At 36.8% G+C, this 144,179-nt stretch overlaps 1 protein-coding gene and 1 long non-coding RNA gene across 2 annotated transcripts; one reads left to right on the plus strand and one right to left on the minus strand.

Moving 5' to 3' along the window:
• Nucleotides 1–8,346: 8,346 nt before the first annotated feature.
• Nucleotides 8,347–56,773, minus strand: Aldh1a1 (aldehyde dehydrogenase 1 family member A1). Its single transcript, XM_070035753.1, has 13 exons — nt 56,647–56,773; nt 43,767–43,871; nt 35,220–35,360; nt 32,858–32,987; nt 30,959–31,020; nt 29,416–29,544; nt 27,965–28,078; nt 23,622–23,724; nt 21,653–21,837; nt 17,881–18,045; nt 15,945–16,102; nt 13,779–13,853; nt 8,347–8,931 (listed from the first exon to the last, which is right to left on the minus strand). Exons 1-13 carry the CDS (start codon nt 56,707–56,709, stop codon nt 8,859–8,861), a joined length of 1,503 nt encoding a protein of 500 aa, XP_069891854.1. The 5' UTR covers nt 56,710–56,773; the 3' UTR covers nt 8,347–8,858.
• Nucleotides 42,311–100,873, plus strand: LOC138837000 (uncharacterized). Its single transcript, XR_011375138.1, has 3 exons — nt 42,311–42,419; nt 50,605–50,751; nt 99,763–100,873. It is a non-coding gene; the product is annotated as an uncharacterized lncRNA (long non-coding RNA).
• Nucleotides 100,874–144,179: the final 43,306 nt, after the last annotated feature.

Below are 144,179 nucleotides of genomic sequence, written 5' to 3' on the forward strand. Positions count from 1 at the left end.
CAAAATCAGCAGTAAGAGGTCAAACCATGGACTTTTGAATGGAAAGAAGAGACTAGGAAGATAAGATCAATTTCAATGATGAACATGCTGCTACTCACTGGCATCCACTTTCCATGCAGCTTCTCTTTAAAGTGGCAGCTTTCCACTGACCCTAAGTGATTTCTTCCTCTTCCTAGCTCTTTCTCCTCTTCCTTAACTGAATTCTATGCTTTGCTATACATACTATGAGGGTCCTCTAATATACTTTATAAGGACAATGAAGCACTTATAAAGTCAGAGCAGCATCAAAGTACTACTGTCTCGAGTAATAAGATCAATATTCAGCAATATTCTCTAGAAACTTGAACAAGTCAGCAAATGTCAGAGAAATGGAAAGTTCTCCCATTTCCTGTGGAAGAACAAGTCCATTCCAGCTCCACATGAATCAAACCTAATCATGTGTAGAACACTTCCTGACAAAATGCAGCGACCATCTTGAGCATAATGAACGGTTGGGCAGTTAACGACTGAACTGTGATTCCTCATGATTCACGTCCTCTGGAGCTAGATTGGTTTGATGTTAAGAGAGTTTCTGACGTCAGTTAAACCTCTGCATTGACTGAGTCTTACGATCTTTACTGGCGAGAAGAACGGGAAGCCTTCAGAGCTGTTACTTTACCGAAAGGAGAGCTGGCTCGAGGCAGACAATCTGTCTGGTCCTAGTTAGGCTTCCTACAGAATGTTCTCCGTGGTATTTCTTTCCATTATCCTTGTGACTGTGTTAAGAAACACGTGCTTCTGATCTGATTAATCTTGTCTCCCTGTAGCCTGTGCGTGATGAGATTGAGATGTCTAGCAACTCTGACTCTCACTCAGTCCCCCACGTCAGAATACTACCATCTATACCTTTCTGTTATCTCTAGATTTACTGCGTTCAGAAGATGGGAGGGCAGACGTCAGAGCCACAGCAGACTCAACACGCATGCTTCACATATAAAGTTACTTATTTTTGTAATATGACTAAGTACTAGGGAAAGGCCAGGATGACAGTAATGAGGATTTCATAATATAGTTTGACTCTATGATGAGTTATGAGAATAAATACATAGTATAATAAACTACCTAAGAATATTATAAAAGGATGAGCTCAAAATGTCATGTGTCCATTTCTTAGTTCAGCCTAGGAGGTAGAAAAATAACACGAGGGTTAGACCTGAGAACAACAAATTGTAGATGAGAAATCAACAGAATATGATATAGACCCTGTGAGAAAGTCAACTAGCTGAACAGGGATAAAGAAGCAATGGTTATCAGGAAGACAAAGATCAATTAGCATTGAGATGACTACTGACTCGAAGTTTCATTTTTCTTTCTTTTGTTCTGGTAATGGGGTTCGAACTAAAAGCCTTTTGCTCTTGCTAGGCTTTTTCAGTCAAGACTGGCGCTCTATCATTGGAACCACACTTACACTTCTGTCTTTTGCTACTTCATTGGAGAAAAGATGCTTATGCATTATATCTGCCTGGGCTGGTTTCTAACTGTAATTCTCACACTTCAGTTCCTGAGTAGCTAGGATTACAGGAATGAGCCACAACTGCCCAGGCCAGTCAGGAGGACTCAGCATCCACGTTATCACCATGATTAAGCACACTTTCCCCATCCCTTCAGTACTGTGCATACATTCCTTCATTCCTTATCCCTCCAAGCTCCCTTAGTGACAGTTTAACTCTGAGAAAATTCTTAATCTGTGGACTTTCTCCTTTGTACTTTCACCTTTGTCTTCAATATTCTGAATGCTTACAAACTGCCATTCCCTTCGTTTTTGGAGGATACAAACCCAACTAATATTTTGCCTTTGCAAATCAGTAGACAGTAGTTTAAAAGTTTTGGAATGTTGTAGAGCAATGATCATCACTTCAGTTTACCTGAGTCAATCTTGTATATTGGAAAATCTCTTTTTTTTTCATTATAGAGGAAGAGTTTGGTCTGATATAGTTGATGTGTGTGTGTGTGTGTGTGTGTGTGTGTGTGTGTGTGTGTGTGTGTGTGTGTGTGTGTGATGATAGATATCTCATGGGCCTTATGGGAAGTGATGTTTAAGTAGGAATGAAAGGAGTTCTACAGTTGTTTTTCCACAGCTTACTTCCATCAAGAAAACTGAACATTGATCTTTAGGCTATGGAGGTCAATAAAGTGTATCAGTGAGAGATCTGGACTTAAATGTAACATTGGGGATGGGAACAAAGTAAATTTTTAATCGGATAGAAAAGTTCCCAGTGACTTCTCATGGAACATGATACAGAGGAACCAACTGGTATTTTGCTCGTGATCTTCAGAAGGTGAGATGAAATGGGCCATTGGCCTGGTATCTGAGAGTCACGGGGTGGGCCCAGGTGAGGCCCATAGTGTTCTCTGCCATGGCTGTGATCATCAATGTTTTCGTTGTGAAATTCAGCTAGAGTTTTGTAAAACATTACCTTTGGGAGAAACTGGATAAGAACATGCAAAGATTCATTTTCTCTTCTCTCTGTCTCTCTGTCTCTCTTTTCTGGCATGTCTGGGATTTGACTCATGACCTTGAACTTGATGGTGCTCTGCCACTTTAGCCACACTGAAAGCCTCATTTTATGTTGTTGTTTTTTTTTCCCTGATAATTACATGTGAATCTATAATTATTTGATATTTGGAAATTTTTAGAGAAATTCAACTTCAACAAATTCAGTATTTATTCTAAGGTTCTTGTGTGTCTCATTGATGAATTTTTATGACTTGGTTTCAGCTTCAAGATTTTCAAGTGCTTTCCCCAAACCACCTGTCTTGCTGTATATTCCAGCAAATTAAGAATTTCAGCTTTTGAATCTGGGTCTTTCCTTCCCCCGTCCCCTCATTCCCAGAACAGTCTTCCTCCTTAATCTAAGCATGTTTGAGTTTTGCTGGAAAAATACTTCCTCTTCCACTAAAAAAAAATAAAAATGCAATCTCTGGGAGAAAGTGCTTTTTCTGCCTTTCAAACAATAGTGGTTTTGTTTCCTCTCAGGAAATGATACTCTGTTCCTTCAGTCCCTTATTTACATAGTTCTGCATGTCTTTCTCATCTTCTATAAAAACAAAAGTAATGTGTGAACAGGGCCTTTTGTTTATTTGTGAAGCACACAAACTCTCAATGTCACCTGAAAATATGCTTGGGCACAGCAAAGTATTAACCCATTGTTTAAGGTTTTTATTTCAGTCCTCAGAATTAAGCCCATGACATTTTCTCTCTCCACTGGAAATTACATACATGTAATGGATTGTTAATTTTATACTGATATTATCCATTTAAATTTTTGTCGCTAACTTTTCAAGACTCTTTTGAAAATAATAGAAACCAATCTGCATCATTTTAGAGCTTCACTAACTGATCATTTTAGCTTTTTTTTTAGGGAAAAAGTAAAATATCTTTTAATAACCAAAATACATAGAAAAGGAGTATAAAAGTAGTCATTGTATAACTTTTCTTGTTTTGATACAGAATGAATAAAACTTCATGAATAAAACATACACAAATAAAACATGCCAATGGGTATTGTATATTCAGTCAAAACTCAGATAAATGCCTGCAATAAATATCACATGGTACAATGGCAGTAGTACAGACCCAAGGGTTAAAAGACAGGGAATTAACCAACACTCCACCACACATATTTAGCAACCTTTCAAGTGCCTCTTGATTTCTCCGTTCGTGCCTTTGTAAAATGAAGTCATTGAGCTAGAAGAACACGAAGTTCTTTTCCTGCTCTGACGTCTGTGGTTACATGAATGTGGATGAGTGCACAGTGGACATAAATGCTAAGCCCTGTGCCTTTCTGTTTCCTAATCCTTCCCATTGAATTCCTGTGGGCGGAGTCTCCGAATCAATCAACCAGTGACCACGATCACTGCGGGCTCCTGCATTACTTTTGAAATCCAGCTTCTTCTGTTTGTCATTCACTTAGCTTGCTGTCTCTAACTATTAGCTTAAGGATTAATGGAGATGACTAGGAACTGGATGAAAGGCAGCTGAGTTCATTTAATTAGAACAAACTCTACCATGGTATTACATGTATTTATATTTCTAACCTCAACTCTAAGCCAGCTTTTTGGCTCACATTCTTCTCCACCCTGTTCTTTCTTTGATAGTGAAGTCTAACCTTTATCTGAAGAGAATGATTACAAAGAGCAAAATATAAAAGGGATGGGCAAATCATGTGATGGGATTTTAACTGAGATTAGCCTACCATGTCAAAGCAAGACTGACACAAGAGTATGAAGGAAAGAGATACTTAGAACTTAGAAAGATAGAGAAACTCATCCCAACCCCCAAGTCCAGTGAGTGCAAACAGGGATTTTCACTCCAAGAGCCAATATGATTTAAGTTAAACATTTATTACTTCCAAAATATCAAAAGGCACCACAACCTGTTGTTTGATTACTGTGTGGGGATGGTTTAATAATTGATTTAAGTTCATACCGCTAATGCAGTTGAAATCGGAACCTGACTCCAAAGGTCAGGATGTTTGTAGCACAACTGTACTTTGAGAGGAAAGTACAATTTCTATGTGGCTAAAGGATTTGTAGCTAATTGATTTCAAGGTACTTCTCAGATGTGATTAGACTGTAGGCAATCTGATAAGCCAGAAAATAAAATAATCCAGAAAATGAAATTGGAAAAGGAAAAATTATATACACAAAAATTATAATACACACCAAAACACACATTGCCCATGGAAAAGATATTGAGTTCATCACCCTTTTCCTGAATCATGTGAAGAAATGGCTATAAATCTCCATCTTCAAGTCGTTCTGTTTTTGGTTGACATAAGAATCTAAGAAACATTTATTTCCCCTACTGTTTCTCCTTGACTAGTTCATAATTAACCCAGGGGAATATATCATATGGAAAAACTATCAAAGGAAGAGAAAAAGAAAGGAAAAATTAGGAAAAAATCCTCTGAGACTAGACATTTTAGAATATGCATCTGAGACTTAACAATGTTTTTGCATTTTACCTTCTATCACTTTGTTTGATATTCTTTGAGGTGAAAATACTTATGACTATGTGGGCATTGAAGATAGTGAAATCATGTTTATGACTACAAAACTGAATTCTTCATAAAAATTTCTTATAGTTGGACTAATAAGAAATACTGAAAATTTTCAAGATTTAAAGAGTTACTGCCAGTATAGTTTTCATACAAATAATGGAATGAATACAAATAATGTCCAGAGATTCAGGATGAGTGAATATAAAACAGATATTATTCTGTGTAATCCTATAATGTCTTATTTATAAAACCAAGAGTTAATCTTCAAATATTTAAACTCGCTTCTGGTTTTTGTCCTGTTCAGCACTCTTTGTTATACATTGAAAGATGTCCTGGTGGGATTCTATTGCAATAGTAACATGTCTACCTATTAATTTATTTGCACATGGTTTTAAACATATATTTTAAAATGTAGACACTATTTGGTTTCAGGAAAACTTACCCCTTCTCTGTATTTGGATATCTTTCTATTTTTTTTTTTATTGTGAGAATACCATACAGAGGAGTTACAATTACATGGATAAGATAACGAGTACATTTCTTATCAAGCATTGTTGCCTCCTCCTGTATCCCTAGTTAAACAATTTGTTTTTTTCCCTTCCCCTCCACAAATTATACCAACATCAAAAACAGTGAAAGTATGGGTTATACTGTGGGGGGAGGGACATACAAAGCAACATAGAAATCATCTTATAAATATGATAGAAACAATTGCATGAAAGGAAAAAAAAACAAAAAAAAAACATTTGAATACTTATCTTGGGGTTCATTCCCCTAACATCAACTTATCTGACCTTTTCTGCTTGACTCAGACCTTACTTGCATTGTTGGTGGGAGTGTAAACTTGTTCAACCACTTTGGAAAACAGTATGGAGGTTCCTCAAAAGACTCCACATAGAGCTCCCCTCTGACCCGGAAATCCCACTTTTGGGCATTTACCCAAATGATCACAAACAAGACCACACTAAAGCGACCAGCATGACTATGTTTATTGAAGCATTATTTACCATAGCTAAGATATAGAACCAACCCAGATGTCCCTCAGTAGATGAATGGATCAAGAAAATGTGGTATATATACACAATGGAATTCTATGCCTCCATCAGAAAGAATGACATTGCCCCATTTGTTAGGAAATGGAAAGGCTTGGAAAAAATTGTATTAAGTGAAGTAAGCCAGGCCCAAAGAAACATAGGTCCCATGGTTTCCCTTATTTGGATATCTTTCTTTCTCAACATCTAAAGACCTTTCAGTTCTAGCAAATGCTTGAGATTTGGTTTCAGATGGCAATTCTGTCCTAAATCTTACAAGATAGTTCAAATTGCAAATCTTATAAGTTTATACAAGTTTGAAGAACTCAAAATTGGGATTGAAATTATTGTTGAAATTATTTCATTCTTACATTGTTGCTCCTGTCAACCAATAGCCATTACAGTGATATAATATCAGAGTCACTAGGGTATTAATTATTGTAAAATGATAAAAATAAATTTATTTTGCTGACCATTGATTTTTGCCTTTCTAATTATTCTAATTAACCCATTTGTATCCACTTGCATACCATCTGATGTATTCATTTATAAGTTTATAAGCTAAATCTAGCTTCCACATATAAGGGAAAATAGACAGCTTTTGTCTCTCTGGCCTGATTTCACTTAACATAATGTTTCCAGGTCTTTTCATTTCCTCAAAAGTGGAGAGGTGGGGTCAAGGGGAAAGAGATAGATCAATACAGAGGAGAAGAAGGAAAGAATGCTGCCAAGAATTCAATGTATAGCTAACAACATTATGAAGAATGAAAGAAGGTGTGGGTAAGGGAAAGATGGGTAAGAACGCTGACAGAGACGCCACTGATCAAGATGCACTGTCTTTATAAACTGCTTTGTTCAGAGGAAACTTCTTTGTAGAAGCACTTAAATAACAAAAATAAAAATATAAACTGCTGTAAGCTCTGAATCTGGAGTAAAGGTTATCATAAAGCTTACTTGGCTTAAATTTTAAGTTGTTGAACTAAGGAGATGTTGTAATTTGTAGAGTAATACATAAACATTCACTTGCTTTTACTTGGGCCTAACTTGCTTCTTACATGAGAATGAAAGGTTTTGGTTTTGTGGGTATAATAGAAGCATGGGATAGTTAGGCTTTCGAACCAGATATGTGATCCTCATCCTTCTCCCTATATTACCAAATGATGCCTTCTCACGTGAAACAGCATCACCCAACCTGCTCTCCTTAATGTTCAGCTGAGTTAAAGGAGGCCAGAGGAAAGGAATTTGGTAGAAAAAAATGTATATTGAAACAGAATCAAATCCAAGATTCCCATGTATGTCCCACAGAATTAAGAAGACAGACAGACAGGGTAGGTACGAGAGGGGTGACCTTAATCAAGATAGATTGTATTTATGAACACTTTGTCAATTGGAAACTCCTTTGTAATAAAAAAAAGTTTAATTAAAAAAAAAAAACAAAACCCCAAACAAACAAAAACCAAACAGGTTTTCGTTTTTTTTCAGCACCTAGGAGATATTGTTAAGGAAGGGAACACAGTGTTACAGAATGATCCTGGTGTTTATAATGAAATGTATCTGGATGGATTATGCTGCCTTCTTCTCCTTTTACTCACTGTAAATCCTATTAATATGAAGAGTCATCTCCAATATAATACTCATTATTAAACTATTCCCAATTCTCTAGACTAGACTTGATCATCACCCCTTGGGCAGATCACTCAGTCTTAAGGTTCTTATATGCCTCTCTCCAATAAAGTAACGCACTTCCATTTAACAGATCCCTCAGTGTTTGCCTTTTTTCGTTGATGTTGTTGGTCATTAGGCTTGAACTCTGGGCCTGGACATTGTCCCTGAGCTCTTAAGTTCAAGGCTGGTGCTCTACCACTTTGAGCCACAGTGCCACTTCTAGTTTTCTGGTGGAGATAAGAGTCTCAAAGACTTTCCTGCCAGGCTGGCTTTGAACCATGATCCTCACATCTCAGCCTCCTGAGTAGCTAGGATTCCAGGCATGAGCCACCAGTGCTCAGCCTTTGCTTTTCTTTTTCTACACTATTTCTGCCTAAAACTATATATAAAGTTAATATTTACAAAGGACCCATCCCAAATGTGTGCTACTGAGTTTCAAGGATTCCCCTGGAAAATAAAGCATTTCTTTAGACCCAGGTGAAGATGAGTGGATTGGATTTTTATTTTTCAGTGCAATTTTATGCTGAATACAATGATGTTTTTGAGTGACACAGATAAATCACAATAACCCAAACTTTCATCTAAAAAAAAATCAAACTGAACAGAAATCATGCAGGATTGTGTTTTATTCAGCTTTGTAGTCAGATACAGCTAAGTACTTCATTTGACAAGCAGACATGACATTGTAGGAAACATTTCGAGCAACTTACTGTGCAGCTAATGTGTGTTAAGTACTTTAAGAAGGCATTATGGGAAAAAGGCTAAATAACTACAGATCCTTTTCTACAAGGTGATATTCTAGATATGTAGCTACAAGGGAAAGCGTATGACTATGACAAGCATAGAGCTATCTTGCACTCAAATCCATCATTTTTATTTAGGATAGGAATTGGGATCACATATGAAAAGGAATATACTTCAGAATTCACATATGAAAAGGAATATACTTCAGAATTCACAACATGGTTTCCATGAGTAGCATTAGCACTAATGATTAGCTATGTTTTAAAAAAAATCAAAGAAAAATCATTTTTTAAATTTAAATCTGACTGTATTAGTAACTGTAGGAGATGCTTCAACAATGGGGAAGGGTCTTCCTTTTACTTCAGTAAGGGTTCTTTTAGGAGTTCTTCTCAGAGATTTGCATGGCAACTGTCTTGACCTCAGTGTATTCACGCAGGCCATATTCTCCCCTGGAGAGAAGGAAAAACATCTATGAACACCACTGTGGAAAACGAGCTACTCACTGATATAGTGCAAGTTCCTTCTTGCTTATTTGGCTAGGGACAATGGGAGTTATTTGCAATGGGCAGAGAATTTCACAGAAGAGCTCGCTGATCATAAGTTGTTCAGTGGAACATGAATCTATTTGTGTAGAAAACTTCTTTAAACCATTTTTCCCTCCTAAATAAATAATCACATACTTTCAGTTGACATCCCAGAGTCTGTCCATGTTTAATATTACTTGTCTATTGAAGTTCTAACTATTCCAAAGGCAATTCAACAAGAATTTCAGCAATGTTGGATTCAGTTCAAATAAATAAACAAGAGAAGTTGTGTTATGTAATCACTTAGGAGTAACACACAAAAAAACTGCAATCTAAAGTGGAGCTTATAGTTACCACTTCCACAGATGGTGAAGGGAAAGAACACCTTGCTTTCATGTTCCAAGATGTCTCTCATCTTTTGCAGCTATAGTTTTAAGACTATCATTTGATTTACAGCAAAAATATAAACCAAATAAAACCTTACCTCTTATTGATAGGCTTTTCTTTCTTTTTAGATTGCTTGCATGTATTAAGAGGGAACTTGGGCAATAAAGATTGGTCTAAATTCTACCTTTTGCAGTTTTGTATGTGTCTTTTTTCACCTCTTTAAAGAACCTCTTTTTTCCCAATCACTTTCTCATGTAACTCTTAAGTCTACACCAAGTACCCAAAGTAACATGCCAGGCTGTTTGTACCCTGTATGATGTCATCAGCTTTATTCCTTTCACCACGTGTACAAAGGATGGTTTACCCTTCATTGAAGAGATACCCAGAAGGATTGGGTTCAGTTATCTTCTACATTGTTTTGGTAAGAAGATGAAATTACATGTATATACAACCATTTTTTAAAAATCATAACACCAGCGCACATGTAGGTGTGAAGAGGAATGAGATCTTGATCCTTTTTTCCCCTCTTTCTTCTTGTGCCGTAGACAGGTACATTGAAGACTTTTTTTTCCCCCTCTGAGAAACCTAATCCCCTTACACTGATTATTTTCTTGGGCAATTAAGCTTTTGAAAATACCTTTTTAAAAGCTTCAATGAGCATGTTATTCAAAGTAATTAAAGGGTTTAGACTCAGCTGTCTGAAATCCATTAAAAGGTAGTATTTTATCTCAAAAGCTAGCTAAATTAACCCTTGATTTTTCACCAATAGGGTTTCCATTGTAGTTTGAGTCATAAGAACATTTGAGATTATTGTCATATTCATGCTGTCAGTAGTTCCCCTCCATTAGGATTCCTATACACACATTTGTATCTGTGTTGGATCACAAGAACTGTGCTTAATTTCTTTATCTTACTGCATCAATGAGTTACGAGTTCTGTGCTTTAAAAACCTTCATTGTACAAATCACTTGGGACTTTATGCAAATGCTGATTTTGATTCAGTAGTTCTAGAGTGAGGTTTGAGTTTGCATTTCTAATAGCCTTCCACTAGCCACACTCTAAGTAGAAAGGTACCAACTTACATCATTTTTCCCTCTGTGCCTAGAAATGAGCTTTGCACTAATTAAGAAGAAAAGGGGAAATATTTGCTGAATTGCACTGTCAAATATAATCACACAAAATTATTCATCTGATTTCTTGCTATAAACCCAGTCATTTACAACATTGCCTTGCACCCCCTATTTGAAAGAAGCAAGGAAAAGTAGTATCTAGTCAGGTGTTGGTGGTACAGTCATGCATAATCCTAGTGAGTCAGGAGGCTGAGATCTGAGGATCATGATTTGAAGCCAGGCAGGGAAGTAAAGTCTGTGAGACCCATTTCCCCAATCCACCTTTTTGTGCTCAAGTGGGTGAGTACCACCCTTAGTTTTAAAAGCTATAGAATACCACCAAGGCCCTAATTTCAAGCACCAGTATCTGCACATATAGAAAGAGAAGGAAAGAGGGAAAGAAGGAAGGAAAGAAGGAAGGAAACAGGGAAGGAAGAAAGGAAGGAAGGAAGGAGGGAGGGAGAGAAAGAGGGAGGACAACATTGGGAAGTATGAGGGTTAATTAAATTTGAAATGTCCTAATGGCCAAGTCCCAAGTGATTGAAGTTAACCTCTGCAAAAATAAGTAGGATTACACACAGGGAGAGCTTTCTCCCATTCAACACAGTGGCAATATATGGTCAAAGATTCAGAAATCAGGCTAGACATCCCATGTTACCATTGAACACTCTGGGTTCTACATGTCATTAGTTTTGTCTTCTTCAGGGCTCTCCTTTCAACTGAACACAAATTATAATTTATCTCTAGAGGGTCACTTGAGTTATTACTTCAGTAATTCCATTTACACAGCATCCAGTAAATGGCTGGCTTATTTATTTCTCCAATTTTAGTAGGGAGACTCTAACAGTAGCAATCTCAGCTAGACTTTCTGAAGTAATAATTATAATTTAATCTTTTCCTTTGTATTTTCAAGAAGGAAATTATTTAGACCCAAATTATAAAGTTTAAGGAAATTATGGATGGCAGATTTCTGCTTCTAGTCTTCCTATTTCATTTCCCTATATTTCAAATTAAAGTCTGACAAAATTATATGCATCAAAATTGACATACTGTGTCTAATTTTTTTTACCCTTTGTACATTCTGCCTTTATCCCCAGGGAAACTGGGCCAGCAAGGCATGATCTGCCCTTTAAAACAATCTAACCTTTGTAATAGTTTTTTTTGTAGAAAGTAATTAGTTCTGTGTAGGAATGTTGCAGTAATAGAAAATACAAAGAATAGCAACAAGGAAAGGAAAGAAAACTTGTGTCTTTACGTGGGTAGTCATAAGGCTAGAAACTGAACATTCTATGTCATTTGAATTGTAAAATCATTCAAAGTGACATGCTATCTCCATTTTAAATATCAGGAAATAGAGGCTCAGGAGTCAGAAAACAGAATGAGGCCATGACTCAAATATAGTTCTGTGTTCCCTATGTCTTCTCGTAGCCTGCGCACATCTTACCATTTGACCATTCAATAGAAGATATCCATGGCTTTTCAATATTCCTATAAGCAGACCCAAGCCAATTTCCTTGGATTCTGGACCTCTTAATTTACATATATTTAACACTGAAATCAAACCCTTCCTCACAGAAGTCTACACTAACCACGTTGACTAGCCATTCAACATTCAACACATCAGGTGCAAAAATGCTCTTCTCTCTATTACTTGAACTCTATGTTTCACTTAGATGTAGCAATGCTGCTTCTGTGAGTTCTGTTACTCCAGCAAACATTATTATTATTATTGTTGTTGTTGTTGTTGTTGTTATTATTATTGTGCTGGTTGTGGGGCTTGAACTCAGGGTTTAGGCACTGTCCCTGAGCTGCTTTAGCTCCAGGCTAGTTCTCTACCACTTGAGCCATAGTAACCACTTCTAGCATTTTCTGAATAGTTTACTGGTAATAAGATTCTCACTGACTTTCCTGCCCAGGCTGGCTTCGAATCTCTATCCTCAGATCTCAGCCTCCTGAGCAGCTAGGATTTACAGATGTGAGCCACCGGCGACCAGCTTCCATTAACATTTTATGTAATCAGTTATTAATGGAGTTCAAACCATAGAAACTTCAGCATGAAAAGAATCTCAAAACCTATTTCCTTTGTTTATTCTCACACAGCCCTTAACCATCTTTAACAGATGAACGTCATGATTGTTAGAGAGATTCTGTATCAATGTTTTATCGTTTTCTGCCCTTCAACACTTGGTCTTTAACTACTTCCCTAACTTCATGAGGTAAACTATTTTGACTTATTTCATACTGTGTTGTATAGCCATTTTCCACTCTATTTTTTTTTTACATATTCTTTCTGCCAACACAGTGATATAGAGTCTATACTGTCAGGCCTCTGGGACTCCTAAAGCTTTACTCATAGCAAGAACACAGTTATTGATATCGAGAAATGGATAGAATTTTTGTCATCCCTCAGGCTCAAAACTAAGGTTTATTTTACGTGATATTAACAAAATGGGAAGCTTTCCTTTGTTTGAGTTCATGTTTGAATATATCTTTTTCTGATTTATTCATTTTTATTTAAGAACATTTTAAGAGCAGAAGGGTACTTGCACATTAAATATAGTGCCACGGGTTTATGTGTGTATATGTGTGTGTGTGTATATATAATATATAAAATGTAATGTGTATATTAAGAAGCCTATCTATCTTGGTTTCTAAAGCAACTGAAGGCTCATAAGCACATTTATATACAATATTTATGTACAATATTCTCAATCTAGTCACAACCATAAAAACTGTTATCTGAGTCAAATTTCCCTCTCGGTTTATATTGATTTTTAAAATCCTAAAGAAATCATTCAGGTAATTTAAATTTTTGAGTCTATATAAACAATATTGTAATATATGAAAATCATTCATCTGAACACTAAATCATTTTTGGGATAAGGCCACAAATTTAGTTATTTAAGAGGTATATTCAAGGAACTAGATCATACTTCTTTTAAAGATTCACCTCAGTTCTGGAAGTATTTCCCAGATGTACATCATATATGTAACAATAAATTTTAAAAGTAGTCTATAATTGAACCACCAACATACAGTGCTTAATATGGTCCCTATGAACAGTAGGACCTTAATAATAAATTATCTGTCCCTTTAGCCTTTGCCTTTCTGCACTTAGAGAGAACAACAACCTTTAATAAGCTATTTAATGGTATGAATATGCAGGAAAGAATAGAGACACGTTTCTCGAAAGAGGCAAACATGGATTAATTCCCCAAGCGTTACAACAATTTTCATCAAAGATAGTATTTATCTATATAAAAATGTTGTTCTTACATTTCTCGTCCATTTCCAGACATCTTGAAACCACCAAAGGGGCACTGGGCAGATAACGAAAGATAGCAATTTACCCTGAAAAAAAACAAAAGAAGTGATGTTCTTCTCTATAACGTCTAAATAACACTGAACCTATGAAAAACTGTGAATTGTAGAAATGCATCAAACTTTGTAGTAATTCCATTTACTTGAATTTCAGTATAACCCAACAATATGAAAAACACTATACAAGACAGGACAGACAGTAAGTATACCCATATATTACCTAGAAATAAATCTAATCATACAACTATGCTTGGGATAGACTTGGAACGACTGGTAAGCCATAAAGGGAAAGAGACAGGCATTTATTAGAGAGTAGAATTTGTTGTACTGCATTCTTTACTGCCAATAATTTGTAAGCTTTATACGTATCTTCAAGTTTATATACTTATTAGGCTAAAATCAACTTTTGTTGTAATTCCAATCCATATGATACTCAATTTGGTTTTCATTATCTGATTCAGTAACCTGCTAACACAGAGACGTTAACGGGAATTTGACTGATTATCACTAAAGTCTTGAAGATGTTTATATAAAAATCTAATTGCAAGAATATGCATAAAGCAGATTTTTGAAAGAAAATGAAGACAAGGGGTGAGGAGACGGGGGAGAAGATAGTTTTGCATTGCTTGAATGATTTGTTTCAAACATCCTACTATTCCATGTTAGAAGAAAAATCTAACTACATAACGATTCTCCTCTCTCTTACTCTCCCTCTCCTCTCTCTTTTGGCTGGTGCTGTGGCTTGAACTCTGGGGATGGGCACTGTTCCTGAGCTTCTTTTTGTTCAAGACTAGTGCTCTATCACTTGAGCCACAGCACCACTTGCAGCTTTTAAATGCAAATCAAAACTACATTGAGATTCCACCTCATTTCAGTTAGAATAGCCATGAACAAGAAAACTAACAATAAAAGATGCTGGTGGAGATGTGGCCAAAGGGAACTTGAATACACTGCTGGTGGGAGTGTAAACTTGTTCAACCAGTCTGGAAAGCAGTATGGAGGTTCTTCAAAAGACTATACATTGAGCTCCCCTACGACTCAGCAACTCTGCTCCTGAGCATTTATCCAATAGAACGCAAACAAGGTCACACTAAACCTACCAGCACAACCATGCTCATGGAAACATTGTTTACCAAAGTGAAGATACGGAATCAGCCCAGAGGCCTCTGGGGACAAATAGATGAAGAAAATGTGGTCTATATACACCATGGATTTCTATGCTTTCATCAGAAAGAATGATATTGCACCTTTTGTAAGGAAATGGAAAGACTTGCAAAAAAGCATATTAAGTGAAGTAAGCCAGACCCAAAGAAACATAGATTGCATGGTTTCCCTCATTTGTTGTAACTAGAAAGTGCCTATAAATCTACAAGTAAACACACTGGATGGTAAAAGACAAAAAGTTTCACTTGGACATGATAGTAAACAGGACTGTAAACATTCACACAGTGAGACCAAAGGAGGATATTCTTAGAAGAGGATCACAAGTTGCTTAATAGCTATATGCATATGATCATTATTAACATGAAGTTCAAGAAATGGAAATAAGAGTTATTTTTTGTTATTTTGCTTTGTGGTTTTGCTTTGCTGTTTTTATTGCTGTTTTTTTTTTTATTTCTGATCTGTTTGGAGGAGGGTAAGGAGATAACAGAAATGGTGGGACAAAGGATGAACAATTGTAAAAGTAATACTCACTAGACATTATGTTGAAAATGAACTATACAACTTGTTGGGGAGAAGAATCAGGAGGGAAAAACTGGGAGAGAATGAGGGATGAGGTGATACTGTTCAAATGGAAATGTACTCATTACCTGACTTAAGTAACTCTAACCCTTCTGTACATCAATTTACAAAATAAATACAAATTATATTAAAAATAAATGAATTAATAAAAAATAAATGTTCGGTCTATGTAATTTTGTAAAGGATAGCATTAAGGATAGTTCTTCCAATATACTGTATCTCTAGTTTTGTTGTTGTTGCTGCTTGCTTGCTGGTGTTGCTACTTTGTGGAAAGACATAAAATTGCAAATGAGAAATTAAGGGCTGGAGACAACAAATGAAGTTAACCTTTTTCTGCAGCTCACATGAAAACCTGTGCATTTTTACACTTTGACTTACCACACCACGCCCGCTTGCAGCGCAGAAGAGACGGTTAGAGCTTTATCGAGGTCTTTAGTAAAGATCCCTGCCGCTAAGCCATAAGTAGTATTGTTTGCTCTTTTGATCACTTCATCTACAGTTTTGAACTTCATGATCTGTTGCACTGGTCCAAATATCTACATCAGGAAAATGAAAACAATACATAAAAGTAGGTTTAAATGAAGTATTTTAAATGATAGTATAAATTTCCCCTCCCCTTCTTTGTGTAACCCTAGTCAAGCTTTTCTGGTGGAAATGACGATTTCAAAATTTTTCTGGGGGATGGGGGCTGACCTCAAAAAGTGATCCTCCAATTTTCTGCCTCCTGAGAAGCTAGGGTTACCTGCATGAGCCATACCACCCGGTTTCTATTTATTTATTTCTTTGTGGAAACTTGATTATGCCTTCCTTATACCTTACTTTGACAACATGGAAGACATAAAGAAAATAACTTCAGAACTGGGAGTTTGGGCACATGTCTGAAATCTCAGCTATCAGGAAGGAAGACAGTAAAATGTTTTGAGTAAAATCACCAGGTTTGTAAAACAAACAAGCAAAACAAAACTAACAACATAAATAAACCAATGGAACAGCTAAAAGAAAGCAAGGAACACACACACACACACACACACACACACACACACACAAAGAAACAGGTCCTCTTATTATGGACATAAAGTACAAAGTATACATTTACTTAATGGATGAATTATGATTTAGTTCCTTTGAGCTGTCAGTGTCTTTATCATCGTGTATGATGGAGCACATTCACAACACAAAGCCAGCTCATCAATCTCTGCATATTCAAAACCCCTCAGAGTACACAAGATAAATTACTTACCTATTTTATATGTAAACTCATTATATATTATATCTCTAGAAGACAGCTTCCATCAAGTTATTTAGTTTAATCTCATCTAATATTTAACCAAAATGTACAATTAAATAATGTAATGGTATATGTTATATATATATATATATACTAATATATACGTTATTTATATATTTCAAACTTGTGCTTTTATATGCACTTGGCTCCATGTATTTTTTAGCTAATTAGACTTCCTAATATTGGTTAACTCTTTGGTAAATAATTATACAGACATATACACATTATATATACGTACATTATGTATTTATAATTTATACACACATAGGTATAAAGTATACTCAATTTGTATACTTTCATATGCCAAATTAGTAATTTAACCAATAAAAAATATAGGTCCAAGAACATACTGAAGGTGGGGCTGAATGGCTCATATGTAGAAACACAGCCTCTTACCTCTCAGAAAATAGAACTTAAGCATTTGCTTATGCACTCATCTGTAGTTAAAATACTTAAAAAATGTGCTCAGGAATATGACCTATTGTTGTTAGCTATAGTCATCATACTGTACAGTATGTGTCTTGAACATACTCCTCTTGTCTAAAGCAAATGTGTCCTTTGATCAATAGCTCCTTAGTGTCCACATCAATTCTCTCACAAACACACTGGTAGGCACCGTTCCACTCTCTGCTTTCATGAGGTTGACTTGATTATATGCCACACATTGAGATCATTTGGCATGTGTTTTCCTGTGCCTGGTCTATTTCATGCAAAATAATGCCCTTTGTGTTTATCACATATGTAACAGGACTCCTATCCTGCCAGTTCGTTTCAAGCTGTGAACACTCAGATACTGTTAAGCATCTTGCTCAGGGTTCAGCTAGAAATTCTTGTCAGACCAAACAGATTCCTTAATGCATGTGGCATTAATTATAAATAAACCTTTTGCAATAAAATAACTTGAGAGTTGTATTTACCGAGAAAGACCTGACAGTTTTTCAGAGAGATGGGGAGGAAGAAAGAGAATCAGAGAGGGGGGGGGGTTAACCAAAGGGACAAAGCAGAATGAAACCATAAACCATTTACCTCCTCTTTGGCAATGCGCATCTCATCTGTAACATTAGAGAAAACTGTGGGCTGGACAAAGTAGCCTTTATTTCCCCAGCGTCCTCCTCCACATTCCAGCTTAGCGCCTTCTTTCTTCCCGCTCTCAATAAGCTCAAGAATTTTATTATGCTGCTCCTTGTCCACCTATTTGAAAAATGATCATAGGTATAAAAGTAAACTTAAATGATTGAGCCTTGAAAATGTAGGATATTTGCTATTCATTCTAATGTTGAATTCCCACAGAATTTAGAGAGATTCAGATTCATTCTTGCGTGCATTTATTTCTCATGTATTCTTAGGGAAAGAAACACCATGGAGGCTGTTTACACTTAGCATATAAGGCCATATAAGAAACATATATTGACACTAGGAACATATATGAATCACACAACTGATATTAACTCACTTTGAAATGAAGGTTTAATCATAATCTTGGACATTTGACTGAAAAACAGAGGTTTGGTTGCAGTTTGTTTCACACATAGCCTTTTGGATGTAGGTGCTTTTGGATTTCAATGTTCAAACTCGCTTGGATCTTGCTACCCCTGAAGCAGCTTTTCCTTGGAAGATACTCTTGGATGGTACATTCTGACCATGAATTGAGCGAGCTTTCTCAGTTTAGGTCAGTAGGCTTGATGACAATTTCTAGCCAGTCCTGATTATTACGTCTCATTTAAACAGATCACACAAATTTCTGACAAGTATTATAGAAATTAGTGCTTTTTTAAAATTATACTTTTAAGAGGAATTTTAAAAGAGGTATAAATTCTTGTTGGGAATAAGCACAGTATCTCTCTCCAAGCACTGGAATGAGGGGTACCATATAATATCTGTTCCTACCCTTAACTGACTGACATCATTAGGCTATGTGCCTTTAGTATAGCTTGTTAAAACAAAACAACAAATAAAACCCCAAAAGATCTAAGAGCTCAGCAGGGTGTGGAGTATTTGAATGTGAAAAGTGGCATTCCTCCTTCTTTAGCTCTACAAAACTTCTCCATCTCCCGAAGCTCAGAAATAAAAAATTCTGTAGTTATTTATAACCTCGTATAATTCAGCTCTCACATCTGAGTTAAATGCTGTCTAGAGTTAGAAACTATTTTAGAAACTCTGGAAGGATATTTGGTACAATGTTTCTCAAGGTTCTTCAGTGCACGGACTTTAACAGGTCATTTAACAAAGAAAGTCTTTTTGTTTCCAGAAAATTCAGGGAATGAAAGTGTTGACTCAAAAGAAAATATATGTTGTTGCATATTCTTTGATATAATCAGGCTAAATAGGTGGCAGTAAATAGTTTTTGGCTCAGATGGTCTCACAAATAAGTAGATAAGGATCACATACCTCATGTGCAGTCTCTATTACTAGGTGTTAATCAGACTATTACCTTAAAATCATGATATATTTTTATTTCAAGTCATGGGGTTTTCCTGCCTGTAACCAGTGTACATACCTGATAAAAATCCAATCCCTGCATTTATACATCAGAAAGAGGTTGAAAAAAAATGGTTGGAAAACATGTAGAAAAGATAAGGACTTCAGCTTTAAGTGCTCTGCTCCTGACAATCTCCTACAGGTAGCAGTTCTGTTATTGTCTGGTAGCAAAATGAGCTCCATCCTGTCCCTAGACCTGATGAATCACTAGGTCATTTAAATGCACAGGAAAGATGGAGGCACGTCTCAGGAGAGCAAAGGATGAGGGAGAGACAGTTTTGGCTATTCTTAAGGAGACGTTCAGTTTAGTCTGGTTAATATTGTTTCACCATAAATACATAGGATCTTCAGAAGTGTTCAGATAGACTAAAGATGAACTTTGTTTTCTTTCAACAAAAGGTACTATTCAATCATGTTTGCACAAATCAGATCTTACTACTAGAAAACTCATTGGCTTCTGTACTACTGTATAAAATCTAAGAGCTGATGGCCCAGTTCTGATAGTCAAATGTATGTTTTTCTTTTCCTTCTCTCATTTTCTATCTCCCTCCCTTCCTCCTCTCCTCCCTCCCTCCCTTCCTCCTTTCCTTCCTTCCTTCCTTCCTTCCTTCCTTCCTTCCTTCCTTCCTTCCTTCCTTCCTTCCTTCCTTCCTTCCTTCCTTCCTTCTTTCCTTCCCTCCTACTCTTTCTTTCTTTTATTGTTTTTCCCTTTTTGTACTGGTACACCAGTACAAGAGCTTGAAGTGAGGTTGGGCTGCTGTCCCTTAGTTTTTTGCTCAAGGATGGCACCCTACCACTTGAACTACACTTCCACTTCTGGCTTTTTGGTGTTCAACTGGCCACACGAGTTTCATTGACTTTCTTGCTAGGGCTGGCTTCAAACCATAAACTTTAGATCCCAGTCTCCTGAGTAGCTAGAACTACAAACGTGAGCCACTATGGTCCAACCCAAACTATATATTTTTGTGTGTTTGACTATATATTTTCACTGATTTCTTAGATTTGATGGGAAGAGAAGGAAATAATTTTTTTTTAAAGACAAACAGCTCTCCAGGTAAATGAGAATAGATACATAAACCACACATCTATATCTGTCTATCTAGTATCATTTATCATTTGCTATGACTTCACAATCCCAAGATTACTATGGACACTCATGGAAGAGGAAAAAGAATATGAGAGAAGCCAAATTTTTTTAAAATGACCAGTAATTAAAAAATCCCTTACTCCATGCCTTGACAAAGTGCTATTTTTGCTGAAGTTGGACATTTCATATAGACTCAATAATGCCTTTTTAAATTAAGACACTGATTTTTTCAAGTTTTCTTTAAAGCACATACTTTGATCTCTAAAGTCAAATAGGAAAATCACTTTAAAAATGGAGGAAAAGATACTCATATGAATATATATAATATAAATAATGCACAACTATGTTGCAATTGCTCTAAAATCCAAAAACACTGAGTGTGAGAGCTCTAAAATAAGAAAACAATTATTAAAAATTATAAACATTTTTAGCCATGATTTTCTCTACATAATGATTTTCTCGTGACATTTATGAGAAAGAGCCTATAGCTATATTTTAAAAGACTTACTTAATCACCAATAGCTAAAACACTAGGCTAACACTTAAGAGTGTCTCTTTCCCTAAGTTCCTTCTTATAACAACAGATGAATAATTGCAGGGTGGATAAGCCCTGAAGAGGTTTTGGTCTTTTGTTTCTCAACGTTCTAAAATACCTACTTATCCTACTTAGAGCAACCTGTCATAAAAATACATTCACTTCCAGAGATTAAAAATCTTAATCAGTGGATTGCTTACTTTGGAATTGTAGAAACCAGGATTACAAAATATGATTTTAGTTCTTTCTCTTAGAAGTGATTTATTTCAGCTCAGTTTTAGAAACTGTGGTTTAATTGTATATTCTCCATTGGAAGAAAATATTGGATAGTCAATGTTCAATATGAAGGATCTTAGATTTTTCTCTTCTTTTTGTTTCTAAGTATGTTTGTATGTATTTTTATATGTTTGTACTGAGAAAGTGCTTCATATTAACATACAAATACAGGTTTTTAGAGAGAAGTAATTAATAATAATATGTGATAATATATTATATAATAGATAGTATGCATTATATAATATAATAATAACAAAACAATCAATTTCTTTTTGGGAAAGTGACATCAATTTATAGTACAATTAAGGTTCTTGGCATTCTTTTGAAAAGCTAAAATATAATCAAAATTGACAACTAGAATAGACTTTATTTTGTTCTTGTCCCTTGAAACGCTATTCCTTCTGTAACTTTTCTAAACTCACCTGGGGGCCTTGACTTATTCCTGGAGTCAGAGGATTGCCAAGAACATATTTCTTAGCCCGCTCAACACTCCTTCGCACAAACTCATCATAGATGGATTCTTCCACAAAAAGCCTGGAAGCAGCTACACAGCACTGGCCCTGATGGTAGAACAGCCCCTGGTGTGCCAGTTGAATGGCATTGTCCACTGTAATGAAAACATTCACAGTAAAGAGGAAATACAGTTTAATAGATATATAAATATATATATATATATATATATATATATAGAGAGAGAGAGAGAGAGAGAGAGAGAGAGAGAGAGAAAGGAGAGAGGTACACATATATTTCTCATAGGCAAAATAGTGTTACAGAAAAGTAATGTATGGTATAGACATGGACTTTATACAGCTCACCTCTATTAAGTAAGATAGAAATTAACTGCTGTGATCCTATATTTACTATGGAAACAATAGCAAAAAAAATATATACTAGAACCTGAAAAAAGGCAGTTATTATTTGGAATTGTAGAAACCAGGATTACAAAATATGATTTTAGTTCTTTCTCTTAGACATGATTTATTTTAGCTCAGTTTTAGAAACTGTGGTTTCATTGTATCGAAGAAAATATTGGATATAACTCTAATATGGATGTCACCAAGAATGTGGATCTTTATCCTAAGATCAAATGTTATTACAAATATTTTTTGCAAATGATTTCATAACTATCTATTGATAGGTAATGAAGACATTCATACTCCATTACTGTGAATTTACTCCATTTCTTAAGACACATAAGTAAACTAGAAAAGTTATTATATTTTTGTATTGTATAAATGGTGTTTTTGAGCCTCTGGTTTTAGCTAGCTGAAAGTCTGTTGTCTCAAATAATTTCAAAATGTTCTTAAATATTTTGATGAATAGCAAAAGTGATATTTCTGAAAAATTAACAACAAAACCAACTAAAATTTACAATCACTCTTCCAAATTATTACTTTATTGTAGAAAAAGCATTTTAAAAATCAGTGTAAAATTACACATAATGTTATATAAACTCTTACCTATAAACTCTTCTTGATTTGGTTTACATGTTATACTGGGCCTAGATTGCTTAATTGGGAACTTGTGTGTGTGTGTGTGTGTGTGTGTGTGTGTGTGTGTGTGTGTGTGTGTGTGTGTGTGTGTGTCTTGAGCAATGTCATCTTAATTAATGTTATCTTGATCAATTGGGAATTTCTTGATCCTAATTCTTCTAAATGCTGCAGAGTCAATCCAACAGTAAAGCAACTAAGTTGCGCTAGATATATTTTACAAATAGGTTTGGTGAATTAGAAATCTTGTTACATTTAAGAATGATTAACATGGTAGTAATTACTAAAAAAAAAACACCTACAACTAATATCACAATTGCATTTCAGGAAGATTCTACAAAATATCTAAAAGTTCTGTTTTTAACATCATATCAATAATGCAGAGGAATATTTGACCATGTATTTTGACTACTGAATTACTATTTAGGAAGGAATTATCTGGTGACATAATAACAATGAACTACAATAATAAATGTGGTATTGCATCATCACTGTAGGCTTTACATATGTAAATTCAATTATTGGAGATAGGAAAAAAAGTTTGTAAATAGGTTTCCTTTATCTTTGACAATCTCATTTAATGCACATATGACCCAGAGTGAAGGGACCAGGAATGAAGTATGAAATCACTGTCTCCCAGTTGGTCTCAACCCAACATGCCTCAGGTCCCTCTCCTTACTTAAAACAATGCTAATGATTAAATATGTAGAATTATTAAAAATGCAACGCTTATTTTATGTAAGTTTCATATTATGATATCATAACCTATTCTAAACTGTGTTTATTTATGTGTACAAATGTTAAGATAACGCTGTTTGTAACACTCAAATTCACTCTATAGTTTGGTAAGATTTCAGAAAAGGAAGAAAGACGAAACATGAACAAAAGGGCAGCAACTCACAGTCAGCATCTGCAAACACAATGCAGGGGCTCTTTCCCCCCAGCTCCAGGCTGACCCTCTTCAGATTGCTTTTCCCGGCAGCTTCTTTGATTAGTTTGCCAACCTGAAATGGATCAGCCAATGAGGAGGGTTAGTCTCTCCTCGTGAAGAGAGGTTCATTTAATATTGTATTGTCTGTGCCATCCTTAAATGTATTATGAAGAACTGAGTAGCATTTTTGAAGACTTAGCACCTTCAGATATAAAAAGCTCCCTATTCTAAGTTTACAGAAATGAGATCCATCAGAAAAAAAGAAAAAAAACTCACAGGCAAGAGACTGGATAAAGAACATGATAGGTGATCTATGTGTGTGGCTGGACAGAAGGTTATTTTATTTTTGCCAGTCATGGGGCCTGCGCTCTGGGCCTGGGCGCTGTCCCTCAGCTCTTCAGCTCAAGGCTAGTGCTCTACCACTTGAGCCACATCGCCACTTCTGGCTTTTTCTGCTTATGTGGTGCTGAGGAATTGAACCCAGGGCCTCATGCATGCAAGGCAAGCACTCTACCACTGAGCCACCCAGAAGGTTATTTTATTTTCTTTAGAACTTAATCTGTGGATTGACTAGACATGTCTGTCATGACACCACTACAACTCATCTATTTTATATTTCTTTCTTCTATTAATGTTCAGGACTCTTTATCTCCCCTCATCTTTTTAAAAAAATCATATTTCTTTCCCAACTTGGCTACCTCTGTATTCTTCCCATATCTTAGCTCTTTCTTGAATTTTTTGTTGACAAGATCCTTTTCTTCTCTTGGTCTCCCAAAGAAACACATAACTGCCTTGAATGATAATATACATATATATATATATATATATATATATATCACATACTTATGCATATATATGTATATATACATATGTCCCTTAAATTGCCCACTCTTTTCTCTAACACACACAGCTTTAGTCAGTGGAACAGAAGAAAAATTATATCTATGCTCTATGTTATTACTGAATGAACTGGAATCCTGCAATTTTGGTTTCTCCTTTTATGCTAGCTATTCCTTTACAGAAAAAGACATAGCTTTTTTTTTTCTGTTTCTGCATTAGTGTTCATTAAGAACATATTCTTCTGTTTCTGTTTTTCTGTCTCTAAAACCTGACATGTTTCAATAATTATCTCTTCTTTATTGTATTGATTGACAATCCACTGAGATGATTTTTGCCTTTCTTTGTTTTAGGGACAATAATTTTTTTCCTTCTGTTATTTTCAGTGTTTATGCCTAAATCTACATGTTGGACTTTTAATAAAATGTTTTTATTCCAACTAAATGACACAATAACAATTATATTTTGAATGGGTATACTCAACTAACTGTTCTGTACATTAGAGAATGGATCATTAATTAATCTGCTAATATTTTGTGTTATTTAACTATGTCATGGGATTAAGTCAAATTCCTAAAATTATGCTTTGAAAACTAATCTAAAAGTAGATTTTCATTGGGAAAAATTTGTTTGAAATTTCCATTTACTTTCACAACTTACATTTTTCCTTCTTTTCCTTCCTCCCAGCTTCCCTCTCTCTCTCCCTCTATTATTCCCTCCCTCTCTCCCTTCTCCCTCTCTCCCTACTTCCTTTCTTCCTCTTCCCCTTCTCTCCTTCCCTCCCTCCCTTCCTCCCTCTCCATTTTCCTCACCCCTCTCTCTATTCATTCTCTTTCATTCTTCCTTATTTCTTTATTCAATGGTATCTTTCTCTACAGTTCAGGTAAGCCTAAAACTTGTGATTTTTCCACTTCTTCCTCCTGAGTATTGGCATTAACGGAATGGTACAACACACCCAGCCTCCACAATGTGTTTTGATGACCATTTCTATTTGAAACAATGAAGAATTTTTCATTTTTGACATAAAGTATTTGTCCTTTCCCCTTTGGAAGCTCCCCAATTTCTTTCTGCCCCCTCTCATTTTTCTCTACCTTTTCTAGTTAGGCTTATGCTTACCAGAAGAACTCTAGTGAAACAAATACCTTTTGCCTTGGCAAATGAAGATCAGACTATTTTTCTAAAAGCTACAGATGTCTAAAGAACTAATTCCAAAGCTGTCCAGAAATATGAGTCAAGAGTAAGGTTACATTTTACAAATGAAAGGTTGGCTTGAATTGTCCCACAAAGATAGTTAGGAGCAACACAAGGACGCATTCATTTTTGTACCATGATATCATTTTTTAAGTTGGCAAACAGTTTTTTTTTAACATTTTTTTCCCTCCAAGTCTATGTGGAAGACAAAGATAAAAACTGCAAGTACTGGTAAGAGGGTGTACCAGGACACGGTGGCTTTGCTCTGGGGAGCCGAAGTACCAGTGCTACTGGAAATGTTCTAACTTACTGTACCTCATGTTATGTGGTCAGGGTTTTATTGTATTTCAAAGTGCTACTTTGAAATGATTAACTTAGTAGACTATGTCTCATTGATATAATGATAGAGAGATGTTGATTTATGGAGAACATTTGGAAAGTTCCCTAATATAAGCCAAGCAATAAACCCAAAGAAACAAAAGAGAACCAAAATTAGGTTCGGAGGAGCATTCAAGTGGGTATTAAGCATTGATGCACATTTTGATGTGTGGCTTCTAAAATCAGTGTTGTTGACATTTAATTCTTCAGTATTTAATCAGAAGTTGTCATCATATTACCTTCTGGAGAGAGACATGAGAAAGGCAGCCTTTGAGAAGACTCAGGCAAGGAATAGAAGTAAGTAGGAGCTGGTGTGCATTTTCATAACTATTTCTCACAGACAACAGGAACACAAATGAAAATATTTTATAGTTATGAGGCTCTTAGAAGAGCAGACACAAGGAGCACGCTGGAGAGGGGAGCGTGTGGAAGTCATGGTAGAGTCCTATTTGGTTACATAGATGCGAAAGTGTGGAGAAATGACAAGATGTATGGAAAAACGAAGAAGCGAGAAGACAAGGTGGCAGAGTTGGGGGAGATTTTATGGAGGAGAAATTTTGCTGCCATACTTCCTAAATACTGTAAAAAGTAAAGAGTTGGGCGGAGGAAAAAAATGGAAATGAGTTCTAAACATATAAGAGCCAAGCCCTTTCTGAGTGTATGATAGATCATTAAATGTTTCATTATTTAGTAGTTCATTCACTTGTTCATTCTATGCAGCTCAGTATGATGGATATTGTTGCCTCTGCTATGTAAAGGTGTGGAAGTTTGTGAAGATACACTGCTAAGGGGAGTTGAATTTGAACCTAGATGTTCCTGATTCATCTACCTTCCCATGTTCTCTTGTGATAGGTAAAGGTCCTCATACACTAGTGAGGTTCAGGGGTGATTCAAGACACACAGGCAGTGGTTTTGCTGTTGGAATAAGGGGAGAGGATCCCTGAGTGTGTTATCTGGACCCCCAAATGCCCTGAGATCCCTGAAGGTTTAGAAGCTAGGCTGCAGAATCTGTGCCTTCCTTCCTTTACCTTCTCTGCCAGGTTTCAAACTGAGACTCTCCATTCCTACAGCTATTAGTACATCTTATGTATATTACTGTTTTTTTTTTCATCCATAGGAAATTTGAAATTCAAGGTTTGCTCTTCCTTATAACAATTAAGGATTTTTAGAACTTGATCTTCTTCTAGTCTATGTCTAAGAAAAACAAAGAAAAAGTACACTCTACTTACCTAGCTTTAATAGAAGATCATGAGAAATAAAATTTAGCATCTTATCATTTCATATCTCTATGCATCATTTGTAGTGTATAATAATCACATTACTCAGCAACTAGAATGTTCATTTTACTGTTCTCTTCTGTCCCCTTTCTCCACTTTCTCTTCTTGCAGTACCCATGGTTGTTGTCTTACTTTTAACTTTATATCTAGCCATACTGGAGCCAGAGAGGAAAGGTAGGCAAGGCCATTGGTAATATCAAGCAAGGCTGGGTTTCTGGTTCTCTTCAGGATGCTCACAGAAGAGAGAACCCCAAATAAGGCACTCAGGTTGAGGCTCTGCTGTGTCATTTCTCCTAACCTATACAACATGGTTGTATTCATTCACATAAGTCTCTGTGGTCTAATTTGTATTTTCTGTCATAAATGTTACCAGTCAGATGCACAGGCTCAATGGCTGTATTTCTACTAAGAGAAAGGAAGAAACCCACTCAGTTTACTTTAGTCCTTCTGGCATTGGAAGAAGTATTTCATTTCATTCAAACTACTGCTGCTTGTGTAGTATAAACAGATCTGAATGCGAGAAACAAGAACAAATCACGAAAAAGAAGTGTTGTTTGAAGGAAGTGTCGGCTTACAAATAGTTATACAGGGTGATGGGTGGAGGGACTGGCTGATGACGTGCTCACATACCTCTGTTGAGCCAGTGAAAGCCACTTTGTCGATATCCATGTGAGAAGAGATGGCTGCCCCTGCAGTCGGCCCGTATCCAGGGACCACATTCACCACTCCGGGAGGAAAACCTGCCTGTGAGGAAGAAAGAAAAGGAGTGACAACGGAACTCAGATGTTAATTTTAAACAGAGGATAGGGTCGGGGCACCTCCTTTATGCTAACTTTCTGACACGCTCTACCAAGAGAAATTCACGTGAGTCTTTATCTTCATTTCTTCTCCATATCTTATTTTTTTAGCTCACATAAAAATAAGTTCAAAGGCTGCATTATTGAGGCACACTTTCTCCCCAGGATAAATCTGTGGATCATTTCTATCCTGACTTGAATGATAGTGTCTCTGAATTTTATAATAACAGTTTCAGAGCATACTATAAGGAAGGCAGAGTATAACTCAAATAGAGTGTTTGACTAGCAAGTACAAGGCTTTGAATTCAACTCCCATTGCTCCCTGACCTCCAATGAAATAAAACATATAAAAGTCGGTATTAAAATACTTAAAAAGAAAAAAAAAACAATGCATTTGTTATGCTCTTGTGTAAAAATAAGAGACTAAAGGGTGACTACATTTTTAGCTCGTAGCTGTTATTGCTCAGCTGAGTTGTGAATGCTCATTCATATTATTTAATTAGTAAAATTAAAAGATTAGACAAGCACAGTTATTCATTTAGGATGAAAGTTCACAGACCTTAATCTCAGGGTCACTAAAATTTCATGTTATTGAAATCAGTTTCCTTGTTTCTGACATCTCCTTTGCTTATCTTTAATTTGACATAAAGAATAGTTTTAAGACATGGATTCAGAATGCCTACACAGTTTCTAAATGTTATGCTTCCGGTGATGACACTATTTTGATTTTTTGGTAAGGCATGAAGAACAAGGCAAGGTATGTCCACTCAACGAGGACAGTTGAGGAAAATCAGTTTCATGTGTCCCTTGTCACTTTGAACAAGCAGGGAAATATAAACAATGATGGGAACAGGGATCTAAATTATTCATTCACTCAGACACATGCGCTTACAAAGAATATGGCTGAGAATTACAAACAAGCACATTAGCACAGTGACCTCCAACCTTCCTATTGGTCAAAAGTTTCGTTAAGTTTAAACAAATTTAATGAATTTGCCCCCAGTGGCAGCTACAAGACAGCTTAACATTGTAACATTTGAAAGAATGGTGCGTTCATTTCACCATAAGTTTATGTTCTGGGGGCTAAACAAAAGAAAGAACTGGTCACAAGGTGATTGACTCTAAGCTGAGTCTAGCATCCTGTCATGCATTTGGGCCAGTTTCATTGGGCTGGCTTCTAGAAATTCCAGCCCTACATGCATTACCCAGGAGCCATTTGTACAAAAGGACAGTTTACTGTAGTACTCAGTGAGACCCGCCTGTTACTGACTGCAGGAAACCTACCTCCTTGATCAAAGCTGCCATGTGAAGAGCAGTGAGGGGCGTCTGCTCAGCTGGCTTGATCACCACAGTGTTTCCACAGCTCAGGGCAGGCCCGATCTTCCAAATGAACATAACCAATGGGAAGTTCCACTAGGAAGCAATCATTGACAGCAGGGCGCTTGTGTTACTCAAAGCTATATGTGCTAATGTGACTTCTAACATTAGATGCATTACAGGTAGATGTTAACTAATAAGTTTCTACTTGGTGTAATCATCTATTTTATTCTAAAATATGGCTAAACAATGAGTAAATGATAGTTATGTTTAAATCAGATAGGAGAAGTGGAGGAGAGCCCCTAAATATACTCAAATACTGTCATTTTTTTCCTACCAGGAAAATTTACTGCATGATTTTACATATGACTATGTTGTAAGCTATTTATACTCAAAGTATGATTTTTTTCCCTGTCATTTAGGGGACTTATGATAGATCCAGTAATATTATTAGCAGTACTGATATCTAGGACAGTGTGTGTGTATGGTATGTGTATGATGTGTGTGTGTGTGTGTGTGTGTTTGTGTGTGTAATTAAAACCAGGTCCCTTTCCATGCAAAGTAGTGCTTTTCCTCTGAACAATATTCAGGACAAATAATATTAGAGACAAAATATAATATCTAGAGACAGAGTGATGTTTGGGTTGTGATCTCAGTAAAATCACCACCAGCTATGTGAACTAAGAGGACCAATTTGTTCTCTGTGTAAGATTTCACTATGGATTTCTATTGATATTTCATTATAGATGAAAACAAGGAATGTCTCCGTGCTTAGCTTTTGAACTAATGAGCAATTTTACTGAAAATTTCAGTATAGTTCTATTTCAATCTCATTGGAATTGTGAAACTTCAGAATGCTTTATCATGTTTCTATTTAGTTTTATTCATTGTGTCGATCATGTTTAGATGATTCCCTTATCCTTAGGCGTAAAAGGAAATCATTGTGATTTCACATAAATGAAACCATGTAAAGGAAATCATTGTGATTTCATGTAAATACTATGTTCTCACAGAGGAGACTGCAGTATCCCAAGCCTGTTTTCTAAAGATATATTCCATAGAGTACTCCATCTCTGGTATTCTTTCTTCTGTTTTAATTAAAAATATATTTTGGGATCTGAAAACTCTGGTTGCTACAGTGTCCACGGTAAGGATTCTTCAAGCGCAAACAGAGAAGTAGGCCACAGGACACTTCACTCCAGTTGTGGCCTGCAGCTCAGCTGAGCAGCCTGTGTGAGCGCTGTGGGGCATGCTTGTAGAACTGGGATCTTAATAAGGAGTAGATAATACAAATTTTAAAAAGTGAATTGTCATGTAATGCTAGGATATTTTCCTGGATTCCCTAATTCATATCCAAGGGTAGTCACAGCAAGACCAGATTCAACAAGTCCTACTTGTTGAATATATAAGCATTCATTTGAGTTTAAGAGAGCCTTATCACTAAATCAACGAGCACAAGAGTTTTATTCCTCCCCGCCCCCATTGAAAATCATCTGGGAGAATAACTTACAGGAATGATTTGGCCACAGACTCCAATAGGTTCATGTCTTGTGTAAGTGAAAAGGTTTCCATCTGGAAAATAAGAAAAGCATAACCCAATTCTATAGGCAAATACATTGGCACTCATGGAAAGATGGTTTAAGAAAGAAAAAAGAAACAGAGGAAGAACTTTTACAAAATGAAAGCATTGTCCCTCCCCCACCCCAAAGAGCAAATTGGAATGGTAGAAAACACAATGTAGAAAAGATAAAGATGGGGGCTGGGAAGGTGGCTCAGTGGTAGAGTGCTTGCCTTGCATGCCTGAGGCCCTGGGTTCGATTCCTCAGCACCACATAAGCAAACAGAAAAAAATCCAGAAGTGGAGCTGTGGCTCAAGTGGTAGAGCACTAGCCTTGAGCTGAAGAGCTGAGGGACAGTGCCCAGGCCCAGAGTTCAGGCCCCACGACTGGACCCCCCCCCAAAAAAAAGAAAGATGTTGGCAATAACATACTCGGAAAAGTAACTTAATCACTTATCCTTATTTTCAAAGTTTATCGAAAAGGAAGATATAGGATGTGGGTTATCTCTAGCTAAGAGAAGAACCATATTCAAATACATTCCCAGCATCTCCAAGTTCTATTGGTAGTAGAATCTCTCCCTAAAAAGGTAACATGATTTTAAAATAGTAAAGTATCTCCCTATCAGTAACAAGACTGTATATGGACTTGTTCTAAAATGTTACTGGTTTGTTGTGGGCTTTATTGCCTACAAAACAAAAAAGCAAACTCAAAAAAATGCTTAAATTAACAGATATTTCTGTCCCTTCAAATTTGCCCAATTCACGGGCAAGGCTCATCGTTTTCCTGAGAGTTTTGTTCTGTGCTCAGTTCCATTCTAGTTCCCATGGAAGATTCTTGGCTATCATAACAAAAACTCTCCTCTCAAGACCCATAGCTTTCAGTGGTTTTCCCATGATTTGGGAAGGCAAAATGAAACAACTAATAAAATTAAGCCCACTTTTCAGTACTACTATTGTCTTATTCTTTTTAACTTCTAAGCTGGATGTGCAATTAGATTAAAAATGCACACCAGGTCCAGTCCTGGAGATACAGGCCTACATTTACACAACTTAAATACTATCCTTAAGGTTTCCTAAATGCTTCCTCAAGTGAAATGTTTTATGTCTAATCTGTAATATGCACATCACACTAAATATTGCATATGTACACCTTCACATACAGAGATGATTAACTCAGGCTATAAGCACAGTCTCACTTTACTTTAAACTACTTGAAACAAATCAGGAGTTTGTATAATTAGTCTGGTCTACCTCTACTGGGTCTGAACTGGCACAGTTGAACATAACAGACTTATAATGGAGCATGAAAGAAGAATAAATAGTTATATTAGAGCAAGGATGGAAAAGTCACTATGGAAATAGAATTTACATCATTAATTGCAGAGGCCAGTGTTGAAAAGTTTTGGCCCTTTGAGGGACAATTTACTCAGATCAGTAATTTGAGCTATAAAGAATATTCTTGCTGGGTACCAGTGGCTCCTGTGTGTAATTCTAGCTCCTCAGGAGGCTGAGGATTGCAGTTAGAGACCCGCCCAGGCAGGGAAGTAGTGACACTTATTTTTTTTAAATCACTAATTGACCACCTAAAAAGTGGACAGTAATGAATGCTCTTAATTGATAGTGTTCTAAACTACCCCTAATCTTGTCTTGTCTTCTGTGTGATTATGCCCAACTTTAAAAGTAATTGGTTTAATCTTAATTTAACTTATGAATTCAGAAATGTGTTGGCTTAGAAAGGGGAAAATAATTTCAATGTATTTGGTTGACATCTTTAGAGAAGGTTCAATTGCTCAGGTCTGTAACTGTCTCCACCACACACAGCCCTGGTGGTGCCCCACCCCATCTCCTTACCGCTCGGTATGGTGGAGCCGTGGATTTTGTCGGCCCAGCCTGCACAGTAGCGTAATGTCTTGATGCAGCCCCCTAAGTCCATCAGGTAGGCATTAGAAAATATTTTTCCTCCATTGATGGACTCCATTGTCTGAAAAACAAACCATTCCACAACTAAAATTTCACTGAAAAAAATTTTTAGAAGAAAAACATATGGTCAGTATTATGAACTAGCAGCATTATTTACCATAGCTAAGAGATGGAACCAACCCAGATGCCCCTCAGTAGATGAATGGATCAAGAAAATGTGATATATATATATATATATGTGTGTGTATATATATATATATATATATATATTTATGAATTCTATGCCTCAATCAGAAAACGACATCGCCCCATTTGTTAGGAAATGGAAAGATTTGGAAAAAATTATATTAAGAGAACTAAGCAGACCCAAGGAAACATAGGTTCCTTATTTACAATCACTAGTGCATGTCTAGGACAAGCAGAGAAGGTCAGAAGCTATGTACATATGACCATATAAGATGGTGTTAAGTGAAATGAACCCCAAGATAGAGACACAAGTGGTTTTATCTTTGTTGCTGTTGTTTTTAATGTACTTATAATGTAACCATGTGATTTTTTTTGTTTCTTTTGCATGTTCTTCCCTCATGGTATAACCCCTGTGGTCACTGTATTTGACTCCAGTGTCCTACATCTTGTACATACATTTTTCTAATTTGGGGAGGGGAAGGGAAATAACAAAACAGTGAAATAAGGTTACAGGATGACCCATTGTAACAATGAAATGTACAAGACACTATGTTGAATATAAACCTTACAAGTTGGCCGGGGGGGGGGGGGGTGAGTTGGGAAATGGACTCATTACTCATGTAACTGTAACCCCTCTGTACAGTATCTTTACAATAAAAAATACATACAAAAAATGGAAAGAAAAAAAGGATTTGGAAATAGAAGGACTCTTCAATCACCTTGTCTTACTCTTCTTTTTTAAAGGAAGACCTAAAAAGAGTTGAAACATTAAGCTGGTTTTGGTCATAAAGCAAGATACTAGTGGTGTGGTAGTAAGTAGCGTGGGGGCAAAAGCCTGGTATTTCCTATCAGAATCTTGAGTATACCTAGCTCCCAACTGCTCCAGGTGTTTTGTGATGAGTTATTATTAGTCATTCTATCTGATGGTTTGATAACACTGTTTAACTTTTATATTGTACCTAAATACCAGTAATTTACCCATACAAATTTAACCTTTTTTAAAAATCTATCCATTTTTTCTAAAGATTTTTTTAAACTATGTACTATTTCCCAAATTATTCTTTCAAGCTGTAAAGTTTAATATTTTCTGGCTTAGCAGTCCTTTTATAATGAATTTCTTCTTGTTTTGTTCTGTTTTTCTTAAGTTCTTTGGGATGTCATGTTCTTGGGGTAATCATTGGCAGGAATGTGCAAGTGATTAACTACTGAAGCTATTCTGCCTGTCTACTAAACTGTAAACTATCCCAAAATTTAAATAAACATGATTTTGTATGTCTGTGGTTTTTTTAACTGTAGAGGACTTATGTTAACAGTTAGTTAATACTATACACTCCATAAATCAGATACATAAGAGAAGCTAAAATTTATCAAAGTCATTCTTCCTTCTAAGACATGTTAGCCAAGCAGAGTTTCATTGTAAAAGGTTTCTTGTTTTATTTTTTTGCCATAATTTGAATTACTCTGTATATCCCAGTAATAAATTATCCTTTAACTGCGATTGCTAATTTCTTCAAATAAAATAAGGGACTTCCCATTACTGCCACTTTAAAATTCTAAAAGTAATCATTTATTTTTCCAGAAATCAAACCTGGTATTAGTTTGTGTTAAACTGGCTTTATTATAATGCCTGGCTCAAGAAGACAAGGAAGAAATGCCTTCCCCCACCCATGTTTTGTGCTTTTTATACAATTGATAACATTAATAAATACAACTGCTAGACATTAAAACATAATTTCTCTAAATAATAAGATTTCCTGTCTTTATTCTTTACCAATTTTACCCTTGAAAATGAAAAAAAAAACCCTTTTTGGTGAACATTGTGTGCATGTGTGCAGACACATTTTAGGGAAAGAAAAGATTCATTTAATATTTTGCTGAGTTAGACTACCAAATGCAAAATTCGTTCTGGAGCAATGCTTGGGCCACTGTTAACAAAATTGATGGAAGTTTCCACGACATACTTTTGAGGGTCAAGGTCATTGAGGAAACCCAGTATATCACCTGAGGAGATCTGAATAGCCTCTGAACAAATGGACTTGACAATTCGAACGCTGAGTGTTTTTGAAAGGTCCCAGTTTGGGTATCATCCAGTGTGGATCATACTCACTGCTAGCAGCAAACGGTCTCTTTCAATCAAGTCAGCCAGCTTGTAGAGCAGGCGTCCTCTCTCGGAAGCATCCATAGTACGCCATGGAGAACCCATCTGGAAAGCCTGTCTTGCAGCCTTCACTGCTTTGTCCACGTCTGCCTGCAAGTTACAGGAAGTTCAATTCAATAGGCCCAACATATTGGATTTGTGTAATGTAACGGCATGATGGAATGATTCCTGATGAATAAATAATTTTTTAGAAAGATAAACTCGACACCTTTATCAATATTTGATTTTCTAGACTATAAGTGTTATTCTATCATACGTCAGTAAGACCCTTTGCTATACTTAACTACACATCTTCAGTCATTTAATTCTCAGAAATCTTATTAGACAAATATGCTCCCCCCATTTTGTAAGGGGTGTGTGAGGGGGGAGGGACAATATTGGTCCGAGGTGAATAACCTAAAAGCTGTTGAACTGAGTTTTAAATGTAGGTCATCTATAGACCACTGCTTTTCCTCAATACCCTTTTCTTTTGGTTAGAAGAGTTATATACAAGGCTTAAGATCCCAAATAGCAAATACCTGCTGTGGACTCTGGAGACTCTATCAGTCAGACATGTTCAGGAAGAGCTTATAGAAGAGTGAATTAGAACTTAACTATTGGAGAGGATTACAACCATGTACTAATTCATTTTATGCAGAGGAAAACAGGATCAAGAAGAACTAGATAGAATGGACTGATCCATAGAAGGGTCTGCCTGTGCTAAACCCTCATTTTCCCAAAAGATGCAAAATCCTTTTTCAATTTCTAATTAGCTAAAGAGGGTTTTTTTTGTTTTTGTTTTTACTAATGATATTCAGCTTAAAACTACACTGATTCAAGAAAAGGCCCAATAATAGTAAGTCCATACTTTTATTAATGAGCTGGAACTCTTAACTTATGCTTTCGTCTCTATTGTGTTTTTCTAAACCAGGTATGCACCTTTAGTTCTTCAGACTTGGCCTTGACTTTTCCCCTGTGTTATAGAGTTCTGTTTAGACTCATCTCCTAAAGAATGTACCTACTACAAGTCTAACACTTCTTTTATAACTACTTCATGTGGGATTCCTTCCATCGAGTCAGGTGCAAATGTCTTAAAAGCATACAGAATTCTAATCTTATATTTTTGTATGTAGGACTATTATAGGAACTCTATCAATCGTGACGATATCACAGACCAGTAAGTGATAATTTTGGGCACGGGGCATAATTTTCCTTTGCTAATTATGGTGGGAGGAAGGAAAGAATCCTAGTGGTTTGAAGTTGTTGAAAATGAAGCCTCTCTTTGGGAGGGGTAAGAACTTCAAATTTATATCCTTGTCCTTAGGTTATATTCCATTGGGAAGTATCAACCTTACAAGTCCAAAAAGTATAATGCAAATACATAAATGTTTTTTTTAATAACACAGATTCTCCTTGATTCCTAACAGAGTTAAATCCAGAGAAGCCAATAACAGATGGCAAATACACTGAAAGTGCATGTAACACACCTGAGTCTCCAAACACCAGACCTCAGCTGCTCTGTGCACAGAGCATCGCCATCTATGATACAGTTTTGAGAGTCTCATTTTAATGTATTGACTATAGTCCACTGTGTGTTACCATATTGGTTGTTTGCAATTGTGATTGTGTGGTCAAATGGAAGCATTTCCCCAGCAACACAAAAGTACAATACATCATATGGCTAACCTAGGAAAAGATCCAAATGTGAAACACAAAGTTGATATTGTACTGAATGTGTATTGCTTTCACATTTGATTAAAGCTAAAATATTGTGAGTTGAAAGAAATGCAGTAAATCAGGGACCGTTGCTCTTTTTCACCAAATTGTTATGAACTGGTGCAAGAAGTATTTTCAGTAGTCTAAGCTGTTCTGATTTACTGCCAGTATTTACTGACTATATGCAAAGATTCTTTCAATATACTACATCATACATTGGTTTATATCACTGTCAAACTTTTGGAGGAACAATGAGTACTTGGAATAAAATAAAATGCTTTCATGTAAAATAGATATACAGTGCATTTGGAGGTTATTCTATTAATTATCCATATTTTTGTTTTGTACTTCAATATTATTTGGGGCTACACTTTTTTAACCTTTTCCCAAATTAAATTCAAGACAGTACTATTTGCAGGGAGACAAAAAAGCAATGACCAAGAATTAGATTGCCAGCATGATTTGTGGATGCCATGGCTTATAAAACACATACAGCTCTTTGTTTAAACAGGTCTGTGTGACACAGATTTCATTTGAATTCTTCTGCCATTGGCCTTAGCCAAATACGGGCATGCTGGTCTCCCAAAGGGATGTGGAGAAGCTGGCTCCACGTCAAATAATTCTGCCATATGAAAAGCACATCCCTGGCAAATGCTGTTACAAATAAAGGTTTTCTTGTATCTATGTTTGAATCTTCTCTTTTCTTACAGGTTGCATTTAATCTTAGAGGAGTCGAACTGGGGTCGTGATAGACTGGGAACAATCTACAATGCAGATTTGAATTCTGGTTACTCTTGCTCATCCATCCATTCAAAGATTTTATACCAATTCATCCTCTAACATTATTACGAGTTTGCTAACGTTGAAATGCTAACCTGAAAAGAGTGTCCCACAATGTTCAATCAAATGGCAAAAATACAGCCATTCCTCATCATTGAAGAGGTATTTATTTCAGGATCCCCTTGTAGATAAACTAACCTGATGAATGTTCAAGTCTTTTATATGAATTGACACAATATTTACATATAATGTACACATATCCTTCCACATGTTTAAATCATATCTAGATAACTTAGATTACCTAATACTATGCAAAAGCTAGGTAGATGCTGCAGTGTATTGCTTAGGAAATAATGGCAAGAAAACAGTCTATATACATTCAACTGTGGTAGGCCTAATCACTTAGTCTCCAGCAGTAATAGGATAACAGTTTTAATCCCTTGTTTGGACCTCAGATGCAGAACTTGTAGGTACAGAGGGCTTATTGTATTCTAAGGTGAAATAGATTGTATGACACTTCATGATTACTTGAAGGTACAAATTATTGGATGCTGTCCCTGAGCTCTTCAACTTGAGGTGAGCACTTTACCATGTGAGCCACAGCACCTCTTCCGGTTTTCCAGTAGTTAATTGGAGATAAGTGTATCACAGACTTTCCTGCCCGAGCTGGCTTTGATCTGAAATCCTCAGCCTCCTGAGTAGCTACGATTACAGATGTGAGCCACCTCGGTCCCACTGAATTTCCTTAACTTTAAAATTGAAGTATGTTGCTTCACAGGGTCATGTTGAAGACTTCATAAGCTAATACTTGACACAAAAGTTTGATGTGGCATCAGGTCAAGCTCATTAGATGGAGGCAGATGATGGCCAAGAAAATGAACCAACATGAAAATCAACCAGGTAATTATTTTAACACCTCCAGAGTTCTTGCTTTCTACTAGTGTAGGCCCTTATTATTTAGATTATTTTTCAGAACAGTGACAGTGAGAATGAAGGCTATTGATAAGGTGACACAAGATGGCTCCAATGGTCTTGCCTATTGCTACTAGGCTAATGTTCTTCACTTAGCTGTTTTGTTTTATTTTTTTTAATCCTATATCACTTTTCCTTTCAATGTTTTCAATCACTCCCCTATATCCACAATCTAAGGCCAAAGTCCTTGTGCCTGGTCCAACATTTTTGTGTTCCACCTCACCCTGCCCAAGCTATATGTTCTTTCTGTTCTAGCTTACCCAGCTTTTGCACCTGTAATTCTCTTGCCAAGTGTGTCATTTGAACTGAGTCAGCTTCCTACACAGACAAAGTTCAAGTATCACCACTTATAAGAAACCTTGCTGGATGAATCCATCTGGATGATCGCTACTAGTTAAGAACCTAATAAGCCACTTACTAAAATCAGTTCCTTATGGCTGCAAGTTGCTACTATACTTAAATATCATGGACCTTGTTTGCTAGGCAAGTAGATCTTACGTATATGAAATATAATAGATAGTAGAAACAACATTCAATCCCACATCTACTTCTGAGCATAGGTCTTATAGCTTTGCAAGGTTATCCCAAATATATTGCAATAAATATTCCTTACTTTCTGTGTTATAATGTATACTTATTCTAGCCTATAGTGGTCAGCTAACTAATTTATTAAATTTAATAATTATACGAGTTTAGTTATCTGTCTTATAAGCCTATGTAATGCACCAATGTAATGCAAGCATGCATCTTATTTATTAATATTAACCTTTGATCAACTTCAACTACTTCCATTATATAACAAAACTTTTATATTATTCAAAACTACTAGGCACATAAAGGATTTTGGATTTGGTTAGCATTGCCAAGGAAATAGGTTTTGAATTAACCAGAAACTAATTTGATACATTGGCTACCATTCTAGCACTGTAGTCTATGACATTTAAAATGTTTCTATTTTAAAATAAGGTCCACAATCACAATCTGAAAACGTGAGAGCAGTTTAAATGTTTATGATATACAATGCTACTTAGGCCTCGTTAAGGAAGGACTGAACTCTTCAATCATTCCCAGATGGTACATTCCCAGATTAAACTCATTCATGGAATGAATGGAGAACATAGTTATCAGACCAGTTTTACTTTTATACCTGTCATAAGCACTTACTTTAATAGACATTTACTTTTATCTAACCAATTATTTGTTAGGTCATGCTGTAGTATTATAAAAGCATTTTCAGGATTAGCCAAAAGAGCCTAAAAGAGCCATCGAAGTGAAAAGAAAACAGTTCCCACCCACATTTGTACTTTGCTTTCCAATCTCCATTTGTTCTTGCCCCTCTCCCTTCTTTATGATACTATTGAAATATAAAGACTACAGGCCATTGTTAGCTCCATTCTACTCATCAATTAAATCAGGACAACCTTTTGGCTCATTATCTCAAGAGTCAGTTTCAGCATATTAGGTTTACTGTGACTGTGTAATGCACTAAATTTGTACCATTCAGTAAGCAATGTTAGTTTACTAGACTTTATTTTCCCTGTTGGAACAACAACTTCTGATCAGATATCCATCCAATTAGCTAGCATTAGGACTTGACTTGCAGCATTGCTAGGTGTTATGAAGAGTCCCCAATCTCTTCCTTGTACAGGAATAATGAGAATAATCACAGAACCAATCACTGGCAGTCATTTCTAAAACTTCTAAGTCTTCACACTTGCTTGACACTGTTTCAGCTGGAATCTAGGCATAAATATTTGTTCAGCCGCAAAACCAGCTATTCATCTAGGAAGCTAGGGCAAATCTAATGGTTCAAGGCTTTGTAGCTAAAGCATGAAGAATATTGTTTTCTTTTACTTGTCAAAATAAATAAATTGGCAGTTATTTGTGTGTGTGTGTGTGTGTGTGTGTGTGTGTGTGTGTGTGTGTTTGTGTGTGTGAATAGCCCTTATATCTGCACAGAAAAAGAATACGCAGCCCTCAGGAGCTCATTCTGTCCACATCTAGTCCTTTATTTTGTTTATTTTTTAATTTCGTGCATGTACAACCTATTAATATTCAACAAAGATATTAGAAACATACACGGAAGAAAGGATGGATTGACTCTTCAATGGTGCTGGGAGAATTGATAATCACAAATTTTATGATTCATTACATACAAAACCCAACTCAAGTAGAAACCTGAATGAAAGGCCTAAAGGTATGAGACTATTCCTAGAAACTACAGGGATTTTTATTATGATAGGGGTATGGGCAATGATCTACTTCTACAAGACTCTCGCATTACAAAACAACAACAACAAAAACAACACAATAAATAAATGTTTTTATGCAAAACTCAGAGATTGCAGAGCAAATAAGAGAAAGCCTGTAGAAGAAAAGAATTGAAGGCTGGGAAGGTGGCTCAGTGGTAGAGCGCTTGCCTTGCATGCCTGAGGCCCTGGGTTCGATTCCTCAGCACCACATAAGCAAAAAAGAAAAAAACCGGAAGTGGCTCTGTGGCTCAAGTGGTAGAGCGCTAGCCTTGAGCTGAAATGCTAAGGGACAGAGCCCAGACCCAGAGTTCAGGCCCCACGACCGGACCAAAAAAAAAAAAAAGAAAAGAATTGCATACTATTTATATGACCATAAATTAATATCCAGAATACGTAGCAAATTAAACATCAACAAACAGTCCAAACAAAAACAAGTTATTGAGGGTGTGAGAGGGAGGTATATCCCTGTGGTCCCTACTACTTGGGAAGTGGAGATAGAAAGATTATGGTCTATGGCGGGGGCCTTATCAAAGCTTCAGAGCCTATCTGAAAACAAACAAGCAAACAAACAAACTGAATTTGTTCCATTAGTATATGGAAGTCCCTGAGTTCAGTTCCTAGAGTGGAAATAAAAATAAGGGGAGGAGGAAATGGTATGAGTGGATCTATCAATATCAATTGGTATTAGAAGATTTTGTCCAATACCACTAGCAATCATAGAAGTACAAATAAAAATTGTATTTTACTGATATTACCTGGCCATAAGCCAAGTGGTTATTATGAGACTTAACACTGGTAGCTATGTGCATGAAAACTGAAACCCTAATACACTTTTGGTGGCAATGTAAATTAGTCATTACAGAGAACAGTATGAGGCTTCTCCAAAGGCTAAAAATAAAACCACTGTAGATGAGAGACAAAGACAATGTTTCAGGAGGATGCAGGAAAGAACAGCTCTATCAGGGCAGATCTGAGAAGACTTGGAAGAAGTTTGAAAACAGCTAATGACTGGGGCTTGAGGCTTCCTGTATCCAGTATTTCTGAAGATCTTCATGTATTGTGTTCAGTGGTCCAAGTAAGTGGTTGTTTTTTTTTTCTTCTATTTCCTTATATTATATAAAGAGGAATTCAAAGACAGCGAGTACAAAACAAATGTGGGACCTCTGAACTCTAACTGCAGATGGTGACTTGGACCCGTTCCTGACGCCCACGTTGGATCCACACAGAGGCAAGGACAAGCTAGCAATATTTGGGGTGGGACGCTGGGCGGGATGAAGTTGGAATTGTTTGGTTGATGAGGTGGCTTGGGACTGAAGCCATTAAAGAAAGAGTTGAGTAATAGTACAAAGGACCTTTGTGTGAGGACTCTTCCCCTGAGTCACTGAGAACCCGCGTGAAGAATTGATGCATGGCTGAATTCTCCAGTAGGCCCAGAAAGTAAAATCTGAAAGTGAGTGAGTGACACATGACAGTTAGGTTCTGTCTGTAACTTCTTATTTTGTTGACTCTCGTGTTTGAAATGTACTTTTGCTTTTTAATGACCCGGGTTTCATGTGCTGATAATGCTGCAATCTTAACGAACCTGTGGCCTTCTGAACACCTGAAAAACTCCCCACGTTTATGGCTGTCTGGGAATAGGCCTGTCTGGCTCAGTCTGTACTTTGAGCTTTGTGATCTCAGAGATTCAGACTGAGGTAATGAAGGAATAGAACTGGGCAGGGAAGTGGGATTGTTAGCGTGGACTGAAGTCTACTGTACACGAATAGTACCGTTTGTTTGTTTGATTTTTTGCTGAGTTCATCTCCCAGTAATCTTTTCCATACAGTAAAAAAATCTTTATAGCATTGCATTTAGCATATGCATTACAGAGATGTATTGCTAGTAACCTCTCAGCAGCTAAAGAACAGAAAAATCATGTGAAATTAGACACATTTTGGCAGACAGTTCCACTCCAAGTTCAGAAGCCCTGCGTTCTTAATAATAACTCAGGTTATTTACTGTCGTCCTGTCTTACTTTTACAATAATCACAAGGAAAATCAGAAACCCTGCTCATCACAGGCTCTGTCTGTTTGAATGCTAATTTCATGATTTCTTTGCAATGTCAATTTGAGTAACTTACCCAATTTTTCTATTCTAACATTTTAATATCACTTTAAACTGCAGCTAAAAATAGGATCTTCTTTATATGATTCCCTTAAGTACTAAATCAAAACAGCACTGAGAATAAACTAAATTTGGATTTTGTTTTTGTTGTGATTATTAATAACTACATAATCAGATATTCAATTTCAGTCATTTTAAAGGCATCTATTAATGTTAATTCAATGACTTTTAAATAAATAACTTGGCATGACATTGTTTCTAATAGTTCTATATTAATTTTATTTTTATCTAGCAACTTAGAAAGGATAATTTTATATAAATTATTTCTCAACTTTTTAAACATATGATCAGTTTGGTCATAGGTTGTCTGTTGATAAGCACAGATAATATTTCAATAGAAAAATAATCAGGAAAAATAATCTCAGAAAGATAACCAAATCCCCAGAGTATAGATCATGATTATCTCAGAAAGATAACCAAATCCCCACAGTATAGGTCATGATTATTACATGACTGCTCAGTGTGGTATACCAAAGATGACAAATACAATCCTCCCAGACATCCTGTTTATCTGTGTTTTCATGATGTCTTCTTCAGGTTCTAGTGGGGTATAGGGGCTTAGAATAGCAAGAATGGTGAGAATGGTTTAGAATGGTGAGAAACAAAGAATAGAAACAGTGTCCTGATACTTACCTTATCTCCTTCTGCGACCTGGCAGATCTCCTCCTCAGTGGCAGGATTGAGGACAGGGAATTTCTTGCCACTCACTGAGTCATGCCATTCATTATTGATGAAGATCTGTTGGTCAAAAGGAGATAAAAGTTGCACTCAAAGATGTGTTCATAAAATTTCGGAAAATATTATGAACTTAAACTTGGAGAATTGCCACAACAAGCCTCCATACTGCATACCCCTAGCTCTCTCAAAATATGTGGCTGTTTCTGGCATTTTATACATAAACACACACATCCATCATACACACACATCCAAACACACCCATGTATACAAAACACATACACACACACACACACACACACACGCGTGCGTGCACACACACACACACACACACACACACACACACACACACATTGAAACGCACAGTCACAGTTTGTGACTATGTTTATTTGGGCCTACAGGTGATTTGATGCAATGACTGATTATCTGATGCTTTATTTTACTACTTTAAAGCTTTGACTTAGGATTTTTTTTTAAAAAAAAGCTTGCTTAGGAAATTTGTGCTGATTCACTGTTGGGAAATGTTGGGCAATTTGGCACTTTCGTCAGAATTTATCTTAGTTCAAGTTGAACTAAAGTATCTTTGTTTTAAAATTCTGGAGACCTGACAGGATGAATTTTCCAGTCTTTGTCTCTATTCAGACACCCTACCAGAGAAGGAAGAATTGACTTGGAGCTATTTCTTCCAAATCTGGGTATATTATATACTTTTTCACATCAGTCTCTGCATCAAACTACATTGGACTGTTTCTTTTCCCGCCCTTTTCTTCTGGCCAAGTCTATGCTATAGTTTCTTGAACACTTCAACACACAGAGGATACTGTGGTGCTATAAGTAATTCTATTGTAGCAAACAGGCAAGCAAAGAAGCTGTCTCTACCCTATTTTATAGCAAATCACAACTATCGCAGTATACTCATTTGCAGAAATTATAACCCTGATAGCTATCGCGGTGGAATTTTTAATAACTAGGTAATTTGCATAAATTAGCATAGCAACCAACTTAAACCTTAGGGAAGTCATGCCTTAGTACATTTTTCCTCAGGGCTAAGCTATTAATAAGTTATCCTTAAATACCAACAAAGAGAGGAGTTTTCTGAATAAAGATTCAAGCTTCAAACCCAGTGAATAAGTCGACCTTCCTTGAAAATTGTGTATATCAGTTTAAAATTATTCAAAATTAAGTGAGCTATTTCATATTTTCACAAGCCTAACAAAAAGTTGAAATATATAACATCCTCTACTTACTTATGGATACTTATATATTTAAATAACCAGGAAAATTTAAATAAGTAATAAAGGGATAAAGATAGAAGCTGTTCTAGCATTTAACAGAGACAGAACATGGCTTTAGTCCATCATAAAAATGAGTAATTCTTAATTTAGTTTTGTGAAATATTTTTCTCTAGTACAAAGAATGACTATCAAAGCTCATTTACTAATGAAATGCAAATTCAAGACTACAACATTGGAAACTCATACTTTAAAAAATGATCTCCTGATGATCTTTTTAAACCTTTCTGTTCCATGGTAATGCACACAGAACAAACACCTTTATTTCTGTTTCCTCCCCTCCCCAGGTTCTTCAACTACATGCCTCTTTTCTCATAGGTTTTGCTAAGCAATCTAGGAGCTAAAATATCATCTGAAGGTAAATTAGTTATGGGATACTCTTGTTTCCAGGAGAATGAAATTCCTATTTCTTATAAAACAATAATAAATAATAACTAAATGAAAAGTATGCCATTGGCTACTGGAAGCAAACTATACAGACTCCCATTATTACTCCCTATTTCTTACCATGTAGTATTTGTCTTACCAAGGGATTTCCCAGCCATACAAACGCTTGAAGTTCTATGTTCTCTTTAAGCTCCCTCATCAAATGCTCTCTTCTTTGTCTCTGTGTCTGTCTGCCTTTTTCTGTCTCCCTCTATCTCTCTTCTCTCTTTTCTCTCTCTCCCTCTCCCTCTCTCTCTCTCTCTCTCTCTCTCTCTCTCTCTCTCTCTCTCTCTCTCTCTCTCTCTCTCTCTCTCTCTCTCTCTCTCTCGCACACACACACACACACAAACACTTCCTTTATCTGTTAATGACACTTGCAATACATATCTCCTTGTATGGATCACTCTTTGATCCTTATCACTATCCCACAAATATCTGTCTGTGTTCTCCTCACCTCCTCCCTTTGGCTAATTGAAATTCAATTTTTTTTTCCTGTTAGTGGAATCTTCCTCAACCAACCAAGTTTAGATTTTTTTAAATCTTCAATTCTCCTAGACCACTTTATAATTCCTTTTTGTCTAGCTGCTTAGGATCGTACTTGAGATGTTTTATTACCTGGCCGCTGCTTGGTATTTCAGTGTGTGGTCCTTATTTTATTCGTTGTTTGGGGCTCATTCTACTGCTTCAAACACCAGGCCGCTTTCTTCCCTGTACTTTTATTCATAGTATTCCTTATACTGGAATTTCACTATTTTCTTCTTATAGTTCAACCTCTAGCTTAATAATATATTACTTCTTCACATGATTTCAACAGTTGTTCCAACAGGATATAATTTATTTTTCCAAAGTAAGATGCTTACATTCTGCTAAGACATTGCATATGATATTCTGCTTTATGTTAAACATAGGTATCCACATAGCTACCCATGAGATTGCAAACAAACAGGAACAACAAAAACAATATAAAAGGCCTAAATGCATTATTGTACCTGCCCTGTGTTTTGAAGTCAGTCTGTTTTCCCCTGCCCTCTGAACTCCAAAGGTTATCTTACTTCTTCAGACTTTCTATGTCTTATATTTGGAAGCATAACTCTCATCATTTGAGAGATAAAGTGGTTTTTTAAAATCCTATTTAAAAGCAAATAAAACCAAACTGCGGAACTGATTTTGTGTTACTGAGCTTGTAGTGAGACATTTTAGCTTCTGTATGGTTTTTCAGGTCTGTAGACATGTAATTATTTGTGATGTCACGTTCACAATAATATGGCCTGAGTACATGATAGTTTATTTTACTTTATATGGTAACTCTTTTGGTGAAATTATCTTTATAATATGCATGCATTATTTTGTTTTATTATCACAATCATGCTCATGAAGTGCTCCCTTTAGATTCAAGTTAGGGAATGATTCATAAATGAGGATTAACCCAAAGTGATAACATGATTTATCCGGTAGACTTCAGAAGTCAGTTACTGGCCACTGTCCCAAATCATTCAGAATAATGTGAAATCAGCTTTCAATTTTATTTATGCTTCTATTTAACATAGTCCTGAATGGTCACTTTGGTCTAATCAGAAAAGTTTTTGTCAAGTAATGAGCAACTCATTGTGGCATCATCTGGAGAAACTAACAGAAGAGTGTGTTTCTATCAAGACTGGCCGGTTAGGACTAAAAGTTATAGAATCTAATTACAAAAGCAACATTTTACTCAATACATTGCACCATGAGACTCACACAAGAGAGCTATGTGGACTGGAAGAACAAGTAAGAATCAGGGAAAGAAGAGAAACCACTAGCAAAAGAATATACCCATCTCGGTATCTTCAGCCTGGTGAAGAAATCAGCTGTAAAAATAAGGGTTCCTGTGGAAAGGAACCTGAAATGAAGTCAGTTTGTGTTGGGTATTGAAACCCCGAGTGAGAAATGTCAGCCACATCCGAGATCAAATGGATGTTTTAGCAGTACTGATTAAAGTCCCTCAAACCGATTTGAAGTGGAGCCATCAGTGTCTAGATTATGGGGCAGAGGCTACTTTCATGAGTTCAGAGCACAGTCCCATGGCTTCTGAGTATGTAGCAGTGCATGCTGCAAGGTAGGACTCTGAAATCTGCAGGTTATACATTCAGTGCATTTCCCCCACACCCAGACGTCAGCACGAACGTGAACTCAGCACAGATAATAAGATGAGGGAGGTTGCCTGAAGGGCCAGACTTGAAACATCCTTTTCTTCCTCTTTGCTATGGAGAATTTATTAGTAGGAAGGACCTCAATTATCTTTTTTTTTTCTTTTTTTTACTGTGTTAATGTTCTCAGATTTACATTTGGTATTTGCCTTCTAGCTACCTGCATGACCAAATGTATTTGAAACATCACCCTTCCTGTAATCATAATAACTGGTTATATGGAAAAGCTTAGGCCAGTGAATGTTTATTAGAGTAATTATTACATCTATTTTAGGCCTACTGAAATGCTCTATCATAGCAACAGTGATTGTATTTTCCATTCAGGCATTGGCAAGATTAGGAGGGAAAGAATGATTTTATCAAAGTAAAATATTCTTGAGTTTCATTAACTTTGACATTAATCTAGTCTATTTGAGAAACGTTGAGCATCTTGAGCATAGCTTTTTAATAATGAAGATATATGATATACATCAACTATAAGTTCCTAGTATTGATGGGAAATTATGGATGCCGATGCATATTCAAGTACTTTTATATAGACACACAGTCAATGGGAATATGGAGGAAACTTAAAAATTGATTTCTATCGCCTACATTTTGGATATGTCATATTTAAAGAGATGTAGTACATCAATTTTGATCCCGTCATTGTTTCCTGTATGTAGTATCATGTCCATGTTCTAATTTTGAGGGGGAAAGAATTGCTTTTCCAAAGTAAAAGTTCTTTTGTTTAAATGCTTTTTGTATAAAAGTTAAGATTCTAAACTAATAAATTTCTGTTTCAAAAACTATTTCTGGCTTTCACTACTGGGCAAAATGAAGATGCTCATAGGCTCATCTGCTGCTCAGGAATCTGGGGCCTTGTTGGGTGAAGTGGCAAGCCCTTGACCCCTGCCAGCTCAAGCCGACATTATCTTTGCAGGGTTGGTTCACGCGGGGCCAGCTGCTCTGGCCTTTTGCATGGGAGGGAAACCAGTACTTTGCTAGTGGCAGAGAGATTGTTACAGATCACATTTTCAGGACCTCAAACATCTCTTTTATGATTTTCCAAGCAAGAGGAAGGGTGATGACAGTCCGTGGGTATAGATTTCCCACCCCCAAAGCCAAGATCACAGCCAGGGGAGTTGGTGGCTGGTGATGGACATAGGTAGGGAGAGATGTGTGTTGAAAATGTGTAGATCCTTTTTCAGCCTGAGAAACCCAGCAATGGGCCAGAGACCAGGGGGAACGAGAGAGGGTGAGAGAAAGAGATGAAAGAGAGGGACGAGTAGACAATAAGAGGGATCTAACATCAGTCAGATGGGCTGTTAAACATGGAACAGAAGCAAAGTTCACTCTCTGGCAGCTTCTTCCAACTCAAACCCTGAGGCAACAAAACAAAAATGCTGAGACTCAAAGTAGAAAAATGCGAAAGGAAATGAAAGCGGAAATAACAGATGGGAGGAAAATACTTAACTGCAGTCACAGGAATATAAGTAAAATGAGACGGTGACTCAAATGGAAGAGAAGAAGTTAATTCTCTCCATTTTTGCTTGATAATAATAGTCTGACTTTAATAATATGAATATGTGACTATGCTTTTCTGTTGTTTAAAAGCTCCTTCAGTCTTGTCACTTTAGACAGGGATAAAGAAAGACAATACTGCATTTACTGAAGTCACACTATCACTCTGTTGTAGAGAGATTCTGGACCACACATACTCTGTGTCATAAAGAGTTTTGCCTATGGACACACTAGAAGGTTCTATATATACTTAAAGTTGAGCAGTATTTCAGGGAATGCCTGGAGCCACAAGTTATGCTGATACTATAGATGCTAAGGCTTTTCCCCATAGATAGGTAAGTGTATATATGTATATATGTATGACAAATTTTAATTTAGAAATTAGGCAAAAGAAGAAATTTAGAGGTCCCGTGGTTTCCCTTATTTTCAATAACTAGTATATGTCTGAGACAAACAGAAACTGTCAGACAAGTTGATGTTAGGCAAAATGAACCCCAAGATAAGGATTCAAATGTTTTCTTCTTTCTTGCAATTGTTTCCCACATATTTATAAGATGATTTCTTTATTGCTTTGTATATACCTCCCCCAGGGTATAAGCCCTGCTTTCACTGTATTTGATGCTGATATAATTTGTGGAGGGGAAGGGAAAAAACAAACTGTTTAAATAGGGATACAGGTGGACCCATTGCAACAATGAGATGTACAAGATGTTAAGTCAAAAAACGAACTCTACAACTTTGGTGGGGTGGGGGGTGGGGGAGTGGGGGAGGTGGTAGGGAGGTAGGGGGATGGGGGGATGGAGAGGGGAAGGGAATGGAAGGGGAAACAAAGGAGGAGGCTACAATGCTGATAAGAAATATACTCACTATCTTGCCTATGTGATTGTAACCCCTCTGAATGGTATTTTCACAATAATAATAATAATAATAATAATAATAATAATAATAATAATAAGAAGAAGAAGAAGAAGAAGAAGAAGAAGAAGAAGAAGAAGAACAATTAAAGTGCTACCTTGTAATAACAGTTACATGAATGTCACCTATCTCTTAAAATACCTCACTTCATTTTCAACTGTCTACTTAAGGGAATCCCTTTCTAGCCTTGTTGTTGTTGTTGTTGTTGTTGTTATTATTTTTTTTTGTGGGTGGTGGTGGGGCTTGAATTCAGAGCCTGGGCACTCTGTCCTGTGCTTTTCTGCTCAAGGTTAATGCTCTAACAGTTTGAGCCGCTGCTCCACTTCTGGTTTTCTGGTGGGTCATTGGAGATAGGGTTTCACAGACACTCCTGCCTGGGCTGACTTTGACCTGCGATCCTCACATCTCAGCCTCCTGAGTAGGTAGGGTTACAGGTGTGAGCCACCAATGCCCACTCTTACATTTCTTTTGTACCAGGAAGATTGCCAGCATCATGACTCTCGCACTTTGTGACCACGTTTAAGTAAAACAAGGGCTACTTGTCCACGGTGACCAGCGATCTGGTGTCCCAGGTGGCAGAAGTGACTAATGATAGAGAATACAGAATGGACTCCTGACAAAGAGGTGAGTCACTTCCCAGGTGGGACAGCATAAAATGATGCAGGATCTTATCATACTCCAACCAAGAGCAGGTGATTGAAACGCTATGAATCTTTTATTTTTAGTATTTTCTTATATCAGTTAACCCCAGATAAATGAAACTGCGGAAACCAAACCTGGGCCTCAGGGAGTCCACTGTATTTATTTAAAGGATTTTGTTGGTTAGATTTTGATTCATTGTTGGAGTTCTTTGGGTCATGGCTCTGTCTGGGTTGCTACTTACATCTGGACAATGTCTTGTACATCTCCTCAACCCAATCTCATCATGAGACTCCAAACTGTCTGTACATATCACCACCTTAAACCAGATAACCTCTGTGGAAGACAAGGAAGGACATGTCCTAAGTTCATCAATGCCTGCATTCTCGTAAGCTTTCTTCCTCGCTGATTTGTGTTGTCATCTTACGTATTACCTGGGCCATGTTAGAGGCCTGACCTCTAGCTTGGGTTGTGCTGCCAGTGAGTTTGCCACACTTTTCTATTCTTTTCTTTCTTTTTTAAAAAAAAATCAGTTATGGGAGTTGAACTCAGGGTCTGGGCGCTGTCTCTGAGCAATCTTGTTCAAAGCTAGTACTCTACCACAGTGAGCCACAGCTTCATCTCTGGTTTTCTCAAGGTTAATTGGAGATAAAGAGTCTCACAGACTTTCCTGCCCAGGCTGGCTTTGAACCATGATCCTCAGATCTTAGCCTCCTGAGTAGCTAGGATGACAGTTGTGAGACACCTGTAATCTTGTCTTGGGAAATGTTTTTCACCTAGTCTTTTCATTGAGGAAAAGAGTGAGAGATTTAATAAATGAACTCTATGTTTAAAGAGTCAGGCAAACACTTCTGATATGGAGAATACTTATGGAGTAGGACTAGAAAACTCCAAGTATACACTGTATATTTTGACATTTCTGCTGATTAAGCTTTTGTGAGTAAGATTAAGTATTATTGTTTTAAGGAGTTAAGGAAAAGCACTATTATCTAGAAAGTATCAGATCTGAAATGACAAGGTTCAGAATCCAGTTCACAGAGATTTCATATCTAAAATGCTGAGTAATCTCTACTAAGTCAGGCATGCTCTCTGAGTTCAGATTCCTGAGCTTTGAACAGTGACAAGGAGTATAAATATCAACTCATCTAACACTGAACTGAATCACATCAGAAGTGTAGGCACCATCTTATCAAAGAAAGCTTAAGAATGGACCACATATTTGAGTGCAAAGTATTTCCCACAAACTACCACAAATGTCCTAGTGAGTTAATTTTCAAGGCAGCTGCATTTCAAGGCTGTTGTGAATATTCCTAGTTCACAGATGGGGAACCTCAAACTTAAGGAGATCAGAAGTTGTTGGCTAAGCTCCTATTGTTAAAATAGTATAAAAGATGGAAATTGAATCCAGTAGTATTTTGTTAAACTCTTACACCTTGCAGACACTCGATTATTTTTTCCCATCTACCTCCAAGCCACAAACAAAAATCTTGCTTCAGTCAGAATGAAAGAGTATTACTCAAATGAAATCGGTACTACAGCGCAATCACCTCTGCCCTGAACACAAGTCTTATTTTGTCTCAAGGACTCATGCTTCCTTGAAAATAGGCCCCATCCACCAGTGTGTCCCAGAGTACATCTCTAGTCTCACCTGACATGTTCTAGCCTTTATTCATTTGGTTTCAGTCATATCACACTTGTGACAGTTCTTTGAACGTACCAAGTTCCTATCACAGAGACTTGAAAATGTGCTGTTACCTCTACATCTTTGTTCTTTCCTGGCTACATGGGTATCTCATTCTCCACAAGCATCAGGCTTACTCCAGACATTCCTTACTAATAGGATTTCTCTCTGACACCCACATCCAAAGTAAGAGTCTTTGCACTTTTGATTTCAGTGTTTTTTTACACACCATTTCTTTAAAAAAAATATTTTATTGTAAAGATGCTGCACAGAGGGGTTACTGTTACATGAGGAATTATTCTCTTACTTCCTTGTCTTCTGCCCCCACACATCCTCTAAGAAAATAGCCTTCACACAGGGTTATATTTAGTTATATTTTTCTTTTATCACTCCCTCCTCTCTTCCCTCCCTCCTCCCTCCCTCCCTCCCTCCTTCTTTCCTTCTTTCCTTCTTTCCTTCCTTCCTTTTTTCCTTCCTTCCTTCCTTCCTTCCTTCCTTCCTTCCTTCCTTCCTCTCTATTTTGTCAGTACTGAAGGTTGAACCTTGAGCTTGCTGGGCAGGTGGACTACCACTAGTGCCATACCTCCAGTCCATTCCCCCTTTTCATTCAATCATCCTTCCACCTTCTTTTATCCCTCTAAATTGGTGGTAAACTTACTTTGTTGGCCTGTCACTGGGCCATGAAGTCCCAATACAGTGGCATTAATCTAAGTTTATGAGAGTTCACCCTGCTTGCATTCAAAGGCTAACTATGTGTGTCACTTTAGGCAAGTTACTTAGCCATTCTCTTCCTGAGAATATCCTTATCTGTAACCTCCTCAGCAGTTAACATGAGAGACTCACTTGAGAAGATTGTGAAGAACCCAACAATCTCTGGCAGAATAAACCTTGTAAAATTTATCTATCATTTCCTGTGTGCATATGTGCGCATGAAATACCATTAGCTGATCAAATCTTTCTCTGCATCAACAAACCAGTTTCTACTGTTTCATAATCTCCGTTTAATAACCACGTTAAACATTTTGTTTTCTTAAAGTCCTTTTTTTTTGCTTTCTTAAAGTTGTGTAAAAAGAGAATGGAAAACCAAGTTACCAAATCCTTTAAGAGAAAATTGTTGATTCCTGGAATCTTGGTGAAACCCTGGGAATCTGGTTCCAGTGTGGTCTTTGTCAGATGGGACATAACCGTGAAAGAGAGAGGGACAAAACACTTGAAGAAGGAAATGAGATGCAAGGAACACTTACGGGAAACAGATTTAGGAAAGGCCAGTAGACGACACCTCTGGAAAAACTGGAAAGGACCCAGAAAACCAAATAGCTTGAGGGCAGTTTATGCTAGTCAGCCATTCCCCAGGTGAACTCAAGCGCTTTATAAACATTCGATTCATTAAATACTTCCACTCACCTTAAAAAATTGGGTACCTTGATAACCCTCATTTTATTTAAAAAGGAAACAACTCATATACCTATCAAAGAAGTGCTTCATGGAAAGACTCAATACCAAGGATGAGTTGGAAAATATGGGGATTGAAGGGGAATGAGAATGTGGATTTAGGATTTTATTTATTTTGTGTGTGTGTGTGTGGATGTGTGCATGTGTGCGTGAGCATGCGTGTGCATGTGTGTACATGCACAGTTCTAGAGCCTGAGCTCAAGGCCTGGTGCTGTTCCTGAGCTCTTTTGCTCAAAGCTAGCAGTCTATCATGGTAGTCATAGCTCCACTTCTAGCTTTTTGGTCATTAGCTAGAGATAAGTGTCCTATCCAGCTGTCTTGGAGTTACAATCCTCAAATCTCAGCTTCCTCAGTAGCTAAGATTACAGGTATGAGTCACTGATGCCTAGCTTTGTATCAGTTTAGAAACCAGTTTTGAAGTTCTAATTTATTTCCTCTACCTCAAGAAAAGAATAATCTTACTTTAGAAGAAAGTAAGGCATAAAAGAAGCTAAGCATCACAGAGGTTTTTTGCTTGTTCTGTTAAGCTGAAGAGTAAGTATGTAGCACTACTACTTTAGCTGTATTTTTATTGTTGTTGTTTAATTCTGCTTGTCTGTTCTCTCTTCCTTGCCCCAATAACCAATATATTGTAGCAACCAAAAAGAAGGATATTAAAATGATTAAGAAAAGCTAATACAGATGCTTATAGGCTGGTTTACAACCAATTCCTTAAATATTATGAATTTTTTCTTTTCTTGGTTTGTAAACAAAAGCTTAGTTAATAGCCACTATTTTTCCAACTCCTTTTGCAAGTACAAACAATTTTTTAGTGGTACATGATTAAAAAGGAAATACAAAGGCATTTGTAAAAGCTCACCAACTTAGATTTAAAAAACATACATAACTGGTAAATTCCCAAGTACGCCAAGATTGTCATCTATAGCACAAACAATAAAATTCCACTAGAACAGATAGGATTTATATAGAAGATGCATGTGTCAATCAAAATCCACTGAATTGAACTGTTGATTTTTATCCAGAAATGTGCTCATGCAAAGAGAAAATACCTGTACTTCAAATTTTCCCCCTTTTTTAAACACTTAGATTAGTCACTTTTTGCCACAAGTGGTCTTGTGCAATGCCTGAAGTAAACAGATTTCAGCCTCAAAACACAACTTTCTGTCTTATGGAATCCATAGCTCTTCAGTTGTACGTTAGATTTTATGGAACATCTCCTTTGTCTAGTGCTATTATTTATAGGTTTAAAGGGTAATTCACTGAAAAGACTATTTCATTGTACAGCTTCCTGAAAATGCATTACAATGATGACTTTGCAAAATTCTACAAAATGAAATTTAATAAAGGGTGAAGGGGCACTGAACTAACCAGAATGTTTTCCCAGGTAGAACCACAGGAAAATGTACTTCTTGTCATAATCATCAATAATTCTTATCTGCCTGAGCTATGTGTATTTAAGTGTACCTACTTTGAAATAAAATTTCAGTAAATGACAAACTTGGAATAAGAAAGTGAGGAGACTGGAATCCTGGGATATTTTTGACATTGTCAAAAGAAAATTGTTTGAGACTAGGTCTCTCTGTACTTTTCATGTTCCCATTCACAGTACAATTAATTGGCAAGGAATTTTCTCACTAGTAAAACTTGGAGAAGTAATACCAAAACATGTGTCATGGCTGCATTTCAACTATGATATAAGTACAACTTTATATCTGCTGGCATTGTCCTGAGGAGAAGAGCCAAAGAGCTGAGCATTCACTGTGCTTCAAAATGTGACAGGCATTAGGATTTCAAAACCAACCACAATTACATGTAATGAAATAAATCTCACATACTGGAGACTTATATTTTATCATGAGTTTTAATGGTCTTGGATTTTCACTGGTTAGTTCCAAAAGCAAAATAACTCTCCCTTGAGTTAAACTCCTTCAGTTTATTACTTTACTTTCTGTATGCACACCATAAAGCTAATTTTAAATAGTTTGAATTAGATAGCTTTTTATTTGACTTCCTTGTTTTGGAGTGCCGGGATGCATGAGGAAAGCAGACACATAATTGAAATAAGAGTTACTCGCAACTCCAGCAGACTCTATTTTCTGTTTCTCCCTAGTGCAGAGTCTGAATCTGGCACTGTCTCTTGTTCTTGTTGCTCTAAATATTTATCAGTTAACAATTACACATTCACTCCAATGGCAACAAATTGACTGGAAAACGAAGCATGCTTTCTTTCTGCAAATATGCAAAATAATACAAGTTCATTTGAAGTTTTTTTTGAAAGTCTTCATTCCATTCTCAGCCTTAAGTCCTCTGATTCTGTCATTTTTATTAAGTATATTGAAAAGTATGCTCTGTTTCTGTTTATGGCAACCAATATATCCCACTTGCTTGGCTGTTTTAATAAGTTCTTCTAATGCCTTTCTGCTGACTTATCAGACGTGCAGGCTGCACTAAAGTTAACAGAACTGTTTTGCAAAGTCCGCTGACTTCCAGTGTAAGACCCTTTCACACACAACAGACTTACTATCACTTGGAGAGATCTGAAGAAATGAATGTATGACAAGTTGGCGGGATTTTAAATTCCCAATTTGAATAGGTCACTAGACCTGTAGTTTATAAGCCTTTTTTTTTTTTTCCATTTACAAAGGGCTCTTTACAGAGTTTGGCTAAACTGACCTTTTTTATGCTTTAACAAGAGATGGACTTTTTACAAACCCAAGGCAAAGCAGCCCGTACAAAGTTAGACTAACCTTAGTGTATTCATACTTCACGTTGTCCAGTGGAGCAGGTATGTCTGGTTTTGCTGCGGACATTTCTGCGTCGGCTCCTGGAATACAGGTGACAGGCTCAGCAATTGGTTTCTGATAGAGCACTTGGCTTTATTTGCTCCTTTTTATCTGCACGGGCTAAGGTTTATTTGCATATCGGAAGATGATTGGATGAACAGACTCGGGCAGACCCGAAAAGGACACTACTTAGTTGTAACACCTAGGGCAGAAAGCCTTTGCCTTTAAACTTAAATCCTTAAGAAGCCGAAAGCATTGAAGTTGCATCTGGAGACCACTGCACTATTTACAGATGAATTAATTTACGAAGCCGAAGGCTGTGATCAGGGAGAGGGGCGCAGCTGTTCTGGCCACTAAAGCCAGTTATTATTATGATTTAGTTTTAGCTTTCCATGCTTTTTTTTTTGTTTATTTTTTAATGCTACTTTGTAACGTTCTGTTCTCTGACAGACTTGGAATCAGAAGATTTCAGAATTAGATTGTAAAAGGGCACTGGTGCTCACTAGGAACAGAAATGGAGAGGACCCTAACGTCTCAGCAAAATGGATCTATTTCCCAGAAAGTTAGTGTGAGGGTTGGGAAAGAGAGACCCTCTATCTAGACCTGACCCTCAAAGCGGTTTAAACACAAAATAAAGCAACAGTTCAGTGTCTTCAGTGCTGAGGAAGTTGGCTGGTGTGATTTCAGAAACTCTCAATCGTTTTGATTTTTTGTGCTATAAAAGAAAAGAAACTCAGGGCTGTTAGGAAACTGATTACACAACCGTACACAGCCACCATAAGTAGCGATTAACATGGCGGTGTCATCTGGGAAAATTCCTGTGAAATGTAACTTCTGGTTTGGGGAGGTCATCTGTATTTGCCAATCACAATGGTACAAAGAAGGAATTAGACCAGCGCTCCCCAATCACTTAAATGCCTGAAGATGGGAACTTTCAGAGCCAGTAAGATTTTTAACAGTATTACTCCCTTTTTAAGTACAATGCTTTCTTGTGTTAAAGCGCCAGCAAAAGTTACAAAGGGAACGTGATAAAATTCTTCGAGTGTTCTGCTTAACAATAGCAACTTGAATATGAGACTCAGGTGAAGAAATTCACCGTCAGTTGTGGAGGCCTCAGTTTCTCTTTAGGTCTTCATTGCTACCCTCATTTTATAGATTATTAAAAGAAGCACAGCAGCTGGCTTATGATCACAGATCTAAGACGAACACAGCTCAGACAAAACCTCAAACCTGGGCTCATCTTTTTCTGTGTTCCCTCTGCACCATAAACGGAGCCCCAGACATTTAGATTTAAGGTTTTATTTCTTCTAAGGCCGGGATTAGAAAACTTTCTGGAAAGAACAAGTAACTATTTTCATCTTTTGGGGCCAGGTAAGTTCTGTTGTAATTTCTGCCAGTCTGCTTAAAAGCAACTATAAACAATAGGTAAGTTAATGAATGTGTGAGTTTCTAAATAAAATTCTACTTGCAAAAAAATTAATAATAATTAATAATAATGGTGAGGTCAAATATGACGGCAAGTAACAGCCTGATAGCTTTTAAGGCAAAATCATTTCAATGTCCTCTACCTCATTTAAAGATCCAGATACCAACTTCTGTGCTCTTTCAACACTCCTTTTTGGAAAACGGAGTGGTTTCTTTTTCACAAAGGTGTTTTGAGTTAACTGCACATTTACACAAGAGCTGTTGTGTCACATGCAGACATATGCATGACATAGTATGGCCCTCCAGCCGTCCCTAACATCTGTGTTTTCTTGCTTTCTTCTGCTCCAAGTCTCACAGTGGTTCATAGATTCAAACTACTTATTTGATGTCTCAGCAGTGAAAGCGTGAGGCTTTGTAGCCTTGTTCTTTGAATGAACACATCCTCCTCAATTGTATTTTGTTGGATAATTATGTAAGAACAGCCTCTTTAAACCAAGCATTACTGAGAGTAGACAAAGGCAACAGCTTGGGAGGCAGGTTACCACACCTGTCCACGTAATTTTAACAAATATTTACTAAGTATCCCTTATGCATCATGCATCATTCATTGTTTAAGTTCTAATTCACTTGAAAGGTGGGATTTTGCTTCCCAGACACACCTTGAGTCGAGTCAATATATATGTGCATATATATATATATATATATCACTATATATATTTCTGATATATTGCCTGGTTTTGAGACTGTTTTATGGAATGATATATTCTTGGGAATAGTTACATTGATAGGAGACTTCTTTGGTGAGAATAAGGAGCTACAGATGCACACTTAAGACTCAACTGAATATTTTTAATGACTTTTATGCATTTTACTCAGGCAGCCAATAAGCAGCTGATTCTCTAACTTGGGATGCCTGACAAAGGATATTTGATCATCTTTTTCTTCTTAGGGACAAGCTAATTTGCCTTTCCTCTCCTTCTCTTTCTGTATGTGTGCCTGTATCTGTGTGTATGTGTATGTGTGCGTATGCCTGTGCCTGTGTCTGTGTGTGTGACACACAGAAGGAAAGAGAGAGAAATAAGAAAAATGATAGTTTTTTTCATCTCTTTTATGTGACTTCATCCAGCTCTTGTAATAACCAGAAATGTCCAGCTCATGCCTTTTGCCAGAACGGAAACTATTCTCATTGTACAACACGTTCAAGCCTCAGTCTCTCTGACCAGATAAAAGAAGCTTAACTTTCTACTCACGTGACTAAATTTTTAAAGTCAAATTTCTTTGCAGCACCTGCTTGTATGGTGAAATCAAAGTCACCTCTGCTGTGTCCTGAATATTTGTGTTGCCTCAAAATATGTATTTTAAAATTCGAAACTTCAAATGTAACGGCACCTTCAGCAGACAAGTAAATATGTCATGAAAGTAGAGCCGTTAATGAATAGAATCAGTGCTCAGGGACGCAGAAGGGTCCTGGCAGGGGAAAAAGCAAACCAAAGTTATCACTCTTCACCCCAAAATAGGATATAGCATGGCCAGACTAACCTTCTGGCTTGTAGATATGTGACACATAAAGTTCTGTTGGTCACAAGTCATCCAGTTTCCGGCATTTTTGTTATAGCCTGACATAGACTAAAATGGCTTCCCTCACACTCTCTGATTCTTCTGGACAACTGATTACAGCTGAGTTTCTCATTCAATCACGTGGAACATTCTGTGGTATTCTGAAGCATCCTGGCTCTGTTGCCTGTCCCTGGCTGGATGAGTCTGTCTGCTGTGTCGGCTTCAGCTGTTTCCAGCAGAGAGAATTTCTTAATATTTTGGAGGACTTTTATAATTTTATGAGATGGCCCATCATTCTCATGTCTTTTTGAGTTTTAATATGGACCATGCAGGTTTTATGTTTTAAAAAATTTAACAAAAAGATCCCGTTTGGGGTGAGAAAGCCTGTTTTTGGTTGACTTTAAAAATGGAAGTAAAATCCAAGTATGTGAGTACATTTTCCACTCTCCTCATAGTTCTGTGGGTCCATTTACCATTCTTAGTGAAGTTTCTTGACCTGATTCTCCTAATGGTTACCTGTCATATCCCTGTTCTGTGTGACTAACACTCTCACTTGACCCGGTGGTGGGGGATTCCTGAGGGTTAGTAAGGCCTTGAACACAAACAGAAGATAGAATCACCTATGAGATAATTATTGTATATTTATTATTAATACACCCCCATATATTTATTAATTAACCTCACAAGCTAAAGTCATGTCTTCTGGGAAGATGATCTTATATATACAGCATTCAATATTTTGCCTATGGTTTCTACTTCCTTTCTTTGAAATAGAGAGAGAAATTAAAGACAATGAGGCAATCTGCATTACAGCAGTTAGAAATTTTATTGTGTCTCAGGTTTTTTTGCAATCAGCTTATGCACAGACTACTGAACAATGTGTTCCACTACTTAGCAGGGTGATTGTTTGCAAAGCATTTGGTTTAGTTTTCATAAAAATAACTCTCTTGTCCCTCTAAGTAATCAATGTTAATAATATCAGTGTAACTATGTACTTGGAATAATCAAGTTTTGGAGCATGGAGATTGACTGTTGTTAGGCAGAGAACACTATGTTCTATAACTGAGCTTTGTGTTCTATCACAAATGCTCTGGTGCCATGATTTCTTGTTTTTTATTTTTATTTTTTTTCAATAACAAAAGCTAAGTCGGATGTGAGTGTCTCAATGCTTGCAATCCTAACCAACAGGCTGAGATCTAAGGATTGCGGTTGGAAGCCAGCCCACGCTGGAAAGTCTGTGAGATGCTTAACCACTAGAAAGCTGAAGTGAAGCTGTGGCTCAAAGTGGTAGAATGTTAGTCTTGAGCAGAAAAGCTCAGGGACAGCACCTAGGCCCTGAGTTCAAGCCCATGGCCACCAATAACAACAAGAAAAAAAGTCAAATGCCGTGTATAGAACACTGCAAAAATAATAAGTGTGCAAGTCAACAAAGAGTTAAAAAAAGAACAAAACAAATATGCATTACTTCAAGTAGAGCAATATTGGTATTTTTTGTAACTTGGAGCACACAAAGTGGTGGTTCTTTCCTACTTTTCCCTTCCAATTACCACTAAAACAACTTCTGTTGTATTCATTTTTTTCCCTTTGATAAAATTTCCCCCCTTGATTTTTAGTTTGATAAAAGAAAATGTTCCATTCAGAATGTTTTTAGACAGGAAACTCAAGGATGCAAATTAATCGGACAAGTTAGATAAACCAAGTTTTTCAGAGAATATTTTCAATCGCAGTGAGTCCAGGCAGATGCCTTGTTTCTTTACAAGAAACAAAATTAAAAAAATGCAAAATATGCAGCAAGTAAGCATTTTTTAAAGCAGCAATGGATGTTTCTTTAAAATCTCAACCATAAAGCATGTAAGAAATTGGAGATGGCCCAACAACAAATCCTCAAAGAAACAACTGCCTGGTTAATAAGTGCGCTAAAGACTTACAGAGAGACTTCTCTGAAAAGGAAATAAGAATGGCCAATAGACACATGAAGAAATGCTCAACCTCTCTAGCCATAAAAGAAATGCAAATCAAAACAACATGAGATTCCACCTCACCCCAGTTAAAATGGCTATAATCAAGAACTCTAATAACAGATACTGGAGGGGATGTGGACACAAGGGAACCCTACTGCATTGTTGGTGGGAGTGTAAACTCATTCAACCACTTTGGAAAGTAGTATGGAGGGGCCTCAAAAGACTCCACATAAAGCTCCCCTAAGACCCAGCAATCCCACTTCTGGGCATTTACCCAATTAATCACAAGACTATACTAAAACTACCAGCACAACTATGTTTATCACTGTATTATTCACCATAGATAAGATATGGAACCCACCCAGATGCCCCGCAGTAGATGGATGAAAAAATGTGGTGTGTGTGTGAGTGTGTGTGTGATACACACACACACACACACACACACACACACACACATATATATATATATACATATATATATATATATAATGGAATTCTATGCCTCCATCAGAAAGAATGATTTCGCCCCATTTGTTAGAAAATGGAAAGACTTGGAAAAAAATCATGTTATGTGAAGTGAATCAGGCCCAAAGAAATATAGGTCCCATGGTTTCCCTTATCTGCAATAACTAGTATATGTCTAGGACAAGCAGAAGAGGTCAAAAGCTATGTACATATGACCAGATAAGATGATGTTAAGTGAAATGACTCCCAAGATAGGGACACAAGAGTTTTCATCTTTGTTGTTGTTCTTTTTAACGCACTTATAATGTACTATGTGATTTTCTGTTGTTGTTTCATTGTACATTCCTCCCCCATGGTGCAACCCCTGTTGTCACTGTATTTGATTCCGGTATCCTGCATCTTGTATATACATTTTTCTAAGGGGACAGGAAAGGAAATAACAAAATGCTGAAATAAGGATACAGGATGACCCATTGTAACAATGAGACAGTATGATGAAAACAAACTTTACAACTTTGTGTGTGTGTGGGGGGGTGAGCAGGAGGGGAGGAAGGAGTTGGGGAGGGGGGGAAGGGAAGGGATGGTAGGGGAAAAATAAAGGAGGTGATAACAATGCTCGATAGGAATTGGACTCATTACTTTGCTCATGTAACTGTAACCCCTCTGTACAAGATCTTTCCAATAAAAAATATATATTAAGAAAAAAGAATTTGGAGATTGGCCTTTTCCTAAAATGTTGACAAGACATCTTACCAAAAACACTGCAGGAAAATATTAAAACTGTTTGTCTAGTTATCATACAGAATTTTTAAAGACGGTAAATAGGAATAACATGATAAAGTACCTTTTAATGTTTTAATATTGTGTTTTATGTTAGACTCTTACCTTGTTGACAAGGCTGAACTTGACTTCCTCAAACAAAATAATCTTCCTGTCTCAGCCTGCAAAGTAGAGAAGCTTGGATTACAGCCATAGACTACCATGCCCAGCCACCAGTTTTAATATTCTTTTCAAGACGGTAAACTAATCAGGTGGTTAGTTGAATCCTGACTTAGCAAAAAAGGGAAAATACTTTAGAAGAACCTTTGCACACTTTTGTGATGATTGTGTCAATTAGTTAAAGGCAGATTCTAAACTTGTATACTGTTTACAGGCTATGAAGAAACTGTGTCACTTTCTTGGTATTTAGCCAAAATCTTCAATTTCTCTTTCACCCAAACCTCCTTAATTGAAAAGTTAAGTGTGTTAAGAAAGCACATCTGCTTTGTCTGCATCACATGGGACAAATTAGTTCTCAAAGTGGCCAAACCTGGATATGAAAACCTAAGTCTTGAATGCATTCCCCAGTGGGTAAAATTTGATGACAATCATAGAATAAAGAAGTAAGGTGATTCAAGGCCTGGAGAAAGGTGTCAGGAGTTGAAGTAATCTTGATGTGAGCACACATAACCATAAACTCATGGCTCTTTATCCATGTAAGCCACACACCAGAGGTGTGATCTACAGCAAAGCCATCGGACTACTAATCACATGTAACTCAACTATGTGACCCCATCATATTAGTGATTTTTAAGAAAATTTTTTTTGTCAGTCCTGAGCCTTTAACTCTGGGCCTGGGCGCTGTCCCTCAACCCTTCAGCTCAAGGCTAGTGCTCTACCACTTGAGCCACAGCACCACTTCTAGTTTTCTGGTCATTTATTGAAGATAAGAGTCTCACATACTTTCTTGCCTTTGAACTGGGATCCTCAGATCTAGGCCTCCTGAGTAGCTAGGATTACAGGTGTGTGTCACAGTTGCCCAGCAATATTAGTAATTTTTACAGTCAACCATAAAGTAACTAAAGGAACAAATAGAAGAGTTTAGTCCATTTTGCCATCTGCTTCAAATTAGTGTCACTTCTGACATTCTAAATTCATGTTTGAGAAAAAAATTGTTGTGATGGTAATTCTATTTTTTATAGAATTTACTAGACTGGCTATTACCTCCCCCCATTTTCCAAATCCTGGAAACTGAATGTTACATGGAAAAAGAAAATTTTTATATCAGGAATGTTGAGATAACTTGCATTATGTAGGCCCTGCATATAATTACATCCATATACTCATACACACATGCACACGTATGTATACATATATACATACACACATGTACACATATATACATTATGCACATGTATACACACATATATGCATACATGCATAGGGAGAGAGGAAAGAGAGAGAGAGAGAGAGAGAGAGAGAGAGAGAGAGAGAGAGAGAGAGAGAGAGAGAGAGAGGCACAGAGGAGGTTTGACTACAAAGGCATTGTTAGAAAAAAAAACTCAAAATGGAGTCACCAGAAGCCAAGGAATATGAGCAACATATCCGAAAAAGACCAGGGAAGGATTTCTCTCCCTAAGTCTTAGAAGGGAGTAGGCCCTGTCCATTCTTCATTACCATCCTGTGAAACTGATTTCAGATATGCCACCTCTAATAGTATAAGAGAATAAATATGTGCTATTTTAAACCTCTAAGATCAATTTCTACAGTTGCTCCAGGAAGCTAATACATTAATGTTCCAGCTCAGAGATGTCCTAAAAGATCTCCTATCATTGATCATGTCTCAGTCATTCTAATATCATGCAGGCTTATTATTAATATCTAAATATTTATATTCAAATAAAGGTAGGCCTTCTATATGTACCTTGGAATTAATAAACCTCCTCAGGTGCTTCAAATCTTGAAATTCTTCCAGTTTCAATATCACTCCAAATAAATGTTTATTTATTGCACAAGTAAAATGCAATAATATTTGTCAAAGTTATTTGTGTTTTTAGAAAACAATTTGTATTTGGACAATATCACACTTTGTTTGCATTAGCTTGTTTGCATTTGTCTCCACATGTTGAAGTTCTACATACATACCGAGGGCGATGGCCACATACCAAATATAAACTCCCAGGCAATGGCTTTCCATTTTAGCTGCTTGTTAAATCCCTAAGCTAAATGTTACACCTAGTCCTGCAGCCAGATTTGCAAATATGTGAGCTGTCTTATTTGTTTGATGTGAACTGGGCCATGCTGCACAAATTAGAAACATGTACATGAAAACTGATTTTTTAAATATATATTTTTATTGTAAAGATACTGTACAGAGGGGTTACAGTTACATGAGTAAGGTAATGAGTACACGTCCTATCGAGCATTGTTACCCCCTCCTTTGTTTTTCCCCTACCATCCTTTCCCTCCCCACCTCCCCAACTCCTCCCTCCCCAAAAGTTGCGTGTGTGTGTGTGTGTGTGTGTGTGTGTGTGTGTGTGTGTGTGTGTGTGTGCCAATATGCAGTTTTTAACCCAGCATTTCATGTTCCAGACTTGGCTTTTCTCATTCAAGGCTAGACTCTGTCACTTGTGACATACTTGTGCTTCCTGTGTTTTGCTGGATAATTGGAGATTGAGGACTTTCCTGCTCAGGCCAATTTTGAACCAGGATCCTTAGATCTCAGCCTCCTTAGTAGCTTCCTTCCTTCCTTCCTTCCTTTCTTCCTTCCTTCCTTCCTTCCTTCCTTCCTTCCTTCCTTCCTTCCTTCCTTCCTTTTTCCTTTTTTTTCCTCTTGATTACTTTCTCTCTTTTTTGAGACACTAGGAAAAGGCAGTCAAGTATGGGATGAATTTGGTCAAATGCATTGTATGAATGAACAGAAATACCTCAGTGAAATTCTTTTGTACAATTAACAATGCTAACATTTTCAAAAACAGGAAGAAATGACACTTGGCTAGAGGAGAAAATGACAACTTATCTGTGAGGCTAATAATAGTAACAACAATAATAGGGTTAATAATGGATAGCTAATTAAAAACTATCAAGATGGGCTGTGAAGGTGGTTCAGTGGTAGACTACTTGCCTTGCATTCATGAGGCCCTGGGTTCAATTCCTCAGCACCACATAAGCAGAAAAAGCCAGAAGTGGGGCTAAGGCTCAAGTGGTAGAGTGCTTAGTCTACAGCTGAAGAGTTGAAGGACAGCGCCTAGGCCCAGATTTCAGGCCCCAGGACCAACCGAAAAAAACAAAAGTACCAAGAGTAATAACATTTCAAATGCATTCATTCTGTACAAATAAAAAAATACTTTTATTTATTTATGTTTTGCTTTATTTGTTTCAGTTTGGGTTTAGTTCAAAACAGTCTTGCTATGTAGACTGACTGGCCTGGAACTTAATATGTAGCGCAGGTTGGGCTCAAATTCACCATCCTTCTCACTCTGTCAAGTGCTGGGATTCCAATTGTATTCCTAAATGTTTGCACCCTGTTTCAGAAGGATATTAGTCTGCAGCTTTTTTTCTTTTCTTTCTCTTTCTTTTTCTTCCTTCCTTTCTTCCCTCCCCCTCCTTCCTTCTGTCCCTCCCTTCCCTTCCTTTCATCTGTCCCTCCCTCCCTCTCTTTCCCTTCTTTCCTGCTTCCTTCCTTTTCTTTCTTTCTTTCTTTCTTTCTTTCTTTCTTTCTTTCTTTCTTTCTTTCTTTCTTTCTTTCTTTCTTTCTTTCTCTTTCTTTCTTCTTTCTTCTTTCTTTTCTTTCTTTTTCTTTTGTTCTTCGTTCTTTCGTTCTCTTTCCTTCTCACTTTATTTCTTTTGTTGTTCATTTTTCCATCCTTTCTTCCTTTTTTGTTACGTCTTTGTCAAGCTTAGCTTTTCCTTGTCTTCACCCTCCTCCTTTTTAAGATCAGAATGATCTTAAGAGACTCAGTTCCATAGATTCCATTCTCTTCCCTTTCTGTATGAGTTGTTGTAAACTTGGTTGTTAAAGTCTTATTATATGAATGGTGAACCAATTCAGTAGTGATACTTCCTAGACTCTGTGTTGGAAATGAATGATACAACTTGAGTGGGATTGGGAGAGGAAAACTGGGAGAGAATGAGGGAGAGGGTGAAATTGCTCAAACAGAAATGGACTTATTACCTGACTTACATATCTATAACCTCTCTGTATATCATCTTTACAATAAAATTTAAATTAAAAAAGGCTTACTAGAATTTGTGTGTGGCGTACTTCACAGGCTCAGGTGCTGGTGGCTTAGTATTCAGTGGGCACTTTTGGCAGCCAGTATAAGTGTTAACAAGATGTAGTAGGACATCTAGAAGGTGCACCTTTAAAAAGTGTCAGTGGGACCCTGGTCTCTTTCTTTTTCTGCATGTCTTGTACTTCCTGGCCCCATGAGTAGGCAGCTTCTTCTTCCAACACTCCTCTCCTGATGTGTTACCTTGTCACAGGCTCAAAAGCAATGCGGCCAAACAACCATGGGCATGCACCCTCCCAAACTGTGAGCCCAAATAACCTTTTTCTCCTTTCAAGTAGACAAGCTCAGGTATTTCGCTACAGTAACTGAAGATGAACGAAGCAGAGGCCAGTGGGCACATCAAATTGTTTCTTTCATCTTTGTTGGAAGCAGAAATGTATTCTTTCATCTTCTTGATTCCAACTGGTTCTCCACCAGTTGAGTCACGTCTCCAGCCTTTATTTTCTTTTTAAACTGTTTTTTGTTATCATAATGTTCTTGGTTCAAAGAATGTTCCAGGATCAAAGAAGAAGCCTCCAATCTGGACTATGATCCATTCGGAATGCTTTGGTGCCACAGGTGGTAAGCTGTTCCCCATGACCTTGAAAAGGCCCAACTTTGTCTTTTCCAACCAGAAAACATCCTAGGGGAAAAGTAGCCTAAACACTAGGGTTACTGGTTTGGATTCCTGTGCAACATAAAATCTGGAGGAAGCAACAATGCTTGATAAGAAATGTACTCATGACCTTGCTCATGTAACTGTAACCCCTCTGTACAGTATTTTCACAATAAAAACTTATTTAAAAAAAAGCTTCTCTGTGTAGTTGGCCAATGACACACCTTTATGGATTACTCCCATCTGCTCATCATATACACTGTGTCTCTGGATAGTCTAGCCATTTTTCAGTGGAAATCCAGTTGGAAGTTACTTATTCTGCCATTAGTAGAATCAGAAGTTGAGCAAACATTTGTGTCTTGTCCTGAAATTTTCTTAAATTTAGGGTAATTGATAATAAGTATGTTGTTAGCTTACTTTTTTTTCAGCCATTTTACACATGTTCTCTTCATGGTATTATCATCTTTACTAAGCCATTCTTGAATGTATGTTTTATTTTTGTGCATTTTGGGATTCATTTTGATACGTAAGTTTGTGTCTAGCTACCTTTATTGTTTTTGTGGATTGTTCTGTCTTCATTTCTATACACATTGGACCTTCTCACCCTAAACTATATTTTCTTCAATTTATTTCTTACATCTAGCTGGGTGCTACAGGCTCAGGCCTGTAGTCTTGGCGACTCAGAAACATGAGATCTGAAGATTATGGTTAGAAGCTAACCTGGGATGTGAGAATGTGAGACTCTTACTTCCAATTAGCTACACAAAAAATCAGAAGTAGAGCTCTGGCTCAAGTGGTAGAAAGCTAGCCTTGAGTGAAAAAGCCCAGGGACAGTGCCCAGGCCCTAAGTTTAAGCCCCAGGATGGCAACAATCTCTAAAATATGAGCACTAAGAAAAAAGCCCATTTGTTGCACTAAAACTTCTGAGAGAATGTATTAGGAAATTGGGCAGGACCAAAGTTGGTTTCAATACTCTTCTCCATGAGGAAAGAGGGAATTGTATTGCCATGTGTCTAAATGCTGTCAATTTACCACTTTGTCAAAAGTAAGTGTAAGATATGCAATTATGTGTCTGTATCTCTGTCATTCCAGAAGAAGAAAGAATATATGTTTACCATATCTTCCAGGTGGCAGTTTCTTGGCATTTGAGGGACTACAATTTAAAGTCTAAGCGCTGGAAAACTGGCAATGGACATTAACCTTTTTTAAAAATCACAAGAAGGGAGAGTATTCTCCATCTACATAATGTTGCCTGCCTATCCAGGCATTCAGAAAACATTTTCTCTTGCATTGCTCAGTGGGTACTAGTCATTCATAAATGTGGGATTTCACCTCTCCTCTCCTGGTCAAACAACCTTGATTTGTCTTTTTTTTTCTGGCTATAAAAACCTTCCTCTATCTGGGCTGAAAATTCTCAATGAGAGAAACATCTTGTTTCCCTTCTCATTTTTAGTTTGTATCTTTGTTTTCCAGCCAGCTGAAGATTTCTCTGATTTTTATTGGACCAAATTGTGCATTTGATAGCTACTTATGATATTTATACCTTCCTATGTTAGTTGCATTTTAGATGGCAAATTCTTATGTCATATACCCCCAGTGTAAGGAATGAAGTAGTATTTTTTTCAATCAGAAGAGAAAGCATAGTCATTAATAATAACTTGATTCATAAATAAATAACTTGGTTCATAAAACCGGATTTCTATAGTTTTTTCATTTGTTTGCTTTGCATGTGTTGTGAAGCCTTTTCTTAAAAAGGCTTCAGTTCTTTTCATTTCACTGACACTCTTGGTAGGTTTAATAGTAAAAAATCATATTTTTGTTATTTCTCTAGTGTTATATTTAAAGCTTTAGGTAAAACTGAATTCAAATTAAAATCCACTCATAATCAGACATTTTTGGATGTGTCCAGACATAGTTGCACGTTAATCTACTAGGAGTACATTTGTATATTTTTGTGTCAGTACCAGGACCCAGGAACTGCCCTTTAGCTTTATGCTTGATTGGCACTTTACCACTGGAGCCACAGGTCCATTTCTATCTTTTTGTTCATTAACTGGAGATGAGAATCTCAACAACTCCTATGTTCTGTCTAGCTTAGAGTCCTGATGCTCATATCTCATCTTCCTAAGTGGCTAGGATTACAGGTATGAGCCACCAGTGCTACGTTATGAGGAATACTTTTAAGGGAGTGATCAGACCTTCTTGGGATTGTCATTCTGAAAGTGTAGACACTATCAGCCAAGTACACTTAACCTTCAATAATGTTTTGTTTATCAGAGATGAAGTTGAATCTGATTCCACGAGGCAAACTGCTATTAAGATTTGCTTCTGAGCCAGTATCCTTCTTCCAAACATGGTCTCTGGTCACAATAATGGGACCAGAGTTGAGCAGAATGAAATTAGTTAATAGAAGCTTAATTAATACAGAGCATTTTTGTTCAGTTTATCTGATACCCACATGATAAGAAGAAGTAAAAAAGGAAGATCTCATCTTAAAGATGGGAAAAGAAATAGAAAACACATTCTTATTTTTTTTTAATTTTTAAGGTTTTTATTTTCTTGTAAAGGTGCTGTGCAGAGGAACTACTGTTGTTGATATTTTTGGAAACTTCTGCATCTCCACGATGGCAGGGATGTTGGGGGGGCTCAGCAATGCTCAGCAGAGAGAGTATATAGAGCAAAGAATGCAGCAGCCAGCATGCAGAGAGATAATGGCAGGTTAGTGACCACCAAGAGAGACTGCGGCCTTAGATCTTATACTGTCCTATAGAGGGCAATATCCAGGTGTTGCCAGATGATTTTATGGAAAAGCAAACGCCTGGTAAATTTTTCGCTAAAAGTAATGGATGATGCAGATGACACAGGATTTTCAGGAGATGGAGAGTGTAGGGACCATCAAAAAAAGACCAGTCAAATAAAGGGGGGAAAAAAGCCTAAAGGGAAATAGGTGCACCACACTGCAAATACCACTGAGTTATTTTTAAGTGGTTATTCTTATAAATAATTAAAATAAAGTATAAGTATAATTTTATAAACATAAAATTATTTTATATATTTTATAAACACAAGTAGCAGAACCTTATAATTTTAATTAATTAAGAGAACCATATCTATGCCACCATCACATCTAGAATTACAGAACAGCTTACCATGCCTGATTCATTTGTTAAGATTTCCCTAACCTTTTGCCCAAGTTGGTTCCAAACCACGATCCTTACAATACACACTTCCTGAAGAGCTAAGATTACAAGCATATATCACCACGCTCAGCTAAGACCTAATTTTTACTACAGTCAATCTGGCCTGGGAATTAATAGATGCCCTTGGGAAATATGCATTTCACAGCCCTTAATATGTGTTGCACAACTGTTTCAGTTATAGTTCTTAGATGTTGGGACAACAAAAATAACCATTGCTATGTATTGGATGGCACTCCAAGAATATTCTCCAAAGGAAACTTTTGTATATTTTTCTTATTGTTTCAGAGCATATGCTAAAGGATATGAGAGGATTTCCCTTACATAATTCCTCTGTACACTAACAAAAGTAGCTATTAATTCAAAACATTCTCCAGTGGTCCTGATTAGTTTTTGAAAGGTTTTGGACAATATCCTGAGAATCATGAATTCATTGCCTTCTGAAGTCGAACCACTATAGCTTTACACCGCAAAATGGCAATTTAGCAGTCAGAGTTCAAACATTTTAAAAACAAATGGTGTGTAAACATAGGAAATAGTTTTTTTTTCAGGAGATGGTATCATGGTTCATCCTGTGCCTGATTTCAAACGCTCCTTTGAGCCATAGAGAGATAGCTCTACAATGATATAACTTTCCTCCCAGCAAAGCTATGAAACATTTCTTTTTTGTATATTCCTGTAGGAAGGCCAATTTCTCAAATACATGGGTCATGAACTCCATAAACACATACAATTTCCGAAAATTATCTGTTCGTTTGCGGAAATGGGATTTAAGAGTTCAAAGTCCTGGAAAGACTCTGGAAAGCTCTTTTAGCATTAACTAGATGATTTCCTACGAGAGGCATTTTTTTTATTGTGAAATTAGGTCTGCAATTAAATCTCTCAAAACTGAAAAATACTAAGAATCACTCAGATAAAGCCAAAAATAATTTCCTTGGAACTTAAGCACTGTGTGTATAGATTCCACTATGCCCCATAGAATTGTGTATTATTCATTCTTCATCAATTAACCCAAGTGTACCACTTCAGGTGGGGAACTAAACTGGCATTCAACAATTGTTCAGCTTTCCATGAGACTCCATAGTTGGGCTGTCAGTGCTAAAGCCCATGGTAAAATTAGTTTATACAATCATCCTACACAAAGAGGATGCTGGACTTCTCCCTCCAATGGGTCAAAGAAGAGATTGGTAAAATTTGGATAAATAAAATCCTTATTTCCAAATATAGAACCAAGGTCAAAAACTCCCCAGTGCCTCAGAATTCTTTTTAAGCTTCTGGCTTAGGAAAGGCATCTGGCTTATTAAATCCATGCTAAATCCTACTGTGTGTTGAGCCCATCCCAACAAAATATTCAATACCTGAGGATTCCAGGCCTTCGCTGTAGAGTTCTACATCCCATCATTTTCAGTTATTGGAATATTGTTCATTATTCACACCAGACTTTCAAAGCATTGTGTTGACTGTGCCAGAATGGCAACAATGACACTGAGACTTGTTTGTCATTATGATGAGCACAGTTCCACTCTAAGTGTGGTAAAAAGCTTTATGAACACTAGTAATTAATTTTCACATTGGACAGAGGAGAATATTAATGTTTGGTAAGTCTGATAGTATCCTGGAAGTCCTGCTGTCTTCCCAGGACTTCCAACTATCAACCCAGGCCCCTTTTTCTCCCTACTGCCTTGAACTTGTCAAGCCCTCTAGAGGTGAATCAATTTGACTTTGTAATAAAATTATCCCTCATAACGCAATTTAAATCAGAAAGCTCTGAATGTGTTTTTTTTCTGATTGATTTTCTTCTAAGCCTTAATCATTAATTTACTGTATCGTCTCCCCCAATGGAATCATGTTCTTTTTTAAATTAAGTTTTGTTATTGTCAAGATGATGTACAGACAGAGGGGTTACAGTTACATGAGTAAGGTAATAAGTACATTTCTTATCAAAATTAAGTCTCTGTAGTGTGGACAGATAGAGCTGGCATCCATCCTTCTGTGAGAAAGGAGAAGTTTGTCACTTTCACCAAAACCTGTCACCTTCATCTTCAACAGCATCAGTAATTGAGGATCATACATGGGTGGATGGCTTATCATGTTTCCTCACTATTATAAAAGAATACTAAGTGCAGGCTATATGGAAATGAGTGGGTATGGCTATGTTCCAATAAAACTTTATTGACAAGGCTGCAAATGTGACCTAGTGGTAGAGTGCTTGCCTAGCATGCATAAAGCCCTGGGTTCAATTCTTCAGTACCATATAAACAGAAAAAGCTGGAAGTGGAGCTGTGGCTCAAATGGTAGAGTGCTAGCCTTGAGCAAATGAAGTTCAGGGACAGTGCCCAGGCCCTGAGTTCCAGCCCTAGGACTGGCAAAACAAACAAACAAAAAAAAACACCTTTATTGACAAGAACAGCTTTAGGGATGGATTTAGTTCAGAAGTTGTAGTTTGATGAATCTAGCTTACTTTCATATGCTTATAGTAATACCACAAATAATGATTTTCTCTTTGCTTCTCCCTAGGTGTTCAATTTTGTAGCCATCTAGTACTTGAACTTTATTCGTTGTGACAATCTATTTATTACTACGAGTATTCCTCAGTTGCTCTGTTTTCTTCATTTTGGCTACCAGTTTCTAAGTACATCTGAAAAAAAAATGTTGACGGATACCATTTCACGTTTGTTATTTGGAGTATCACTGGATCACTACTCATTTTTTTTTTTTGTTTATTCCTAGTCAACTCATTTTCCCTCTTTAGAATCTTCTACTCAGTCATTAGATGAAAACTGTGTTCAAAGGAGCTGGGTCAGTTTTCACTTTAGGGCATGGCAATTGTGGATCCCTTTCTCATCCTTGTCAAAAATCTCCTATGGTAGACGTTTGAGTGTCCGCAGCTGAATGGTTAGGAAATAGGACCAATGCACTGCCAAGCTTGTGGTGCCGTCCCATAGCAGACAGTTATGGGTGGTGACCCCTGAAGCTGAGCAGTATGTAAGGCAGCCAGCTGTGCACAGCAGCTATGATCTGAAACCTGTCTCGTGGCTAGGTTCCAATAAAACCTCATTGACAAGAACAGCTTCAGGGCTAGAACCTGGCTCTGGGAGCTCATGGGAAAGGCACGCACAGCCTCTGATATGCTATCCATATTTAGGTTTTTAATTGATCTAGAATTGATTTAGAATTGATTTTGCATTTTTTTGCCATCCAAACAAAAAATATTTATTAAATAAATCTTCCTTTCTTATTTCTGTCATTCTTAATCATGAATTAGAATTTACTACACCAATTAAGGTTTCATATTTCATTTAATTTTGGTGTAAACGTGTGTACTTTTAAACCATGTGACATACACTTTTTTGTGTTGTTTTCTTATTGCTAAAGCTATGACAACTTTCCTTTCTGGGGGCGTGGTACTAGGGTTAGAAATCTGTATTTTACACTTCCTAGGTAGGAATTCTTCCACTTGTGTGCCCTCAGACATTTTCTGCTTTAGTTATGTCTGAATAGAATCTGCATTTTGCTTGGAGCTTGTCTTGGACCAGATCTTCAGACTCCTGCCTCCCGAATGGCTGGGACGTGCACCCTGCTCCTTTGATTGTGATGTCTCGGCGTTTGCATGACTATTTAAACAAACTCTTCATGGGTTTCAGACCTATAAGAATAAGAGTTCACCCCCCCCCCCAACGCCCAGAACTGTTACTTGTGGTAAGCCTGTCTCACTCATTTCTTTCATTCGATCACAATACACAAGCCACCCTTAGTAAACCCCATGCATCTGAGCAGAGACCACAGAGCCCTTTTCCAGCTGCATTCTGGCATGGAAGTGGCATCATCTCTCTGAAGCCACTATCACTTATACCTCTGGGAACAGCGGATAGAATTACTGCCCAGCTTGGAGTTACCCACAAAGGCTACTTCAAAGATGAGGGTTTAAGTTTCTATTCTACTCAAAGAAGTGTTGGCACAGAGGCCTAGCACAACAAGTCACCCTCATCCTGCTGGGACACTGAACTTGGCTGGTACCTCCGATCTGACAATGCTTGGCTTTTACACAGAGGAGCAACCAGTGCAATATGGGCTGCTGACATGAAGCTTGGAATCTGGCTCTGGGAGCCCATGGGCAGGGTACATACACAGCCTCTGCTTCTTCCCATTGATTATCTGCCAGGGAGCTACATAAAGGTTGATTTACTCACACAGCTGCTAAGGCAGCTATGCAACACAGGGAAGCCTCTTCTCTCTGGCCTTGTTTTCACTGCTCCTCTAGGTGATTGGTTTGGCTTAGAACAGCTGTTTCCATTATTTCCTTTTACTCTTTGTATTAAACTTTCTGTCCCTACACACAGAAATGCAGCCCAAATTATATCAGTAAAACAAAATAAAAATGGAGAGAGAATGAGGGAAGAGGTGACACCGTTTAAAAAGAAATATACTCATTACGTGGATTACATAACTGTAACCCCTCTGTCATCACCTTGACAGTAACAATTGAAAAGCAAAACAGAGCTGAAAGAACCAAAGAGTCTTAAGGAATAAGTTGGCTTCAGACACAGCTGATTTCAGGAATCTGAACTATATCATCATCAGGATTTGTTCTCTCTGTAACCTTGCCTGTGCTTTTTTTTTCCCCCCCGTATTGGCTTGAAAATCCTGTCTCTCATTGAATCATGTCAATTTATACTCGTGATTGTGTCTTCCCAGAGTCTAAGATTTTAGAGGGTTGGGAATACGGGATCATTTCTCACTGAGCTCTACTTTTGTTCCCATACCTTTCACTGCTCCTTGCTAAAGCCTGAACTTTTTTTTTTTTTAAACAGGTCAATTGACCCAAATGGACCCATAAAATAAGATGTTCAATATTTGGGCTAAAAGAAGATTGAAAATATAATTTCTTTTCAACCAACAGAATCTAGTTCTTCAAAGAATAATCTATGCTCAAAGAATTTATCTAAAGATGTGGCTCAACAGGGTGTCAGAGACATGTTGGCACAGTAATTTATTTGCGATGCCAAAGACGTTCTGTGGTTTGGGAGCATTTTCAAATAGGGGAATGAAACCTTATATAACAATTTAAGAGATTAGAGACTTGAATAATGAGGTATATTAAAAAGCATTTCCTTCTGCCATTTGAATACCCTGGCTCCCATCCAGAAGTCTGCATTTGTCCTAACTTTTATATGAACTGTTGCATTAAGACGCACATATTTTACATAAATTAACGTATTATAAGTATGTGTAGTAGTGTGACAGTCTAATCTCTTTCCTGATGTCTCTTGCTCATGAATATTCACCAAATGTTTATAATAGAATAAGGACGACCCTTTTGTATGCTAGACTTTTCTACTACTGTTCACACATTTAGCATCATTTTAGTATATGACTTCCTTTCTCTGAGAAACACACACTTTGACTCCCCCTCAAGCACTTACCAAAGTTATCCATTATCTTCAGGAAAGCCAGGGAGCAAGGTCATGGAATTCTAGAAGGCCCAATTCCCACACATCATTGAAGTCCTTGAAGTATTTGACTGTGTATGCTAGGTTTTAGTGTCTCTATCAAGCTTGAATTAAAATTTGGAAGCAAATAGCAACTCCTACCACAAAAATGCTCTTGTGAAGAATACCACCACAGCAACTGACCACAAACAAGATTTCAGGTGTATACACAGGCCCGACACCTAGTTTCAAAAGGTTACCTGCAAGAGCTTTTCCAGTTGTAAAGAATGCAAGATTATAACAATGTCACGGGAACCGATAAAGCTGTTGATTTTTTTGTAGTTATATAACAGCAAGTGTGGAAATGACATTCTTTATCAGTACCAAATAATGCTGAATCATTGTGCAAGAAGTTAAATGTGAAGGACGGGTATGGTAGCTTACATCTGTAATCTTAGGTATCTGTAATGTGGAGAACAGGAGCATAGTTCAAAGCTAGACTAGAAAAAAGCTTTAATGAGACTTCATTTCAACCAGTAGCTGGGTGTGATCACATGTGCTTATCATGGGAAATACAAGTAGAGGATGGTAGTCCTGGCTAGCCTAGGCAAAAAACACAAGATCCTATTTGAATGAGGGGTGAATTGAGTGTTAAGTGTACCTGCCTAGCAAGCATGAGACCTTGAGTGTAAATCACAGTAACAATGAAAGAGAGAGAGAAAGAAAGAAAGAAAGAAAGAAAGAAAGAAAGAAAGAAAGAAAGAAAGAAAGAAAGAAGAGAGAGAGAGAGAGAGAGAGAAAGAAAGAAAGAAAGAAAGAAAGAAAGAAAGAAAGAAAGAAAGAAGGAAAGAAGGAAAGAAGGAAAGAAGGAAAGAAGAGAGGGAGGGGGGAGAGAGGGAAAATTAAATCCTAACTGTTCATTGAAGCTACAGAAAACTGCATTTTCTGAAGTGAACAAGCTCTCTTTCAATAGACCTTGAATAAAATCACATGCCATTGAACTAGTCATCCAGATAGTGGTAGCACTCACAGATGTGAGACCATCTTTTCTAAACTTTATAGTTCAGATGTAGCCTACTCTAGCAGGAAAAAAATAATCTTTTTCTCTCTGTGTGTGTGTGTGTGTGTGTGTGTGTGTGTGTGTGTGTGTGTGTGTGTGTGTGTGTGTGTGTGTATGTTCTAAACTAGTTTTATCACACAAGGAATTAAGGGTGGGAAGCGTGTGGCAGATCATCATCCTGCAAGTTCAAGGAGGAGTAGAGAAATTTTAATTTGTGTTACAATCTATCAGTAAACTACCACATACTAATTACTCAATGAGGAACTTATTTATTAATGTGTTGTCATTGGATATATAGTCTGCTGGTAGTGATAAATGTGCCCAAATTTTGGAAAGCTTTCAGAGAAATTCCTTGTGTGGTATTTAACAGTTTAAATGTTCTATAGCAATGTTATCATTTTCCAATCTTTAGGACAATTAGCAATTAGGTGGTGGTGGTCATGGCTGTAGGAAGAGAGGTAAAACATTTGCAAGTCATCACAGAGACAAAGAACTTTGATGTCCCATGTTCCAGAGGACCCCATTAAACTACAGATGATGGCTTTTCTTCTTTTTTGCTTCACTAGCAAGGTACATTGCCCATTGGCCTCTGCTCCATATCCTGACTTAATTTGAAAGAAGATTCCGATCTACATTTTTTTTGCCTCTTTAATGACTAGATGGCTTGATAGAGTCTCAAGTGTTAGTTCTTTGATCTTCCACTGAAGCCTGCTACTCACAGAGGGAGTTATCATGTATGCTGGGGTTTAGGGGAAAGTGTGCTCAGAATAACTGTACTCCAGTTCTGTTAACTGCTCAGATCTTTATCTTACATCCCTTTGTATTTTGTAAACCTGCTTTAGCTGTTGCCAGCAGGACTGACTGAGAATATAAGTAGATGAAGGGCTATGTGTTCAGGGATAATAGTGTCCTTTTTTTTTTTTTTTTTTTTTGGTTTGTTTTTTTGCTTCTTCAAAATGAACAGCAAGCCTTCTTAACAGTCAGCCTAATATGTTTTGAAGAGACCTGTAAAAAATGATGATAATGAAGGTTCTATGGGAATGCCAACTCTTTCAAACAAAATCCAGAACCTTGAAAGATTTATCTCTAAGCAGAGTCTTTAAAGAAGAATCCACTTTGGACTCCATGATGGATCTGTTCTCTCAAGAGAAAGAACCCAGTGCTGGTGGTAGGGAGAGGTTCTCTTTGTGTTTTCCTGGAACTAGAATCATCTCTCAGTACAACTAAGTCAGGCTAGGGTTTTCTGAGATTATTACCTAGGATGAGGAAAAAACCAATACAGAAAACATCTGCTACATGGATGGAAATATATAAATATGACCATCCCTGTTCTCCACCAGATGTGTAGCGCAACTGCAGGAGCAAGAATTAACAACTTTTTTTTTTTCAAATTTCTGATACACTTAGCCTTACTTTGACCCACTGATTGTTTCATACAACTTGACTTAAAAAATAAGCCAGTGACTAAAATTCCAGAATGATGTGGATAACAAGTACCCATGACTAACATATAAGGAGATCCTTTGTTTTGAAGTTTCTAAACAGCAGCCCCTCAAAACAGGATGAGTTGCAGAATGCCTTTGCCTTCTATACTTCATTGTTTTCTTGGCTAGCCAGTTGCTGAAGTAAAGACCTTATGAGTACATTAAGTACTTCACTTAATATGATTTTTTTCCAAGTCTTTCCATTTCTTAACAAATGGGGCAATGTCATTTTTTTTGATGGAGGCACAGAATTCCATTCTGTGTGTGTGTGTGTGTGTGTGTGTGTGTAAACACCACATTTTTTTGATCCATTCATCTACTGAGGGGCATCTGGGTTGGTTCTATATCTTAGCTACGGTGAATAATACTGTGATAAACATAGTTGTGCTGGTAGCTTTAGTATGGCCTTGTTTGTGAGCATTTGGGTAAATGCCCCAAAAGAATCTTCTTTTTAAAATTTTTATTATAGCCGGGCGCTGGTGGCTCACGCCTGTAATCCTAGCTACTCAGGAGGCTGAGATCTGAGGATCGCGGTTCAAAGCCACCCCGGGCAGGAGAGACCGTGAGACTCCTATCTCCAATAAACCACCAGAAAACCGGAAGTGGCGCTGTAGCTCAAGTGGTAGAGTGCTCGCCTTGAGCTGAAGAGCTGAGGGACAGCGCCCAGGCCCAGAGTTCAAGCCCCACGACCGACAAAAAAAAAAAAAAAAAAAAAAAAAAAAAAAAATTTATTATAAAGGTGATGTGTGGAGGGGTTACAGTTATGTAAGTCAGGTACAGCGATTGTTTGTCATCTGTTCTTTCTGCATCTAATGTGATGATCTTGCTTTCTACCCTTCCTTCAGTTGATGTAATGAATTATGTCAGTTGATTTGCCTATAATGAGACAGCATGGCAAGTGACATTTTTCACTTTATTTCACTTTATTAATAGCTTCCATTTGGAAGATGCTAACATAAAATGCAGATGTTGCAATGGATAGATTCATGACCTGAGCTGAAGTCGGAACTCAGAGTCAGAATCCCAGCTTGGTGCTTCAACGCTCAGCAGTGTTTGGCTACCAAGGGTGAGAAGCATCCAGCCTACCGGATGTGAAATGCCCTTCAAATCATTTAGGGTTCATGACAATCTAGTCACATATGCTTCTTTTATTCTTGCTGGTTGCCCTTTCTCTCTAGGACACATTTGTGTGGCCAGCAAATGATGTTATAAATATGCAGTTGTCCTTAGCACAACGCAGGTTTCTCATTTCTGGAGGTACTTGGACTCAGATCCTCTGTGATTCAGGCTATGAGTCAATGCCTCTGTCTGGAAGATGCTGCCTTTCAAGCCTATAAATACACGATTCCATGTATACTTTATTTCTGAAACTGTTCATTGGATGTGTACTTGCCATAAACACAATAAATGGGTGTAAATTGTATAACTAGGAAGAGAAAATTAAGCATTGTCATGAATGGTCCCATCTTAAAATCTTAAATTATTTTGCCTGCACATATTTGTGGATAAATGAATACGCATGCTCATACCAGTTTGAAAACAATATTGTTAATCATATGCTTGCTATTCTTCTTCTTTTTAAATGCAATGGGGCTAAGTCGATTTCAGGTTTTCCCACAGCAGACTGCTTCTACTTCCAGAGTCAGTTATCTTCTTGATTTTTACATATTACTCATGTGACCAGTAAACCTGAAGATAAATGGTTTTATGTGATTATGTGTCACATAAAGGATACCACACTTTCAAAGAGAAATACATGCATACATGATAACAGGAAACAATTGCTCAGGGGTAAAAGCCTTTCTCCTGGATAACATTGGGAAAAGTCATGTCCAAAAATACTGTGTCATTGTTTAATGACTGTTTGATGCTAAAGTCCAAAGTTTAAAAAGTTATTCTTTAAAAGACTCTGTTCTCTAACCTACTAGAATGCTTTGGTGATAAGAGGTTATTGGTATGACTAACTGACAAACTTTCTTAACCTCAGGGGAAAGCTAAAGCAATATTCAACAATTTGCTGGAAAGATGCTTTGCTTTTTCTGTACTAACACTAGGCTACATATTGCAGAGAATTCTTTTTAATAATACTATATCAGATGTTTATTGATCATTTACAATGCTTGAAGTACTGTGCTTTAGTATTATTTATAAGGACAAGAAGGTTCTGGAATAAACCATCAAATACCCAACCAGTCTTAGTGGGTCTAATATTTTCTCCTAAAAATCAGACAAATGCCATAGGACAAATCTAGTTGTTGCCTCACTGCTAAAAGTCTGCTCTATGGCTCCACTTTCTCTCTGGATGATACAATTCAACCTGTGTTAAAGTTGCTGCGTGCTTTAAGCCTGACTTATCTTCTCGCTGGGTATCTCTACTTCTTTGCCTGTAAAGGTAGAGTTTTCTTATGCTACTTTATTTTGCTGAACAGAACACTTATGTGAGTTAGAACATGGAATTCTATGTATTTGCAAAGTTCCTCACGTCTTCCATTTTCTCTCTATCTTCCTTGTTTTGAACTAATCTTCGCTTTCTTTCTTCACTTGATATAACTACTTCACGTGAGCCTGGATATGATTGTATTCTAGGAAACCCTCCCAAATAAATCCAGGGTTAATGAGATTTGCAGGGGGGAGAGGCTCTTACAGCATCTAATGACTTCCAGCTCTAAACGTGGGTGTCTACAAACCAGTCATATCACTTCATGATCACAGATTGTGTTTTGCTAGTGTCATCTTCCCGGACACTAACATCGAATCTGTAATAAATGATAAGTAAATACATGAGTAACAGGTGTCCTGGTTCTAAAGACTGTTGCAAATAACCATTTCCTTTGTGTTATTAGTTTCAGCATAGATTTAAAAAAAATATGATTTGGCCATTATTATTAAGGTGCTGTACAGAGGGGTTACACTTCTGTAAGACAGGCAATGAGCACAATTCTTCCTGGACAATGTCATCTTTTCCTCACTTTCTCCCAGTTCCCCCTCCTGTCCAGAAGGTTCATAGTTCATTTTTGTATAGTGTATATTTAATACCACGACTCTATTTGTTTGCCCTTTCCCTCTCCATATCAGTGCTCTCCTTTTCATCACAGATTCTTTTAAATTAAACTCTTCTTATGAAGGCAGAACATACCAGATGGTTAATCACCATTTTAGATGGGTAATCTGCCTTCTTAGAAAGGCAGAATATATTAGGTCTTTCATTAGAATGGTTAATCCCCAATCTAAACTCAAAGATTTTGACTCCTAGAGTATATTCAAAGAAGAAGAAGTAGGGAATGCTTTAGAAAGCTTCTGGCAGCCTGAAGTGTGAAGAGATTGTTTAACGTAATGGTGGAGAGCAAACTCTCCTAAGGAATAGCACTATAAAAAGTAGCCATGCTTCCATTTTTAGGTACCTTCCTCCCCTCTCCAGTCTGGTTGCCAGGTACATGTTGTCTCTTGCTTTTCAGCCCAGGATAGAGTTACACCCTCTGCCTTGCGTTTCAATCCCTTGACTATTTATGTAATCCCTCTGACTGTGCCTATCAATTTACAGGCCAAAAGGATTCCTATCACTGAGGCATATACTTGGCTACCTCACACAAGTGGGCGTTACCTGGATTATGACTAGCAATGCAAGCCCCCAAGTGATGTTAATTTCATTGTAAGTAATTCAGAATCTCCTGAGAGATGGTGAAGGGGAGGGCATCCTTGATGTCCAGGGAAATCAAGCCCATTAAGCGAAATCACCCTTGACAACTTGTCTTCTTTTCAACAGCGTACTGCTTTAGAAGTGCATTCTCATACAGGATACTTAAAACATCTATGACAATAAAATGGTCCTGGTGGCAGACTCTTTGAAATATCATATTCACACTGAACTATTGTGGCATGATCATTTGTGAAAAGTTGTCTTTCAGAAGAAAAGAAAGGGTCTTTTTTTCCCCCTAGAATGATGGCACTTGTCATATCTCTAAAAAATTTTGTACATAAGAGAAGCCACCATGATAATTCTTTTAAAGTGTATCAAATGAAAGGTCAGAAATTTTTTGGAGACAAACTGAGAAAGAAACTCTTCTGTGACCAGTGTGGTTACACACAATAAAATGGACACTCAGGTGATACAGTGTATTTCTACATTAGGAAATTGTTCTAAGTGCATACTGTTTCATGGATGCTGATTAGATGTTTGGACATCAAGATGAAGAAAAGAATTGTATTTGAGTGAGTACTCTAGCATAATCCAATATATCAACTTTCTTTTTCAAGAGAATTTCTACCTCTGGCTGGGTGTCACTGACTCTTGACTATAATCCCAGCTACTCAGAATTTGAGATAGTAAGGATTCCAGTTGGAGGCCAGCTTAGCCATAGATGTAAGATCCTTTCTCAACCAATAACTGGACACAGGGACAAATGCTGTCATCTTAGCTATATGAAAGGCTGAGATTGGGAGGAACTTAGTTTCAAGACTTCCCAGGCAGAAAAGTATTAGAGACTCCATCTCAACAGAACTCGTTAGATATGATGGTGTGTGCCCAACACCCCAGCCATAATGGGAACTAAAAAGATAGGATCACACTTCAGGCACATGGCCAGAAAAGAACTGAGCCTAATCTAAAAGATAAACCAGTACAATAGAGGGATGGAGGCCTCGCTCAGTGGAAAAGTTCCAGACTAGCAAGTGAGAGGCCTCGAATTCAAGCTCTAATTCCACTGAAAAGAATAAGATAGATCGTCTTTACCTCTCAAACTGAAGTTTTGAAGCTGGCCACAAAGACTTTATTGGGTGCTTTTAGGTATTTAAATATGTATAGGAGATTGTTTCTAGAAATGGAAAGTACTAAGTGTACTGAGACAGTGATCCATTTCAAAATGAACATCAAGCCAAGAAACAGTTCATAGAAATTATTCATTATTTTGTATATTCTTACTTGTTTACTGCATTATTAAAATTTGCATTTTCATGATATCATTAATTTATCCCATTTGAGTTAAGCCTTGAAGAAATTATGCTTCAAGGTTTACCTAAATAAATCTTAAGCACAGGTGCAAGAGAAATCTGCTGTTCACATGAATGAGCTGGTTCTGAAGTAAGAGTGGAAGAATTTACCTTCTTCTCTGTACTAATGACTGTGATTAGAGTCAATTCTGCATTGCCTTTTGCTATGCTACCAGTTTCCAAACTCAGAATTACTTGGAGAATTTGTTTGAATTGCTGCTTCCTCACCCTTACAGGTTTTTAACTTAGTTGATTACAGTGAGGCCAGTGATTTTTGATTTCCTAAAAGTTTTCAAGGTATGTTCATGCTTCTGCTGTGGGACATGTTTTAGGAGGAGGGTATAACCCTGCTCCTCTTCCCTTTAGAGGGGAGCTGAGGGATAACAATGAAATCCAGCAAGGAAGACCATGTGGACAGGCCTTGCATGACAACGTAGGTGAAGCATACTTTGATGGGAAGTAGTGATCTTTCCTGGGAAGTTACAAAACGAGACCAGACAGAGCATCCATGTGTTCTCAGCTCCCAACATCCCCAGCTAATTTCACTAAAAAAGATTGCTACCTGGGGGAAAAATCTGGTTACTCTAGGGAAGAGCGAAGAATGAGCAGGAAATGTCAAACATATTTTCTAGCTATTTCTTTCTGTTCTTGTCCATATCTTGGTCCTCAAAAACTATACTAAATGAAGTAAGCCAGACCCAAAGAAACATAAGTTGCATGGTTTCCCTTCATTTGTAATAACTAGAATATGTGTAGGATATTCTTAGGAGATCACAATGGCTCAATAGCTATGTTCATGTGACCATATAAAATGATGCTTATCAAGATGAACTCCGAGAAAAGGAAACAAAAGTTTTTTTTTAATTGAACCATTTGCAGTTCTTTCTTTTTATTCCTTTAGTTTATTCCCAGTTGTCACTGCTTTTGATTTCTGTACCCTTTGTCTTGTAAATAAGTTTATCTGATTTGGGGAAGGGAAGGGGAATCACAGAAACAGGGGCACAAAGGGTGAACTAATTCAACAGTGATACTGACTAGACACTGTGTTGGACATGAACTTTACAACTCTGGGGGGAGAGAAGGGGAAGGGGAAAAGTAGGAGAAAATGAGGGAGGGGATAACACTGTTCAAAAAGAAATGTACTCATTACCTGACTTGCGTAACTGTAACTCCTTTGTACATCACCTTCACAATAAAATTTAAATGAAAGAAATCTAAAATAATTCACGAGTGTAAAAGGGCAAAGCTCACCACCAGCTCTGCTGTTGTTTGAGGAAGTAAGGTATTTACATGCAAAGGGACAACACTTATCAGCTTTGTGTGCAGAGAAGGACAAGATTAGATTAGATTTTTAACAAGTGCAAAGGGAATCATTGTTAAAACTCTGACATGAATGGATTTGTGCTTTGAGATCTACATAATGAAGTGTGCACATTTATGTTTCTGATATGATAAGTTTAGGAAAAACGTATTTCCTAGTAGTTGCACTGGAATATGACAAAGATCTTCGCGAGGACATAAATTACAAGCAATATCAAGATTGAACTCTCTTTATATTCCAGGGCATGAATCCCACCGAAACTATTGTGATTAAGGAAAATTATACAAAACAATGTTTTCTATGCTTCCACTAATATATATTTATTATGAGCAGATTTGGATACAGTAAAATACCATCATAAAATTGTAAGGTGTACTAACAGAATTCTCTCACTGGGATTTGTCTTGTAAGAGCCGTCTTATTGTAGATATGGATGCCGGGTTCCTAGAATTTGCTCATCATTTTCTTTGTGGAATAGTTCTTTGTCATAGAAGCTGACTGCTTCATCATGGAGTTAGCAGACAATCCAACACATTTAGAGTAGCATAAGTTACATTAGTGGACTAAATATTACAATACTTCCTTATGCAAAAGCTTTGTAAATAGAAACCTAAAGAAGCATCTGACATTTTTCTGAAGGATAGTTCCTTCAAGCCCTCTTTGTAATTTTCAGTGGGCAGGTGAACACTTTATGGAACTGTTTAAAAAATGGAACTTTTACACTCATTTCAGCATGAAGAATCAGTTTATGTTGCTCACCTCCAAAATCATGTAAGTTCACATCAAGTACAGACAACCCAGGAGTTCAGAGAGTAGAGCGGATTTTGCAGAATAGAATGAATGATTCAGTAAAGATATTTCAGGGTATTTTATATTTTAAGCAGAACTTATCAAAGTTTTCTTTGGAAAAAATATTACAGAGTAACTTAATAAGCAAATATAAGAAACTGATATTCAACAAAGTACTAATTAATGTAAACAGTCGTTTATAGAAACTTAACTGCTGAAGTAAGTTTGTTGAAGTATATTACATCTTGTATTTGGTGAACAACTCATGTCTTCATCTGACTGATATGTTTTTAGATGTAATATCTTTAAAAATCCAGTATCACATCTGACCATTAATAAATGAATATTTGGAGGTTTTTTTTCCTTAGCATTGTAATGTAACCATTTGATTCCAAAAAGTAGTCATGAGGATATTGAGCATGTGAAATACTGACAGTATTATTGAAAAACTGATATTTGAATTTTTCTTGTAAAAATGTTAAATGTACTTGGTACCACTTTCACAAATGTAAAATTTATGAATCTTGCTACAAAGTAATAATTTCTGATAAGCATTCAGTCCTTAAATTCATACATTCATTTTAATATAAAATGTATACTTGATCTTAAGGATTTTATTATATGAACGATAAAAGGAGAAAGATTGTGTTATTTTTATTATGTTGTTTGGATATTGTAACAATAATACCTTGCATATATAAGGTTAAATACAATGTCATTATTTAAAAAAATATTTGCCAGTTTCAGGTTTTTTCGAAATGGCTACCAGAAAATTTTTAATTATATACATTACTTACATGTTTTCTATCGGAAAACTGATCTTCATTTTAAATATCAATGAAAACTCACTAATACTTGCATTATTAAATCTGGGGCCATATATGTAAATATATATGTAGAGATATATGTGGAGAGAGTGTGTGTATGTGTATATATATATATATATGTAGTGTGTATATATAATGTATGTGTGTGTATTCATTAGATCCATGTAAAATTGGCATTTTGCACAGTCACAGCATAGTATCAGCAAATCTAACCACACACACTTATAATAATATTTCAATTGCTAAAATGTTCAGATACCAGATCATGTTGCAATTTTTAATGAAAATTTCAGTTTGTAGTATCCCAGTGTCTTGACAGGGCCACAGTGCACATTTGCTATGCACTGCTCACAGGTAGTTGACTCAAAGACTCGGCTTGTTCTATTCACCTCTATTTGTCTAGTTCATGAAGGGCTGTTTCTTTTTTCTTAATTTTTTTATTGTAAAGATACAGTGCAGAGGGGTTACAGTTACATGAGTAATGTGTCCATTTCCTATCGAGCATTGTTACAGATATAAGTAGCACATAAGCTAGATAACAGCATGTTTTCAATAATATGAAATATTACAACATACAGTAGTATAAAAACACTCTCATACTATATACAACAAGTAGAGTATATTACTCTTCCCAAGTGATATTCAGAGAGAATTCTGGTGAACCTTACCTTTGGCAAAGGTTTCATTATTCTCCCAACTTTCACTTACATTTGATCAAAGTTCTTTAGTATTGATAGAAAATAAGCAAAACAGGTTTTGTCTCATTTTATAAACAAGAAATTGGATCTGAATGGTTTTTGGAGTTGGGATAAAATGCAGAATCAAACTTGATTTTAAGAGCAAAAGCAAAATGAATGACAAGTAAGACAGTCTTAGATCTAAGCTTTGCTTCTAAAAACAAGTATAACACTTAGAGGTAAGAACTAACCCAACAAAATATCTAATGAATCTTTAAAAAAAAATACTTATTGTTATTTAAAGGTGATGTACAGAGGGGTTAGAGTTATATAAGTCAGATAGAGTATATTTCTTCTTAAACAATGTCACACCCTTCCCTCCTTCTTTCCCATTTTCCCCTATCATCCCCAACCACAAGTTGTACAGTTCATTTTCAACGTAGTATCTAGTGAGTACCACTGCTGCATTTGTTCACTCTTTGTCCCTCCATTTCTGTTCTCTCCTCACTCTCCCAAAGACAGATAAATGAACCAAGACAAAAGGAAAAGAAAATGAAAACAGTAGTACAGAAACAAACCCCCTTGTTTCCATTTCCTGGAGCTCATTTGGATAAATTTTATTTTATATGATCAAATGCATATAGCTATTGAGGCTTTGTGATCTTCTTCTAAGAATATCCTCCCTTGGTCTCCTTGTGTATGAGTGTGTGTAAATGCCCAGAGACCTGTATGAGTTATCATATCCCAGTGATAATTCTTTTAACCAACAAGTGTTAGATTTATAGGAACATTCTAGTTACCACAAATGAGGGAAAACATGAAACCTAGCTTTCTTTGAGTCTGGCTTACTTCGCTGAAGATAATTTTTTTCCAAGTCTTTCCATTTCCTTACAAATGGTATGTAAAAAAACAAACATACTAATGGCAGGGCAGTGTCCCCCCAAATCTAACTTACTTAATCAAATGATTAGTTCTCTGTAATGTTTTTAGATAAGGCTATGTAAAAGTCCTTTGAAATTTTTCTAGGAATACTGCCCATTTATATCGTCAATTTAAACCTCTTTTTGTTAATAATTAACAATGTTTTCACATATATATTTTATTTAAAGATAAGGGAAAAAACTGGGTTCCTGTTTATATGAACGTAGAGCTCTGAGGAGAATATCTTTTAGATAAGTCTTTAATATCCCTTTTGGAAGAGTATTAGTAGTTTCTTATTCAATGTAGATTTCTTAAGTAGCTGACATTTATTTTGTTTCCTACCACCTGATCTTGGTGCTTTAAAATCTGTTTTTCATTTGTTTTACATTTATTCATGTTCTAATGGCTTCCAGTGATTTTTTTTCCAGTTAGAAATTTCTCAAGGAGTGAGTTTTAAGATCTTTATTCCAATGCATTAACCATAGGTGGTAATAGTATTGATTATATGCTAAAAAGCTACTTCTTTTGTAGTAATAGGGATGGAAGCCAGGGCTCTGGGCATGCTAGGCAAAGTATTAATATCCATAGCTGACAGCGACTAACGTTTAACTATTAAATTAGAGGTTTATACTTCACTTAAATAGATTGTGAAGTATATTTAATTGTATTCCTATTACACCAGGTTTGAAGTCATTGTAAAATAATATAGGAGAAAGTCAGAGCAACTCTCACCCAACCACATCAATTCTAAATTCTAAAGAATGGCATGGAATATCTTACTTTTCTCTCTCTCTCTCTCTCTCTCTCTCTCTCTCTCTCTCTCTCTCTCTCTCTCTCTCTCTCTCTCTCTCTCTCTCTCTCTCTCTCTCTCTCTCTCACACACACACACAAATTGGCATAGCAAAATTTCCTCTTGGAGTAGTAAAACCTATGACAATGGCCAAGTTCTTATGGTTTTGATGTATTTGATCCACAAAGGTCTCATATTTGTGTAATGCTCACATTTACTAAATCACTCTTGTGCTTATCCAACCAGATTACTTAGGCCCACATTTCACCCACATAGATTTGAAAAGATTTCAGCAAAACAGGATGTAAAGGGAGTTGAGTTTAAAAGTAAAAGGTATGAACTCGCCTACAACTATCATCCACGCTACTCATGCCCCAAAACGCGTAACGGACTCTGTCATTTTGACATATAGAACATGTCTTTTCTCCCATCACCTTTGAATTAATCGGATTGTGTGAGAGATGTAAGGGTCGGAGGAATGGAAGTTGAAATTCCCAGCGGGCCCCACGGCTGTTTCTATTACTGGCACATTTTGAAGTCAGGTAGATGTTAACCCAGTAAGAGGAGCCCCACTGGCTTTCTGTCTCTTCCAGACAATAAATGGCATAATTGTGTCTGTGTCTCTCTTTTCAATTGTTCTTTTATAACACAGTCTGGGAACCAACTACAGATTCTAATTAACTCACATTAGACTAATGAGAGAGATAAATCCTACAACATGAAGATTAAGAAATTAATCCTAATTTTAAGGCACAGGGATGTTGAGTACAAAGCAAATAAATGCCAAAAGGACAAATTGGGCCACTGCTTCCTATCTATTGAAAATAGGACTTATTAATCCATGACTTTAGCCCTTATGAAGGACTGTTCCTGACTCTTTCCACAGGAAGAGTCTGAGTACCTAAAATTCAGCAGCCTAGGTTTCGAAATGACATTCAACTTCCCTTGCCCTTGCTTCTGTGTTCATTGTGTTTTTAAAGATGGAAAGAGTAAAGGTAAAAGAAATAGGGAAAATATTTATTTAAAACTGTCTTCAAGAAAAAGTACTTCAAACAATTGTTTTTGTTTTTGAAGTTCAGGAAATTTAGAAAGACATGATATAAATACTGCATTATAAGAACTTTTGTTCTAATTTTATCATTTAGAGAAACTTTTTAATAAAAATATGCATTAGTGAAATGCCTCATGAAAAACTATTTTCTTATAGTTCATTATTCTTAGAAAGTTGTTAGAATGAGTTCTCAACTTTTACACTACTTCTAGCATTCACTATTTTCTTGAGTTCTCAGCTATCTACTATGAAATTAAATTGTAGAGAAATCTTTACTGTTATTATGTTATCTTATAATAGTCTTGTCATTAAAATCCTTATTGCATGGGAAATGTGTAAACTCATTTATATGTGTAAACTTTGTGCCCGCATTAAGGAATTAAGGTAACAAATAAAGAAGGAATTCATTATAATAATAAACTATAGGAAAATTCAACTAAAATGTAAAGATCCAAACCACAAAAAGAAGAGCACTAAAATGCAAGCTGCATAGATCAATCTACAGGATATATAACTGAAGGTCAGACTCAGAATTTTCTGAAAGCTATTGCACAAAGGGAGATAGACTGACTCTCATTATTAAACAAGACAGAACACATTAGTTTCTTTAAAAAACCAATACTTGCAAGAAGTAAATTCTTCAAAATATATGGAAAAGGAACTCGTTGTGGTATACACCACAGTTTTACTAGATTCTTGAAGCATTCACAGGAGATATTTAAATCGCTCATCTAATATATATGCATATGTATATATGTATGATGTATGTATGTATGCATGTATTTGTATATGTATTTGGTAAAATGGTGGCTCAAGGTATTTTTTCCACTCAAAATTCCTAGGCTTTGATTTCCTGATCTCCATCTTTCTCTCCTTTCCCCATGATGGAGGCTTCTTTGAGATCTAAAGTCCCTCTCCAATAGATCTTGAGGAATGTTACCTGCAAGGAAGTTTGCTGTATGAGCTAGCTTACCAAACAGGAGCAATAGCATTCCAACAACCCCTTCTTCTGTCCATCTTTCAGGCACTGATTAGCATCTTACATAAAGGTTTCTCTGAAGACTGAGTGACCATGGCCTTGAGAAAGGAGCTCATGATGCTAGTGGGAGCCTGTGCCATGGGGGAAGATCCAGAGTCCTGGAACAAGGGCTCAGCTTCTCATCTTTACAGAGAAGAAAAGCATTTCAAACACCTCACCGTTGCATTTCCAGTGGAGATAGTGAAAGTAGGAATCATTGTTATTTGAAGTTATTGCAGTCAAAATGACTAGTTCTCTAAGTTATGGAACACTAATGAGGTTTTTTTTCAAATCCCTTAAAGATTTTATTTCAAATTAGGAATACAATTGAGGAGTACCTTCTTTGACCAGTGTATTACTAATTTATTTGGAAAAATAACTCACAATCACAGGTAAACACAGTCAATTTTCCCTCCCATGTATATTGTGCTATTTAAGCAGAAGGAGTTAAAATAATTTGTAGTAAGAGTTGTTATAATCTGTTCATGAAAAAGCTTGAGGATTTTCCATGGTGTCTACACAAACTTTCTTCCTCAAATATCGGTAATTAATATTTCTTCTTTTATTAATGTATAAGCTACTCACTTTATGCTAATTTGTAGCTATTAGATTTAAACCTCCTTATGAACTATAGGTGTTCATTTATTTTTTACTTATTTATTTTATACAATGAAATTTTGTAAATGAGACTGCAATAATAGCTGGTATCTCCATTATAAAAGATGAAGAAATAGAAGAAGGAGAAGAAAAAGAAGGAGGAGGAGGAAGAAGAGGAAGAGGAAAAGGAAGAAGGAAGAGGAGAAGGAGATGGCAACAATGATGATGTCTCACTCTGGTAAAGTGAAGTGTTCAGAGAGATTTGAACTCAGGGCCCCACACTGGCTCCACTTGCTTAGCTGGCTCTCTCTCACTTGAGTTGTACTAGGTATTTTGTTTTGTTTTATTTGATTTTTTTTAGATGAAGTCCAGCTTTGTGCTAGGTATTTTATTTATTTATTTTGTATATAGTCTCTCAGTCTTTTTTCTACATGAGCTAGCTTTACAATATAAGAATATAGGTGTTTATTTTGTTGGGCTTTGACTTAGTCTCTCTTTAAAAACATGATACTATTTGAGCTTGCCACAGAGCCTAATGTAGTTCATTAATTCATTTAGAACTGCTTGCACACCATCCAGCATGCTTACAGATTTTTAACCACATTCTAGTGAGAAAAACTATCCAACCTTTGTTTCTCTGTGTTTGACTTACTTCACTTAACATGTTTTTTTTTTCCCCAAGTCTTTCCACTTCCACACAAATGATACAATCTTATCCTTTCTAACAGATGAGTACAATTCCATTGTGTATGTATACCACATTTCCTCCATCCATTCATCTGTTGACTGTCTTCCGCACTCATTCCATATTTTGGCTGTGGTGAATAGTGCTCTAATGAACATGGTTGTGCTGGTAGTTTTACTGTAGCCTTGTTTGTGTTCTGTTGGATAAATGCCCTGGAGTGGAATTGCTGGGTTATAAGGTAGTTCTGTGTTTAGTTTCTTGAGGAAGCACCATGCTGTTTTCCAGAGTGATTGAACAAATGTACATTCCCATCAGCGGTGTATTAGAGCTCCCTTTTGGCCAGCATTTGTTATTGTTTGTTTTCAAAGCCCAATAAAAATAAGCACCAGGTAACAGGCACTTGCAGGATGGGTGGGGAGAGGGGTAGACAATGCAGGGAAAAAGGAAGAAGAATTCCATCAACAATTCATTGTATTTTTCACAACATTAAGGAAAGTAAGGGAAGGGGTGGGTGAGAGCAGGCTGAGAATGTAGAAAGGGTAACACTGACCAAGATGTATTGCATTCATAAACTGCTTTGTCCAACACTCACTCCTTTGTACCACTACTTGTGGGTAATAAAATATTGCAAAGCAAACAAAAATTAATGAATTGATAGCAGCTTGTATTTTAAAGATATTACAGAGTAATCAAATTAGACAAGCCTCTAAGAAAATTATTCACATCCTTTGTGATGGTCCCCAAACAATTTGCCTTTTATCTGGTACACAAACATTAAATATAAAGATATTATTAAAAAATAGGTCAAATATAAGAATCCAGATCTCTGCCTTCTGAGTGCGTAGGGTTATACACATGAGCTACCAGTGCCTGCCAGAGTTGGTATTTTTAATCATGAAGCTTTGAATTGAATACATTTTCTAACTGCGTTTTTTTGTTGTGAATGCTAATACATTTTGGGTTTCCAGAAAAATCAACAAGTCATTTGTATTGGTTTTTTAACTTGTTACACCTTTAATTATGTGGTCAAATGATCCAAAAACTTCCCTTTTGTTGTATAGGAGTATGCTTTTAAATTCTTTAGGGACTCTCCACCAAAAATAAGTTTTGTGATACAAAATTTAACGATAATGGAGCACTATTTTTATTTAGTAAAACTTGAGTGGTAACCTGTGCTTCAAATAAAAAGCAAAACATTCACATAATGGGCCTATTTTGAAATATAAAGGAAAATCTTGTCCATTTATTTTATACTTGAGATTTAGAAAATTGATGTCTTTCAGATAAAATTCATAGTTATTTTTGTCAGATGATTAGATAAAGGTTATCTCAATTATGAGCTATATCTGCTCCACCCTCAATGCCATCTTCACAATAAAAAATTAGTTCCTCTCACAGAGACAGACTTGCATCATGAGAACAGCACTAAATCTGAGTAAGAGAAAGTGAGCTTTTCTTCCTTGTCTGCTAGTTACTTGCTGACTTCCTAGTTCCTATAAGTGCATTAAGCCTGTATTGAAACAATTCCAAAAAGGCAACTATGTGAGAGTCTCAGTGTCTGTGAAAGTACTAAACAAGGGCGATGTAGGTTAGGATCTTTTGTGTTTACTTTTCTGAAGAATGCTAACTCTTCAGGTGTCAAATCAGACATCACCTCCTCTGAGCATTCTATGATGGCAAAGTCGGTCTTTGCCATCTAATTGAACACACTCTTCTTTGTCACTGCATTTTCTATATGTCCTGCTTGCTGAATCCTGTGCTTCTTTCATAAGGCCATAGTCTGCAGAGAATAAATACATTTTATTAGTCTTTGTGATAAAATCGTATTATTAGTCTATAGTGCTAGGTACAGCTAGACACAGTAGATGTTCAAAAAGTTTGCTAAACAGATAAATGGCAATGGCTAGATGTTGTTCAATTGATAGCAAATCTATCTATCTATCTATCTGTCTATCTATAGCAGATCTATTATCTATTATCGATCCATCTATGATAGATAGGTAATAGATAGACAGATAGATAGATAGATGGACAGCTAGATCCATCTCTCCTGCAAGGTTACTATGAAGACTAAAACTAGGGATATGTGATAAGTTAAAGCAACGTTTAAAACTTCAGTATCGCCCAGAGATTCTCTGAGCATACACAGCTAATGCCTGGGAATTAGCATTCAACTGAAAGTGAAGTTTTATGGGTTTGGACCATCATGTGCAGCCTGCAAATGCCCACCTTGTGAAGACAAAATCTAAAGGTCCCCTTGCATCAATTCACCCATCTTAGCAACTCACCCTCCTTGGCCTGGCCCTTGCTAGGGTTAATAAGGCCTTGGGCTGTCTCAGCTTGCCAAAACATAAGGAGACCTGACAAGAAACTCAAGGGAAACTGCTGGCTGCCCTGTGCTCCTTGAGATTTGAGTCTAACAAGGCAGACTTGTCACTGGGCTCTTTGGAGGTGAAATGAAGCGATGGACGAATGCCGGTGCAGGAGGCGCCAGGTCCTGACAGGCTAAGGTGTGACCTGCTAAATCCTAACCATCCCAGACATCTTTAGAACGAGGGAGCTGGGTGCTGGGTGATGGCCGAGGGCTGGCCAGGCTGCAGGGGGAAGGTGTGCGTAAAGCCCACAGAGAGTAGAAAAAGAAAGGGCAAGCGAGATTCCTGGTCATCTGGTGCCTTCGATCGCAGGCAAAGCAAACGCCAAGCACAACAGCAAACACAACCTTTGAGCATTATTTCTCACAGAGTATTTACCAAGCACCCGAAGCTGGAGCTTGCCCTGTTTAGCTCTGTATGAGAGTGTTAATGTTGTGCTTCTGACTTTCTTTTCTTTCCTCTTTGGTTATTGCTGTCATTCTTTCTACCTAAAACAGATCCCTTTAAGGCCTCACACTTGCTTTGAGACTATAATCAGCTCAAAGAAAAAGAGAGAAATGAGACTAAGAAGAGAAGAGACAATTCCAAAGTGCATTCATAAAAGAAGCTTTTTTTTCAATAAAAAATGTAACTAGGCTTTTATACTATTAGCTGTACTATTATGCATGACAGGCTATTAAATACAACATATAATTACTTAAATATATTTTTATATATCATATGTACATGTAATTATAACTGTTATTTTCCACTTTAAAGCACTACTCTTTAGAAAGCAATAAGTAATCACTTTACATATGCCATCCTTACAAGCCCCAGCCACCATTTCTTAAAATGAAAAACTGTGAGTAATAACATTAAAATGCATGTATGCAAACATATCAAAACATCTGAATTCATCCTGTGCTTAGATATAATAAACAGATTTACAAACAAGGGCAAGTAAACCAGGTGAAAGTTTATCTGTTGTATAACAGTTCTTTCTTTACACATTATCTCAGGTTTTCTTTGTTTGCTTGTTTGGTTTTTATTAGTTTATTTATTTATTTATTTATTTGGGTCCGGTTGTGGGGCCTGAACTCTGGGCCTGGGCACTGTCCCTCAGCTCCTCAGCTCAAGGCTAGCGCTCTACCACTTGAGCCACAGAGCCACTTCCGGCTTTTTTCTTTTTGCTTATGTGGTGCTGAGGAATCGAACCCAGGGCCTCATGCATGCAAGGCAAGTGCTCTACCACTGAGCCACCTTCCCAGCCCCTATTAGTTTATTTTTTTAATTAAGTTTTTATTGTGAAAATATTGTACAGAGAGGTTACAGTTACATGAGCAAGCTAATGAGTACATTTCTTATCCAGCATTGTTTCCTGTTGTTTGCTTAGGTGACTTTTGTTCCAGTTGCAATAGGGACTGAACTTTGCTCTTTCCCACATCATCATGACACAGCTAATATTTGAGGTATAGCAGTTTCTGGACTAAAAATGTGAGAAATTAAAAGAGAATTACATCAAGTTCTTCCGCATATCACACTATGTGAACTACAGAATGTTAAAATGATAGTAGTAATTGTGTGCATGTGTGTGTGTTTGTGTGTGTGTGGGAGGGTGTATGGTAATACTGGGACTTGAACTCAAGGCCTCATACTCTTGCTTAGCTTTTTCGTTCAAGATTGGTGCTCGATTATTTGAGCCATAGTTTTAGCTTTCTGCTGCTTCATTGGAGACAGTCTCACAAATGTGTCTGCCTGGCTGGCCTTGAACTCTGATCCTCAGATCTTGGCTTCCAGAGTAGCTAGGATTATAGACATGAGACACCAGCACTCAGATGTTAGCAATTAGGTTTTTTAAAATGTGCAACACTCCTTATTTTTCTCATGTTGAAACTAATCATAAATATATATAAATACCTTAAAAAGGAGATATTTTAAAACAACTGAGCTTTATTTTGGAGAACAGTGAACAATGTATGGCAAAGTTGAGCCTAAAGTACAGAACTTTCTCTGTATTCTCTTATACTGCACTCTCACAAGTGAACTATCTCCACCTGAGTATATTTGTTAGCATTGATTAACAGCATTATCACCCTTGGTCCATAGTCTACTTCAGAGCTCACACTTGGTGGTGTTTATTCTGTGGGTTCGAACAAGGAAATAATAACATATCCACCACTGTAGTGTGATACATAACCTCTTCTCTGTCATAAAATGGTTTCCACTCTGACTGTTCTGAGACCACTGTCTCCAGCATTTGGCCTTTTCCGGAATTTCACGTCATTGGGAGTCATACTGTGAATGACTAGCTTCCTTCACTGAGCAGTATGCGTTTAAGCTATTCATAGTTTTTTTTTTCTTTTAATGGCTTAATAGCATTTCCTTTTAGAACTGAATTATATGCTATTATCTGAATTTCTATTCATCTACCAAATTCATCTAATAAAGGACATCTTGGTTACTTTCAAGTGTGGACAATTAGGAATGAGTCAGCTGTAAATGTCCAAGTATGGGTTTTTGTGGGGGCATGTTTTCAACTCACGAGGTAGAAACCTTGGAGTGTGCCTTTTGGATCAAATGGTAAGGGTATGTTTAGTTTTGTAAGAAACTGAAAAATTGGCTTCTAAAATAGCTCCACTATTTTTCCAGAGTATTGGATTCTGATCATTGTTCTCTAACTTACTGCTGTTTTAATTTTTCAATTACCTAAGAACATTAAAATGTTAATTTTTTCCCCTTTGCTTACTGCTCTCCATACATTTGCTTTGATAAGATATCTGATTGCATCTTTTTTTCCATTTTTAATCAATTATAGATTGAGTTTTAAGAAGTTTTCCTATTGTTTTGATTTGCATTTCTTTTATGTCTATAGAGGTTGAGCATTTCTTCATGTGTCTATTGGCCATTCTTAATTCCTCTTCAGAGAAGTTTCTCTTTAAGTCTTTAGCCCACTTATTTGTTGGGTGGTTGTTTCTTTGAGGATTTGTTGTTGGGGGATTTAATGTTTTGAGGCCAAAGCTATGTACATATGATCATATAAGATAATGTTAAGCAAAATGAACCCCAAGATAGGGACACAAATATCTTTCTTCTTTCTTCCTATTGTTTCTAACGTATTTATAATGTACCATGTGGTTTTTTTTTTTGTTGCTTAGTATGTTCCTCCCCCGCAGTATAACCCCTGTTTTCACTGTATTTGATGTCGGTGCCCTGCAGCTTGTCTATACATTTTTCTAATTCAGAGAGGGAAAGGGAAAAAACAAAATGCTTAAATAAGGATACAGGTTGACCCATTGTAACAATGAGATGTTCAAAACTCTGTGTTGAAAATGAACTTTACAACTTCGGTGGGGGTGTGGGGGGGTAGTTGTGGAGGTAGGACGGAAGGGATGGTAGGGGGAAAACAAAGGAGGAGGCAACAATGCTCAATAGGAAATGTACTCATTACCTTGCTCATGTAACTGTCACCCATCTGTACAGCATTTTTACAATAAAAATCATACAAAAGAAGTCTTCATATGTTTGTAAAAATATATTTTAAAGATAGATTCACTTTTTATTGTTCCAATGTCTTTTGTCTAACAGATAATATTGCCTTTTGCAAGTCTAATCTCAACTACACAGAAGGCTCAAATAAGAGGATCATAGTTTAAAGCTTGCTCAGACAGGAAAAAACCAACCAACCAAACAAACAAAAAATCCCTAAGAGATTCTTTATTTCCAAGTATCTAGTAAACAGTCAGAATTTAAATTTAAATCTTTGATATTTCCTTTTAGAAAAGCCTCAATGTCTGGCTCTAGGGATAGGGAAACTTCCTAGTAAATCCAAGGCTCTGAGTTCAAACTCCAATACAAACCAGAAATTACTTTTCTTACTTCTAACTCTCTTTCCTTCCTTTTAGCTTCATCTCTCTCCTTCCTCTCACTCTTTTCTTCCTCTCTCTTTTTCTCTCAGTCTGTGATGGCATTAAGACGAAGGCATTATTTGTATTTTTTTCACACATTTCTGTCTGGGTAAGAAACTCTGACTGAAATGTATATGGGAAGAGATTTTGCTGTTGTTGTTGAGTGTGGGTAGTAATGACGGAAGTAAATGGCAGACATTTCAGATAGCTATAAATGGAACTTCTCAGCAAAAATAAGACTTAGATTTTCTTATGCTAGGAGAATAAATTTGAATTCAATATATTCTTTCCTTACAGATATAAAATGCTAAATCTCAAAACCATCTGTTTTCTTTCTGAAAGTTTGAAATGTGGCCTTAGGTAAATCAAAATGAAAAGGTCTTGGATGCTGTTGTGTTGCCAGGCAACCCTGCTAATCTAAGATCTGGAAATCAAGTAACATAAAAATTTTGGCCACCAGAAATGTATCCCCCAAGCAAGTGAGTCAGCACCAGCTATTTCAAGGAGGGTTGAAGGGAACTCGGAAGAAGGTCCTGTCAGATGAAATCCTTTTTCCGATTATTTCTTTCTTTCGCAATGCAACGTCTTAAAGTTCGTCTCACTGGTCCCCAAGTCAGATACAGTGTAGGAGATAAGATGCATCCTGTTTCATACGAAGGCTCTCATAATGAAATGAGAACATCAGCTCAACATGCAGAGACTAGGAGTCCATACCCTTATTCACAGCGCAGGAGTCCATGGCTGGAGCCAACGCACTGGGAAGCTGAGGCCACTTGTGGGTCTTCCTATCCGACGGAGGAGCAAGAAGACCAAGAGAAAATGTGTCTGTGCTCTTGCTCCTGGAAATGTTCTATTTAAATAGGAGTCTCCTTTCTTTCTTTTTTTCTTAAGTGTTACTTTCTCCTGGAGTGAAAAATCTGTTGTTGTTATTTCAGGTTTGCCCGAAATACAATTTGTTGAAGATATGAATTTGTCATTCTCTAGTTAATGACATGGCCAGAGTGGACCTTCTGAAAGCTATGAGGAAATAATTCGCAATTGTCAACTTACTACCAATAACAGCACAACTTTTAAGACTCGATTCTCTCTAGGGTGAAGAAGGAGGATTGAAGAAGACAATGACCCAGGTGGAATTTCTCTGGGATGCGTGCAGTCTTGCCAAGAGTGAGAAGTTAGCGATGGACAATCGTGTTTCTATCGGCACATTGGCTCATGCACTCACATAAATAAACTATATAGAATGGATATATATTTGTGGGTGCATATTTCTTTTTTAAATAAACATGTTGGCTTGGCAACTGTGATCGTAGTTAAATGAAGTAATAAAGGTCCATTGTGTACTACAAGAATGGAATTAAATGAGATCTTAACAGACTTTTAGAAGGTAGGATGCTCTTATTCTTTTTTTATTTTTCGTCCATTTTTTAATTGTAAAACTGCTGTACAGAGGGGTTACAGTTACATGAGCAAGGTGATGAGTACATTTCCTATTGAACATTGTTGGGATGCTCTTCTTATTAAAGTACTCTGTTACTCTTGTTAGAAAGTCTAAAATTATTTTCTATGTTTTATCTGGGTCAGCTATAAATACATATATGTACTATGTTAGAGAAATTTGGTTAACCTGTTAAGGCTATTTATTGTCATAAAATTATAGAAATGAAACAAATGTTCTGATGATTCCTTAGTAGGGCCATTAAGGAATATTGATATAACTTTTTGAACCACACAGACAAAACATTTTAATAGAGACATTATGAACCTATTAGTTATGTTACTAAGAGAGTTGAAACTTATTTAATGCTAAACCAATTGCTAAACTTGGAAAAGGGCTACGGCTTTCGGTTTATTTAGAAGACATGTTTGCTTGTCCAAATTGTTATTCCTCTCAAATACATAAGTTTTGCTTTTTATAGCAGAATTTCTGTAATACTTTGCAGTGGCCTAAAAGTACTATCTCTTGATTCTAGGAAATATAAAACCACTAGAAATACTCAAGAAAAAGTAAAATTCTTTCTTTATAACATTCAGAGAAGTAAATGGTTGCTTTCTTTCCTGATTCAATTTCAGAAAATTTTGAATAAAAATGACCTTTCACTTTCATAATAATCTTATGCTTTTTCCTAATTATTACATATTCTTATGGAGTAATTATAAAGTACTATATATGAAATATTATGTACATATATCATACTACATATTTAATACTACATATATTATATATTAATAAAGGTTCTTATTTAAGTAAAGAAAGTGGTGATTTATTTCATCTTGTAGTTTCAATATTGTAATAATGGATATGGGGTAATTCAGTAAGGCACAAGCAATGAAGTGTGAATTTGGTGTCTATTATGCATTTTGTTCCATTATGCATATGTTAAATTGAAAGAGAACCTAAGGATAGTTCTTAGTCATGTAGCAGTTGGTGAAATAGTAGCATTTAATTATAGTTGTTAAGTTTAGTCATTTATTTTTCTTTGGAAAACATAATTTTTGTTTCTTCATGTAATTGTAATTAAGACTAAGCATAAATTCCAAGTCTTGGATCAGTAAAATTTGGTTTTACTCATCCCCATTTTCCTCTGAAATATGGAATTATTGCTCTTTACAAACCTCAGGAAACTCATAGTGATTTTTAAAAGTAAAGTTTCAAAATATTGTAATCTTTGGAAATCAAATAGCCATTCTTGGTTGAAAAGTTAGTTTTGGTAACTGTAACAGTATTTCAATGGCAAATTCATGTATATTTTCAATCAATACTGGCTATGATTCTTTTTAAATCTTTAAAAATTTAACTTTAATATTCAGTGTTAATCTAAGGAGAAAGGATAGTGTCTTGGAATTGTATGTTCTGACAAATGTACTCCCTAACGCATTTGGGTCTATTCTCTATTTCTTACTCTTATTTGGATTTCCTGAGAACATATATCTGGAACTTGAATAGATAAATATATAAAGAAATCAACCTCTATTCACCCTATGGTGAATTACACATGGCATTAAAGACTTTAATCATTAACAATTGCTCAAGGAGACCTGTGCTTAGTGCAGTGGTTTCAAACACAGATCTTGGAACAAATCGAGGTTCAGATTCTGCTTTTGTCATTGATAAGGTGTGAAAGCATAAGGAATTTACTAAACCTACCTGTGATTTAATTTCTTGTGTATAACATGGAATAATAAGAGTACACTCTTGCAAAAATTAAATGAGTCAATATTAGTGTGAGACTAATGTAAGTGATTACCCTTAGTGCCTGTCTGTGAAGTAGGGAGACTTGGCACAATACTTTTGAAGCAGCTTTTAATGAAAGCTCAGACTATGTAGGAGATAATAATGCCCCATAAGACAATAGTAAGAAACAAAAACATTAATAGTCATCTGCAGCATACACACACACACACACATATATATATATACATTATATGAATGTGTGTGTATACATACATTGTGTGTGTGTGTGTGTGTGTGTGTGTGTGTGTGTGTGTGTGTGTGTGTGTTAACTGTTATCCCTAAATCCACACCTTTCTTTTTTGGTAGCTAGGACCAACTCAGCCACTTTTATGAACAAGAACTTTCTCTCCTTCCATGTGAAATCAATGCATCACAATATTCCACCGATTCCTTATCCCTCCATCCAAGTCTTCCCCAAATGTAGGCACACTGTATTCAATAGATGGAAAATGAAGTGTTCCTAAGATGAAGAGTTAAAGAGTGGTGATGTGTGCTTCTCCAGCCATCCACCCAAGGGACTCTGAGCGGCTGGAATGCCTGATACCCTGTGGGTAGGTAGCTTTTTGAACATGTGTTTGCCTCCTTTTTTCTTCTTTGGACTATATCTTATCTCTCCAGTATCTAGTTTATTTTTGTTTATAGGTATGTTATTCACAGCCCATTTCTAATACTCAAGAACACCAAGGGAGAGATGAACTCTAATAACTGATCATAGAGAGGGAATTCACTTAGCATTCGTCAGTTAAACACGAATGGCTCATGACGACAGTCTTAGCTACTCAGCTGTCCTCCCTCTATGGAATCAAGCTTAGAAGGTGGCTGGTGAAGGATATGCAGCTGGATTTCATCTCCAACAAAACCCCTAGCATCAAGCCATGACTAGGAGGTAGAGCAACAGATGGAAAAAATGGCCTTGTAAGAACCCAAGCTGGAAAAACAACTATGCACACTCCTGCAACCATAATGGTAAAGCCATGAACTAGAGAGAATGGAAACGGCTGAGCCAGGGAAGCAGACGCTCCCTGGACTCCTGAAAAATGGTTTTCAGCTTACCTAGCCATTTAGTTCTCAACTCAGCTCAGGTAATTTACATCTTTGGGTTACTATTCCTTATATTTTTACCACAGTGTCTGCACCAGGAAGTATATTGGACTCATGTGTTACACACACCAATATTTTAGAGTATTCCCATGGCTGGAGAGTAAAGCCCTAATTCTAATAATGACACCAACTGGGTAAGGAGATCATGGGGTCCCACCTCCAGGACCCATAATTAATGGAGTTAACTGGTGGGCACTCGCTGAACCACAATATATTTTGTCCTTTTCTCCACTCGTCTTTCTCTGCTTCAGCCAAAAACAGCTGTTCTTATGCCACAAGAGCACTTACATGATTATCTTTCTCACAATAATATCCCTGCCAAGCTCACTTTCATTCAGACTGCAGGATTAAATGCTTCTACTTAGGCAATAGGCAGTGCTACCTTCTCAAACATGGAACACTGCCACATGAAATGTGAGTAGAACTCACAGAGTGAAACAGTTGTTTGGTCCTCTTGTCAGTCTTTCTTTCCCCTGACAATTTTTGAAAACCCAGGCAGATTTATACTACAGTGCTGGGAGGAGAAGGGGAAGAACACAAACTGTAGGACACTGGGTGAACCAATTCAGCAGTGATACTCACTAGACACTATGTTGAAGATGAACGATATGATTTGGAGGGAGAGGAGGCTTTAGGAGGAGAAAAACTGGGAGAAAAATGAGGGAGGGAGGACACTGTTCAAAAAGAAATGTACTCATTACCTGACTTATGTCATTAGAACCTTTTGGTACATCATTTTTATAATAAGATTTTCAAAAACAACAAAAAACAGCAGTTTCTCATTATTTAATTGGGGATTCTATGGACGTCTTTATCTGGAGGGTATCTATTATCATTATATCACTCTTTAAGTAATTTTATTTCTTGGGTAGATGGAGGTTTTTCAGACCCAGAATAACTGATCATGCCATGGTTTGTTAGTGATAGGCTTACTGGTGGGAATGGGGATACGTTGATCCAGATTTAGGATTCGGTGTATAATTAGACTACTTCGATCAGTTAACATCATTTCATGGTAAATAGTTCATTACCCTTATATGAACAGAAGGCGTTTTCAATCTGACTTTTCCAAATGGGTCCTATTTTGCCTCCCGTATTTCCCATGTTCACATATTCAGTTCAAACATGATCCATGTTTGTTTGTGTTTTTTTTTTTTTGTTTCTGCTCAAATGTTGAACTGCAGCATGAGCACCAGGCAGTGTGATCAGGCTGGGAAGGAATGTCTGGAATTTTCTAATTAAATGTAGCCCTATGTTCTCTCCTATGTACCCAACATTTTATTGGACACTTAATAGCCCTCATTGTTTCTGTACTGAGCACGGCAGCTACTGCATCCTGCCAGGGCTGCGGTTCTTACTTCCCTATAAACAGCTCCTCAAGTGGATGCTGACTAAAGAAACTTTATGCATGTTATTAACACACGCTCATTTGGACAAACTCTGTTGACTTGAGATGCATTCGAACAAGCTGTGGAATGGCTGGGAACTAGGGAAAAAACCTCTTTATGGGGCTTTCTCTGATTGCCTCCACCAGGAGATGAAAAATTTACATTCTTGATTGTTAGCCCAGCCACGTGAGCTGCAAAGGCATACTTATTACTTGGCTCTCAAGGAACTGCCAAGCGATCACAATTGACAACCCGAAAACATGGTTCTCTGGACTCAACCTCCACAGGTTAAGGATCATTTGCTATGGGAAAAGTTATTCTGACCGTTTTGTTCTTCAGAACAAGGAACAGATCATAATGAAGATGATCATGATCGTTGTTGGTTTGTTTTTATTCCACAGCAGATGTCCTTTGCAAAAATAAAAATGGGAGGAGACGGAGGGTCACTCAAGTGTCTTGGGTGTCATTGGGGGTTACGGCTGGGTGCAAACGCCATGATTTGGTGATACGTGCAAAGGAAGCCTGCTGCCCGCAGAAAACTACTGACTTCTCTTTGCTGCCTTTCATGTGCCTCACTGGGTTTAACTCAAAGCAGCCAATACACATGGTTTTGTGTACTTGAAATTACACAGTGATCCTGTCCAAAGACAGAATGTGAATTTTGCTGTGTGTCTGATTCCTGCTTTTCAGTTATGCTGATACCTACCTTGTTGGAATGAGCTTTTTGTTCTGTAAACATAAACAACCCCAAGATAATACGTACTCTCTTACCATTTAAAAATGGAGAAGGGAGAAGCATTTGTTGCTCACAGGGTCTATGTGAGGGGCTCTCTCTAGGATCTCTTGACCATTCTTATAGTTTAGAGTAAGGCTATGTGCTGTCAATCTACTTTTTGGAGGGAGCCAGCATAACCTAACCCTAACATTAACTCTAATACCTAATTTTAACACTGGCCCCAAACCACTGAAAGATCCTTACCCCAGTCCTAATGTTAAACTTAACCCTAAATAAAAACCTAATCAATACTGAAAGTTCAACCAAATCCATATCCAAAATCCTACCTTTAAACCTAACCCAACATTATCATTTCTCCTCATACCTAATTTTAATAGTAACCTCACACCTCTGATCAAACATAAGCCATAAGGATATATCAGAGCTAACATAAAGACATAGCTAACACTAGCCTTAATTCTAAGACTAATCCTCACCCCCAGACAACTCTAATACTATTTTTAATGCTGAAACTACCTAACCAATCATTTGAAACATGAATTCTTTCCCTAACCCTAATCCACAGCCTAAACCTAACCCCAAACCTAACCCTAACTCCAATCCTAGCTCCTAACTCTAACCTTAGGCCTAAGCTCTTAACCTATTCGTAAGGCTAACCTTAACCCTAACTCTAATACTAACCCTAACCTTAGTTCAGGTTTGAGAATAGGTTTGGGAAGTAGATTAAGGTTCAGATTAAGGTTTGGTTCAGGGTTAGGGTAAAATTTCATTTTGATTGGTTGAGTTTCATTGATGAATCAGTGAGTTTTAACTGATTCTTTCGGGTTAGGATGAGGTAGCAGACGAATTTTCAGGCTATTTAAAGAGAAGAGTCGCATGGACTATCCTGTGTTCACTGCCTCCTTCACTCCTCTGCTTCTCCACTTGCAGCATTTGGGTGGTTACCAGGGGATAGGAATTTCATGGACTTTCCTGTTAAGGCTGGCTCCTGGCCTCTGCTCCTCTACTTCCAACTTTTTGTTGGTTTGGAGATAAGGGTCTTATGGCGTTTCCTTTCAGGCTCTTGGCTCCTCTTCTCCTCTGATCCTGGTGTTCTCTATTGCTAACCCTAAGACTAACCCTAATTGTAACCCTACCCATAACCCTAGGTTATATTTGTCATTATATGTAGGATTAGGTTTAAGATTGGGTTTGGGGTTAGGTTAGTCTTAGGATTAGAGGTAGCATTAGGAATACGGTTGACCAGTGGTTTGGGGTTAGTATTAGATTCAGGCATTAGAGGTTGTGTTGTATGCAGATAAATGCCGTGGTTAAATTTAGAGTGTGGATTCTGATTAGGCATAGGTTTAGGGTCAGAAATAGGGTCAGGTTTAGGATTTTGGAATTGGGATCATTAGGACATTAGGAGCAAAAGAACAGGAGATGTGAGATGTGAAAAAGCCAGCCCATCAAAAAAGTCCCTGAAACTACACTACATATCCAAGTAGTTATTAATGCTACGTTTTATAGTATGCCATATATACAACTATATCTGTATATATCTGTACATACACACACACACACACACACACACACACACACACACACACACACATATGTTAGGCTAGGCCCTGTGAAGTCCCTCTGTCTGTCTCTCTTTCTGTCTCTCGATTCTTGCCTTCTCACCATGTTGTGAGAAGCCCAGACTACATGGAGGGCACACAGGGAAGTGTACCCTTGAGATCTTCAGCTCACATCCAACACCACCCTACAGGAATGAGAAAGAACAAGACTTGAGATGGTTCCCATTCCAAACCGTGGAGTTTTCTGGCTGGAATGCCAAACACTGTGTAGATGGCAAAGAGCTGTGCTCTTTGTAACCTCACAATCTATGACAAACACAAAATAAGACAGATAATACATGACTGTTGCTATTCTAATCAACTGAGTAAAACAGAGCCATTTATTATGCAACTTACAACCTAGACTTACGCAATGGATTTCAGCTGGCAAGTAGGGGATCTAGGGGAAAGACTTTCCTGGATGTAATTGGAAGAGAGGAAAAGTTCGATTGGGCTGACAAGTAAATGAGAATTCAGACCGGAACAGCAGTGGAGTTAGGTAATTGATTGATTGGGCGTAGTAAGATGGTTTAGTTTCCTTTTCCTAAATAGAGAATTCATAATAAGGTACATTTTCTTTTCTAATAAGAGTCTGTGTTAGATGTTGAAATAGAAGAGGAACTGTTGAAGCTCTTATGTGCATGTAGATGTTTCGAGGGGTATTATATTAAAAAGGTCCTCTGAAAATATGGAGAACTAGAAAGTATAACTGCTGGCACAAGCGACTTCTCACTAGTGAGATCAATATTACTGGATATATTGGTTGATAGGAAGCTGAGCAATTATTCCCTGATACTTCTGCTTCCTCTGAAATTTTTGTAAGTTTATTTGCTTGCACAAGAAAAAGTTACAGAACCCAATAAAAGTGGTAAGTGTTTAGAGAAATAGGATAAGGAACTTGTAAAAGACAGGTTAACAAGATTGAAAGCAATGCTGAAGTTTATGAAGTCTTTATTTTCCTGAGGTCTCACTTTAACCTTTTTATATGTTTTTCTCATAGGACTCAGAGGTCTGATGTCAAGTAACCACACAAAGGCTAAGATTCTCACACTTCTGTCTTATTTTATTAACCTAGGAAATATGGCTCTTTTAAAAACTCATAAAATGGTAGTTGAAATTTAAACTTGTTTCAAATTCAACATATCCTCTCCCAGGTAAGAAGTATACATTCATTCAATAGCTCAGTGTTTTTCTGTTCAGCCTTGATCTGGTGATTTATAACTGCCTTAGGAGATCCTCAAATAAGATTGAAACAATTCTCCCAGAAAAAGGCACACACTGAACATTTTGTTTTTGTAAGCCTCTGTGCCTTGTGCTTCACTGATTGCAGAAGAGTTTTGGTGAATCATTTCGCTTTCTGCTGTATTTGCCAAGGTAAGCTTATGTAACTCCTCTTATCGCTGAAACATCTCATGTTAATATAAAGCCTCACTCTGTGCAGAAGATAGCAATCACTTCTTAACCTGGTCCTCAGGCTGCAAGTTATACTTGGTTTCTAATCATAAATCCTTCTTTGTGTCACACCCACTATCAACAGCAACAACCTGTAATTGATACTGATGAACTGGTTCTTTTTCTAAAATCCATTTTCTTTCCTTAGTTGCTGGTATATTGGCAATCTTAGGAAAAAAGTCCCCTCAAAGAACTATTTTCAGATTATGTATTTGGGAGATTTTTTGAGGGCCATTTGGTAAATTTTCAAATTCTTCTCTGTGATGAGAGCGAACACAGGCCAATGGATGCCAAGCATTTTTTTTTAATAAGTAAGGAATTTTGTTTACGTAATTTCATAGCTTAATAACTTGATGTGACTTTGCAACTAGGACAGAGTGAAAAATGAATAAACAACAATGTTCTTTCTTGAAATTCTCTTACATATTGGGCCAAATCAACCAGCCAAGAAGCAGAGTACCAGCCACAGAATAAATACAGACAGCTTGCAGGAGGATAATTTCAACAGGCACCCAACCTTCACTACTCACTTGAAGAGAAAGTTATGCTACTTCCGAATACTCAGGGATAGTTGAAACGACTACAAGGCATTGCCAAACTCTGCGGCTCTATGGCTGTACGGCTAGGCCATGGAGTTCCTCCTTGAATATAGTTTCAGAGAAAGACTGAACTAGGAGAGGCCACTCTGACTTTCATAGAGAAAAGCAAAACCAAGAATCTACTGTACTCAAGTCTTAATATCCAAAACAAAGGTACCATCAACCACCCCCTGAAAACACATAATAGCAATAAAAAAAACAGATAATATGAGAAACCATCATCTTTTCACTCCTGATGGCTTTGGCTCTGCTCCACTGTTTTCTGCTGCCCAGGTTATAATTATCATTAAGTTGTCTAATCACAGAAGTATCCATGCTTTTGCAGATCATTCAGAACAGCCCATCTAGAAGAAAAAAAAATAGCACAGCAGCAGCCAGGGATGTTGCTCACACAGATAATCTTAGCTACTCAGGAGGTCGCGACCTGAGGTCCTGCTTGTAAACCAGCCCAGGTAGGAAAGTCTGGGAGACCCTTATCTCCAATAAACTACTCAAAAAAGCCATAAGTGGTGTTATGTCAAGTGGTAGAGTGAGTGCTAGCCTCGAACAGAAGAAGCTCAGGGACAAGGCCCAGGCCCAGAGTTCAAGCCCCAGGATTGGAAGAAGAAAAAAATTAAAAATCACAGCTTTCTTAAAGTGCATCAACATTCCCAAACATACTGTGAAATGCTGCAAGTCTTTTGTCACCATTTTACTGACACATTCCCATGGTTTCCCCCAGTACAAGGTCTCCTTCATTGCATTAAGTCAATAAACACAATAATGTTCTACCGTAAGTACCACAAGCGTGCCAGAAGGGTGCTCCTTTCAGATTTTTGACTAGAAGGAATAGAAAAATCTATGGCATAAGAATTCAGGAATTTAGGGAGGCAAGGAAAAGACAGTGTTTTCAGGAGCCAAAGGGTAAGTTACAGCAATAGAAATTCTTCCAAGGTATAAAAAGAGGGAGAGAAACCATTACCAGAAATAATTCAATAGGAGAAGAATTGAGTGCTGGAAATACAGGTTGCTGATAGAGAGCTTTCCTGGCTTGTGAAAGCCTTAGATTTGATTGTCAAGAACACACATGCACACACGCGCTCACATACACACACACACATAAACATACACATGTGCATGCCCACAGATCACACTGAGGTACTGGAAGCTGATATTGCTGGGAATTGGGATAATCATCCATGCATTCATTCATTTATCCAATCATCAACAAGAATTTGAATATCAGCTACCTATTCGGGAATAGGTTTGTGGGTCACACTGGTAAGTAGCGAAAGGTATTACTTCCATTATGTATCTCAGATTTGTGGTAGTAGGTACTGGGGTTAACTTTACCATAACAATTGCAGAGTTAGGAACTGTTACTGGGCTGAGTGGTCTACATGAAGGGTACTTGAGGATATGAGGGTTATGGGAAATAGGGAAGCCATCAATGACTTCTCTCTGCAAGTCACTTGGGCTGAGATCTAAAGAACGAATGAAGGTGAATCAGGCAAAGGAATGGATGAAGAGCATTATAGGTAAAGAAGACCTTTGTGAAGACCTTTGTGGAGACCTTCAAATGGAGCAGTAAATATCATTTTAAAGGCAACAACACTAAGGAATATTTTGTAGTAGGAGGTAAGGATGGGTATAATATACAAAATACTAAGGGACAAGGGTCAGCAAGCTATAACCCACGAGCAAGAACCAGCCTATCACCGTGTATATTATTTTATTGGAATAGAGATAGATATTTGCTTGCATATTGCCAATGGCTACATTTTCTTTGCAATAACAATGTTAAAGAGTTATTGAAGACTCTAATACTCATGAAACCTACCATATTTCTGATCTTTAGAGAAGGAGTTTGTTCATGCCTTCTATAGACTATGGTAGGAGGTTTGTCCTTGTTGAAAGAGCCCCGAATGTCACCAGTGGGTAAGTGTCTATTTTTAAATTAGCTTATTTGATTTTCCACTATTTAGTAGTAGGATTTCATTTTGTTGTTGTTGTTGTTGTGGATTATGGATTTGCAGATATCTACATTATGAGGGTGATATGCTCACTCTGTCCAAGTGGTCTTTAAGTTTGATATCGGTCAGTTTTTATTTTTTGTCCTTTGGACTCTAGGTTTTCAGGATCACAGGAAAGAAACCACAGCCAGATTCAGCATCACTGTCTCCATTTGCTTTCCTCAGTGAATTTAATAGTGTCGTCTGTTGCATTTGTGTTCTTGGACTATTTTGGATTCATTTTTGTGTATGTTACCAAATATGGGGTCAGCTTCACTCACATGCATGTAGATATTCAGGTTCCTCAGCACTATTTGCTTTCTCAGTTTTGGTATTGTCATACTTGTATAAAATCATCTGACTAAATATGTTGGAGGGTTCTTGAGTTTATTTTACTATTTTATAGCTACTCATTTGTTTTTCTTTTTCAAAACTATTGTGTCTACTTGTGTCCTTTGAAATCAAATTTCCCTGTAAATGTTTCTCTTGCTGCAAGTAGGAGCAATGAAAATTTCACACAGGTTGTTTTTAATTATTAGATCACTTTGGGTAGTATTGACTTGTTTAACTATTGTTAATATTAAATATTCTGATTCATGAGCATGGACTGGCTTTGTGTAACAAGCACGAACTCAATTTATGTCATTTTAAAATTAATTTCAGAAACATTATATAATTTTCAGCATACATCTTTCAATTTACTTCTAAGTACTTCATTTCATTCTTTTTAATGTTATTGTAAATGAAATTATGTTTGTAATATCCTTTTCAGATTATTCTTTGCTAGTGTGATTTTTGCATATTGATTTTGTATTTTGCTGCCAACGGAATTTATCAGTTCTAGCAATATGTGGTTTGAAACTACAGATAATATTTTTTCATAAAGATAATTCTATTTCTGTCCAATTATGATGGCTTTTATTTCTTTCTCTTGCCAAATTACTCTGGTTCTAGCATATCTTAAGCAATTGATGAAAGAATGTATTCTTGTTTTATTTGTGAGTGGAGAGAAAGATCTCATGTTTTTACTAGAAACTATGATGAGAATTATTCACTTTCTGCATGGCCTTTGCTATGTTGAAGTCATTTTCTTCTCTTTCCTGTTTGCTAATGCCTTTTCAATACCAGTTGGTATGATGTGCCATTTTTGCTCTAATGATAACATTTTTTACAATGTTGAGCCATTCTTGCATTCTGGTCATAAATCCTAATTGTTTCTACCATATAATCCTTTTAATGTGCCAAGGAATCTATGTTTAAAATATAGAGTGGAGGATTTTTACTTTATTATTCACTAGTGGTATCAGCCTATCGTGTGTGTGTGTGTGTGTGTGTGTGTGTGTGTGTGTGTGTGTGTGTGTAGTGGGGTTTGAATTCAAGGCCTAGATGCTGTCACTTAGCTTTATTGCTCAGTGCTTCTATTCTAACAATTGGGCCACAGCTCTGCTTTCAACCTCAATCCTCAAATCTCAGCCTCTGGAGTAGTTAGGATTACAGAGGTTAGCCACCAGTGTCAAACGGTTCTATCATTTTCTTATATTGTGTTTCTGGCCTTAGTATAAAGACTATCCTGGTTTAATGGATTAAATTGGGAGCACATGAGAAATACTGCCATTAATTCTTAAAACGTTTGGTAAAATTTACTGGTGAAGCTATCTTGTCTTGGAATTTTCTTTTGGGGGAGATTTTTATCATGGATTCAATCTTTTAAAAAATGTTATTGTCAAGGTGATGGACAGAGGGGTTACAGCTACATAAGTAAGGTAGTGATTACATTCCTTGTCTAACTTGTTACTCCTTCCTTCATTTTTTCCCTCTTTCCCTGTCCCCATTACCCCCCAAATTACACAGATTGTTTCCAACATATTGTCTTGTGAGTGTCGCTGTTACATGCATTCCCCCTTTGTCCTTTGTCTCACTGTTTTGTTGTTCCCCTTCTCTAGTTCAGATAAACGTATATACAATACCCAGGATATCAAAAATCGAACACAGTGACAACCAGGGATAAACCAAAGGGAAAAGAACATAAAAGAAAATAATCATGTAGTATACTCCCCATGTGTAGGGAAAAGAGATATATTCCCTAGAGACAGTTAGCAAATGGACAACAAAGAGAGAAGAATGTTATGCTCCAGTTGAAAGCAGCCCACTTTAAGGGAAAAGAAAAGCTATTAGGATCAGAATTTCAACAGCAAATCATATTTTTGTCAGTTATGGGACTTGAACGCTGGGCCTGGGCACTATCTCTGAGTTCTTTCACTCAAGGCTAGCACTCTACCACTTTGAGCCACAGCATCGCTACCAGTTTTCTGGTGGTTCATTGGAGATAAGAGTCTCATGGACTTTCCTGCTCTGCTGGCTTTGAACCCTGATCCTCAGATCTCACCTTCCTGAGCAGCTAGGATTACAGCCCTAACCCACCAGTGCCTGGCACAATCATAATGTTTTTTGGTTTTTTTTTTTGGGGTCTGGTCGTGGGGCCTGAACTCTGGGCCTGGGCGCTGTCCCTCAGCTCTTCAGCTCAAGGCTAGCGCTCTACCACTTGAACCACAGCACCACTTCCGGCTTTTTTCTTTTTGCTTATGTGGTGCGGAGGAATCGAACCCAGGGCTTCATGCATGCAAGGCAAGCACTCTACCACTGAGCCACCTTCCCAGCCCAATCATAATGTTTTTAATGTTATCAACTTTTAAAGATATTTACTGTGATCAATAATAGCTTTTCTGTAATTGTTATCCTGAGAACTGTCTCATAAGACTACTTGCGTTTTATTTTACAAAATAAATCCATTCTTTTTTTCTTTAATACCTTCTTTTTTATTTTATTTTAGTGTAAGGATGCTGTACAGAGGGGTTACAGTTCCATGAGTAAGACAATGAGCACATTTCCTGTCTAGCATTGCTGTCCCTTCTTTGTTATTCTCCCATTATCCCTTCCCTCCCCTACTTCCCTCCCCTCTCCCCTGAAGTTGCAAAGTTCATTTCCAATATACTATCTTGTGGGTATCATTGTTGCAATGGGTCATCCTGTGTCCTTGTTTCAGTATTTTGTTATTCCCCTTTCCCTCCCCAAATTAGACAAATGTATATACAAGATACAGGGTACTCAAATCAAGTATAACAGGAGATATACCATAGGGGGAGGAACATACAAAGGAAACAAAAAACTTACATAGTACATTAAAAACAACAACAAAGAAAGACCTCTTTCCACCTCACCCCAGTTAGAATGGCTATAATCAAGAAATCTAATAACAATGGATGCTGGAGGGGATGTGGCCAAAAGGGAACCCTACTGCATTGTTGGTGGGAGTGTAAATTTGTTCAACCACTTTGGAAAGCAGGATGGAGGTTCCTTAAAAGACTTCACATAGAGCTCCCCTATGACCCAGCAATCCCACTTTTGGGCATTTACCCAAATGATCACAAACAAGACCATACTAAAGCTACCAGCACAACAATGTTTATTGCAGCATTATTCACAATAGCAAAGATAGGGAACCAACCAGATGCCCCTCAGTAGATGAATGGATCAAGAAAATGTGCAATATATATATATATATATTATATATAATAATATATAATCATTATATAATATGGAATTCTACTTCCATGAGAAAGAATGACACCACCCCATTTGTAAGGAAATGGAAAGACTTGGAAAAAATCATAATCAATCCACTCTTGATAGTTATTATATAATACAGAGTTCTGCTTAAAACTAAATTTTGAGTTGCTATTATTAAGCTTCAAATCATTCTTTGTATTTCAGTGGAAACCTTGGTAGATTTCTTTGTTGCTATAATGTCTAACAAGCTTCCATAAATGCAATGTGTTCTTACAGTAGTGAGAATGTAGAATCTCACTTTACAATTTTTATTTTGTATCTTTTAGACTGAAGTTATGCTTTGTGCTAAACCTAAAATATTACAGACATAGCCATGACAAAACAAGAAAGGAATGCTCCTCTGGACGGATTTCACCTGCTCCTTTCTACCTTTCCACCTAGAATATCTTGGGTGAAAAGTTTCATCTGAGTAATATTCTGGGACCTTAAATATTTATGCTTACAGGATATTTAAAAAATGTAAATAGAAATTATACCATATAATGCGATTTTTGGAATTGCTTTTATTATTAACTTGTTTCTTCACTCAACATAGAGCCTCCAAGTTAGCACAGAGAAATCTGCTTGATTAATTTTGACAACTTTAAGTATGCATACAGAGTACTATGGATAAACTTAAGTAGAGTTTAAAATGGGCACATTGTAAATAAACAATTTGACCTGCATGTTCACTTTCTTATATGGAGAATCAAAGAAAGGACAATGAATCAGAATGAACCAACAAGCTTGTAAATAAGATTATGGTCCAGCTTATTTCTAGCATTCATATTCTGACACAATTATAAACATATGGAGTACTGGAAATCTTAGTTTTAGTTGAAAATATATCCAATTTGCCAAGTATTAAGCCCATCTGTACTCAAATCTGGGCAATGTAAGGGACAAAAATGTATGTTGTTATTTCCTGTATAGTTCTGAATTTCTTTCTAAGTTCATTTCTGATTTGTTTGAAGCAGTGTTTTCAACAATAATATTTTCCAAAAAGTACTGATAGAAGTTTTGATATTCACTTCTGTAAAAATAAGAAATTTGGAATCTGGGTAGAACAAATTAGTTGTGGGAAATATAGAAGAAAATGATGGAAAACAATCATAATTAGAATAGAAGAGAGCAAAATGTTAGGCTGGTTCGTGTAAGAGAATACCACTATGGAGTCTTTCTGGTCTCAGGCAAAGAACTGTTGCTCTCCCTTGTGGCAAGTGTGGAAAGCTGACATCCTGTCAAAGAAAGGCATTTCATCCTAGGTATACTACAATGCAAGACTGGTTTGGATTACAGTAGCACAATGCTTTCAAGGGGGCAGTAAACGGCATCTGTGGACCACTCAATTGAGGATGTTTCTGTCTCAGCTAGTAGCCCAAGAGAAAGGGTAAACAGTAGCTTGTGCTGCACAGTCAAAAGGTCTGAATGGTATCAAATTGCCTAATTTGATAGTACACACAAGAAAAACAATCCTGTATAGCAACCACTTTTAAGAGAGAATATTGTAAAGTCACACATTAGCTCAACCTGGAACTATGATGTTGTCAGGAGCTGTTTTATTTTTTAGGAAGACAGAGGTGGAAAAGATTGTAGAGAAGCATTTATTTCAGTGTATTTGTAGACATCATAAAAATGCTCCTAGAAATTTCTCAAATGACAACAATAGAGTAAGTGAGTTCCAAAACTCTGAAATAACTTTCTGTAGAATAATGAGCTCCGGCTTGAAGTGAGTTCTGAATATATCATGGGTATAGTTATTGGGACTTATTAGGCAACTCACATTCAATGATAATCAGTTAAAAACTTGCCTGTGCTCTTCTGAAGTCATCAAAGACTAAGGAAAACTGCATAACTGCTCTAGGCTGAAGGAGATTCCAGAAACAAAACAGCTAACCAATATGCAGTTTTCTTCTGTTATACATAACACCAACAGACAATTTAAGAATGTACTTTACTTTCAGCATTCCTCTGTCTCTAGTAATGATGTTGTAGTTATGTAAGTAAATGCCTTTGTCTTTGAAAATATGCTCTGAAATATTTAAAGGGGAACACTATAGCCCATCTGCAGCTTTTCTAGAAAAGCTTAGAAAGAGAACGATAAAACAACATCACTATAAACATTACCATTTGGAAAATTAGTCTAGAAGTATATGAGAAGTACTTTGTACCAATTGTCCAAAAATATTATTGGATAACAGTTCATTTGCCTAGAATTGGTTGTAATTATAATGAACTTGGAAAATTCTTAGAAGGGATTGAATGAGATAATGGATGGAATGCTGAGAATCCTCCTTCAAAATGGGAGACGGGACATACTTTTGGACCAACACCTTAACTTCTGAAAGGGGAAAAAGATGCTCTAAAAGGGTTTAATGAGAAAAAAATGTTAGAACCAGACAACTCCCAATATATTAGTCTTTACAATTGGAGTACTAACCAGCCACTAAGGAAAGTAGTCTCATAATTTTAGCTTTAGCTTTTTTTAAATTTAAGATGATTCTCTTTTACTGAAAGTTTGCTCTTAGTTACTTCAAAACTTTCAGAAGTTGTGGAAAATCATAGATGGAATGAATTTGACTTTTTAAAAAGCACAATTATCCTAACAGATAAGAGCAACTTTCACACACACACACACACACACACACACACACACACACACACACACACACACAAATCATGCAATATAGAAATTATTTTGTTTCCTAAGTAAGAAAACTAAAATAGTATAATTTTATAAAGTGTATTTGATTAAGGATGGGCCATTTGAAGTGCAATTGGTATTATGAAACAGAATAGAGCCTCTGGTAATTAACTAAAATAATAAAGAGTAATTTTCTGGGAATGAACAAGTCTTTCTTACAAGAGAGAAAGTAGATAGCAGTCTGAATTTGTTTCCAGTTCTCCCACCTATTCATTGCATTCTCAAGTCAAATCCAGAGCTATTAGACTAGTCACTGTAATTAGTTCTGCCAAGTAGTTAAAATTGTCTTTATAACAATGTCTTTTACATTCATTTAAATTTAGAAAATTTCCAATGTTCCAACACTGTATATTTTAACTGAAGCGTAGGAAACAAAGGAAAATTTCCTGATTGTCAAACACTAAAATATTTGGAAGTAGTATAGAAGGCTAGATAAAATAGATAACAAAAAGATTAAGCTAATATATAATTGTATCATATATATTTCAAGTGTACATGCTATTTAATTTGCAAAGACATATTTGAGAGAAAACGTAGATAAAATATTTGCTTCAGTTTGTATAATTTGGAGTGATAACGTGTTGTTACGGACTGAGAAAGATTTCCAATGTATGGAGCATTATAGCTTTATGACTTGAGACTATCAGTCATATTTCCTATGACAATATTTTCCTAACACAAGACTTAGCATCCTGCTCACTTGTCAGTATACAGTATACTAGCATTCAGAACTTTCACACTGTGTTCAAAGGGCTCCCACTATGCACCTCTTCATCCTTTTTACCCTGACATGATTTACTGAGTAAGCTAGAAAGACCATACAGGAGAAATCATTTAAAGAAGCCATTAATATTGGCTTTGTTTTCCTTTTAACATGACATTTCCTGCACACTGTTTATTATTTATAAGGTAAATGAATATGTACTGACCTTACCCAGGTTTTATGATTTTTTTTTGTTTATTCTACCTTAACTTTTAATGTGTTCATTACTAAATTTTTTCACCATAGTAATGTGAAATTTATCAAAATCAAATATTCTATAGGACTTGAAATAAAATATTTGTGTCTTGCAGAAATTAAGACTAAAGCTGAACATGGTTATTGGGAAGTTCGTAGTTCAAGACCAGTCTGAGAAAAATAATAGCAAGATTCCCTCCTAATCACTAAGCTAGCTATGGTAGCACCCATCTGTGATGACAGATGGGTGGGAAGCATAAAATAAAAAAGATCATAATCTCGAAAAGTTTGGGCAAAAACACGAGGTCCTATTGAAAGATGTACTCAAAGCAGAAAGGATTGTGCATGTGGTTCAAGTAGATCAGCTCCTGCTTAGCAAATGCAGTTCCTGAATTCGAATACCCATACCACCCCCCTCCCCTGCAAACTATAATGAGTTAATGATTCATGAAATCCAGTATAGGACCTAACAGTAAAGTTTTCTTGAAGGGAAATCAATCATGTGACTTCTACAACAGAAAGCTAGATTTTTTGAAAAATAAGTGAGGTGCTATTAAATTAAATTTGTATGTCCTTATGTCCAAACAAAGGATAGAAAGAAAGGATTTTTCTTTCAAAATGAATTCTTATGAATAAAATGTGAAAATACGGTGAAAATTAGAGAGTAGTTCCTATTTTTCAGAAAAGGATGCTTTGCTGTGGAATAAAAATATTTTTTCTGCATGTAAATTATCTATGCTGAGTGGCTACATAAAACTTTCCTTATGTTTTTTCAGTATTACAGTGCTGAAAACAACAATATTGATAATACTACTAGCAATGAGATTAATACTTGCAACAGTACCAATAATATCAAAAAGGAGGAGGAGGAGAAGAAAGAAGAAAAGAAAGAGAAGAACAACAACAATTAGATGAAAGTAAAATATTAGGTCAGCACTAGACGAATATTTCTCTAGTCATCTGGAGCAACATACACATGAGAAATAAAAATGCAGGCGTAGAAACAAAGTGAGTTAGTTACCCTGAATCACTCAGCTGGGATTATTCTGCATGTCATTTTCTAATGCTGATATCCATTGGCATCAATAAACTCAAATTTCCTGTTGCAATCAGGATATCAATCTCATAGGCATGACTGAACAAACTTGCCTATCCTGTTTGCAGTGTCCGCCTTGGTTCACAGACTCATGGATGGACAGGGACCATAGCTTCATGACTATTGCATTTATCATTTCAGAGGCCACCCTTTTCCTGGGAAGGTCTGCATCTCACTAATTTTGTACCCATTGGTTAATTAATCTTAGCTATCACTTCAAAACACAACATGCATTATAATGAGTATATTAAGTAAACGGATATAGTAAGTATATTGATGAGATTTGAATTATATGAGCATATTTAATAATCTAACTCCAAGTAGTATTGTTATTAATGGAGTTATATGTACTCATGCTAAAGAATAATCAATACAATGTGAAGAAGAAAATGCTGCATGAATAGATGACAACAGGCTTCTAGTTATGTCTTTATGAAATATGTGTGTGTATGCATTTGGGTGCATGCACAATTTTATCTAGATTTTCTCCTATGCATGTGATATGCTGTCTACATTTTAGACGGGAATAATTTCCATGATGATAAATATTATGCTGCCACTACCAATTTTAATAGATGCAAAAAGTTTCTGTTATAAAATGCTCCACTGTAAGCAATGTTAAGTGGTTTCACACTTTCCACTGTCATAAACAATGCTATAATTAGCATCCTTGTGCAGATATTTAATTCCCTGGACTGATTATCTAAGATAAATTCCCAAACATCAATTGCCTAAGTCCAAGATAAACATAAAATATTATGCCTTGTATTCTTTTGCCAACATTTCAACAAGAATGCCTGTAACAAATAATGTATGAATACTCTCTTATTTCTCCCATTATTTATGATTGAATAAATATTGAATTTTTTGTAAGAAAGACAAGGTTTTTCCTCAAGGGTTTGTGGCCCTTTTATGTTAGCTGACACTGTCTAGTACAGACACCCCGTACAATTTTACAAACATCAACTCTTTCAGAGGTCCCTGAATGGAGTGACATTGGTCTAACATCATACTGTAATCCTATACTTGCTCAAATCAGCTAGCAATTCAGTTATCTCTGCCATTAACAAAATGGTAGGGCAAGAAAAGAGTGATTTGTGAACTCATTAGTTCCTTATACCAGATTTAGATAGTTGGATGGTCACACCTTCAAGAGAATGGCGTGAGTATCTTAGACAGATCTTTGTGAGTAAATATATTTCCAAAGTGTCTGGCTTAAGCATCAAGAGTAGCTTGAAGACCATTTTTTTTTCTTTCTACAACTCTTTTTTACATATTATAAAGTTACTTCCTCATTCTATGTATGGATTCTTAACAGTAAGGAAATGGTTGAATTTCGATAGGAGCAAAGACACGAGGGTGGCTAACGCCTATTGTATATTATTCATATATATTCTTCAGCTCTTGTACCAAACTCAATTTCATTTATCAAAATGGATAATAAGCCAGATGCTGGTGACTCACATCTGTAATCCGAGCTAGTTAGAAAGCTGAGATTATTAGGATCACATTTCAAGGTTAACCAGGTCAGGAAAAAAAATCCATGAGATACTTTCTCTACAAAGAGTTGGGCATAATGGAATGTAGTGCCTGTTATCCTAACCAACACATAAGTAGATCTGACCCAGAAATATGTCCAGGTAGCAAGTTCGACGCTATTTGCAAAATAATGAGCCACATGCAGGACGAGAGGCATGGTTTACAGGCAAGAGCACATGCTTTGGAAGTATGAGGTCTTGAATTCAGACCCCAGTACTATAAACAAAACAAAACAAACAAAAAATAATGGGTTGCAAATTTGCTACCCTGCTCTACTGGAAAATCAGCCCTTCCTCTCCCCCCACCCCCCTCCAGTTTTTGCTCATGATTAGAATTCATACCTCTAACTCCCATGGAGTTTCTCAGCTTCCTGTGCTGAATGCAGAAGCCTCTCCGTCTTCTTCCTGTCTTCCAAATACCCCTTCTGGCTCCAGACTCCAGCCCTTTTCCAGGGTGGATAGATTCTATCTGGTTCTTCCTCTGTAGGTGGGATGGATGAGCTCTTGTTTCTCAGGACATACTCAGGTTGTCAAAATGATTTTCTGTCCTTAGATTCCACGTCCTGCTCCTTCGCAGTGGCAGATTTCTGAGCACAGGTCAAGCTTCCTCCATGGTTTCCTGTAATTCGAGTTGAGAGGATTTGTTGAGATTCAGAGGTGCAAGGATTTTCGGGGTTTGTTTTATTTATTTTATTGTTTTTCTGTAAAGAAGTTTCTTAACCTGGAATACTCCTTAGCCACTTTGAGAAGCTTTAAAAAGTGCATCCATCCCTACAGAGACGTATTTCATTCATGCCGACGATTACAGTTAATAGTTCTCGGGAAGGTCATGTGTATTTGACTAGGTTTGAGAACATAACAAAGACTCAACTAATCAATGCTCTTCCATTTTGCTTGCTTTCTTCTTTCATCCTTTCTTTTTTCTTTCTCTTTCTTTTTTCCCTTCCTTCCTTCCTTCTTCCTTCCTTCCTTCCTTCCTTCCCTCCCTCCTTCCTTCCTTCCCTCCCTCCTTCCTTCCTTCCTTCCTTCCTTCCTTCCTTCCTTCCTTCTTTCCTTCCTTGTTTTTCCTCAACAAACTATGATTCTCCTTGGACAGTGTAGCCTTACTGGCCCTGTCCTCAGCCAGAGTTCATCCTACAGCAACAGGAATTGAACAGCAACTGAATACGCCTTCAGAGCTTTCCAAGAAAGTGGCTGAGAAAGTTGGCTTACCACTGAGCCTGATACTCTGCCAAAGGGAAATTGAGCAAAGCAATTAGAAGGACTGGAGCACTGTGGAAGGTAGCTATACAATTCCTTAGGCTCACTGAGGAACTGTTAACTATTTGAGAGACTGGTGTCATAAATGGTGTCTATTGATCGTGTGCTGCATACACTCTGTCTTCTGTCTCATTTTCTTCCTAGCCTTGATTACCAGGAAGGATCTGTCTTTGGAAAGCATAGTTTGATGTGATCATTTTTCACAGTAGGAAACTGAGACCAGGAGACCCTTCCATTTGTATTCATTGTGGAAGTTAGGAAAATGGAGGAGAAAGGAAGGTGAGGACTGTTTATTGCAATAGAGTAGTGAGGGTCACAGCCTTCCAGGAAGCTGGGAGACGGTGTAAAGGAGCTGTGTCTCTATGAGGTCTGAGCAAGGAGGCAGAGGTGGATGAAAAAGCCATGGGGTCTAGGGAGGTGGGAGCTTTGCGGTAGGGTTCACAGTGGAATGGTTACAGCCGGGCTTAGGTGGATTTCCCTTCCTGCACATCAGACATATCCGTGCAGTTCTGGGGTTTTGCTTGGCATCTATATGTACCCGGGACAATAGGGAGGGGGTCAATCAGTACTTCCTATTTGAACTCAGAGCCCCACACTTGAGTCCTCAGCTACTTTGTATGGTTTTTGTTTTTACAGAGTGTCACACTTAAAAAAAATAAAAGAAAAACCCTGGGGCTAACCTTAGACTACAGTCTCTTGAATCTCTGCCTCTTGAGTAGCCAGGATTGCAGATGTACACCACCATGCTGAGTCTGAGACATTTGAATTTATTGGAAGGTCCTCGGTTGAGTAGAGGAAGTAGGTGATAGAAAAGTAGTCATTTTTTTCTCTTAAAACCCAGAACCCTTCCTGAACTCTCTGATTACCTTTCCAATTATGTACATCACCCTCTCAGCATTGACTTTGGGAAACTTGTTGGTTACTAACCATGTAAAAATGGACAGTTTGGACGCTTGACCAAGACACATTGAAATTTACAAAAAAGCAAAAGCTGCAGTTACACAATTCATATTTTCAAAAAAGCAAGGGAATAAATATGAATCAAATGATTTCACATCTCGAGTTTCCCTATAACAGGATGATTTACTCTTTACAAGAGGGTGAGTTTGAAAGACAGAACTTGTTTAATTCTGTCTGTGGCTCATGCTCAGTAACTGGTCGAAACTACTATCCCTGAGAGAGATTTTGGAATGGGAACTATGTCAACGGAAGCTATTGTGCTGATTAGGTTCTCAAGTATTTTCTTTTTAGTTTAAATGCCAATCTGGACTCATCTTTTTTCCATAAAAGAAAATACTCAAGACACTCCTTGAGTTTTGACTTGAGAATGTTTTATCTATTTGTTTGTTTGATTTTTGCTGGTACTGAAAATTAGACTCAGGGTCCTGCATTCTTGCATAGTTTTTTTTAAAAAAAAAGACCTTCTACCACTTGAGCCACAGTGGTACATGCATCTTTTTGCTGGTTAATTGGAGGATAAGAATCTCTCAGATCTGTCTTACTGAAATGGCATTGAAAAATGATTCTCAGATCTCACCCTCTTCAGTAGCAAGTATTACAGATGTGAGGCACTAGCTCCCAACAGCTAACTATAACATTTATTTTTTTTACAAGATGTTTTTCATCAAGATGTTGTCTGCTATATTTCATATGTGAATTTAGAATCATGAAGCAATCAAATTACACAGGTGACGCTGAATGAGGTAGATAAATATGAATTTCTCTTAGTTGGCTCAAAGTGTACTTTTAAAATTTAGTGAATGTAATGAGTTTGCCACTCTATTACTCATTATCTAAACTGAAAGATAAATTAATCTTTATCACCAATAATGATACTTGGTATTTATTTGTTTATTTATTATATTTTTGTCCTGGGACTTGAACTCAGGGCCTATGTGCTGTCCCTGAGCTCTATTTGCACAAGGCTAATGCTCTATCACTTCTAGTTTTCTGGCAGTTAATTGGAGAGAAGAGTTGTAGAGACTTCTTTGCCCAGGCTGACTTTGAACAGCAATCCTCAGATCTCAGCTTCCTGAGTAGCTAATATTACAGGCGTGAGCCAGCAGCATTCGGTGGTTCCTTGTTTAGATTCTTGTTTAGGTTCTTCAAGTTTAGAAGAAATAAATGTTAGTCTTCTCAAAAATCAAAGATAAGTGGAAATCTACATGAGGGAATAAACATGCTACCCACCAATGTCATTTGTCTCCATACATAATTGAAGGGTAAAGAGGTCTGTTGTGCTTTCTTGTTGTGTTTTCTTATAGGAAAAGTTTCAGACTCTTTCTGTAGCTGCTATAAGAAGCAGTGGCTATTAAAAGCCTTCTGCATGTTTATATGTGTTAGTTTCCATCAGTATGACAGAACACCTGAGACAGCCTAAAATAATCAGCTTCCATTGGTTCACAGTTTCAAAAGTTTCACTCAGTAACCAGTGGACTACTAGTTGCTTTTGGTCCTGTGGCAAGGACCAAGAAAAGCTTCATGGTGTGGGGATTGGGAAGCAAAGCATTCACCTCATGGCTGTCAGAGGCACGGAGAGAGAGAGAGATGAATGGCCGGAAGTGTTCCCAGTCCTTCCTTAAACTACTGCTGATTTCATATCTTTCACTAGTAGGAAAATCATGGTCAAGGTATGGTCATTAGGCAAACATGAGACCCTATCTGAACAGTAACTAAACATAAAAGGACTGGGGATATGGCTCCCATGATAGAACAGTGACTTTCTTGGCTTCAAATACCAGAAATCAATTCTACTGGTTTAAGTGGAAAATACTCAGTCTAAAGACAGAAATATCTCTAGGTCTCCTCAGGAGGTCGTGAGACTCACCTGTTTTACCTCTCTTCCTCTGTACCTTGTTCTTCATACATTACTTCAGTGATTTCTTGGTTCATCCGGTGACGAATGGTGCCTAAACCATGTCTTCAGAATTTACATTTTATCTACTTTTCTGACAAGGGACTAATTTGACAATCAGATCCCTTCTTTCTAAGGAGGATTATCATGGGCTAGGCTCAATGGAATGGACAAGGGTTGCAATTGTATGCAATTTTAAATTAACCTTAAAATACAGTAATTAAATATGACTCCATTCCCTCTGATTCTTCCCATTGAAATATGGAGTAAATTGACTATACCTGTTGTTGTTTTTTGTCAGTGGTGGGGCTTGAACTCTGGGCTTGGGCACTGTCCTCAGCTCTTCAGCTCAAGGCTGGTATCCTACCAATTGAGCCGCTGTGCCATGCCCATCTTTTTTTCTGCTTATGTGGTGGTGAGGAATTGAACCCAGGGCCTCATGCACGCAAGGCAAGCACTCTACCACTGAGCCAACTTCCCAGCCCGACTATACCTGTTTTAATAATACTTTTCCCATGATACTTTGTCTGTATTGGATATGCTACCCAGAAATCCAAGGTCAGATTCAAGAGGATATTAGTAGCATGCTTTCAGGTGAAAATTATGATTCTCGAAATAATCATTTGCCTCATTAAATTAAAAATACTTTTTTATTGTGAAAATACCATACAGAGGAGTTACAATTACATGAGCAAGATAAAGAGTACATTTCTTATCAAGCATTATTGCCTCCTCCTTTGTTTCCCCTTCCCATCCCTTCCCATCTCCCTCCCCCAGCTCGCCCCTGCCTGCCCCCTTGCCAATGTTGGTGTAATTTGAGGAGGGGAAGGGAAAAACAAATTGTTTAAATAGGGATACAAGTGAACCCATTGCAATAATGAGATGTATAAGACATTATGTCGAAAATACTTTTTTAAAGATGAAAATACTGGACTGACATTACTCAGATTAGAAGGCAGTAAAATTTTAGGCTACATATATAAACTTTTATAAGTAAAATATTAAAGCATGCCTTCCTCCTTTAAGCTATAGAATGTGATTCTTCTTTGAAGCAGAAATGTGGAACTAAGGAACTTTAAGCAGTGGGATACCACGAGTGCTTTTGAACCTATATTATGTTAATGGTTCTTTTAATTTTACCATAAAATTTACTTGATTTTTTAAATCCCTCTAAAGTTTGTAGAGAAAACACATACTTTGTAAACATGTTTCACAATGGAACTGTGATATACTTCCTGTTATAGACACTTAACTTGGGAGAGAAGGATCTAGAACTTCCAAACAACAGATAATCCAAACCTAACATACATTTGGCTATAGAACATCATGTACGCTCACTTGATTTCATCTGATGAGCAGGCTTTGCTTTCTACTCATATGGCTTCATTTTAGCTGCCTAGGGTTGCTAGACAGTAAACTGCAGAATCCAGTATTCCCACAAATAGGTTAAAGAGAATAGTCATTTACAGACTTTTGAAAATGTATTGAACTATTAGTCAGAATTTCCAGCACACAAATGGATTACTAGCATAGATTTATTAGCTATTTTGCATTAATTTTGCATGTGGAGAATCAAAATTGAAATGTGTTTAAATGGAATTCTCAGGACTTTTTCTCTCCCCTCCATCTAAATAGTGAATATCTGGCTTTTTTCAGAGAAAGCTGATATAATCATCTGGTTACCTGAGTATGGTGATCTCAGTTGACATGTGCCAAAACAGTAGGCTATCGTTAAAGAATCAACTGTTCTAATCAATGTCCTTTATAAGGGTGCCTCATAAAAACAGTGTAATCTGCATCTACTATATTTTTATGGAATTAGCACCTTACATATTCCCTAAGGACAGGGTGTGTCTTTAGTAGTCAGGAAACTTTCTACATACCTCCATTAGGTTCAGAGGTATCACTTTTTCTTCCTCTGATATTGGCATCTTACCAACATACTTAGTGCTTTGGAAGATGATTGGTCCATTCCTTCCATCAGATGCATGTCATGGGATCTGAGAGCATTGATTGGTCCATTCCTTCCATCAGATGCATGTCATGGGATCTGAGAGCATTGATTGGTCCATTCCTTCCATCAGATGCATGTCATGGGATCTGAGAGCATTGATTGGTCCATTCCTTCCATCAGATGCATGTCATGGGATCTGAGAGCATTGTTCACTCCTGCCCACTCCCATAGAGAGAGAATATCACTGATCTTACAGTTTAGACCCAGAGTTGCACATTGGGCTAACCCTATTTCTGAACAGCATAACTTAATTTGATTTTGGAAATTTACTTTGTGACTTAGGCTGGGGGAAGAGATAATACCAGAGAAATCATGTCTGATTAGTATCTACCTGGGTCTAGACTATTTCTAAAACCTAATCCCCATTGACTACTGACTTTGCTCTCCATGTATAGGAATAGTTACTCGTGTCAGTTCTAACCAATTTCTATTAGAACTGTAATAACAATTCCCATTATCCAAGCTTGGGAATACCTGAAGGCTAGATTAAAGACGTAAACTAGGTCTACAAGCTCTGGAGAGGTGTAAAGCAGGCATAACTCATGAACCTTCACTTTCTAACCCAAAGTTACTCATTCAAAGGAAGCCTTGTTCAATAATCTAACAGATATTCATTTTTTTTTTTTGGTCGGTCATTGGGCCTAAACTCTGGACCTGGGCACTGTCCCTCAGCTCTTCAGCTAAAGGCTAGCACTCTACCACTTGACCGTTAGCCCCACTTCTGGGTTTTTCTGCTTATGTGGTGCTGAGGAATCGAACCCAGGGCCTCATGCATGCAAGGCAAGCGCTCTACCACTGAGCCACCTCCCTAGCCCCTAACAGATATTCATTTATTAGCTTATGAAGCCTTAAATCTTAATCTTAATCAGGTTCTACTGATACTAGACGATTATAGCACCTTGATTAGTTTGGGTTTATTCAACTTGGTGATTTTTTTCCTTTTGTTGACAAGCATAAAGTTCCAAGTGTTCTTGAATATCCTCTGTGAAGCAGCAATGTAATATATACTTCTAAGTTATTCACCGTGGCACAGATTGTGGATTAAGTACTAAAGCAATGTGTCCAAGATTGCACCGCTCATAAGAGTTTAATACAACATTGAAATCTACACCAAACTCAATGCAAACTTATATAATTTTAAGAGTAGATGGCTTACCTTAAAGGAAATTTTGGCAGCATCCCAGTATTCAAACTTGTTTCTCTAGTCATAGTAAGATCAAGACCCTAGCATGCTGTTTTATCCCTCATCTGTCTACAGCAACAGTAGTCTAGAAGGTAATATAGATTGGAAGCTTAAATCTAGGCTAATTGGCAATATATGTAAGCATAAATGAGATATGTTCCAAAATCATAACATCCTGAAAAATGGATTCCAGGTAGATTATAAAAATTCTAAATGAAAAAGCCAAACTTTCCAATTTTTAGAACAACTTATATGTAGAAGGGTAAAAAAATATTTCTTAAGGTACAAAAAATACGATCCTTAAGCTAAAGGAAAGGGAATCACAGAAACAGCAGGGCAAAGGATGAACTAATGCTACAATGATACTCACTTGACACTATAGCTGGAAATGAATGATACTACTTGGGGAGAGAGAAGGAGGGAAGGCTAAATGGGAGAGAATGAGAGAGGGTACCAGTTTTTTTAAGTCCTCATTACCTTAGTGATGTGACTGTAATCTCCCCATTCATCATCTTTACAATAAAGATGTAAAACAAGAAAATGATTAAGCCAATTGTTATGTTGCCATTTTAAATTCTGCTCCATACTAAATGCAATCAACGAATAATACAGAGAGTTGGGAAAGACATTTGCCATACATATATCATAAAGAGAGGAGAAATATATAGAATTTAAAATAATTTATTCAAGACAGTAATGAAAAGTATTGTCATCACCACCTGCAGTAAATGAAAGTCTTAAGAATAGGCAGAAATGTGAATAGCTCACAAACAGAAATGTACCAATCTCACTACTGACTGCGAATTGTGGTTTGTCCTCTCTGAAACTCATACTGACATTTAATCCAAATTACCCGTTGAGAGGTAGAGTTAGGCAGAACCTTTGCAAGGTAATTAGAACTCTGCCATGAACTGGATTAACCTATACTTTCAATTAATGGATTAATGGTTACATGAGAAAGGATCAGCCAACTTTGGCTGGCATCTCCTCCACCCCATTTTTCCCTATGTGATGTCCTGTGTCAATACATTTGAAGGCAGAGCCCTAATTACCTTGTAAAGATCTGTCTAGTTCCACCACTTAATAGGTAATTTGGGACTCTGCCAGCAAGGAGGCCATCATCAGATCCAGCCATACAACCTTGGGCCAAATCCTTCAGCCAAGTAAAATTTCTTTTATTTATAACTTACTCAGTCTGTGCTATTGTATTATTAACATTAGAAAGCAGACTGAGGGGCTGGAAAGGTGGCTCAGTGGTAGAGCGCTTGCCTTGCATGCATGAGGCCCTGGGTTCGATTCCTCAGCACCACATAAGCAGAAAAAAAAAGCCGGAAGTGGCATTGTGGTTCAAGTGGTAGAGCGCTAGCCTTGAGCTGAAGAGCTGAGGAACAGCGCCCAGGCCCAGAGTTCAGGCCACGACCAGACCCAAAAAAACAAAACAAAACAAAAAAAGAAACCAGACTAAAATGAGCATATACACATTAAATGATCCTAAAGTACCAGTGTGCATTTAAGAGACTGAAAACAGTTTGCAAGAGGGAAATTATAAATAATGATGAATATTTGGAAAGTTTTTGAAAAACATAAAATTATACTTGAGATTCAGCTGCTCCATTTGCCAAACTTTCACCCATACATAAAGTCATTCAGTCAGTCACCCACTGAATCTATTTTTTTTTAAATAATGAACAGCTGGAAGCAACTTAATGGTCATAAATAAAATGCTAGCTCCATATATTTATGTCTAAGTCAAATAGTAGGATCTTTTACAGTAACATCACATAAATCAACACATACCCAACTCTAAGACAACTACCAAAAGAATCAATTATAGATCTAAACATGAAATATGTAAATACACAGAATGTACATATAATGGATACATGTAATGGTATAAATAGTTATATAGAAATAATAAACACAAAATTAAGCATTCTATGCAGAAAGAATGTAAAACAGGAAGAGTTTTTGTGTTTCAATGGTATCATGTAATGACATAGAGTTTGAAGCTGCTTTTCATGTTTTGATGCTAGTTTTCTGTATGTTAGAATATTCAAACCTGAAATTTAAAACAACGTACAATATATTATTATTCTAAATGATCCATACTTCTGATTATGTAATTGTTGTAAAAGTATATTTATTGATTTTGATGTATGTATGATATATTAAAATAGGAAATTTGTCATATTGTATAATGCTATTATTGGTTAATATTAAAGCATTGGTCTTTTGGTTTTTTTTTTTTTCTTGTTTGTTCATTTTTTTCTGATCCTGAGGCTTGACCTCTGACTCTGGGCTTGGGCACTATTCCTTAGCTGCTTTTTTTTCTCAAGAGGAGTGTTGTACCACTTGAGCCACAGCATTACTTCTGGCTTTTTTGAGTAGTTTATTGGAGATAAAGTTCCTGCCTGGGTTGGCTTCAAACCACAATCCTCAGATCTTAGTCTACTGAGTAGCTAGGATTACAGGCAGGAGCCACCAGTGCCTGGAGATTAAAGCGTTCTTAAAGTAAAGATTAAGATGACAACAGGTAGTCAATGGAGTACTCACAATCTACAGTTCTTTCCATTTCCATTTAAGCTCATACTGGTTTGCAAATTTGGGGGATGATATATGCGTACCAAGGGAGAAAGATGCTTCAAGGGCAAGCAACTTGTAATAAATCATGGATTTGATCTAGAGAGAGGAATCACCCGCACACTCCCAGAGAAGACACTACAACTGTGAGTAGAAACTCTAAATTAAAACTGTTTTGCATCAATTTAACACAAAAGATGGTGACTGAGAACACAGGAAGACAAAAATCTGAAGGAAGCGCTGGACACCTACATAAATTTTGTTTAGTGGTAATGAAATCTATTCTAAACTAGCTGCTTTAGGTCTCAGGCATACAAAAGGTAACTGGACTATGACTCCTACCTGTGAACGTTCTTTAGAGTAGAAGCAAGTGATAATACAATTAAGTATCAAATGTCGACCATATGCACATATATAAATCTGTATTCAAGAACATACATAGCATAGGTGCTTGTATTTAGTTATACATACATATACATATAGTTACACATACATGTATACACATATACACACAGTTGTGCTTTCTGAAATTATTAGGAAAATGCTAGCTTTGTTTATCTTCCACACACAAATAAGTGGTGTCTATTTAAAGTTGTCTTTGTAATATTTTCTTTTTGTTAAACAATGTCTATTTAAAGTTGTCTTTGTAATATTTTCTTTTTGTTAAACTATCATGAGAAAGTGAATGCTCTTTGTTGGCCATCTTTGTATAGCTATATCAATTTTCCTCTTTCCGCAACTTGTTAGTCTTCTAGAATGCCTTCATTCTTTCATTTCTCTGTGTCACCTTGGCCTCTTATACTATCCTCTCTCTCCCTTTCCATAATAGTGATTCTCGCTGGGCTTCAGTGCATCTCTTGCTTTTCTGTGAGTCGATTGACGATTGTCTGTTTAGCAATGCTGTGGTTTAGGGAACATCTCAAAGCAGGGAAAAACAGGGTCGTTAGAATTCCAGAAGGTTGTCAAGGGAGTTTAACACATCTAGATGGCCAAAACAAGTTAGCTAAAGCCCAAGCTGTGTGGAGCTAAGTGTGTAAAGTATACAGTCTTGTATATACACTCAGGTACTTCATTCCATTTAAAGCGTTTTTGGTCATCTATTTCAGAGGGCCTTTGTGGGTGATTGATAAGTAATGTCTAAAAAGACTTTCTAATGTTAAAATTCTATAGCAGGGTGTTATCTTTTCAGTTAACTATATTTTTACTTTCATATTTTTAAAAATTAGGCATGGAACCAAGTGTATGAACCTGTAGGGACAGTAGCAGCCTCTGGTTTAATGATAAAAATGAAGCTGATATTTTCCCTGGGCTATTAGGCAAAATGACTTGAAGCCCATTATTCCATAAAAGCAAAGTTGTGTTTGACTTTTATGTATCTATTTATTCTTTATCTTTTATTGTTATTGTAGAGGTGACATACAGAGGGGTTACAGTCACAGGAGTCAGGGAATGAGTACAATTCTTTATGAACCATGTCTCCCCTGCCCTCCTTCTCTTCCAGTTTTTCTCTCCCATCTTGATCCACAAGATGTAGTCAGTTACGTATTGTTAAATTATTTTAAGTTAATGCAGTTTTTACCCTGCTACTAGCGCTGAACTGAAAACATACATTTTCTGGGAAACATTTGTTTAAAATGCAATGTACTTACAGACAGGTACACAAAATTTGAAAATGTAGTGCTTGATGAACTCTTACTAACTGAGTACCATTGCCATGCCTAAGGCTCCCATCTTTTACCGGCCTGCCTACTCTCTTCTCTGTATGCTTCAGGCTCTCTAAGATTTTTGACATACACTGTTCTTGAATTGTATACAAAGGGACTAAAACGGCCTCTATTCTTTTGTACTACCCTGTATTTACAAGATTTATCTATATTTTTTCAGAATTTTAAAAGAACTTCATGTCGATGAAATTCATTGTTATTGCTATAAAGTGTTCTTTAGCTAAGCATGGCTCAATGACTTATGGATTTGTTCTGCTGATGAAAAGCCCTTCAACATTTTCTACTTGGAACCTATTATGAAAAGTACTGCTATTTATCTTTCTGTGCATATTGTTCGGTGAATGAGCATGAACATTTCTGTTGAGATAAACCTAGAAGTAGAATTACTAAGGACAACATTCATTGCTACCAAGGTAGATCTTCTAGCTAGATTTTCAGCAGGGTCGCAACATTTTATATTGCCACCAGTGTCAGAAAAAAAGTATTTGCTGGTTCTCCCTTACCTTTAATGTTTAGTAATTTCAGTCTATTTTCATTTCAACCAGTTTGATGGAAAATAGAACCTTGTTAAAGAGACACTCATCAGGAACATCTCTCATCTGTGATTACCTTATGTGAACTTGATTTTGGCAATGTTAATTTCTTCTCTCTTAATGAAATGCATCTGGGACAGATTGAGTGCACCCACTGCAGGCCTTCAATAGAGAATAATTCCCCGCTCTTTTTCTGCCTCCTCTCGAGAATAGATGATCTTAGTTTCCAGTCACCATGGAGTCCCAACAAGACTTGGGCTAAGAATTATTTTTCTAATTTCTTTGGTAGAGATGCTATGCCATGTTCTTCATTAATTCAAACAAACCCTACTTTCAAAATGTATTTCAATTACTACACTGTTCCTATTTTGTTAGGAGTATTTTAGCCGCAGTGATTTACTTGTGCCATGGCTCTTCCATAGTTTTCAGATTTCTATTTCTTATTGCAGTAGCAGGGACTGAAAAACAAGATGCTTTCTCTATTCATTCACATTTCTAGAATTCCTTCTTGGTCAAAAGTGCACGTGTGTTGATACAAGTCTTTTTTGAGAGTTTCTGATCAGGAAATCATCATAACCAGTTTTCATTGCTTATTGTTTCCTTTTCTCTTTCCATCTCTTACCTTTTCCAACTGCTACCATTCTCTTTATTGTTAAATTGTGTTTTAGAAAACATTAGAGTAAGCTTTCATATTTTTTTCTAGGAGTGTTATTTCAAGAAAGGCATTTCTGTGTAATACAGACTTAAAATTTAATTGTGAGATTCTTACAGTGGTCTTATTGAAAAGGTTTGAATCTTTTATCAGTTACATAGATAATGAGGTGATCCTATGAATTCCACAGGCAAGTTTTACAAGAATGATTCTTCAGTGACTAAGTGAAATGGAACCTTTTCCAAACTTAATTTATAGATGCATAGTTGAATTTCTCTCTTTGTTTTGGGTATGTTGTTATTGGTCATGCAAATGTGCTTTCTAAGATAGCCAAATGCATCTAGCTTTTTCTTTATAGTTTCTGAGATTCCTGTTATTCTTCCTCTTTCCAAATTCATACAAACATCCTCTAAGGTTTTCTTTCAATATTTTCCTCATGAAAGAGGAAGGATCCAAATCAGTTTGCTTCTTTATGGATAATCACATGGAAATCAATATGAATTATGAAACTCATCAGTTTGTCTCACTGTATCCGCAGATATTTTGGGTGCTCGACCACATATGATGGCATAGTGAGTCATTTGGCAGTCTCCAGCATTTATAATTTCATGACTATTTTTAAGATGAGTTTTCCATATTATATTATTCAGGCTTTTCTGGGAGAACAGAACCAATAAAATGTATATACACATAAAAGAAGAGAATATTAATTTGTCTTTTACTGTCAGAGGCTGGCTAGCCCCAGAACATCTGTCTGCAAGCTGAGGAGTTGAGAAAAGAAAAAACTGCTCTATCCAAGAAGCTGGAAATGTGAGAGCAAGAGGTGTGAGCAATGCATGCAGCTCTGGTTGTCTCATGGCGGATATCTGGAAGCTTCCTAGAGTCATGTAAGTCCCCATTTAAAGGCTGAGAAGTCTATTTGCTGTCTCTCGTTCCTGGGTGATGAGAGCAGAAAAAGAGTAAGTAAATAAACAAATCAAACAAAATGCATTCATTCATGCTGAGCATAGTAGTGCATGCAGGAGGAATGTGCGTTGGAGGGCAGTTTGGACTGCATAGGAAGTTCTAGGCCAGCCTGAGTTACAGAGCAAAGCTATGTCTCAAAAACAAAAGCATACAAACATAAAACAACCTATCCTCCCTAAAGACAATGAACAAAAGACACAAGTATGTGTGCCCTCAAACTTCCTCCTCTTTCTTTTCAGTTACTTCTATGCCCTACCCTAGTACACAGGTTACCAATCTCATTCAGGGTAGGTGCCTCCCCTGGAATTCATTGGACTTCATATATGCCAATCATCTCTCTACATGTCTCTCGATGGAGCCAAATTAACAAGAAAGATTCATCCATCACATATTGTAGGTTTTGGAGTCATGAGTTATTTTACACAGTTCCATATCAAAGAAACTGACGTTATCATTTTTCAACAATTTTTTCAGCATAAATTAGTTGTATGGAGTGTTTTTATTGGGCTGTCCACATGCAAGATGATAACCTTCTTCCTTCCTTTAACCACTGCCTACTCTCGCTTCTTTTAAACAGTGTTTAGTGAGCTCCTTATAATATATAATATGCTATATAAGATGTTATATGATAGAATAATATAATAATATAAAGTATTATTTCTGTTAAATATATAAGACTATATTGTTAACGTATTAATATTAATGTACATTTAGCTCACTGTCACCTTCTTCCCTCCTCCCCCACAAATCTTTCCACAAACAGTCATCCTTTTATAATCATCTCATATTACCGTCATCTTTATTTTTAGGTCTGATGCCATGTATGAGTAAAAGCAAATGACATTTATTTTTCTGAGCTTGGCTTATCTTACTTGATGTGATCATCTCCAGTTCCATTTCTGTGTGTGTGTGTGTGTGTGTGTGTGTGTGTGTGTGTGTGTGTGTGTGTGTGTGTGTGTGTGTGGTGTGCCAATCCTGGGGCTTGAACTCAGGGATCACTTAGCCACAGCTTCATCGTGGCTTTTTGATGGTTAATTTGGAGCCAGCCCAGGCTGGCTTCAAACCACTATTTTCAGATTTTAGCCTCCTGAGTAGCTAGGATTACAGGTGTGAGTTACTGGTAGAGGGCTCATTCCTTTTTATTACTGAACAATACTCAATTTTGTCTATGTACCACATTTTCTTTATGTGTCATCAGTTTAGGGCAAAAAACTGAATAGCTTGGTTATATTAAATAATACGTTTGTGTATACTTATATCTACTGTCTGTTAGCTAATATTTATACATTATTTTTGGAAATAGTGGCATATCTATAATAGTAGTTATTCAAGTTATATTATGTATTTCATAAATTAACACATATACATTTTTATTATTATTGCTATATGTAACTTGAAAAAATGTTGTGTTTTGTTCCTCTTAATAATGATTTATTTTTTTCTGTTTAATCATAGCCTTGTTATGGCTATGAGAAAAAGCTACTGAATTTCAAAAGAACTGATATTTTCAAAGGCCATCAGGAAGTGACATTCTTTCTTGCTAGAAATGAGATTTTTGGCACACTTCTGGTCATGAGGAGTCTGAAAAGCAAACAACATGGAAGACGAATAGAATAGAGGCATATGAAGTTCTAGAGCAATTATCTGGAAAGCTGGAAAAAAGTTCTTTGCAGCAACTTGAGAAGTTAAACTCCTGCTTTTATTTGACAAGTAAAATAATATAAGTCTTATTCCTATCATTTCTTCATTTTCAAATGAGATGCATATCTATACTTGAATCTGGCTTTCTCAGAGATTCTCATTCTGTCAAAAATGGTATTCTTTGCTACTATTATGAGCATAATGTGTATAATTTGTACTTATCTATTAAGCACAAGACCCTGAGTTCAAATCCCATTACTACTGCTGCTGCTGCTGCTGCTACTACTACTACTACTAGTAGTAGTAATGCTAATAATAATTCAATAGGATATAATTCAATATAAGAGACTTACTGATATGTTATCAAAGGAAAGATTGATCTTACTTCATTAAAGGTCAGAATCTTAAGTGCTACAATAAAAAGAGCAGGGTTTCAAACACAAAACTCTAAAAATGAAAATATATATGATGTATATACATTTCATTCTATTGTTTGTGTAATGTTGACTTAATGTAGTAATACTTCCCTCACAGTGGAAAACATAGGAAATCATCACAGACAGTTACTATTTTGTTAAAAGTAATTCATTAAGAACAAGCCAATCATGATATTGATTAGCATGATTGTATTTTTTACTTGAAGAAAATGCAGCCTGAATTGCCTGCAATATTCTGAAGTTGATGTCCACCTTTTGCTTTCCCAATGGATTTGTTTCTTCATAACTGGCTTTCTGAGAAATTACTCTTCTGCCTTTGTCTGCCTTAAAGTCAGACTCAGAACAATCAAATTGCTTCAAACAGTTCCCTGTATTTGAGTTTATATTTAGAAAACTCATTTGCTACCTCTTGAGAAGTAATTGGGACTCAAACCAGATAATACTGATTATTTATCACTCAGGGTGGTAAGCTCAACGTTTGGATCATTTACTACTTAATTCTTTGTTTTATTTTCTCTATATAGGTTTAATTGGCTGATATAATGATATAGTTTTGTATAGATATAGTAACTATATCACTGAAAAAAACATAGACAAAAGTTTTGTTTTCATTGAAGGAAAAATAGAAAGAAAATCTATACACAAATAGGAAATGCAATCTGAAGATGCACAAATAATGTCCAATTGTGGTATTACTAGTTGTGTGCAATAGAGTGAAAAGGAACAGATACTACAAACAGAAAAGGGTGGCAGCCAAGCTTCTCCTGATAGGGTGAGATTTGTAAAATAGTCCAAGTGATGGAAATATCAAATTGTTATCTAAGTAATGAATATTCCAGGCAAGCGAAATGATGCCCAGACAAGAATATGCTAAGAAATGGTATGGGGCCTGAAGGAAGTCTGTGGATGCACAAATGTAAGAAGACCAGTGATGAAGGGTCAGGTCATGATGCTGATAGTTTTACAATTTTGCTGTTAGCTTATGTAAACAGAATATCGATGTGGCAAAGAGCTACTCACACAAAAGAAGATAATTGGAAGGATGCATATTTATATTGGGATGCTTGAACTAAATGAAAACTAGTGTGTGTGTGTGTGTGTGTGTGTGTGTGTTGATTGAACAAATTCAAAGTTCAGTTTCTCACAGCACCAGCTGCTTAGCAGTAGATGTCAACTTAATAATAGAAGTAAATTAAAAAAGAAATCAGGACTCTCCAGATGAAACTAGGACTGATGAGATAATCCTAGGAATTTTAATACATAGTAGGTATTAGAATCTGTGAAATTCTATGAAGAAAGGCACTTATACAATAATTCTAGATGGAGAAGACCTTAGGAAAATAATTACCAAAGAGGAAAACAGGGATTTATTTCTAATACAAGGCAATCATTAGTTATGTCATGAGCTATTAGTAGTTAGATAATAACTGAAAATGACATTGTTTTTTCAGTGTAGAGATAATTAATTATTTAAAAAGATAATTGGGGGAAAACTCTATTTTCAATGAAAATTAAATACTTTCTTACAGCCCTTCTGATGATCAGATTCTAACCCTGTTCACTATATTTGAGCTATTTTGTAACTCTTTATAAAGAGTGGGTAAACGACAGATGAATTCTGAACTAACAGTGATTTAATTGATGTTCTCTGTCCAGTTTGTAGTGTTTTAATTGAGAGAGAGAATGAAAGAGAAAGGGAGAGAGATCAGTCTTATCTCTATTAGCTGATTATTTCAACATTGCTTTACATCATATAAATGTGTGCTCTTTGACTCTTTGAGCCAGTTATAATGCATATTTAATTCTCAATAAAATAAAACTCCTTAATTAATTTTAATATCTAATAGAGAGTCATCATTTTACTCTTTGTAAATAGTATTTTAACATCAGCTTGGTTTAATGATGGGAATTATAAACTAGCTCAGTTTTATTTTATAGGAGATGGGGAAACATTAAGAAAGCTAATATGGAGCTGGGAAGGTAGCTCAGTGGTAGAGTGCTCTCCTGCCTTGGGTTCGATTCCTCAGCACCACATACACAGAAAAAGCTGGAAGTGGCACTGTGGCTCAAGTGGTAGAGTGCTAGCCTTGAGCAAGAGAAGCTCAGGGACAGCACCCAAGACCTGAGTTCAAGCCCTGGCCAAAAAAAAAAAAAAAAAACAGAAAAAAGAAAGAAAGAAAGAGAGAGAGAAAGAAAGAAAGAGAGAAAGAAAGCGAGAGAGAGAGAAAGGAAGGAAGGAAGGAAGGAAGGAAGGAAGGAAGGAAGGAAGGAAGGAAGGAAGGAAGGAAGGGAAGAAAGCAAGCAACCAAGCAAGCTAATATGCTATTATGATATAAACTTCCTTTGGTAAAGTACATTGAACGAATCTCAGTACATTTTCCCAAAGATTGTGCTTGTTTATTTGACACTTGGTAGGAAATAAGGAAATCCAGAAGCCTGGTTAAAAAAATAAAAGAATAGTCCAGCAAGGGTAAGTGGTGGGTGAGTAGGAGACGAGCTAACTTTCCCCATCTCAAGCATCTAGGACATAAAGCAAATCATTGGAGTAGAACTAGGCCAAGGATCCATCGTAGACGTTGGGATTCATCAAAAGGCAAAATCTCCCTGGGAAAACTGGGCATGCATGTGAAATACCTCTCTATCCTGTATCTAACTCTCGGTAACGCAGAATGAAAGATGAAAAATAATCCGCGGAGGATTCCCACCCACCGGCTGGCACACACTTTGTTTGTTTGAAGAACTGAACTAAATCAGGTGTGGAAAGTACAGGGGTGAGCCAAGCCAGGGCTTGTCTCCCCTGCCTTCTTACCCTGCTGTAAATTGTTGCAAAGGATGACTTCCTTATCTCATTACGCAACCAGTTATGAGGTGCTCTTTCATTCCAAGCACCCCTGTAGACCCAAGGTGATTAAAATCTGCAGATCCCACTCTCCCCCACCTCTCACAAAAATATTTCCTTACATTTTCATTTTATGAGAAATTGATTTTGAATATGGGCTAAATCTGAATCAAGAATCTCAGACTCCTGTGTGTGTGTGTGTCTGTACACCTGCATGCATGTAACACTGGGACTTAAACTCAGGTCCTTAGGGTAAACTCAGGTCCTTACACTTCTCCCTCAAGATTGGTTCTCTATTACGTGAGCCATACCCCTACTTCTGACTTTTTGCTGATTAATTTGGAGATAAGAATATTGGAGATTTGTCAGCCTAAGCTGGCTTTGAACCTCTGGCCTCAAAACTCAGCCTCCTGAGTAGCAAGAATTTCAAGCATGAGCCACCAGTGCCTAGCTCCGACTATGAAGAAACACTTTTACTTTTCTCCAGCTCAAATCCCTTAAGTCATTCTAAGCCTATTTAGGGGCTGCTTCCCTTAGATTCATCTGACAACAGCAGTAACAACAACTACAACAAACAAGTTATTTAAAGGAAGCCCTTTGGATCTTTTGCCCATCTGGTTACCTACTACTGAGATTCCTTGTCTACACACTGAGATCTAAACATTATAGTCTGGGAGACTTTGGTTCAGGCAAGTACTCCGTAGTTCATTGCACGGGTAAGGAATCTTGGCCTGCACTCCTGCAGACCAAGCATATAGCTCCCCTAGGAGAAACTCTTCTGATTTGGCAAAGGAACCTGCTGTGAGTAGCTTCATCTGGCATCTGGAAGCCTCCTTACCATCTTCCACCTGTCCATTATTTTTTTTAACCACAAGGCATTTTGTCTGATATAATCCCTTCAAGGAGTCCGAGACAGATAATAGCCTGCTGAACAATTAGTCTTTCTATACTATGGAACACTTTTTCCCATAGCATCAAAAACACGAGTCTCTTCCTTCAAGGAGTCTCCTCCTTATGAGTGGGAAACCATTCATTAAGGGCAAATATAAATTAATATCTCAATCAATTATGCCAATTGATATGTGCTGGAGTATCCACCTCCATCACCCACAATACCTGATGAAGTCAAGCCCCATCATGAACATCCTTTTCAATTTGCGGGAGACTGAAGGTGAGCCCTAAATCTCTACTAGTGGCTTAACCATTATAATCTTATAATCATTGGCCTTTATTCCCCAAATCTGAAAACTGTAGGAGGAAGGGAAGGTAAATTACAAACGTCATCCCCTACTGACTTAAAAATCATCTCCTTTTGTATACTTAGCTGTGTTCTGTTCTTTTGCAGTCATCTTAGCCTGCACACTGTCTGTCTGCATCCTTTAGGATGTTCAAGGAATAAAATCATTTCTTGATTTTCATGAGCATATGAACCAGAAGGATAAAGATACAGCCAAGAGTCCAGGACGAGTACAGAAACAAGAGATTGTCAAGAGTAGACAGATTATTTTTATGTATGTTTTATTAATGATTATAATTAAGTTAATATATTGTTGAATTGAAAACTATGAGTAACCATCCATTGGAATTCAAATAGATTGACAGACAGTTCAATAGATAGATAGATAGATAGATAGATAGATAGATAGATAGATAGATAGATAGATAGATTGATTGATTGATTGATTGATTGATTGATACATTGATTGATAGATTGATAGATAAATCGATCTTGCCATACCAAGTGACACAGACATACTACGGTATACTACAGTTTAATGAATATGTGCTTTGGAGAACTTGGCTCAGGCCAGGAATAGCACAGGTCTGTTTGTTCTTTCAAGTCTTTAGTTGTTGGTTGATATGTAACTATGCATTATGTGATTGGAGAATCCAGAAGTCCTTTCATCAGTGAGCTCTAAGTTAAAACAGACTACCCCAAAATGTTATTGTTATTACTCTTTCCTTCAGTTTGATGAAATGGTTAGGGAAAAGTGAGCATCTTCATAAGAGCCTTTATTTTACTTTCAGAAACAAGGTTTTTCTACGTCGTCAAGACTGGTTTCAACCTCTCTAGCCCAAGCTGACCACTGCCCTAAACAGCTTTCTGAGTGCTTTGCAGGTATCTTTTTATACTGCATTTATTATGCACAATGGAGAATCTCTAGAAGCCCATTCGTGTGTTACTTATTAAATATCCATTGGAAGAAAGGCTTGTGGACACTGAAAAGAAAATACTTAGGGGAAAATATTGGATACAAGATTTCTGTGCATGCAAGCTTTCTGGTAGTCCTGTACAAGGTTACTTTGCAGCCATGTGTTCATAATGTAGGTGAAAATATGATTTATTTTTAAGCCAGCATTACTAGAAATGAATCAGTTATCCCTCCATTCCTAGCAGTGATTGTTAGATGTTTGTTGTTTTGTTTTCTTTGTTCCTTTTTTATTGTGAAAATACCGTACAGAGGGGTTACAATTACATGAGCAAGGTAATGAGTACATTTCTTATCAAGCATTGTTGCCTCCTCCTTTGTTTTGTTTTGTTTTTAATTTAGTTTAAGTCTTGCATGTGGACCAAGGCAGCTTTTCCAAGTGCTAGAGTATGTAACTTTAGCACCACCTACTGAGAGTTTACAGTGCCTTCAGTGATCTGATTCTGTAAATCTTTAGTTTTCCTAATTTTTCTTCTTCTGCCTTCATTTTTCTTGTATTGCTTCTCTATTCAGGTCTCTTTTTCTTTCTATATGGCTCTTTTCTTTCATTCTTTCTGGCTCTTTCAATAGAATTCTCATACACAATAATTTAAAACTCCTTGATTTTCTACTCTATGAGCAGGTTAGAGATACAGGAAAAAGTCCATGTTAGGTCATATATCTTTACATCAAAATGATAACTCGTGGATTACATTGTTAAACTCATAATCATATTTCTTTATGTTAGGCATCAATATTTAATATCCATGATTCTGTAACCCCTTGAATTATGACTCTTCCACTAACTAATTGAGTAGTTGTACAAGCTCTCTCAGTCTGATTTCTTGATGGAAAGAAAACAATAAATAGGAACACAGAGAGTGAATGACATGTAATGTATCAAACTCTTTGGAAAGCTAATTTCATGTGGCATATGTTCAATAAGTGTTTTCTCCTCTTATTCCCATTCTGAAGATAAAGCCTTTGTTTAACAGTCATCTCCATGGCATTTAGACACATAGTGGAGGAGTTAAATATGATTACTCTACTATAACAGAATAAAAAGTGGTTTTCTCATTAGCCACTTTGGGTCAATATATAAACAGATGGTCATACAGCAGATATTATTGACTTTGCAAAAAAGCTGTCCTGAATTAGTTATCTCACTTCTCTGTGATGAGGACTTCCCTGCCATAATTAATTTTTAGAGTGTTTTCCCTTTCTAATGCAATCTAGTGTTATTTGTCCAAGGTCTTGACAGCTCAACAAGTGTTGGTCAACATACGCTAACTAAAACTGTCAAAAGTTAAAATTAGAAAGTTATTATGGAGCTAGGAATCATACTGGTTAACTTTTGATAGTGCAGTTAATGAATTCTAAGTAGCAGGCAACATAATGTAAGAGTCTTTGATACCCTTATTTTTAGAAAATAATTACTTTTATATCTTTAGATATATGAGAGGTTAATTCTTTTAGTCGTCCATTGGTTTACATTGCCAGATTTTTAAAGGAAAATCACAATAGTGAGAAAAATCAAGAAATACAATGTATAAAAATAATTACCCTAGAATATTTGACCAAAAATTGGCAATGTATATCAATGGGCAAAAGAATAGAACTTCAGTCTCAGAATGCTATCCCTTTCCTTATTGCAAAATAAGGAAATTTCATGATTTTTTTCCATCCTTATGTCAATTTAAAAGGATTCACTGAATGCTATGATTTTATTGACTTGTGGGTGGTGAAATACAATTAGAGTATCAGTCTATGTCAATATAGAACTCATTGCAGTTCCTTTACAGATTCTCTGGGACGGACTTACAAAAATGTTTCATGACGTGAAGTGTCTGCCCTTATAAAGTTACCCAGTTTTCTTCAGCTCAGGGATCTCAACATTGTTTCTTGTGAGCAGCTGATGGGTTCTTTGCTGTGAAGCAGGAATTTTGCGGTCCATGGTATGGACCTGATAAAAATGAAGATTGGATCATTTCACTGACAAGCACTTTGAGCCTTCTACTAAACCATGTTCACTACTCTGTTTCACCAATGTTTGTTCAAAGGTCAGTGATCAGCATTTGGGGACTTTATGAGAAGGATCCAAGCATCAGGAGTTAGTGGCTTAGGTGTCACTGAATGAAGTTTATTTGTGGCTTGACCTCCAGTTTCTGTGACTTGTCATAATGCATTTTGTCATCTCCCAACCTGATATACACAAAAATGGTGTTGGGTGTTTATAGAGCACTTAAAAGTTGATTTCTAAATTTTCAAATAAGTCTAAATATGTGAGGGATACACTTGTTTAGGTACTTCTCTGTGCTAGAGAGCCACAGCTACTCAACTCATGAAGCAGAGAACCACTGCGCTTAACTGCTGATCTAGTGATGTGCATGATGTACCATGATAGCATGATTTTTTTTTATCTTCAAGACAATTTTGTAGCAAAATAGTTCCAGTGTGTAGTCAATGTTCTCTAAAACT

This window comes from Dipodomys merriami, unplaced genomic scaffold, assembly GCF_024711535.1.
Source record: "Dipodomys merriami isolate MVZ:Mamm:240054 unplaced genomic scaffold, mDipMer1.0.p SCAF_26, whole genome shotgun sequence".
Classification (NCBI taxonomy): domain Eukaryota; kingdom Metazoa; phylum Chordata; class Mammalia; order Rodentia; family Heteromyidae; genus Dipodomys; species Dipodomys merriami.

Coding starts and splice junctions, on each gene's coding strand:
- Aldh1a1 (XM_070035753.1), bottom strand. CDS start 56,709: ATGTCCGCAGCAAAACCAGACATACCTGCTCCACTGGACAACGTGAAG. Junction 35,361..43,766: donor AGGTCGCAGAAGGAGATAAG/GTAAGTATCAGG, acceptor TGTAACTTGCAG/GCAGACGTGGACAAAGCAGT. Junction 13,854..15,944: donor CTGCAAGCGGGCGTGGTGTG/GTAAGTCAAAGT, acceptor GTTTTTTTTCAG/GGTAAATTGCTATCTTTCGT.